The sequence below is a fragment of the Emydura macquarii genome, unplaced genomic scaffold (genome assembly GCF_026122565.2).
Source record: "Emydura macquarii macquarii isolate MOO-44397 ecotype Brisbane River unplaced genomic scaffold, CSIRO-AGI_Emac_v2 contig_1451, whole genome shotgun sequence".
NCBI lineage: Eukaryota > Metazoa > Chordata > Testudines > Chelidae > Emydura > Emydura macquarii.
In genome coordinates, this window is record NW_027131588.1 from 22,114,356 (window position 1) to 22,256,733 (window position 142,378).

The 142,378-nt window shown below is 46.9% G+C and overlaps 5 protein-coding genes across 7 annotated transcripts; 2 read left to right on the forward strand and 3 right to left on the reverse strand.

The window, feature by feature from the left end:
* Window positions 1–6,281: 6,281 nt before the first annotated feature.
* Window positions 6,282–44,387, forward strand: FBXO10 (F-box protein 10). Of its 2 annotated transcripts, XM_067553350.1 has the most exons (11): window positions 6,282–6,866; window positions 10,143–11,003; window positions 20,737–20,886; window positions 22,134–22,270; window positions 29,284–29,354; window positions 30,674–30,826; window positions 34,706–34,981; window positions 36,375–36,685; window positions 40,957–41,138; window positions 42,454–42,638; window positions 42,973–44,387. In XM_067553350.1, the coding sequence occupies exons 1-10, from the start codon at window positions 6,282–6,284 to the stop codon at window positions 42,629–42,631; spliced, it is 2,904 nt and encodes a 967-aa protein (XP_067409451.1). In that variant the 3' UTR covers window positions 42,632–42,638; window positions 42,973–44,387. The 2 variants fall into 2 exon arrangements, with proteins under 2 accessions (XP_067409451.1, XP_067409450.1); XM_067553349.1 differs by having other exon boundaries at window positions 42,454–44,387.
* A 3,516-nt stretch (window positions 44,388–47,903) lies between these two features.
* On the reverse strand, window positions 47,904–67,769 carry POLR1E (RNA polymerase I subunit E). Its single transcript, XM_067553354.1, has 12 exons — window positions 67,639–67,769; window positions 66,141–66,244; window positions 61,732–61,808; window positions 59,110–59,195; window positions 58,216–58,271; window positions 56,840–56,984; window positions 55,459–55,566; window positions 54,727–54,823; window positions 53,246–53,379; window positions 50,787–50,868; window positions 49,524–49,655; window positions 47,904–49,109 (listed from the first exon to the last, which is right to left on the reverse strand). Exons 1-12 carry the CDS (start codon window positions 67,697–67,699, stop codon window positions 48,950–48,952), a joined length of 1,242 nt encoding a protein of 413 aa, XP_067409455.1. The 5' UTR covers window positions 67,700–67,769; the 3' UTR covers window positions 47,904–48,949.
* Window positions 67,770–68,014: 245 nt separating this feature from the next.
* Window positions 68,015–84,055, forward strand: ZBTB5 (zinc finger and BTB domain containing 5). 2 transcript variants are annotated; one of them, XM_067553352.1, is made up of 2 exons: window positions 68,015–68,087; window positions 80,188–84,055. In XM_067553352.1, coding segments are annotated over exons 1-2 (2,034 nt in total). In that variant the 5' UTR covers window positions 68,015–68,085; the 3' UTR covers window positions 82,220–84,055. The 2 variants fall into 2 exon arrangements, with proteins under 2 accessions (XP_067409453.1, XP_067409454.1); XM_067553353.1 differs by lacking the exon at window positions 68,015–68,087 and adding an exon at window positions 70,607–70,742.
* Window positions 84,056–97,144: 13,089 nt separating this feature from the next.
* On the reverse strand, window positions 97,145–108,584 carry GRHPR (glyoxylate and hydroxypyruvate reductase). Its single transcript, XM_067553355.1, has 9 exons — window positions 108,433–108,584; window positions 106,481–106,611; window positions 105,382–105,454; window positions 104,614–104,730; window positions 103,781–103,869; window positions 102,297–102,401; window positions 101,145–101,280; window positions 100,150–100,280; window positions 97,145–97,642 (listed from the first exon to the last, which is right to left on the reverse strand). The coding sequence occupies exons 1-9, from the start codon at window positions 108,495–108,497 to the stop codon at window positions 97,521–97,523; spliced, it is 969 nt and encodes a 322-aa protein (XP_067409456.1). The 5' UTR covers window positions 108,498–108,584; the 3' UTR covers window positions 97,145–97,520.
* Window positions 108,585–113,795: 5,211 nt separating this feature from the next.
* Window positions 113,796–135,082, reverse strand: LOC137156483 (glyoxylate reductase/hydroxypyruvate reductase-like). Its single transcript, XM_067553356.1, has 9 exons — window positions 134,906–135,082; window positions 125,338–125,468; window positions 124,177–124,249; window positions 122,942–123,058; window positions 121,913–122,001; window positions 119,633–119,737; window positions 118,026–118,161; window positions 117,331–117,461; window positions 113,796–114,540 (listed from the first exon to the last, which is right to left on the reverse strand). Exons 1-9 carry the CDS (start codon window positions 135,070–135,072, stop codon window positions 114,419–114,421), a joined length of 1,071 nt encoding a protein of 356 aa, XP_067409457.1. The 5' UTR covers window positions 135,073–135,082; the 3' UTR covers window positions 113,796–114,418.
* Between the last annotated feature and the right edge of the window lie 7,296 nt (window positions 135,083–142,378).

The window sequence follows — 142,378 nt, forward strand, 5'->3', positions numbered from 1 at the left end:
CCTGCCTCAGTTCCCCAGTCTGTCGGAGGCGGAAGATAATTGTTAGCACACTTCACAGGTCCAGTGTGAGGATCAACTTGTGGCTATACAGTAACTAGGACCTATAAAGTGCTATACAAGTGCTGATAGGTGATCTTTGTTGTTATTGTTATGTCAATAATAATACTTATTAATTGATCCTTCCTGGGTTCCATCCATAATCCCAGTCTAAATGGACAAGGCAGACAATACAAAGAAGTAGGGCATCTGATTTTGCCACTATTACTTTATTCTCTGAGATTTGGGGAAACTACTCATAGAATCGTAGAAGATGAGGGTTGGAAGGGACCTCACGAGATTATCTTGTCCAACCCCCTGCTTAAAACAGGACCAACCCCAATTACATCATCCCAGCCAGGCCTTTGTCAAGCCAGGCCTTGAAAACCTCTAAGGATAGAAATTCCACCACCTCCCTAGGTAACACATTCCAGTGCTTCACCACCCTCCTAGGGAAAAAGTTTTTCCTAATGTCCAACCTAGACCTCCCTCACTGCAACTTGAGACACAATATTCCAGATGTGGCCTCACCAATGCCGAATAGAGGGGAACAATCACTTCCCTCGGTCTGCTGGCAATGCTCCTACTAATGTAGCCCAATATGCCATTAGCCTTCTTGGCAATAAGAGCACACTGTTGACTCGTATCCAGCTTCTTGTCCACTGTAACCCCCAGGTCCTTTTCTGCAGAACTGCTGCTTAGCCCGTCGGTCCCCAGTCTGTAGCTGTGCATGGGATTCTTCCGTCCTAAGTGCAGGACTCTGCACTTGTCCTTGTTAAATCCCATCAGATATTTTTGGCCCAATCCTCCAATTTGTCTAGGTCACTCTGTATCCTATCCCTGCCCATCAGCATATCTATCACTCCTCCCCGCTTAGTGCCATCTGCAAACTTGCTGAAGGTGCAATCCACCCCATCCTCCAGATCATTAATGAAGATGTTGAACAAAACCGGCCCCAGCACCGACCCCTGGGGCACTCTGCTTGTTACCAGCTGCCAACTAAACATTGAGTTGTTGGTCACTACCCATTGAGCCCGATGATTTAGCCAGCTCTCTATCCACCTTATAGTCCATTCATCCAACCCATACTTCTTTAACTTGCTGATAAGAATACTGTGGGAGACCGTATCAAAAGCTTTGTTAAAGTCAAGGTATATCACGTCCACCATTTTCCCCACATCCACAGAGCCAGTCATTTCACCATAGAAGGCAATCAGGTTGGTCAGGTATGACTTGCCCTTGGTGAATCCATGCTGACTGTTATTGGTCACCGTCCTCTCTTCCAAGTGCTTCAAAATGGATTCCTTGAGGACCTGCTCCATGATTTTTCCAGGGACTGAGGTAAAGCTAACTGGCCTGTAATTCCCTGGATCCTCCTCCTTCCCATTTTTCCCCTCTTCTTATTCTTCCCTCTGTAACTATATTGGATAGTAGCTGAATAACAGAGAGCTCAGGACTAATAAATCTCCCATATAAAACCTTGTGTAGAACTCTGCTCCCTTAACTAGTGACTTCGGATAGCTATTTTATTGTGACAGCCATGCTTAATACTATGGGAGACAAAAGACTGTAAGAATTCCAAGGTCACTTCAGACGTTAGTGTTGCTATGTACCATGGCCCCAAAGACTTCTTCATGAATGACCCTGGGAAATAGATTTCAGAACCTCCTGCTGCATATAAAAAAGTAATCATTAGTTTCGCTCATGTTAAAGCTGATCAGGTAACTGAGACCCAGAATTTCAATTTTGTGTAAGAAATAGAAAATAAAACACGAATCTAAGCATTTTTTGTATAAAAATTAAAACCAGTTTTAATCCAAATTTGTGTTTGTTTTTCAATATTCCCTATTAGGACTTGCAGCCTTATCCCAGCACAAGAACCAGAAAATGAAACTGGCTAGAATGAAAAGTGAAATTTATTCAGCTTGGACAAAGACAATAATCAAATTCAGGATAGTAACTAATCAGTATAAATGGGGAAAGTAAATTAGATTTCCCAACTGTTGTTTTGAATAATCTAGATTGCTAGTAATGGGGAAGTAATTAGGTTCATCTTTTTCCTGCTTGACACATCGTTGCAAGTCATAAAAATTCTGCAGCCAATGACTTTAGTCTGACTAAAGTCACTCGGCTTAATATAGGAGTATCTGGGGGAACTTGTGATCTACAGAAAGAAGAGCTAGTGGTTCTTTCTGACTTTAAACTCGATGAAACTATGAAACATAGTTTGATTTTCCAAATAGAGGGTGGAGCTCATCACTCACCTTGTAAACTGTGATAGATTCAAACCAGTAGGTCATTGGGAAAAAGTACGTGCCAAATGATATGATGTCCTGTGTAGAGCCACTGAGCAGAACCACCACACTGTATTTGAGGCTGTGTGGTCTGGTAGACAGAGCACTGATCTGAGCCTCAGGAGGTCTGGCTTGTATTCTCGCTTTGTCAATGGTCTTCTCCTGGACCTTGGGCAAATCGCTTCCCCTCTCGCCCGCCTACCCTTTGCTTGTTTTGTCTACTTATAAGTTCTCTAGGTGCACAGGTGCTGTCTTTCACTGTGTTTCTACAGCTCTTGGTACATTGGGGTGTCGATCTCAGCCGGGGTCTCTGGACACTTCTGTAATATACATCATTAACTCTGCAATGAGGAAAAGCACAAGTGGAAGATTCAGGACCCTGAATAGATTTATTATAGATTTATTTCCTGGTCACCCGTCATGACATTTCTAGCCGCAGAGCTAATGTTAACAGAGAATTTTTTATTAGCCCCTTCCATGCTTGCTGAGAATATACATTTATTGTTTTATGCTGAAAGCTGTGAATGGGACGGTGTTATGAAAAGATTAATCCCGAGGTTTGTGCTTGCCAGCCTCTAGTATGAGAGAGATGTATTGTGGCTTGCACTTTAAGGTAGAAATTCAGGGTGAGATCCTGGCCCTATTGAAATCAATGGGAATTATGCCACTGACTTCAGTGGGGTTAGGATTTGAGCCATCAGGCCAGGTCTTGTGTTCCTTTTGCACCCAAGCCTCCCGTTGGAGGAATGCAGGGATGAGCCCAGAGGAGAAGGAGAACAATATTTAACACATACAACAATGAGCTAACTAAAATCGAGTGAAATGATCTTAAATCTCCTTTAAAGACAGGTCTGACATGGTGCACAGCACCACCAATCCCTGAATGGGGATCTCACTTTGCAGCAGCTGTTTACTATCCCTGTTTCACTGTGACATTTGGGGGCAGTAAAGAGAAACTTCTGCCTGTGTTCTGGGCCTGACCCCAATCCAAATCCCAGTGAAATCACTGGAAAGGGAATATGGGCTGGTACAGGATGTACCGTGCACATCACTATGGAAGCAATGTAATCCTCTGGGTCAGCTTCACACCGCTCTTCATCATAACAGAGCAACTTTGGTCAGAGCTCTGCTGAGAATGTACCAAACTCACGTCCCGCAGGGTTCTTCATGGCTAATCCCTCGTCTATTGATCGGGATATAAATGTTCCATAACATTTAGAAGTGGTTCTTTTACAGGCTTACGTTGTTAATTAGTCTCTTTCAGCTCAGAAGCAGCACTCATAGGATTTCCCTTTCTCAGATCACGGAATCCAAGCGGTGAATTAATTACGCATTTTTCAAATATGAAACACAGTTTAAATTGTCTGAAGGACTGATGAATATCCCATTCCCCCTCCCTCCCTCCCAGAAAAAGTACTGAGCTGATGAACTCAGCCTGCAGAGAGTCTCCAAGCCCATCCTGGTTAGCCCTGTGTCCCAAATGAAGGAAAAGAAGTGGAGATAAAAATTCCAGAGCTTCATCAGTCATATCTGGCCCCGTTGTATCCAGCCGTACAGAATCAGAAAGCTGGCTATGACTGTCATGGCGTGGGTGGATTCCAAGTAAATCCAAAAGGGTCATGGTGGGTTCCCCAAATGTCAGGCCTGGCGCTGTAGTGTCACAGTGGCTAGGGGATCATCAGACTCATCAACCATAGTCCCTCACTGAATACAGTTGCCTGTTAGGAGGCCTACCTCTGGCATACGCACAGGCAAGGTCACCTCAGTGCATAGTTCTGCTGTGCAACGTGACTGTGTTTTCTGGTTTTAAAGCATCCTGAGGTTCCCTGTTTATATTCGATCCGCGATATCTGCGTGCAGAGATACTAGCCTTGCAAACATTTTATATTCGCAGGGTCGGGCTGGGTCCTTTTCTCCTTGCTCTTCATCTCTAGTAAGAAAGGCACTTGTTAAAGGCCAAATGCTACCCTTGGTCATGCCTGTACCAACTCTCTCGTCTTCAAAGCGTGCCCTTACCTGTGCCAGCGCAGCCGCCTCCAGTCTGCGCCTGATTCACCGATTGGAACCGAGGGACCAGTTTTGTGGCTGATGCACATGCTGGACTAGAATTCAGCTCGCTGCCCCATCGCTGTGTTAGGACCTTCAGGCCTCAAAAAGCAGCAGAAGCTTTCTTTTGTCCCGGGAGTCAGCAGGTCTGACTCTCGGTGCACACCAGGACACACATCTGTTCAGGTTACATCATCTCTTTTCAGAGGGCAGCTGCACTTCATGTAAACTGATCCGTGTTCTCCTGACAAATACAGTCTTGACAAGCCCTCGATTTAATTCCTTCCTTCAGTTGTCAGCTGTGACCTTCTGAAGACAGCACCTTCCTGACAGGTGTTTTCCTGCTTCCTTAAACCCGAGCTCCTTTCATTTCTGTGAGTATGAGGTTCAGTACTGCCTCTTTCTCTCTCTGATTTCTTTTACCACACAAGGGATTATTGCGCTAGCGGGATCTATAGAGCCAGGTCGCTCTTTTCATCTCTCTCTCCACCCCTACCTGAAGCTGCAGTATAGAAATGAAAAGCAGGGCTTACCTTACCACCCTGGGAGTCCTAGAGCGACCGAGGTGCAGCTGAAGAAGTTAATGAATGTTACAGGCGCCAAGGCTAAAATTCAGAGCTCTTTGTGCCCAGATTCTCAGAGCTGCCTGGATGTACCCGGAGTTGCTCATAGTACCAAAAAAAAAATCTCAAGCCGTCACGCCACAGAGTTGAATATCAAAGCCTTTAGCCAGCCTGTAAATCTGCCCGCTACAGAGGGATAACGAAAGTGGGTTCCGTGCTTTCAGAACCCCTCTGCGTCTCGGAGTAGCGGGGCATTATTTTTGAAATCTTGGGAGGGTTAGCTGTCCAGCTCTGTAAGGATCTTGCCATTCATGAAAATGCAGAGGTGTTCTGCAGGGGTAGATCGACTACCGTCCCAGGCCTGACCGCTGTGGGCCCAAACTACACCTAAGAGCAGCCGTCTTCAAAGCGCCAGAATCCTAAACACCAATCAACGTACAAAATTCACTCCAGCCCTTTGGCCACCTGAACAGCCGCCTGCATGGGTGCGGGTGTTTGCTCACGGCTGACGTTGGGTGGCAGACACGTCATAGGTTAGCTGGAAGAATTAGTTAGCTTGGCCAAGCCTCAGGGCCACCCCGATCCACCTTTAGACCCATAAGGGTGGATTCATCACAGGGGCAGGTTCAGCTTCTGGTACAGGCTGTCCTAATGTGTGTCTCCTCCTGCTCACAGCCTGTCTGGGGTTCACAGACGTGTAACCCCCACCTCCACCAGCCCTCAGTCTGTCCCCCAAAACACCCATCTGCTGGAGACACCCAACGTCAGCGCTGTTTGGGTTGTTATACCTGTCCCTTTACACGGGTGTAGATGGCAGAAGGGTGTCATATGGCAACACAAAATCTGGCCCATAGAACAGGCATACTTGATTGGCTCCTGGGTCTCCACATGCTCCAAGGGCCCATCAGGTCTAGGTATTATTATTATTATTATTTATTAATGTTTACATCTGTGCACAATGGCTGCACCGTGCTTTCCCTTGGCCCTGGTGTACTTGCCCCCACGAGGTGCAGAATGAGGCCCGTGGTGTGCGGAAGATGTGTGTTGAAGCCTTGATGCAGATCTCGAGGGGGGTAGTCGTTTGTGCTCTGCACAGCCATGCAATCAGGCAAGCTGGGTTCACTTTCCAGTCCTGGTCTCGCTCTCTCCCTGGCTCAGCAGGGGCCAGGAGAAGCACAGTCGGCCCCTGGGGTGAGGCGGAGGCAGTCGGTGTAGAACAAGCCATTGGACATCTGCGTGGCATGGAGTGAGGCAGACCCCGGGCGGGAATTGTCACAGATCTAACGAATGCCGGCTGACTGTCTAACACCTTGTCTTTGTGTCCCACCATTGCTAGGTGACTATGGAGATCAGTGGTCTCCCGGTGGAGTTGTGGCGCCTGATTTTGTCCTACTTGCGTCTTCCTGACCTCGGCCGCTGCAGTTTGGTTTGCAGAGCGTGGCGTGAGCTCATCCTCAGCCTGGATAACACCCGCTGGCGCCAGCTGTGCCTGGGCTGCATTGAATGCAGACACCCCAACTGGCCCAACCATCCCGACGTGGAGCCCCAGTCCTGGCGAGAGGCCTTCAAGCAACACTACGTCGCCTCGAAAACGTGGACCAAAAACACTCAGGACATCGAATCCTCCAACTGCTTCTCCTTGTTCCGAAGGAAGAAGGACCGCCATCTCCTCTGCGTCGGGCAGGGCTGTGAGTTCGAGACCCTCCGGGCTGCCGTGGCCGCGGCCGGCGTGTATGACCGGATCGTGCTGCTGCCGGGGGTGTACGAAGAGCAGAGTGAAATTATCCTGAAGGTGCCAGTGGAGATCATGGGGCAGGGGAAGCTCGGGGACGTGGCTCTGCTGGTCAGCATTGATCAGCACTGCCCAACCACTCGCCTGTGCAACGTGGTCGTTATGCCAGCCTGGTTCACCCCCGTTGTTTACAAGGTGGGTCTGACTCTTGTCTGAAACTCTCCCGGCAGCAAAGGACAAAATGCAAGCACCAGAGATAGGGTTGCCAACTTCGTAATAATTAAAAACCGGACACTCCAGGAACTGCCTCTGCCCCGCCTCTTCCCCCTGATGCCCCTCCCCTTTTGCTCCTCTCTCCCCCCTCCCTCCATCACTCAGTGCACCGCCCCTCTCCCCTCCCCTCCCCTGCCTGGGTCAGGATGGACCGCCTGCAGAGCTGGGGCTGGGAGCTACAGCTGCCCAATGCAGGTAGGAGATGGCCCTGGCTGAGTAGGGGCTGGTGCGGGTGATGACCCAGCACCTCTCATTTCCCCTGACCTCAGTAACCGGACTATGGGTGTTCGGTCAGTAGATCTGACTGCACACTGTCAGGTCCCCTTTTCGACCGGACTTTCCAGTCGAAAACCGGGCACAGAGATGCCTGGCTGGCGATGGGACGTTGGAGGGGGTGAGCCGATGCTCTGAGGTGGCACTGAGCCTTGGCTGGCTGGTTCTTGCTCATGTGCTCAGGGTCTAACTGGTCGCCATATGTGGGGTCGGGAAGGAATATCTCCCCAGGTCAGGTTGCCGGTGACCTTGAATGACTTTTGCCTTTGCAGCGTGGAGTGTGGCTCTTGGTATATTTCACTACATCAATTCCCTGCCATTGTGGGGGCCCCGGACCCTGGTGGGCCTGAGTCCCTCCTGTTCTCTGTCTGTGGCCACACTGTAGTCTAGTGACCAGAAGGCTGTAATATTCCGGTCTAATTCTGGTTGTTGGGTTAGTGTGCGGGGGCTGGGTGGTGTTGGTGGCCTGTGATATACAGGAGGTCAGACTGAAATGATCTGGGTGTCCCTTCTGGCATTAAACTCTGACACGCCTTCCTGGAGGACGCGCGCACATGATGTCATTCATGCTGTTTCTTAGTTACAGCTATAGCGGACTTAGAGAAAGGACCCTCCTAGTCAGGACTTCTAGGTTCTCTTTTTGGCACTGTAGCTGACTCATGGTTTGACCAGGCCCATGTCACCTTGGGCCTGATCCAGACATTCATACTCCATGAAGCCAGTCAGGCTACTTGAGGAGCAAAAACGGGAATAAAAGTTTGAAAATCTGACCTCTTACCTCTCTCTGCTTCAGTTTATTCTGCCTCAGTTTACCTGTCTGCAAAATAGAACTCAGTTATTTTTTAAAATAATTGAATTCTCTAACTCATTTAACTTAATTGCTTTTAAAAAGCTCAGAGGAAAAGCACTGGACAAATATTAAAAGGACAATCTGTCAGGGTAAAAAAAAAAAAAAAAAGCTTTCCTTATCTGTGTTTGTTTAGTTTATTGAAACAGAGATTAATTTATTCTTCACTGTTGCATGGCGTTAGAGACTTTGTACATTTCTCTCAGCCTGGACAATGAAAGTAGATGTGTTTCCCTTTCATCGATGGTCAGTTTTACTTTCTGGATCATGCTCTGCACAATACTTCAGCGTTTGGGTTGCAGACAGTGAATGGAGAATGTGTCCTTCCAGACAAGCCCTTTTCCCATTGGTGTTTTTATTTAAAAAAAAAAATTAAAAAATAGAACCATGAAATTGAGCTTAGATTTTGCAAAAGCTTTTACAAAACAACTTGTTTGGCTTGAAATTGACTTGACAGTGTCCCTTTTAAGTAACTTTTTTTTTAAAAAAGGAAAGGCGAGGGGTGAAGATGTAGGTGTTAGACGTGTGACTTAGCTGATCCCTCGCTAAAATACTGCAGTGTTCTCCATTTGTTTATCTTAGCTCTTTGATTTGAAAGTCTGCCCCTTTACTCTAGCAATGTGTGACCTGTGCCTGTTGGGATGGACAGGCATTAAAATAAACATGAAGAAAATGTCAAGGGTAAAAATTGGAGATTTGTGCAAAATGATTCCTATGGCCCAGGAGCGCCTGTCCCCAGTCACTGATTTGTCTTCTTATCGAAATCTCAAAAAACGTTGTAAACCAACAAAAAAATTTCAGCATGTGTCAATCAAAATGTTTCCTTAGATTTTTGAGATTCTTTTCCCCTTTTCTTCAACTTTTTTTTTTTTTTTTTTAGTCCGGTTAGCTTAAATTTCCAAACAAAAAGTCATTTTGAACTGGAAAACCAGAATTGTTCATGTAGAAAATGTTGAAACAAAACATTTTGATAATTGCAGAATGTTTGTTTTTGTCTTTTCATGACATTTTCCAGTTGTGAGATTTGCAAGACCGACCCTGTTTCACGAACAGGCTCGGTTTTGACAAATCAGTGGTTTTCAACTGAAAAAATGTTTCGTTGAAAAATTTCCAAGCCCCTCTAGTTGGGGAATCTACCTCTAGAAACCCAGGGATAATGTGGAAAGAGAAACTGATTAACAACTAAGGAGATTTCCTGTGAAATTAAGAATCGGACAAAATTCCAAGACAGCTTGTTTCCTTTTCTCCCTAAGCCCCTCTGGGTCATGGCTCAGTTATGCTGTCAGGGCGTGGTGGGGAAAATGTTGCTGTCTGTCTTGTACCGATTGGGGGGATAAGCAGAGCGCTTATCACCTCTTGTGGTGAGAAAAGACAGGCCTCTCCTACAAGGTATATACGAGTTATTGAGACTGCTGGAAACCTTGTAGATCTCCAAGGCGTTCTACCCCCAGGCTGTGCTGTCTTGTGTCCCAAAGCCTCCCAAGCCAGGGACGGATGACAGGACAGACTTCAGCAATCCAGCTCCACAGTCACGTGGACCAGAGGGGAGTGAAGAGTGCATGACGTTTCCAGTGCTAAGGCAAATCCCCCAGCCTAAGGCTGACCCATATGCGTGTGACAGAAACATTTGCCTTGCGTGCAGAATGCGTGGGGTCAGGTAGGCAGCAGACAGAGCATGCCTGCTAGCATGCACAGCACATGCTGCATCTGCTTCTGCTATATTCATGGGTTTCAAGGCAAGAAGAAGCCATTGGAACATCTCATCTGACCTCCTGTATAGGCCAGGCGATTACATTTCACCCCGTTGCCCTGTCCCAAGCCCAACAACTTGTGCCAGCGGGCTGACAACAACTAAAGCTGCCATGGGTAGGACTCCAGCTCCTAGTGCGTGGGTGTTGATCAAAGTTGGGGCTGTGAAATGTCTGGATCCCGAATAGAAGCCGATGGCTATCCGTTTACTGTGAGTGCCATGGTCTACCGGTTCCAGGTGCCACTAGGGGGGTGTGAGTGTGTGGGGGAGGGAGAGTGTTCCTTCCTTACTTTGGTATTTATTTTGTCTCGTGATCGTTATTCTCCAGACGACCTCCGGCCACGTCCAGTTTGACAACTGCAACTTTGAGAACGGGCAGCTCCAGATCCACGCCCCGGGGACGTGCCAGGTGAAGTTCTGCACCTTCAACCAGTCCAGCATCCATTTCCACAGCGTGGCCCTGGGCGTCCTGGAAAACTGTGAGTTCGCTGGCAGTGAAAACGCCTCCGTCACCGTCGAGGGCGCCCCGTCCTCTGAGAGGAACTGGGCCTGCAAACACCTAACCACACTGGCCAAGTCCCACTCTGTGTTGTTACAGGCATCAGACGCCGCCCTTTGCAACACGTCCAAGCACGACGGCTGGGGCGACCCACCGGCGAGGAACGTAAGGACCTGCGAGATCGTGGTGGGCGGGGACCAAAGTCATTTATTTTCTGCTTCCAAGACTCAGCTGGTGCTTGAAAAAGCGGGTGAGAAAGAGGTTGAAGTCAATGGGAACCTTTACGCAGCAAAGGAGAGGGAAGCCATGATCCTGGAGACAGACTCTAGTGACAGCGAGCTGAGCACGAGCAGCGAGAACGAGGAAGACAACCGGTCGATGTGCAAACTGTCCTACCAGGCCCACGGTCTCAGCCACATGCTGGCACAAGTGGTTCACAGCAGCAGGCTGCAAACCAACGGGCTAACCACCCTGCAGACGGGCCTGGAGCTCAAAACACTGCAGCAGGAGCTGCAGAGAGACAAGGAGGCCCAGTCCCTCGCCAGCGCTCTGCAAGGATGCCTCGTTCGGAAGTGCCTGTTCAGGGACGGGAAAGGCGGGGTCTTTGTCTGCTCGCAAGGACGAGCCAAGCTGGAGGGGAGCGTCTTCCGGGACCTGACCTATGCCGTGCGGTGCATACAAAACAGCAAGGTGCTGTACAGGCTGGTAATGAAACCCTCCCAGGCTGCAAAGCCAACCCTCCTAGGGGTTCAGTCGGCAGAGCCGACAGGCCTCGTTGTTAACCCACCTCATGCTTTGCGCCTGCACTCACCTGCGGGTGCAAACGAAAGCACTTAGATGTCTCCTTGATTGTACCCTCAGATCAAGTCGGTAGACATCCGGATGCTGTCGGTTCTGGAGGCATTTGACTCTCCCTGCAGAGTTAGAGACTCAGTGGAGAACCCTTGGAAATGCCGACAGGCAGCACCACGTTTTAAAGTACAGCTGTGGTGCTGCACCTGCTGTGAGGTCCCCAGGTTAGCAATGTAGGAACATAGGAATTGCCAGAGCGGATCAGGCTGTGCTCCGTCTAGCCCAGTGTCCTGCCGCGGACCACAGCCAGTTCCAGCTGCTTCAGAGGAAGGGGCAGGAAATTGTGCAGTAGGTAGCAAGGAGGTAACCTGTTAGGAGACAATGCCTCCCTAACCTCCGATAGTTAGAGACTGAAGCGTAAAGGTTTATATCCCTTTATCAGCGTAGATTTGTAAAGTGGCCCTCTGTTCTATGAATGCTAAAGAGTTCAGAACGTCGACATGTTCCTATTTCTTCAAAAGGGTCTAGGAAATGAAATTAACCCCACCCCCATCCCCAAAATAAAAGGGACAATTCAGACTACCAGAAAAAACTCCCTGACCGAGAGATCTAGTGGCGTGATACTGGTGTAAAGGGGTGAAGAATCAGGTCTTGGTTTAGAATGAAAGATTTCTGAAGCCTTTAACTATTCATGTCCTTGCTTTCACATGCCTGGTTCTGTCCCTGCTTTGATAGGTAACTACACGGTCCTCATTTAGCAACCGTGCCTGGTTTTTTCTCGAAGGAAATGAGTTCGCCGTGGTACCTGTGGCTAGTTTTAGGTCCTGGCTGTTCAACCCAAAGTTGAGCTGAAGCCAGCTGCTCAAGATGATTGTAGCACTATAGAAACCATGTGGAACAGATGCTACGCTTCTCCCTCCAGCAGGGCACTGGAGAGGTGAATGGCTGAGAGGTAGCCCTCACGGTTTTTGGCAGGAACAAAAGATCTGCACAGACGCTGGGGTGGTGACACACATATATGTCGTCTAGGCCATTTGTTTCTTAGCAATAAGGATGTGGAAAGGGCACCTGAACTAAATTGAACCATAGCATTAAACACTCAGAAGAGGGCTACTGCCGTCTGATTGGCTGCGCTAATGAGGGAGGCAGTAGGTGGGAGTTTATTTACCGTTCATTATATAACAATTCTTCCCAGATGAAATACTTTGCAATTGCATCCTGCAGTGCCCTCATCTTCCCATTCCAAGTCATTAATTCACCCATCTGCTTATAGGGAAGGTGATTTTAGCTGGTTTTTAAGGCAACAGCTACTTCTAACACCTACCCCTTTCACCACAAACACACCGTAATCCTGATAGACCCTAAACAAGTGATCTTACAAATTAGAAATGGGAAGGATCATTTCTGACACTTAGACCATTCTCCAGCCAGGACAGCAGTATACCCTGTGGCGTATTCTCTAGTGCTTTGCCCCGCCAAGTGTTAAATGTCTTTCACGTTACCGTTTCTGTTACTTAAAGTCTGATATGTTAGTATCAAAACATGGGAGATTTGCACGAGAACCAAGTCTCTGCAGGCAAGTGGAGAATGTGTATCGGGGCCTTATCCAAAGGCAATTACAGCCAGTGAATACTTTCTATAGACGTCAAAGGGCTTTGGTTCCGGTCCTGGTATAGTAACTAGGACTCTGGTGAAGCAAATGCTTACAGAGCACATAACTGTGCTAACGCAAGTGGCCCCACTGGAACAGGGAATTGAAACAGGACAAATGGAAATATCTCGGATGGAGGTTGAGCTGCTCTCATGAAAACTGGCCACAATTTAGCATTGGGTTAGCACCCCCTGTGACACTTCCTTCGGACACCCAGCACTGAGGAACAGGTTCACTCAATTGAAAAATGAAGGGGAGAGGAAGGTAGTAACAGAAGAAAAGAGCGGCTAGTCCTGCACGAAGCGGGGAAGAGAAAATGGAGATAGCAGAGTCTGGCACCCCAGGAGGATAGAGGATGATTCGCAGGAGATTGCGAGGGAGAACAGACAACGAGAGGACTTGCAGCCAGAAAGAACAGCAAAGGGAGGGCCGGAGAATCACACCCATGCCAGGAAGAGGCAGGTCTATGTGATCTTTGTGACCGGGAACTCCCTGCTAAGAAGAACGGACAGGCTCAGCTGATCTTCAGTGTGATTCTGCCTGTCCCTGGAGGAGGAGAATGAAGGCGAGACACGATGATGATGATCAACAGATGGCTCAGGCAGTGGTGCTGTTAGGAGGGCTTTGGGACGTATGGACATGGGGAGGGGTTCACAGACAGAGAGGACCGTTCTCATGGGATGGACTCGCCTGAGCAAGGAGGGAAACAGACTTCTGAGATGGAGGTTGGCACAGCTGATTAAAAGAGCTTTAAACTAAGAACTCGGGGAGACAGGAGCTGCTCAGGTCATCTCCTTGCCTGACTCTAATATTGAGCGGGAGGAAAATGAAGTAAAAGAGGATACAGCAATGGAGAAAGGAACAACAGAGGGCAGGAGAACGGACATCATAAGGAAAGACAGTGCCGATACCAATGACAGGAACAGTCAGGTAGGCGATAGTGACGGTAGAACGACTGTACCAAACGGAGCGAGGCATCAGGGTGAAGCTGAGCAGAAATAGCGAAGACGTCTGTGCGCCAATGCAAGGAGCCTTGGTAACAAAATGGAGGATCTAGAGCTACTGGTGCTGGAAGTGAAGCCAGATGTTATAGGGATAACAGAAACTTGGTGACTGGAGTACAGGCATTGAAGGGTATGTGCTGTTCAGGAAAGACAGAAATCAAAGTAAAGATGGTGGAGCAGCATTGTATGTTATTGGTGAGGTAATTAGAAGTGGTGGGATGGATAAAGCAGAATCTGTTTGGGTCAAAATCACTTTGTGGGGGAAGAAGGATAGCAGAGGCTCCCCTGGGATAGTGCTTGAGGTCTGCTACAGGCCACGAAGATCCGATCTCCATATGGCTAGAGACCTCTTTAATAATAGTAATGAAATAAACACTACTGGGATTTATGTGATTAATTTCCCAGATATAGGTTGGAGGACAAGTGCTACTAATAGTGGTAGGGCCCAGAGATCAGCTGACAGATTTCTTCACCAATAGTCACAAACCAACAAGAGGGGATGCCATTTCAGATTTAGTACTGGTAAGTAGCGAGGATATCCAAGAAGAACTGGTCGTAGGGGAAAACCTTGGTTCGAGCGATTGAGTTGATCCAACTTAAACTAAATGGAAGGATAAACAAAACTAGGTTTGCAATGCGGGTCCTTGATTTCAAAAAAGAAAAACTTAAAAAAATTAGGGGAATTCTTTAGGTAAGTGGACTGGGCTGAAGAACTCAGGGATCTGAATGTGGAGGGGACTGGGAATTATTTAAGTCAAAGTTGCAGAAGCTATCTGAAGTTGGCATCCCAAGCAAGGGGAACAAATTCGTAGGGAAGGGTTGCAGACCAAGGTGCATGAGCAAGCATCAAAGACAGGTGATGAAGAGAAAGCAGAAAGCCAACAAGGAGTGGAAGATGGGATGGCTCAGCAAGAAAAGCTACCTCTTGGAGGTCAAGAATGTGTAGGGAAAAAGTGAGAACTGCCAAAAGCCAGGCAGAGTTGGATCTTGGAAAGGAAACTAAAACCAATAATAAAAAGGTTTTTTAGCCATACAGATAAAAAGAAAACAAGGAAAGAAGAAGTGGGACTGCTAAGTACTGAGGATGGGGTGGACAGTAAAGATAATCTAGGCACAGACCGACACCTAAACAAATACTTTGCCTCAGCTTTTAACAAGGATAATGAGATGCTTTGGGACAGTGGATAATGGAAACAAGGATATGGAAATAGAAATTATCACATTCAAGGTAGAAGCAAACCTCAAACAGCTTAATGGGACCAAATCGGGGCCCCCGGATAATCTCCATTCAAGACTATTCAAGGAATAGGCACATGAAATTGCCATCCCAATAGCAAGGATTTTTAATAAATCTGTAAATGCAGGGAGTCAGACCCTGTGACTGGAGAATTGCTAATCTAGTACCTATATGGAAGAATTGGAGGGTGGGGAGGGGGAAGTGATCTGGAAAACTACAGACACATTAGTTTGACCTCAGTTGTATGCAAAGTCTTAGAACAAATTTTGAAAGAGAGAGTGGTTAAGGACGTAGAGGTAAACGACAATTGGGATAAAATACAACATGGTTTTACAAAAGGTCAGTCGTGTTAGACCAACTTGATTTCTTTCTTTGAGAAGATTCCAGTTTTTTTAGAACAAGGAAACGCAGTCAATCTAATCTACCTGGATTTCAGTAAAGCACTTGATACAATTCCCCCTGGGAAATTATTCAGTTGGTGAAGATGGGGATTAATACAAGAATCGGAAGGTGGGTAAGGAACTGGTTCAAGGGGAGACTACAACGGGTCACGCTGACAGGTGAACTGTCAAGCTGGAGGGGAGGTTACTAGTGGAGTTCCTCAGGAATTGATCTTGAGACCAATCTTATTTAATATTTTCATTCATGACTTTGGCACAAAAAGTGGGAGTGTGCTAAGAAAATGTGCCGGTGACACAGAGTTGGGAAGTACTGCCAGTATGGAGGAGGACTGGAATATCATACCAGAAGATCTGGACAACCTGGGGAAATAGAAGTGGGATGAAATTTAATAGGGTAGAGTGCAAGGGCATGCGCTTAGGGACCAACAACAAGAATTTTTGCTGTCACCTGTGGAAGTATCAAAATGGGAGCATGAGGCACATGAACTACAACTCCCACGCACCCGTGCAGTAGCATTTCAGAACTGAAATATTTTTGTTTTCAATTCTTTGCCAAAATTTTCCATAGGGAAAACCAATTCCAACCATCCAAACTTCGAAACCTTTTCTGACTAATCCAAACATGGTTGTTTCTGCTTAGTCATAATGATTCTAGGTAATGAACTCCAACTGCTGTCCCTGAAGATTGATTTCATATGTCCTCCAGGAATATCGGCTGTTCCTATGTTTCTTGATGCTGGAGAGCAGCGGGTTGCTTTTTAGGCAGGTATTTTAGAGGTGTAGGGCTTTCTGCAACAGACCACGACAAATTTAAAGTAAGTAAGTACTTTGAATTAGTTCAGATCAATCCCTTGTAATTTAGGTAAAAGGGAGGAGGAAATCCCAGTGAAAAAGGATGCTAGAGACCTCCATAAAGAGAAAAGGAAATAAGGTCATGAAATCGTGGTTTATATAAGAGAAGGGGAACCAAGGGCCACTGAAGTCAGTGGGATCAGCGCCGTTGACTAATGGGTGTTGGATCAGAGCTCTGTCCAGCAAAGCCCTTGAACAAGGTGTACGACTTTAAGCAGTCCAAAGAAATCCGTAGACGGGGGCCCTGCTTCGTTAGCTTGCAGCATATGTCACCCTGTTACTGTAGTTCTGCAGAGCAGAGTTTGCCATTCCATGGTCTGCTTGACCTCCACACCGGGGCAGTGGTGAGTGACTAACCTTGCCTGCCTGGCTCCCCATTTAATTAACAGATTGAATAAAGCCCCTTTTTGGAACGAGCAAACAAAAGAAGTGTAATTTAATGACCTTCCGATCCATGTTGTTCAGTAAAGTGGGAATATGCAAAAGCAATTTGTAGATTATTTCTCTCTACTAATCAGACATGGGGTTAAGGGCTTATTTGACTGGAAGGAATTAAATACCATAACGGCATGAATATTAAACTACTTGTTTGCTTAAATAAAACAGTGCAGTGATTAAAAGGTCATCCACCTTAACTTTGCTACCTGGAGTGATTCCGCATCTAGATGCCGGGTGTTTTACCTTCTGTGTCCTCTTGCTCGGAAGATGTGCAAAGAATTGCTGTCACAGCATGCAAATAGTGCATTTGCTGGGACAAATTCAAGGCTGATGTAAGCAGACACAGCTCTGTCAATGGAGTGGCGCCCATGTCTACCAGGTCTGAATTCGGCTCCCTAACTTCAGGGGAGCTCCGAATAGCAGGGACATGTGCAAGCATTATTGTGAGGTCTGCTTCGGAACCTGACTTTGGAACCGCCTCGCCCTGGGCTAGAAGCAGCTGATGAAGGCTCATTGAGCCATTCCCTGGTTTCCAGAGGCAGCGTTTGGCTGCATCTCATGAGATCAGCTATCGTAGCGTAGCTCTGCCTTCGTTATCGGCATCCAACAGGTGTGGTTAAAGGCCGTGAAATGTCATCTGGAGCATTGAGCAGACAGGAGAGTCGGTGTTTGGATGAGAAACACCAGGGAAAACATACAGGGCAGCACATTGTATTCCAGGCTGTTCCTCCCCGCTCTGGCTTGGCACAAGAGAGGGCTCGTAACCCAGTGCCTCTCCCGCTCCGTCAGCAGCTCTCGGCCTTGAAGAGACTGAGTCCCGAGGAAGCCACAGGAGAGCCACGGTTCCAACCTCATGACCTGTGCAGGTCGCCTCGCGTTGATGCATGATCTCCATGGAGACCTGGCTGAGCACCGCCAGCGCCTGGGTCAGGATCGCTTTGCGGCGCCGCAGTCCCATTCAGCGCACGGTTTCTTCGCTGTCTTCCTCCTCTGGGTATGGGGGCGGGGAGGGCTTTTCCCCTCTCCAGCCCTTTCCTGCCTGGGTGCTGCTTCTGTGTGCTCAGCGTTCTCCTCCCAGCCTGGCTCCCGGGGTCAGAGCTGTGCTGGTCTCAGGCCAGTGGCCTCCGTCAGAGATTATATATGGCTCCCTGCCACATTGCCGGATTTGCAGAGGGGATCCCGTTCCCCCAGCCTGGTACACAATGAGCCATTTACATGAGCATTGCAAGAGGCACGTTCCTCAGTTTGGTGAGAGACTCGAGAATTGTACGTCACAGGGACCTAGCCCCTTTTCTCCACTGCTCTGGATACAGTCCCCCCAGCGCTCTCGTCAGGTAGGGAGGTGCTCTCCTTCCCGTCATACAGGGGGGCAGACTGAAGGGCGGAGAGAATGGGGTGGCCTCGCCCTGGGTCCCAGAGCAAGGTCCTGCCACAAGAACAAGGGGTTATTCCTCCGGATTAAAAGGTGGAAAATTCAACACTGATAAAAGGCAATGCTTCTCCACCCAACGCTTGGACTGTGGAACTCAGCCCCAGGGGAAGAGGCTGAGGCAAGAACTTAGCAAGATTCAGCGAGGGGTTGGACTTTTATGTGGATAACAAGAATACCCAGAGTTATAATTAACGCTAAACATTTTGGAAGGGCTGTAAAACCCCCTGCTTCAGTCTCATCAACCTCTAACTATTAGCGATCGGGGTGAGAGCTAACATGGGGCAGATTATCTCACACCTGCTACGGTGAGGTTCTTAGGCAGAGACAAATACTGCACCAGATGGACCTTGGCAATTCCTATGTTCCTGGGTCTTGACGAAGGCGGTAATAGCTTCCAGAGTTCCCAAATGGGCGCTCTAACCACTCAACCACATTTCCTGCCTTTAAAATAAAATGAGGTTGTGGACAGTGTCCATAAATCTCTCCGAAGGAGACCTGAATTGACTGTTTTGTTAACAACCCAACATCTCGTTCTGGGTTGCTGCGTGTGGCAGAATTCCTTTGGCACTGGTTTTCATTCACACGCATCAGACTTGATTTTACACCCGGTTGTTGTGATGATCCTATGGTGATTGATTGGTGGGTGTTGGTTGATTAACTCTTCTCCAGAATTGTGCATTGAGCTCTCTTGAGTAGAGAGGACCAGGCTGGCTGCTAATTTGCTTCAACAGCGTAGAGCAGCCTTAAAGTGTGTGGAAAAGGTCCCCCTGAAGCTGCCCCCGTGCGGGGGTTTCCCTGGTTGGTGCAAGGCTCCATCTCTGCCCTGCTGCCAGCCCCTGGCATAGAGGATTGACTGGGGACGTGGCCATAGGGTATGTTGCTTCAGCTGCTCTGGGCCTCCCAGGGCTGGTAGGGAACCCTGGGGAGCAGTACACAAGTTAGAGAAGCCCTGAGGCTCGTCTCCTTACATGGAAAGTGCCAAGGTGGCTTAAAACCACCGGCCAAGCGCAGGAATGGAATAACTGAGGATCAGGCCCAGGATTTTCCGAAAAGAGGCCATTAAAATAGTATTTGGGGGAGGGAGATAATATTAATCATATCCAGCTCTTATCATCCATACATCCCAAAGCACTTTGCAAAGGCGGTCAGTATCATTAGCCTCCTTTTACAGATGGGGAAACGGAGGCAGAGGGCAGGAAAGTGACTTGCCCCAGGTCACCAGCAACAGAGGTGGGGCTAGAACCCAGGTTTGCGGAGTCCCACGTTACTGCGCGACCCACTAGGCTACATTGATCGTCCATGACCAACCCTGACGTGGGATGGCATGTAGTGCTGCAAAGTGAAGGGTCATGCACGTAGAGACTAACAACAAGAATTTTTGCTCTAAGGTGTGGGTGTATCAGTTGGAAGTGACAGAGGAGGAGAAAGACCTAGGCGTATTGGTGGATCAGAGGATGGCTATGAGCCGCCAATGTGATGCAGCCGTGAAAAAAGCTAAGGCAATCTTAGGATGCATCAGGCGAGGTATTTCCAGCAGAGATAGGGAAGTGTTAGTATCATTGTAATGAGATCTCCTCGGGAATGCTGTCTGCAGTTCTGGTCTCCCACGTTTAAGACAGATGAATTCAAGCTGGAACAGGTGCAGAGAAGGGCGACTAGGATGATCCATGGAAGGAGACTCCAAGAACTTGGCTTGTTTAGCCTGACCAAAGGCAGGGTGAGGAGAGATACGAGTGCCCTCTATAAATACATTAGTGGGATAAGCAGCAGTGAGGGAGAGGAGTTATTTAAGTTAAGCACCAGTGTTGACAGAAGAACAAATGGCTCTAAATTGCCATCAGAAAGTTCAGGCTTGAAATTAGATGAAGGTTTTGAATCATCAGAGGAATGAAGTTCTGGAATTGCCTTCCGCAGGGAGAAGAGAGAGGGGGACAAAAAACCAAGCTGGCTTCAAGACTGAGCTTGATAAGTTTATGGAGGGGAGGGTGTGATGAGACTGCCTGCGATGGCATGTGGCCGATCTGCGACTGCTAGCAGCAAATATCCCCAGGCGGCCAGCCATGGGACACTAGGTGGGGAGGGCTCTGAGTTACCACAGAGAATTATTTTCCTGGTGTATGGCTGGTGGGTCTTGCCCATATGCTCAGAGTTCAACTGATCACCATATTTGAGGTCAGAAAGGAATTTTCCCCCAGGTCAGATTGGCAGAGACCCTGGGAGATTTTCGCCTTCCTCTGCAGCCTGGGGCACGGGTCACTTGCAGGTATAAACTAGTGTAAGTTGAAGTCTTTAAACCATGATTTGAGGACATCAGTAACTCAGCCAGAGGGTAGGGGTCTATTACAGGAGTGGGTGGGTGAGGGTCTGTGGCCTGCATGTGCAGGAGGTCAGACTAGATGATCATAATGGTCCTTTCTGACCTTAAAGTCTAGGAGTCTAGTGAACTTCTTTGCATCATAACACAGAACATGATCCTGCTAGCAGCCGAAGGCAGTGGGAGTTTTCCATGCATCAGGGACTTCTGAAGTGGCAGGGAGGATAAAGCTATGCTTCTCCTCCCGGGTATCTTCTTCAGACACAAATTGGGACTAAAATTGCTTTTCCTCTCCCCTGTAGATCGTCATGCTGAAGAATGACATTCACCACTGCAAAGCATCAGGGATATTTCTCCGCTTGGCAGCTGGAGGCCTGATTGCAGACAATAACATCCATTCAAACTGTGAGGCGGGGGTGGATATCCGGAAGGGAGCCAACCCTCTGATACTGGTATGTGCGTTCCCTAGGCCTGGATCTGTCTGAAGATCATTCTTTTTTTTTTTGTGCCTGACAGACGGCCAAACATGCTGTCTGAGCTGCACTGGAGAGTCACCCTGGCTTTTAAAAACCAAAGGGGTTTGACTTCTTGCCCCAAGTGTAACCCTTTTGGGTTCGTGATTAGTGAATTCTGCCTCAAAATAATCTGCTTCAGAGGCTCCTGTTAGCCAAGTATATTTCATCTGACACTGAAATGGTGGCTCAAGGCGAACCGGCTCTTTAAATAATCCTCAAACGTTACCTAGCTTGCAGCTGCTGTCCCTAGGGAAAGAACAATTACATGCAAGGCATCAGGGCATGCTGCTGATTCTAAATGTCATATCAAATGAACATCTAAATATAGCCAGTGAAGTCCTGTGTGCAGTGCTGGTAAACGAGGCAATCGTCATAAATTGCACCTTGCACTTTGGAGCAGCTCCCTTTCCTCTGCCCACCATTGCCTCTGCCCTGGGGTTTAATCCAACGCTTTAAATCTCTCTGCAGCTGCCAACAGCCACCATGGGACGGGAAAGCCAATCAACCACAATAGTGGATCCTTGTGTCCCTCTGATGGGGAATTTCCCCCCTAAGATTGCCCTGTGCCAACTCCCAGGATGGGCAATATCATTATTATTAATTAAATGTGGTTATTACAGTGGCGCCCCAATGTCTAAGTCATGAGGGGGACCCCCCTTGTGCTGGGTGCTGTACAAACACAGCTTCCAGTCTAAATTACCTCTCCAAGGCTGCAGCGGCCTCGCCCCAGGATGGGTAACATTCAACCCTCTTCCAGGGTCAGGTTTAAAGTTCTATATTTGGCAACTCAGCAGTGCTGGAAACAGGAGCTGCAGACCGGTGGGAAGAGCCGAGCCCCCAACAGTTCCCGTTGTTCTCACTAGGGCAGAGGGGAATCCCCCTGGTTCCCAGCGGGAGCTGGTGGGCACTGAGCATTTTCGAAAACCTATCCCATAGCGCTTCTGTCCTTCTTGCCCTCTCCCTGGCTGCCCCATGAAGGAAATTTAAAAGCGGACCAAGACTTTGATCCGCTGAAGGGCGTTTCTGGTTTTGTGACCCCCCTTGGCAACGAGGTCCATGGTCTGCATCCCTCTCCGCACAAGCTGCCCCTCTCGCTACTTCAGTCTCCTGTTGTTGACTTGTCTGAGTGATCTCTCCCCTGTTTTGCCTTTATTCTCTCAACATGTGCATAAATACAACCGCAGTGTAATAAGATACACAGTGGCCTTCGCTCAGGCATCGTTGTCCTTGGCAACGGGAAAGGTATCATCCGTAGCAATCAGATCTATGGGAATAAAGAAGCCGGCATTTATATTCTGTATAATGGGAATCCCGTTGTGAGGTACGTAATTAAGCAATGACCTCTCTCACTCCCTCCTTTAATGTTTGTCTCCCATCCTGCATGTTTTTCATATATTAATCTCCTCCCCCAGTTAAGGAGCAGAAATGTCACTGTCATGGGGCTCTTCTCCGGCTGCATCTGTGTCCCAACAGCCCCCATGTGCGTTTCTCTAAAGCTGACCTTTGATTTCAGAGGGACATAGGTTTTGCCAGTACTGCGTTGTTCAGAGACCGTGCCAGGACAGAACAGCGTTTGCACTGCACTCAGAGGCCGGGGATTAAGCAGTCAATCTTGAGACAAAAGTCATTACCATTCTGGTTTGTCTTTCTGCTGAAAATACCTCTGGCACCTTATTTCTTTTTTGATTTTGCTGACCCGAGCGGATGAGTTTGAATATGAATGTCAGAGCCCAGCAGGTTTCCTTCAGACTAGCAGAATTTAGCTGACTTCATTCTTCGGCTTTGGTTCTTCAGGAGCTCTTCCTAGCTGCACCACATAGCTCCCGGCAAGGAGGGGGCAGCACGTGCTGTTTTCAAGGTGTCTCCCAGCTACGTAAAGCAGACAGTGGATCACGTGCTAAGCCAGGCTGGGACTGACCTAGACAGTGCAAAATCACCCCGCACACGTCACAGACTTCGAGGCCAGAAGGAACTCCTGTGATCGTCCCGTCCGACAGTGATCATGTTCGAAAGCATCTGCCTTTCAATCTCCCTCTGCCTCCCTCACGCACACCGAGTGCCACCCCAGCCGTGACATTAGGATTAGTCCTTGATGCAGGATTTGAAAAGTGAGCTCTGGCCCGCTGCCCCCAACCCTCTCCCTGCCCCGCCCCCCCAGGAGAGTAACGTAACCCTTTTAGCCTTGAGCAAATGAATGGGCCCGTCTTTTGTGGGCCCTTTGGGTCATATCCTGGCCTAGATCTGTGCACGCAACTCTGCTGGCGTGAGAAGCAGTACGTTTCCCCTGAGGGCAGGGCAGGGCAAGGAGCTTTCAGGCCACTGCCATCCGTGCCGGTGGTTTCATTGCCGTGGGAGCAAGTGGGTGACCCACGTTAACCAGGGCGGCCTCTCCCTTAAACCTGACCTTGCTGTTCTCCCGGGTCAGAAGCGTCTCAATGCCTGGCGCATTCCAAGGGGGGCGTCTAACGAATCCTACTCCACAGCTGCCAGAATCAGTGGGCAACAGGCAGCAAAGGGGCACAGCCTAACGCTACGTGCCAGCCACCCCTCCCGAGGGGAAACGGAAAGCCATGCAGCTCGCGGCATTTGGATCTTAACGGTTGAGCTCTCCTCTCCTCCGATTTTAGTACGGAAGTTTGCACTGGTTTCCTTGAATTCAGAAATGGCCCTGCCCTTTGCTCTTGGAATGGTTGGCTGCTGCATTCCCACCCCAGACACGGCTGCCTTTATTACGATTGTTTACATTACAGTAGAGCCTAGAGCCTCCGCTGAGGTCAGGGCCCCCTTGTGCTAGACACTGGGCGCACGCCTGCGCAGGCACAGAGTAGGAGACAGTCCCTGCCCTGCAGCGCTTACAGTCCATGGAAATGAAGGAAGAGTTCTCTTCCCTGTTGTAGGGGTCAGGAACGGAGGTACAGAGAAAAAAGTAACACATCCAAAGTCTCTCACACAGCCTGCAGCAGGATCAAGAACGGAATGCAGCTCACCTGCGTCTGACTCTGTTGCCCTAACCACAAGCTTTGGCTTTTGTATTTTAAATAGTAATAATAACAATACTGCGCGTTTCGATAAGGTGACTTTCATCCTGAAGGAAATTGCATCACAAACTCCATTTAAACACCACTTCAGCCACTGTTGAAGTGCAGCCCCCTCTGGGGTGGAATTTAAGGTGCAACGAAGCAAGCGTGTGATGGCTCACAGCAACATTACACAACGGTTTAGGCAAGGAGGGAAGAAAAATATTATATGGAATTGTAACAGCAAGGGACGTGTAGGAGGCAGAATGTGATAACTCATGCTAAGACTATGTATAATTAAGCCCAAATCTTGCAGTCCTTATCTGAGTAAGACTCCCACTAACTTCCCATTAGTCCATATTCTGTGCTGATTGCGGAGTTGAAAATATTCTTGTAAGCTACTTGTAAAAATGCGTAAGTATCGGTTGCAGAACCACTTGTTCCAGGATGGGAGCTGGGGTTGGCAAGTGCAAGACAGATTTACTGTGCTGTAAAACACCAGTGTCAAGAGGGAGTCTCTTTTGTAAAGGATTATGGAAGTGCTCCATCAGACAAGTAGCAATTTCTAAAATGGACCTGTCTTCGTGACGCCGTAGCTGATAAGTCTGGAGAAAGAAATGCTGGAGGGCAAGTGATTCATTGTGTCGCTTTGCTTCTCTGCCTCATCACAGTATCTCTAGCAGGGGCTGAAGCAGGTTATAATCAAGAGTAATCAAGATCAGTTGTTGATGCGTGAGAGGAGGAAAGGAACGAAGAGGCAGGGATAATTTACTCTGGGGTTCCAGTAGGGGAAGAAATTTTATTATGCACAAGTTGTTATTGCCAGCCCAATCCTTGCTGAACGGGCTGTGCGAATTTAAAAGAACTCTTGTCTTTACTCCACTAGCTAGTCGCCACGCTTGATTCCTCCAGCATTCAGAAGCATTCTTGTTCTTATTCAACGCGCCATTCTGTGCTGCTCTCACAATGCAGCGGGACGACATTCATTGGCTGCGGCTGCTGAAAGCTAACCCTCTGACCCGGCTCGATCTCTGTTGTGACTCTAAATATGCCGCTAAAGGAACCAGCATGCCAGTAATTGACTGAGTTAGATGCAGAAGCTTGTCTTTGAATCCTTTAGCCGTCAGGCTGCCTGTGAGTCAGACAGACGACTTCCAGGTGTCAGACCGCCCTGGTATGTGTCTGAACAGTGCAGGGTAGAGATGGGTAATTGGAAGAAGTGCTTTCTGCTAAAAACATCTTCTTCCCCCCCGTTATCCGGTGAACCTTCTCCCCGGTTTGGCATAAAAACATTTTGTCCTCTGAGGCCCACCAGCCCACCTCGCCCCCTTTTCTGCCCAGTGGGGCTGACTTTATTAGCAAGTCACTACAGCATCTGTGTGAAGGTCTGGAGTTCGTTTTTCAAAAGCCCCTAAGGGCCAGGTTTGTAACGGTGTTTAGGGGCTTAAAGATGCACCCAGGTGCCTGGTGGGATCATTGATTTTGATGGGACTCAGGCACTTTTAAAAATCCCACTAGGTACCGGGTGCATCTTTAGGTGCCTAAAAACTTTCACAGATCTGGCCCTTAGCGACGTCAGGGCCGATGGGCCAGTTTCAAAAACACTTAAGTCAGGACTTAGGCTCAAAGATACCCAGGAGCCGACACATTGATTTCAGTGGGAGTTAGGCACCTAAATACCTCCTAGAATCTTAGAAGATGAGGGTTGGAAGGGACCTCAGGAGGTACCTAGTCTCACCCCCTTCTCAAAGCAGGACCAACCCCGACTAAATCATCCCAGCCAGGCTTTATAAAACCAGGCCTTGAAAACCTCTAAGGATGGAGACTCCACCACCTCCCTAGGTAACCCATTCCAGCGCTTCACCACCCTCCTAGGAAAAACGTTTTTCCTAATATCCAACCTAGACCTCCCCCACTGCAACTTGAGACCATTGCTCCTTGTTCTGTCATCTGCCACCACTGAGAACAGCCTAGCTCCATCCTCCCTGGAACTCCCTCTCAGGTAGTTGAAGGCTGCTGTCAAATCTCCCCTCATTCTTCTCTTCTGCAAACTAAAGCTCTGAGGATTAGGGTCTAAAGAGTGATCTGGATCTCTTGGTGTGCTGGATGAAAGCAAACAATATGTGTTTTTAATATGGCTAAATGTAAACGCATCCATCCAGGAACAAAGAACGCAGGCCATACTTACAGGATGGGGGATTCTCTCCTGGGAAGCAGTGACTCTGAAAAAGGTTTGCGAGTAAGGGGTGGATAATCAGCTGAACACGAGCTCTCAGTGCGACGCTGTGGCCAAAAGGGCTAATGAGATCCTGGGATGCATAAACCAGAATCTCGAGAAGGAGTAGAGAGATGATTATTTTATCTCTGTATGGCATCGGTGCGACTGTTGCTGGAATGCTAGGTCCAGGTCTGATGCCCGCAATTCAAGAAGGTTAGTGATAAATTGGAGCTGGTTCAAGGAAGAGCCACGAGAATGATTAAAGGATTAGAGAATATGCCTTATAGTGATGGACTTAAAGAGCGCAATCTATTTATCTTAACAAAGAGAAGGTTAAGAGGGGACTTGATCACAGTTTATAAGTGGGGAACAAATATGTGATAAGGGACTCTGCCGTCTAACAGAAAAAGGTCTAACACAATCCAATGGCTGGAAGTTGAAGCTAGACAAATTCAGGCTGGAAATAAGGCAGCATTTTAACAGGGAGAGTAATGAATTTACCAATGGTAGTCATGGATTCTCCATCCTTGGCAAGTTTTAAATCAAGTTAAGATGTTTTCCTAACCGATCTGCTCTAGGAATGATTTGGGGGCAGGTCTCTGGCCGGTGCTATGCGGGAGGTCAGACTAGATGATCACAATGGTCCTTTTTGACCTAGGAATCTGGGGTGCTCTCTGCTGAGCCCAGCTGGCTACAGAAGGGCTAGCTACAATCTCAGGGCTTGTCTTCATTGCAGAGTTAACTCAAGTTTTAACTCGAATGTTGCCCCTAACCGGAGTCCCATCCACACACACACACCCCCTTCAGGTGACTGCGGTGGTGTTTTTTGCTTGAGTTGGCTGGCCCATTAGGGGTACAGGCTACAGCTCCAATTAGCACAACTCGTCAGCTGCTAACATGGCCACGCTGCAGTGTGGATGCAGGCTAGCACCATTTAAGAGCAATAAGTCCTCCAGTGCCTTCCCACAATTCCTTCCGTACGCCCCGGAAGGACAGACAAATTCTCCCGCTGTTGGGAAAGACTTTGTAAAGCGGCTCAGCAGAGTGCAGTGCGGAGCACCCTGGGGTGTGCGTCCAGGCATCTCGGCAGCACCGCAGAGTGCAGTGCGGAGCACCCTGGGGTGTGCGTCCAGGAATCTCAGCAGCTCAGCAGAGTGCAGTGCGGAGCACCCTGGGGTGTGCGTCCAGGAATCTCAGCAGCACCGCAGAGTGCAGTGCGGAGCACCCTGGGGTGTGCGTCCAGGAATCTCAGCAGCACATCAGAGGGAGCGCAGCACTAGTGAGCTGCAGTGTTAAGTCGCAGCGTGGCCGCCGTCAGTCGAGATAGGCTGATGTTAAACTTTGTAAAAGAAAAGACCTGCAGGATCTTATCTGGGTGTGGGGACAAGGCAATATGCCACATTTATTATGAGAAGAACACAATTATGTTAATAGCTAATATCTAGTACCTACCCCTCCCCCCAAATGTTCTGCAGATTTTGGTCCAAATCCTCCCAGATATTTAAATCAATGGAAACCAGGAGCCCGCAAACCTCTGAGGCTTTGCACTGCCCAGGTTACCTGTTGCTGGAGCTCAGTCCATGACCATGCAATGCACACAGACATATCCCAAACTTCGACAGCTCGGTTATTTACAGTGAGTATAAGGGGGCTAAAACGGCAGTGTGCTGCCTTTTATGCCCACTGCTGCAAAGATGTGAGACATAGGACCCTTTATTGTCATGGGTAATCCTCACTCATGCAAGGTGTCCTATTGCAATTGTTGGGACAGCGTGGGTAAGTGTCTGCAGGATCAGATTGTAAATGACTTTCCAACGAACGGCTTTGTGATTTTTACCTTTTGGTTGTCTTGCTCCTCGTGTGACACAGCAAACTGAAAACAATTAATGAAAGTGCAACTTATTTAAGCCAAAATCCACCCTTAATTACACCCATGCAATACCACGGGAGTGTAAATGAGAGTAAAATTTGTCCCCTTGTTCCAGAACAAACAATACAGCGTGAGACATCTCGCCTCATGGTGCTTCTGGGCCAAAACATCTGACTTTCTCATTTTTGCTTTGAAATAAATCGTGCACGTTATGCTTTGATGTATCAGGCCAGGTCCTTTGCCATCTGGGACTAACGCACATGGCTGCATTTGAATTATTCTGGATTTGCAGTGGAAAGCAGAATCTGCTCTATCCTTCTCGGTTTATTTTGCTTTCCATTGACACACTGATGTGCACACTGATCTGCATTATGCTGATGGTGGCGGCAGGGCCGTATTATCCATCAGGCACAATAGGCGCAGTGCCTGGGGCCTACGAAACTTTCAGGGCCTACAAAAAAAAATTGTTATATATAATTTTTTATTTTTATTTTAAAAACTATTTATGAATAGCTTAAAATCAAATTAGTTATTTCGGTCGGGGGGCCTACTAAGGCAAGTGTGCCTAGGGCCTACGAAGGTCTTAAAACGGCCCTGGATGGCGGTATGATCAGTCATCTCATTTTGTGTCTGGTACTCAGGTCTGAGGGGTTATATTTATGAAACTCTGTGAGTTGGGAGCCATTTTTCAAACCTGCTGTTTCCTAATTTTGTAGCTTCCTATTTATGTTTTATACCAAGTGTATTAGCAGGTCTTGCAATGTGACATACGTTTCCAACAGCAGCTGTCTCTAATGGTATGATTGCTTCTGTTGGTTTGTATTTCAGCGTGTTTTCCCCATTTCATTGACATGAAAATTCCTATTTTTAATCATGGAAAGTTATCCAAACATCTGCAGCTCCGTTGTCTTTTAAGCTTTGCATGTATCTTCTCCTCTGTCTATTTTTCCCTCTTGTTACTTTTTATCATGTTATTGTCACTACACAGCATGACGCATTCTCATTAAAGAAAGGGAAAAAAATGAACTGTGGCCTATAGCCAATCAGCCAGGCAGCACGTTGATCAGAAGAGCTCTCTGCTGGGTTAACGTGTGAAGGATATAAGGGCTACTGCATTAGTTCATTTAAACCAGAAAGTCTAGTTAGGGCAAATCTGTGCATGATTAACATATAATATAAAGAGTGACAACTATGGTAGCTAACTTCGTTTTCCTTTCTTTCTGCTCCAGTGGGAACCATATATTTCAGGGACTTGCAGCTGGTATAGCAGTGAACGAGAATGGAAGAGGCCAAATAATAGGTATGTAATTTAAAAGCAGCTTTGTTATGCATGATCGACAATGTTTTCTAATGCACGTCAGGCTTCCAAATCTTACTTAGAGGCATCTTTATTGCTAAGTTATTTTTGTTTTCGACTCCGTGGCTGGGTGTAAACTGCATTGGAATCAACTTTAGACTTAAACCGTCAGTCCATACGTCAATAAGCGAGAGTGCCGGCGTATCTTGTCTGTATTGTTTTGCTGGAATCTTTGCTCTCTCCTTGACCCTGGTTCGTTCGAAGAGCTGTGCTATGGAATTGGCATTCCAGATTAACTGTGTTTTTACAAGATTTGGTTTTCATGGAGAGCTTGAGTCGTTACCGTGATCCGACTTCGGTGGCACGTTGGAGTTGTTTCCCCTAGTAATTGTTCTGCTGCACACAGATGTGTGAAAGAAGGAGCCTAATTATGAAGAACTGGTGATGCAATTAAGCTGCTGAATACTCTGCCGCCCTCCATTTGCAGTTACAGACAGTAACCCGGAACTGCAGTTAATTATACGTAATTGAATCTTTTCTGTTCCATAGGACAAGATTCTCATTGCTGCCCTAGTTTCCATCATGAAAAGTAAATACAGACCCACCAATATTGATTTTAAATAAAGAGATAATATGCTTCTAAAAAAGCCAAATTGTTCCCAAGGGACCGTAGAAGATAGTAATAGTGAGGCTCACACTAACATGATCTTTTTTTTTGAACAGCAATAATCTGCTGCTGCTGTAATCATTTGTCCTGTCTCCAGCCATTTTGCATCTCCTTTTCCTGTGCTGCTCCTCTGCTGAGCGGGGGTCAGACCGTTCTGTGAGAGGTTAAAGAACAATCCTTATCCAAGGCCAAGCCTGTGAATCCAGTAAAATTCCCTTTACCTTCGCCGAGAACAAATTCAGGCCAGTTATACGGGATGCTTTGCAAACAAAAAAAGAGGTGAAATTTGCTAAATAAATGGTGGATGAAATCCTGGCCCCGTTATAGCCATTCTGCTGTTGACTTAACTGGGGCCAGGATTTAATTCAATTTGTTTTGAGGAATTTACTCAGTTCAGCTGTATGTGCATCGTTTGCACACTTCCCCGGCTCTCTTCTTACTTCGCTTCTGCCCCTGTTACAAACAGGCACTTTGCTTTTCAGCTTCTTCTGGAGGAATCCGTTCTTCCCAGCACTGTGGGGGACTGTCAAATGTCTGATTATTTAGCCGCTACACCCCCCCAGAGGTGCGGGGGTGGCCTGTGCACCTGGCCGCGGCCCAGCCTCAGTTCTTTCCATGGCGCTCTCTGGTGATTTTCCCCTCTGCTCTGTGTTAGAAAACGTCATTCGTGAGAATCAGTGGGGTGGGGCGGACATCCGGCGCGGGGGCGACCCCGTCCTCAGGAGCAACCTGATCTGCTGCGGCTACTCGGACGGAGTGGTGGTAGGAGAGAGAGGCAAGGGGCTGATTGAAGGAAACACCATTTATGGTAAGGAACCAAAACTGGGGGAAATCCCTTGGGCCCCTGCCCCCGGCTCTCCACAGCCGGCTGTGCCGTCCCTTTTGCTTAATCAGGGGTCCTGAGTCGCTCTAGAGTTGGAGGCCATGCTGAGCCAGGGCAAAGGAGGTGGGTAGGAAGCTAGTCATGGCCCCCTGATTCTCGGCCCCAGCGTAAGGAGAGCAGCGTGGATGCTGCTTCGACTGGTGCCAACTGGCTGTGGTCCCCAGGGTGGGGATAGCCACTCCTCCTTACCTCTCCCTGTCCCGGACACACTCCCCGTGCCAGGGGAGGGGTCCCTGGTGCTGGTGGGAGCTGGCTGGGTGTCCACTGTGGTGCAAGACACGTTCCCTGAGACTTTCAAAACCTTACTAGAGAACTCACTAGGAAATACACCGAAGGGGAAATATCCCCTCACCAGCAGGGGAAGGGCGTGAAACTTAATAGGTCTTTCCCCATTCCGGCTCCTGTGATGCACGATCGACTCCAGAGCAGCCGTTCCAGTGTGCATGGTTGGTGCCGATGTCGTTAGATGCCCCCATGGAATTAGAAGCCTCAATAATGCTGCGGGGGCAGCGGGGGGGGGGAGGTGTTAGAGGGAACAGAAGAGCAATAAGGATAAAGGGGTGTCTGTTACGCTGGTGCAGAGGGGAATTAATTCCAAATTAAAGTCCTCTGCAAGCAGAACTTGGACCAGAATCTTCAGGATTTCTCTCTGCTGCTCACTAAAGTCACCTGCCAATGCCGGAGTGATAGGCCTCTGCAAAACACTCGGGGCATGACCCCATGCAGGGCTGAGCACCCTCCACTCCCAGGGAAATCAGAGAGAGTAGAGAGCCCTCAGCACCGTGCAGGTCTGGCCGAGAACTTCACCGAATACTTTGCCTCAGTTTTTAATAAGGGTAATGGGGAGCTTGGGGCGGTGGCCAGGTGGCTGATGGGAACGAGGATGTGGAGGTAGAAATGACTACATCTGAGGTGGAAGTCAAACTCAAACAGCTCAATGGGACTAACTCAGAAGGCCCGGATAATCTCCATGCAAACATACCTCAAGGACCTGGCACTTGAAATGGCAAACCCAATAGCAAGGATTTTGAATGCATCCGTAAACTCGGGGGTTGGACCCTACGACTGGAGAATTGCTAGTATAGTACCTATTTTTAAGGGAGAAAAAAGTGACCTAGGAAACTACAGGCCCATTAGTTTGACCTCAGCTGTATGCAAGGTCTTAGAACAAATTTTGAAAGAGAGAGTGGTTAAAGACGTAGAGGTAAACGGTAATTGGGATAAAATACAACATGGTTTTACAGAAGGTAGATCGTGTCAGACCAAACAGTTCTCTTTGAGAAGATAACTGGTTTTTTTTTAGACAAAGGAAATGCAGTAGATCTTATATCCCCGGATTTCAGTAAGGAATTTGATACAGTTCCACATGGGAAACTATTAGTTAAACTGGAGAAGATGGGGATTAATATGAGAATTGCAAGATGGGAAAGGAACTGGTTAAAGGGGAGACAGTGGGTCATGCTGAAAGATGAACTGTCAGGCTGGAGGGAGGTAACTAGTGGAATTCCTCGGGGATCGATCTCAGGACCAATCTTTTTTAACATTTGTATTCAGGACCTTGGCACAAAAAGTGGGAGTGTGCTAATAGAATTTGTGGATGACACAAAGTTGGGTGGTATTGCCAATACTGAGGAGGATCAGAATATCATAGAAGAAGATCTGGAGGACCTTGAAAAATGGAGAGAGAGAAATGGGATGAAATTTAATAGTGCACAGTACGAGGTCATGCACTAGGGACCAGCAACAAGAATTTTTGTTATAAGCTGGGGCCGTATCTGTTGGAAGAGATGCAGGAGGAGAAGGATCTGGGTGTAGTGGTTGCTCACAGGATGACTATGAGTTGCCAATGTGATGCAGCTGTGAAAAAGGCTAATGCAATTCTAGGATGCATCAGGCGAGGTATTTCCAGCAGAGATAGGGAAGTGGTAGTACCATTGTACAAGGCCCCAGTGAGACCTCACCTGGGATACTCTGTGCAATCCAAGGAATGGAAAAACCTACCTTATGGGAGGAGACTTAAGAGCCTGGCTTGTTTAGCCTACCCAAAAGAAGGCTGAGGGGAGATCTGACGTATTTATAAAGAGAAATCATATGGATAAATACCAGGGAGGGAGAGGAGTTATTGCAGTTCAGCACCAATAACTATAAACTGGCCATCAACAAGTTTAGGCTTGAAATTAGACTGAGGAGGAGTGAGGTTCTGGACCAGTCTTCCAAAGGGAGGTGGGAGATTTGCATTCACTCCCGTTAGCTATTCCCCAGGAAAACCACTCAACACGTTTTGTTCCTCAAGTCCGTTCTTGTCTGGCACTTTGTTCAGTATAGCTCCTGGCACCCCGTCTCACCTCTGCCCCCTCGAGGTTTACAGACAGGCCAAGCCCAATCCATAAAACCACTCATGAACACAGAGATACTGAAATGTAATTCAATAAGGTCTCCCAAGGACATTGCAGGAAATTGCCAGCTCTGACCCAGCAGCTATTGTTCTCCGCTGAGTTTCCATGGCAGTGTGTTTTATTGCGTCTTTCCATTGACATTGGTTTGGTGTAACTCAGCTTAAGAGGGAATTATCAGTCATTAGCCTGACAGCATCTAAGACCGGAGAGGTGGAGAGCAGGAGTCTGGAAAAAACCACCTAGGTTTAGGTTCACCCCATAGGGGGGATTTATTTTCCAGCAGGATACAAAGAAAAACAAACCCTTGAACCAACGCCAAGGGGAGACATCTATGTGTGTGTTTATTTGTGTAACTGGGAACAGCGGGGACAAAGCAAGTAAGTGAGGATTACCACAGGGACAGGACCGCTCTTGACGGCTATAGACACGCTGTGTGTGACACATCACAGAACGTGCTCCCAGGGGACATGAGGACCTGAATCAGAAACCACATCCTCGCGATGGCAAAAGGGGATTTGATTGCTGCCTGTGTTTCAGCAATGCCTAGGAACCCCATTGTGCCAGGCGCTGCACATGCAGATTGGGAGGGGCAGTTTCTGAAGCTGCAGTGTAAACGGGCGCGAGAGACAAAGGTCGGGAGAAAGGAAGCATTGGTGTCCCCATTTTAGAGGTGGGAAACTGAGGCACAGGGTGATGATTTGTTCCAGGTCAGTGGTAGATCCAGGAATTAACCCAGCTGTCCCAGGTCCCAGTCCAATGGGTCTTGGTTTCCCGCCTGTAAAACAAGCACTATAATACTTCCTCTGTCTGCCTGGTCTATTTACACTGTAAGCTGTATGGGGCCAGTGCTGTCTCTCACTGTGTGTCCGTAGGAGAGCTGTGGGAATAACCGATTTTACAGTTTTCAGGCAATGCTCAAAAAAAAAAAAAAAGAAAAGAAAAGAAAAGAAAAGTTTCGGGTTGACCCAAAAATGGAGTTTTTCAAAATTTTCTGCGAGTCGAAAAGTGGAAAAGAAAATCATTTCAGGCCGAATGAGGTGTTTTGTTCCTGCCCCGTGGAAATGTTTTTGTTTCCGTTTTGACCATTTTAACTTTTTTGGGTTGTTTTCGGTAAATTGAAACACCGAGTCGTTTCAAAGTGAAAACCTGAAATGTTTTGATTTTTTCATCATTTATTTTTAGTTTTGGTCTGGTTCCCCACCCCCGACTGAAACAATTGGGTGAAAGGGGGACAAATTCCTGCAGTGTTTTGGTGTCCTCACAGTGGCATTGTTTGCTGAAGAGAGGGTTGCCTGAAAATTTCCCCCCAGCTCTGGTCTGTACCGCGGCTGGCACAATGGGGCCCGAACGTGGTTGGAGCCTGTAATGATGATTGTGTCTCTCTCTGGACTCTCCGTCTGCGTTGCAGGTAACAAGGGCTGTGGCGTGTGGATAATGTCATCCAGCCTCCCTCACATCACCAGCAACCAAATTGGCCACAACGGCATCTACGGGGTGGCGGTGTATTGCCGCAAAGACGATGCCAACGACTATCTCGCCAACCAAGGCGGTAACGAGCACTTCAACGACGAGGGAGAAGCTACCAGCTGGGAGAACGACTTGGACAGCGAGGAGGAGCGTCTCCCCTCCCGCCGGCCCATCAGCGTGGCACTGGTGGAGTCCAACAGCATCAATCACAATGGAGGTGAACGTAGCCCCAGCTGCGTGTGCCTGGCCCAGACGTAGTATCCAGGGGCCAACTCGTCCCTCCCCCCCCACTGAGTTCCAGGAGAAGGGGCGAAGCACAGAGATGTACTATAACCGAATGCAGCTTATAACTGCTACTGCACGTGTCTTTCTGCTGGGGGGCTCCCGGGGCCTACGGAGACGAGTAACAATGCAGCTCTGTGTATGATGGAGCCAGTCGAAGGGCGGAGCAGACTGGAGGGTTTGATGCCTAGCGGTGGTAGCGTCTTGCAGAAGGGACAAATTCAGTCTCTCGACCGGGAACTGGATTTTGTCCAGTGCTGCGACCATTTTATATAGGCTACAAAGGGGGGTGTAAAGAGCCGCTGCAGGATCTCCATGTTACGCCAGGCCCTGGCAACCACCGGGGTATCGGGTGGGAAGGAGGGTGTAGCGGGAGTGCATTGTATTCTGGCTGTATTTAAGGCCCACGGAGAGTTTTCAGAGGGCCATTACAAGCTGGTGAGCTCTATGTTATGCTGAAGCCAGGGAGCACACTGACCTGGGCAAGAATTCAGGAAGTTTAAAGCCACTTTCTTCACCCCTTGCAGAAAAGGCGCAGATGCTTGGGAAGTGAGAGGGCTGCAGGGCCTCTGTGTTCACCCCTTTGGAAGGGAGCTAGAGAAGAAGCTTTCAGCAGTGTTGCCAGTTCTCACGATTTTATCATGAGTGCCGTGATATTTGGTGTTGGCTCTTTTTTTTTTAAAGCCCCAGCTCTCACCTTTCATTTAAAACCAAAAAGTCAATTTCTAGTTGCCCTGGCTGAGGGGGAAAGCATGAAATGGTGACTCCTGAAGATGCAAAAGCCAGAAGGCAAATAGAAAGAAGCCAACATTTTCTTTTTTCAAATTTCATGAATTTTGAGCCAATCTCCTGCTTTTTGAAGTCTGGGGGTTGGCAACACTGCGTTCAGTGACCTTTCTGACCGTGTAGGGGCAGCCTTGAGGAGTTCCAAAAAGAGCCCCACCCAGTACTCCTTGGATGGAAAATTGATTGCCGCAGAGGAGCGTAACTGGAGTTTCTCATGAGGGCCATGCAAAATGTCTGTAGCTCGTGAACTAGCCTGGCCTTGGGGTTGTATTACAAATGTCAAACCCACTCGGCTTTGTCCAGAGACAACCTCAGACACCAGGCCCCCGCCGACCCATAGAGCAAAGCCAGGCGCTGGTGAGCCTGAGTTTTTCTTGGGGTTTATTCAAACCCAGAACTCGGGGTGTGGAATGGTGAAGTACATTCCAGGCTCTCCAAGAACAGGCGAGTGTATCAGCTGGTGGAAGACTTGTTTCTTTTGCTGCCCGCGCTGTCCCATTCACTCCAGCGAGTTTATTGACATCTTTCCCTGTCTTTTCCAGCCGCTGGCTTGTACATCAAGAGCAGCGAAGCTCTGAACATCATCGCCAATGCCATCCATGCCAACCATGACAGCGGGGTCGCGGTGCTTCAGAGCACCCAGCTCACACGCATAGCAAACAACAGCATCTCCTGCAACAGCCTGGGGGGAGTGCTGGTCGAAACCGAGGCCAGGGTGGAGTTACGCGGCAACGGCATCTATGACAACAGCAGCCATGGCATTGCCTCCAAGGGCGACGGGGTCATCGTTGAGAATGACATCATAGGCAACCGGGGGTGTGGCCTCAGGTTGTTACAGACCGCGGACATGAAGGTAGGCGTTTAAGCAAATCTTTTCTTGGCCCATATAAAGATTCATAGCGTCCAAGGCCAGACGGGACAACTGTGCTCATCCAGTCTGCCCTCCCGTTTACACAGGCCATAGGACTTCACAGAATGACCTCCTGTTTGCTGGAAACTGGAGCACATCTTAGAGGAAAACCATCCAATTTTGATTTAAAAACGAGCCAGGGTGGAGAATCCACCATGACCCTGGGTAAATTGGTCCAATGGTTAATTACTCTCACTGTTAAAAATTTCCACTCTGAATGTGTGTCTCCTGAATTCACTAGGCTGGACGAGAACAATGTATTAGGAGGAACCCAGAGCTGGTTCAGTGCTGGTATCCATCCCAGAAGAATAGTCAAAGTCCGTAGGCCTTAGCTTCTCTTCTTTGGATTTGTAGTGAAAGCTGCCAGTCGTTTGCGGCATCACTAACGTAATCAAAGGGAAACAGGAGCAATGAGAACTCCGCCTCGCTTCACAGGAGAGCAGAGCAGCACGGCGCACGTACAGCAACTCTATCACCTATCAAACATGCATGTCGGAGAGGCGAGGAGGTGGTGAGAGAATTCCCATGGCCCAGAATGCACTTGTAATAGTACTTCGCTCTTCTCAGCCGCAGATCTCAAAGCTCTTTACAAAGGTCATATCATTATTCACATTTCACAGATGGAAAACTGAGGCACAGAATGGGGAAGTCACTTGCCTAAGGTCACCCAGAATAGAGCACAGCTCTCCAAAGTCTCAGTGCTCATAAGAACCGCCATACTGGGTCAGACCAATCGTCCATCTAACCCAGCATCCTGTCTTCCAACAGTGGCCAATGCCAGGTACTTCAGAAGGGATGAACAGAACAGGGCAATTTCAAGTGATCTATCCCCTATCATCCAGTTCCAGTGTCTGGCAGTCAGATTTAGGGACACCCAGACCAGGGGGTTGTGGGGTTGAGTCCCTGTCCATCTTGGCTAATAGCCATTGATGGACCTATCCTCCATTAACTTCTCTAATTCTTTTCTGAATCCTGTTATACTTTTGGCTTTTACAACATCCCCTGGCAAGGAGTTCCACAGGTTGATTGTGTGTTGTGTGAAGAAGTACTTCCTTTTGTTTGTTTTAAACCTGCTGCCTATTAATTTCATTGGGTGACCCCTGGTTCTTGTTTATATGAGAGGATAAATAACTTTCCTATTCACTTTCTCCACACCCTTCATGATTTTATAAATCTCTATCATATCACCTCTTAGTCATCTCAGAAATGAACAGTCCTGGTCTTTCTTTAATTTCTCCTTGTATGGGAGCTCTTCCATACCCGTAATAATTTTTGTTGCCTTTCTTTGTAACTTTTCTAATTCTAATATATCTTTTTTTTTGAGCTGGGGCAACCAGAACTGCATGCAGTATTCAAGGTGTGGGTGTACCATTGATTTATATAGTGACATTATATTTTCTGTTTTATTTATCTATCCCTTTCCTAATGTTTCCTAACCTTCTATTAGTTTTTGGGGGCATTTTTTTGGACTGCCACTGTACATTGAGAGGATATTTTCAGAGAACTATCTGCGACGACTCCAAGAACTCTTTCTTAGTGGAAACAGTTTATTTAGACCCCATCATTTTGTATGGGGTCTTAGTTGGGATTATTTTTTCCAATGTGCATTACTTTGCATTTATCAACATTGGATTTCATCTGCCATTTTGTTGCCCAGTCCCTCAGTTTTGTGAGATCCCTTTGTAACTCTTCGTAGTCCACTTTGCACTTAACTCTTGAGTAATTCCGTATCATCTGCAAATTTTGCCACCTCATTGTTCACTCGCTTTTTCAGATCATTTATGACTATGTTGAACAGTACTGATCCCAGTACAGATCATTGGGGGACCCCACTATTTACCTCTCTCCATTGTGAAAACTGACTGTTTACTCCTACCTTTGTTTCCTGTCTTATAACCAGTTACTGATCCATGAAAGAACCTTCCCTCTTATCCCATGACTGCTTACTTTGCTTACGAGCCTTTGGTGATGGACCTTGTCAAAGGCTTTCTGCAAGTCCAAGTACACTATAACCACCGGATCACCCCTGTCCACAAGTTTGTTGACCCCCTCAAAAATGTAGTAGATTGGTGAGGCATGATTTCCCTTTACAAAAGCCATGCTGATTCTTCCCCAACAGATCATGTTTATCTATCCACTAGGCCATGCTTCTGATTACCAGCACAGTTGTCACTCCAATATTTATTGTTGTTTTACTTTTCATAAAACAGATCTGACTTTTTCCCCCAGCCTAGACAGCTCTGTAATTGTTCCTTGTATGTGGATAGACAATTGTTTCTTCCACGTGGAATCTATTTGCCATGAAAGAGAGCAACTGAGACAGTCAGAGACTGAGGTAGTCCCACTCACGTCAGTGGAGTGTCACTTTGCTTGTCTTTGGCACATTCTCTCTTCTCCTCACCCACCTGCTTTATTTAGTTAGCTGCTCCATTGCCCGTGTTGTATCTAACCCAACGTAGCCAAAATCCCTCCCGACAGCCACAGGCAGCCCAAGGAGTTCTGCAATATGGTCAACATTTGCCTTCATGTTTAGTGTGGTGGTGTGGCTAATGGTGACGACAGATCCCAGCATGCATCGCTCCATGTCAGCCTGAGCAACCAAGCTGCCTGGAGCAAGAGGGAGCATTGCACGTTGAGACCTCCAGAAACCGCAGCTGCACCATTGCATTAAAAGCAGGAGTTGCTGCAGTTTGCTCTGATGTTTTCAAACTAGATGCAGCCCTCCAGCTCCTGGCGATGTTACCGGTGTTACTCCATGGGTAGAAGTCACCTTTGTTGTACTCTTTGCTGGGATGAAGCCCCAGTATGGAGGAATACTAGTCTGTTGCAATAATCTTCATTGAAAAGGCCCTGGCAACAAACACGCAGGAAGCTATCAAGATGGGCGCTCTCTCCTCCCTTCTATCCACGAACCACAAATGCCTTTTGAAAAACATTCTGATCAGGAAATGTTGGCCCGGGGGCGTAGGGCTAATCATACGACTCCCCAGGCACCAGTAGCCCTGAGGGAGAATTCACATTGTCACAGGCGCCAGGGGACACTGCTTGAAGCCCGGGCTATGCTAGTTACTGTTGTTTCTCATGCAGGCTCTAGCAGGGATCTGTTACCTGTCCCGAGAGATGCATGAGAAGAAGTAAACAGTTTGCACCGTCCCTGGCGGCTCTGCCCGTGATAACACAGAGACGGGGACTGCTGCCCATGGGAGAAATTCAGCGGTGAGGGGGGGTCCTACTTCTAACTCATAGATTCCAGGGCTAGAAGGGACCGCTCTGATCATCCAGTCTGACCTCCTGCACAACACAGGCCAGAGACCTGCCCCCAAACAATTCCTAGAGCAGAGCTCTTAGAAGAACAGGCAGCCTTGATTTAAACACGGTTGGTGATGGAGAATCCACAGCCACCTTTGGTAAACTTCTAGCAGAGAAAGGTCTAATCTCAGCCAGTGGCTGGAAGTGGAACCTAGTCAAATTCAGATGGGAAATAAAGCTAAAATGTTTAACAGCGAGAGTAATTAACCACTGGAACAACCAAACCTCTGGGCCCCTGGATCTCTGGGTGTTTTAAGCCTCTGGAGCTTGAATGGAGTGTGGTCACGGCCCCATCGTAGGGTCCCTCAGCACACTCCCTTCTGAGACCGGTAACCCACAGTCCAGCTGCCCAGCCCCCCTGGGCACAGCGCTGACCCTTCGGACAAGACCCTGCTCTCCCAGAACTCCATCCCGAGGTGTGAGCCTTCTGGGCTACAAGGACACCTTCATACAACAGAACTAATGGCTTTCTGAGAACATGGTTCCTCAAACGTTCGGTGATCACGTGAGAAACCATCGTGGAGCTCTGTAACCTCCCCATCCCATCCTTCTCTCTTCCTAACCCTGGCCCCATTTGCTTCACTGTACTGGTCCTACTTGGGCATTTAGCCCCCAGTTCTTCCATGCACGTAGGCCCACTCTTAAACCTCCATCTAGTCAGCAAAGCACTTAGGGATGTGCTTAACGGGAAGCATGTGCTTGGATGAATAGAGAGAGAGTGCTGAATCGGGGCCCTAGGTTTAAAGAGCGTTGTGGTTTTGTTTGTACTGAGGTCAGGTAAATATATATACGGAAGTACCATGAACAGCTGCAGCACTTTATTTGATTAGATCATGGAAAAGGCCACGCGGCCCAATATTCTTGCCATGCTCTGGTTGTCCTATGTTGGGATGTTTTTCCCCCAGGTAACCAAGAACAGGATCCAGTCCTTTTGGGATTATGGGATTGTTATGCTTGACCAAACCAAAGGCCTGGTGCAGGAGAATCTGATTTTTCAAGGGAGGTGCAAGAAGACCATTCTGCAGCAGGTGTCAAACGCAGAAGAGTGCATTGTTCAAAACAACAAACTCCTCACCTTCAAGAAAAAGTAAGCCCCCTCGTGCTGCTCTTTCACGAGTCCCTTCACCTAAAACAGCCGTTCGCAAAAGACCCTTAGGAGAGGCCATGAGCTGGGGTCTCCAGGCCATGAGCCTGCTCCGCTTTCCTCACCCTCTCCTTCGGTTGGGGCGGATTTGCCCTGCCGCCCCAAACACAGCCCGTAAACGGTGGCACCGCTTCCTGCAATGCTGAGCTCTGGGAGGACCCGGCCTCCTGGCGACAGAGGTTGAAAGGGTCTCACTCCTGACGATGGGAAAACCAGCCTTCCCACTGGGGAGAAGTGAGATGTTTGATGCGCCCGTTCTAATACCCGGGCCCCGAATGCTCTTCCGTTGGCTCGTTCCCAGCAGGCCTTCACTTTTCCCATGTGCGTTCTCAGCCTCCTTTTCTGTAGCGCGAGAACAGGGCCCATTGATTTCAGCTGGCTTTTGAAGGGAGGTTGGAGGATAGAAGAAGGCCCATTGCCCTGGTGATGGGCAGCCCACAAAGCCCTGTAGACAGACTCGTCTTCCACTCGGAGCTGCTGCTTAGTAGCAGAGCTGGTCTGAGCGGCTTGTGCTTGTGAATTTGTTCCTGTAAAATCACTGGCAGCACACCCAGAGCCTGGGTCTGTCACTTCCCGTTGTTCTAAATGACAAGAAAATCAGCAGCAATATTTGGTGGACGGGAAGGCAGGAAATTCTCATGTGGGATCTGTGTGTGTGTACAGTTCCGGGCTGGCACCATTAGTGCATTCCTCTCTCGAGACCTTCTAAATCAGCCATGACGACTGAATTCCCAGCCGCTTCTGTTGTATCCCAACACAGACCTATTCTTCCGCGTTACCTGTTTAGCCAGGGTTTCTTTTCACAGCTTGCAGCAGTACTACTCTCTCTCCCTGACCCGCCCCATCCCCAAGACCTGCACTGCACTCACATGGAGAAGCTGGTTGAAAAACAGGGAACAAAATCAGAAAAATGGGTTTGGATTCCCCCCCCCCCCCCCGCCCCCCTTTTTTTTTCTCATCAAAATGTGAAATTCTAAAATTCAGCACACACTGTCCTGCTTGAGAGTTGGAACAATATGGGGAGGGAAAGGGAGAGGGATTTGCACAACTTTAATCAATTTATTGTCCCATGTTTTCTTTTTTCATTGAAATGCAAAATTTCAACAAAGATTTTCTTTGAAATTTTCCAATTCCAAAACCATCTGTCGGCTCTCAGGATGGAACAGTGGAGTCCTTCCATTGGCTGAGAACGAAGCTCCTCCCCCTCTCTGATTGCTCATGGCTGCTGGGCGGGGGGGTTGTTTTCCCGTTTCTCCAGGTCTGACGTCGCATGGGCCCTGGAAAACCCTCCAGCGCGACCTCACGTTGAAGGAGCCGCCCGAGGAACCACCACGGTCACGAACAGTCAGAAAGTTACCACCATGTCGACCAGGAGAGCTTCCCGGATGGACGGAGGCTGTCACAACAATGGGAGCATCTTCTGCACAATTCTTTGACTCCCGTGTGAGTTTCTTCACCTTTCCCTTAGGCTGGTGCTGCTACATAGACCCAGCTGGTAATCCCTTCCTGTGCCCATTCATGGCAAGATGCTTTCAGCGCCGGCTCTTTATTTTAATCCCCCTTCTTGTAGTGCCACTCCTGAAACATGTTACGCACTAATCGACAGGGGCAGGAGGGCATGCCATCAACTTTGCATTTCTTATTTGAGCCATTCGACCAATCATGTAGCAATTGCCAAGCGAATGAGTTGCCTTGGATAAATCAGCCATTTAACTGGTCTGGCCCACAGTCTCTTTAGTGGCCTAGAAACTTGGAATGAATTTAACTTTCCTTCCAGGAACTGGAACGGTTTCAGCCCAGAGGAAGGGCACAGGCGTGGCCTGTTGCAGTGACAAAATGAAAGGAGCATTGCAGTTACATAAAACCGTAGACGGACCCCAAGCCATGGAAATGGCAGGACAAAAAGCCAGACAACAAACACACCACTCAGAGTTCAGTCAGAAGTGGGCAGGATGTGATGATGACTTTTATCTTTTTAAAGAGGGCAAAAATACGTCTTTGGGAATGAGCAAAAGTCATTTTCCTGCATAGAGAAAAGCATGTCAAGAGTGCAGGGTTTTAGAAGCTGATAAACCAGATTACACAGGGCATATTATCTCCAGAAAAGAACTGCTCGTAGCTATTCTGGCCCTCAGTGTAAGGTTTGTGATGCTCAACTGTCCAGACCTCTAAATCCTAGAGTGTTGGAGGCAATGCACTGCAGCTAAAATAGTATTGAATAAAGAGGACCAAATAGTACAAACCGGTTTCACACTGCACCTTTTCAATGCTAGGAGTCCATCTACCCTTGGAAATTTATCCTTTCCTGACAAGTGGCAGGGCTGAAAATGTTTGCGTCTCGTCCTGCTCACAGCACTGGTTCAGGAAGACCACACGCTGATGATCGTTGTCAGGAAAGTGCTTGAGATTTCTCAAGTAATGGGTCCGCACCCTGGCGTAGAGAGAGTCCAAAGTGCTTTTGCAGGGATGAACGGCAAGGATGGTAGTTCAGCTGTGTAGGCATGTGTGAAAGCCACACTGGGCTGTATCGTGTCGTGGCTATAGAATAAGAAATCGGGATCACTCCAAAACATTTTCTGCTGCTGAATCTTGGAGGTAAGTGAGAAATACGCTAAGGGCTCTTCTTTGCCCCTGATCCTGTGTTCAAATGGGGTCTGTCTGCGTGCTACACAGCTCTCCCTTCTGTGCTCTTAAGGCCTAGCATTGTGACTCCAGACACCTCTCTAGTGCTGGCACAGTTAGGCAGTAATGGAAGCTGAAGCTTTTTCTGCCTTCTGCAGGATGAGGGAATTATAGGGCAGTGGGGTGTGTGGCTCTTCGCATTTCAACCCTCCTCACGTTGGGCCACCGCCCCAGCGCATCTGACTGAGTTCAGTGGCTTTATACCAGCTGGAGAGCCAGAGCTTTCTGGTCCTTTTAGGCAAGTTCGACGCCGGATCGTCTCGATCCACCTCACGTTGTTGTTGATGCACATCCTGGCCCAGATCCCTGGCTGGGATAAATTGACATGGCTCCACTGCAGGCCCGTTGACTCCACCACAGTGAACGGCGCAATGCTGATTTACCCCAGCTGAGCATCTGGCCGCAGGTTGGTTGGTTGGTTTGTTTTTTATTAAAGAAAAACAGTTGTTTTACGTGTAAACTTTTGTAATTAAAGGCTGTCTATTACACAAATAAAGTGCTATATTTTAAGTGCTTTTTAAACTGAATTATTTTCCATGCAGGAGGCAGACGCTAGAGTTTACAGGTTGTCACTGGCATTTTCCATACAGTAGAGGATAAGGGCCCAACTTTTCAAAAAACGCCTTGTGGCTGCTCTAACTTACACAGTGCTGCGCTGGGAAACCGTTCTCATTCTGCTGCTCTCGGCTTCTCTCCTTCATGTCCGCCCTCTCCCGCCCTGCTGTTTCCCACGTTCCTTCCCTCCCCCCACAACGGCTCACCTCCCATTACTCCAGTGCTCAAGTCCTAAAAAGATAAGTGCTGGCACGTGTGTGGGGACGCGTCGCTCATCAGTGAAAGTAACAATGTGGGGCAGCTACTCCTGGGAGCAGGGAGCCCTGTGCACCAGCAGCGGCCGGTTCCGCACTGTGCCACTGCACCCCACCGCCCGTGTGAGCCCTGGTTCCCTCTGCCGGGGGCTCACCGCTTTCCGACACCCCTGCAGGCTCCCAGCCGGCGCCGGCTGACCCAGCAACCGCCCTGATCTCGGGCTAAGTCCCCAGCACATCCAGGGAGCAGGCACAGCATCCTCCTTCCCCCGGCCTGGGCAGGGTGAACAGAACCGCTCCAGCAGGCTGCCAAAGTCAGCTCCGGTCGCAGCCAGGGGCCCGGCGAGCACTGGACTTGCGGGGGGGGAGGGGAACAAGGGCTCCGGCACCCCCTGGGCAGGGGGACGAGTATAAACCATCCAGCCTCCCTGTCCCTGGTGTGAGTTTTAGTCCTGGCACTACCCCAGTGCTGCTGGGTCACCGTGGGTCCCCCTCTCTTTGCCCCACCCCCCCCCCCCCCCCCCGCCAGGAAACCAGGGCTCAGACCCCTGCCTTCGTCTCTGAGCGCCCTGGGGCAGGGACTTGCTGTGTGTATTGCAGAGTCCAGCTCAGCAGGGCCTGGCCCTCCAGCTGTTACCGCCCCATAAATCAGTGACCGCGCCCCTCTGCCGCCATGCGGCCGCTGGGGCACTGACCCGACACCACCACCCCTAACCACCTCCCCCCCCCCCCCGTCTTTGTGGCTAAGGGGAGTTGAGCTCTCAGGAACACGTACGCAGGGCCCAGGTTCCTCATTCCACCGGGCATCCCCCCGGGCCAGCTGACCCCGGCCATTCTGCGGGCCAGCGGGTCCCCGGCCAGCCCGGCGCGCAACGCGTCCAGCAGGTCGCGGGTGATAAACGGAGGTGCCTCAGTAGTCGTAGGTTGTCGGCCCGGAATGCAGCGTTAATGGCAACGATCCCACGCTGGGGTCCGGCTCCATGGTGCGTCTGTGACCGGCCAGGTCCGGTGTAAGGCTAGGGGCAGTCAGCACCGCCTGGGCCAGGCAGCAAGCGCACGCTGGGCCCGGGACAGGGTGGCCAGTTAACAGCAGAGCCTCGCACACACAGCTCAGCCGCTGGGCTCGTCCCTGCTGGCAAATAGGGGCTAGAAAAACTGCGGGAGGAAGGCTGGTGTGAAGAGGGGCTCACCCCACAGCGCCCCTGAAAGGGTTAAGGGGGTTAAATGAGCCAGGTAACCACGGGGGCTGCAGCTGGAGGAGCCAGGTGCAGTGAGGCTGAATTAAGGGATGAAGCTCACCTGGCCACAAACAGGCAGGGCTGGTATAAGGCCAGGAAGCCGAGGGTAGAAAAGGGGCTGCAGGGAGGCGAGTAGCAGCGACTCTGTCCCTGAGGCAGGGGAGGAGGGAGCTGGCCTGGAGGGAAGGCCAAACCCTGAGGAAGGTGGAGAAGGCACCTGACAGCGGCAAGGTAGGAACCAGTCTGGGGAAACCGCAGCCCTCGTTTGGCGGGTCTAGGTTCCCCTGCCAGCCACTCCTGAGGGGCTCTGAGTTGGAAGGTGGCTTGAGCCAGCTGGGAGGGTGAGACTTTGGTACACAACCCCTCTTAGCTGCAGAACTTTTACCACGCTGAATTTCCCTCCCCGTGGGTTGCTTTAAGAGTCACCCACGTAAAACTTCCCTTAACTTGGCTAAGCTGCTGCAGCCCAGGAGGAAACGCTTCAGTTATTCTGTGCTTGGTTCTGCAGAACTCCAGCTACTTTGTTCTCAGGTTCACGTCCTTGTTATCCCAGCAATCCCTGTGCAGCGTGAAGGGCGGCTAATTAACCACAGCCCCATCGTTCGATGAAAAACCAGCCCCATTTTCCCACTTAGATTTTCCACAGTAGCATTTACAGCCCTTCAGTCCAAAACTTTGCACTCGTCAGCCCCTGGCCCGAATCTCTGTGGCATTAATGAGCCGCCTCCGCCCACAAAGCTGGGTACGTTTTCTATCACTTTTAATGAGCGAGTGACTGTTCCCAGCACTGGCCAGTGTGTGCAATAAAGGCTACGTGGTATCCTGACAGCGTTTGTGTGGGAGCCCCAGAGACCCAAGTCACTCCCTCATGCCAACGCACAGCATCACATGGCAATCTTCTCTAGCTGTTAAACACGCTTCCTGCAGTTTACAGGGCTGCGGAGTGTCAGCCTTTTCCAAAATCCCCACCCCCTTGGGGAATAGAATGGACCCAGATTTTCCAAAATAGGTGCCTAATGTAAATGTGCCGGCTCCTAAGTCCATGTTACAGTGCCTCAGACTGGGGCTAAAATCCACTGAAACCCATGGGCTGGGAGTCAGGTGCTAAGTGAGTTCCCAAACGAACTCCAGAGGAGCTGCTGGAGGCTCAGAGCGTTTGAAAAACCGGGCCATTCATTTAGCCTGCCTGCGGACACCTTCATAAACAAGCAAAGGGGGCAGAAATCCATGCAGCAGGATTTGTTTTCTGGGCTCCTCCATCTGCTGTGCTGAGGACTGAGTTGTGGTTCTAGCTTTCCCCCTCACCTCCCGGCAGGGAAATCTGTTCCTCCAAGTAGGGTTCGCTCCTGCAAATGCGCTATTCGCTCAGATACACGCTGCTGTACACATGCAATACCCTTGCCAAGGACAGAGCAATACAAGCACCGACTAAGCATCCAGAAAAAGGCTAATCCGAGTCTTCTACTCACTTTATAATATGGTGGGCCAGCAATTTAACAGGCCCCAGGCTACCGGGAGAAATGCTGCCTCGTCCTGCGGCTGGCCAGGAGTCAACGAGCCAGATTCTCCCGCTCTGGCTTGCGTGGGTATTTCCCGTCACTCACTGGCCCAGTATTTTTCATTCCATTTAGTTACAGATTTGTGGGGTTTCAGCCACCATCCCCTTGGTAGCTTCTAAGGCCAAAGGGGATTGCTACGATCACCTGGGCTCCTGTGTAAAACAGGCCGGAGGACCTCAGCCAGAGAGTGCTACAGTGCTGAGAATTATTCAGAGCCAACAGTTACAGTAGATAGTTACAGCAACCCTTCATTTACATGGTGATTTTAACTTATGGGATGTGATCAGAGCAAGGATGGGCATGAGACGGGATGGCAGGGAAACATGAAGAAGTTATGATATATAATACTATTGTTTTTTTTAGCTCCCTGCTCAGCTTCCTCCACACACACACCCCCCCCCCCCCCCACACACACACACTTCAACAGCATAGCTGGAGCCTGCACTTCCAGGGAAGACTGAGGGACTGGCTGGGTTCTACTCTTACGCTTAAAGGATTTCAGCAGAGCAGACAGCAATGCCCCTTTCTGGTTGACGGGGTTAGGTATGATAACAATAAACGGGCAGGCAGGACATCTTGCCCCGTATGTGTTCCATTCTCGCAATTGTCATCTGCTGTCCTCTGTGACAATGGTCTTATTTTCTGCAAATCTGACGCTGGGAGAATGGGACACACAAAAGTTCTAACACGCTTGTTTGGGGCTTTGGTGTAGGAGAAGGAAGTCAGCGATATACAGAAGTAGCAAAGTGCTGAACTTCCAAGAATTCCCTAACATCACGTTTAGCAATGATGGGAAAGTGCAAAAGTTCAGAGAGTCTCATGCATCTCCAGATCAGTAACAATAGGCTCCAGGCAAAACCAGCTGAAATAAACACCAGCTAATGGTCTTGCCCCAGGTCACACAGCAAGTAAGGGTAGGAATGAAGATGAGAAGGTCTGACTCCTCCTCGTTAGAAGCCAGGGGGAGAACTTCCTTTTACTATGGATTACAATACTCTCCGAGAGGCACAGACCTCAAGAGAGGAAGAGGAGCTGATGGGGTGAGAGTCTGGAATCCTCTCGTGTAGGGTGCACAGTCACAAACCGCCAGGGCTGACCCTAGGGCATTCATTTTCCTGCCTGCCTTCTTTCCCAGATTTAATGGGACTATAATTGATCAAGGGCTAAAGAATGTTTGTGGTCAAAACACCCTGCTGCGTGGCCCACCCTCTTCTCTCTCTCCCATCCCCATATCCTCGAAGTATGGGTGTATGTGTGGAGGAAGGAGGAGAGAGTTTGGGGTTGGTTTTATTTTTGAGAAGGACTGATTACAGAGATCTGTCCAAACCCGTATTTAGTGGCAGCCTCCAACGGATGAAATGCCAATGCCTGCAGGAAACTGCAGCGGCTTTGTTCTCACAGAGGGTCCTGTCTTGTCCTGTCCTTTCAGCCGGTCTTCTCCTCCGCAAGATGTGCACAGTATTCCTTTAACTCATCTTCTTCCGCTTCTGCTGGCGCCCTGAGGGTCTGTATGAAGGTAAGGGCAGAGAGAGGGTGGCCAGCTTGTGTTCTTCATCAGCCAGGAGTCCTGACGGCCCCTTCCTTTTGGAGATCTTCAGCCTCATGGCTTTAGCGATCTCAACCATTCTGACAAAAATAAAACCCACTCAGATCAGTGAATACAGGCGTGTCTGCTCCAGTGTCAAATCACAGACACCCCAGAGAACAGGGCAGCCAAAGCCAGCAGTAACTCGGCTCTGTGGCTGAGATCTACTGATGACAAGTGCTGGACAAGATTATTGGTTATTACACCCCACAGCTGCTCAGTTAAGGAACTGCAGCCTGGTTCCCCAGCGCTGTTCCCACACCCCTCCCCCAAGAAACCAAAACCTTTTTAAAATGACTGAACGCGTGGTGTTTCTCCAGGGCTAGCCGTGCCGGGCTGTTTTCAGCAGAATAGTGGGAGTTCTGTGGCACCTTAAGGACTACCAAATGTATCTGGGCATCCGCTTTGGTGGGCAGAACCCCACTTCATCAGCTATTAACAGGAACATCACGAACCTGTTCTCCCGCAGTCTCATGTCCCGCTGCAGCATAGTCAGGTCTGTCTGGAAGTTGTTAATGTGCAAGGCTAACGCTATGACATAGGCTGTAATTTTAGCCTTCATCGAAGCAGAGATTAAATTCTGGATACTGGGGAATAAGAGGGTAGGGGGAAGAGACAAAAAGGTGACACTTCAACAGAGCCAAAGTATAACCTGGCGGGATTGCCGCTGCCTACATCTAAAGACAAGCCCTGGGATGATATTACTCGTAGAACACCACTTTTACCGCAGACCGAAAACTGGCAAAGCAGTGGTTTGGGTTTTTTTTGCTCTGATGGCAGTTCCGAAAACCATTACAAATCATTCAATTTGAATCAAACCAAAGCAGAAATTTTTTGGAATTTGCAGTGAATTGAAAAAATCCATTTCAGGCCATTCCGGGGGTGGAGAAATCACCTCTGGGTCCCCCGCATCCCAGACGAGCGCCCTGCCCACTGTGCTAATGGTTATAGGACCACCATCACCTCCTCCTCCTTCTCCTTTTGGGAATGACCGAAACTGCGTGCGTCAAATCTGTGAATGGTTTTGGGTCGACCAAAACTGCGTTTTTCATCAAAGGACCGAGTGGGCTGTAAAATTTCACCCAGCGCTAGTTACAAGTCAACATAAACCTGATTTAAGAGCTGCTGAGTGCAAAGTTGCACTGATTTACTACCTAAGTTTCCAATCACCCCTTCAGTTTAACTGGTGCAACTGGGTGTGTAGACAGGGGCAGCGTTTTCAGTAATGCCTCCGTGCGTTTCAATAGCACTTGAGCTCTGAAGTACCATGGTCTCTTAAAAATGGGACGTAGGTTCCTACGTCACTCAGATACTTGTGAACGTTTTACCGCAGGCCTTTGTGCTGACAGTGTTAAATAAAACACCAGCCATCAGGCCAGAGTCTCCTCTCACACCAGTGGAGTCCCTCCTGATTTACACTGGCATAAGGCAGCGGAGAATCAGAGCCAGAGTCCCCCCACGAAGTACAGAGGATTGCTCAGCATGGCGACAGAGGTGCGGCTCTGAAAGCTACACCCCTTCCATCTTCTACCCAGAAAAATCTCCGCACCCACATTTACAAGCAATGAGCAGAGAAGATGCCAATAATTCAGGTTTCTTTATGTGGCCGTTGAGATGATTTCTGGAGAACATGGGCGCCGTTATGATCCCTTGACCTGAACTTTCCTGTATCCACTGCTCAGGAACATCAATTTCAAACAAAACAAACCATTCGCTACCTGCCATTGTTGTAGGTCAGGGCTGTGAAGTTTTTCATCAGTTTGCGGTTTATGATGGGTGGACAGTCGGGGCCCATTGGGTCTAGAAGAGAAAGCTTTTTGCAATGAAATGTTAAACACACACACTCTGAACATAACGGGGCTTCATTAACATTAACACTTAAGAACTATTATTATACTGTGCTGGTTTTGTGCTGCTTCTATTACATCTTTAAGGGGACACTTGAAAACACATAAATCAGTATCTTGACAACCTAGGCACAGCACGTAGGGTAACCTTTTCAAACCATGGCGAAGTGATTTGCAATCCAAAAGCCCATTTTCAAAAGTGACTTAGGTGCTTACAAGCCTGAATCCCAATGACTTTCAATCCGATTTAGGCACCTAATGGCTGGTCACTTTTGAAAATGTTACCCCTAGAATGTAGGACAAGCTTCTGTGCCATCGACAGACCATCTTTCTGTTCTTTCTTTGTACAGCACCTAGCACAGTGCAGTCCTGGTCCGTAACTTGGACTCCTAGATTAAATGACATTAAGTATTAATATAATACCTTCCCTATTTGTGTTTCCAGAACCAAGGCAGGTTATTAAAACAGATAGTTTTTCAAAAAATTGAATTTCCTTTTCATCACTTGGGCATTGTCTGCACTGGAAATGCTCCTGCCACTGTGCTGCTATAGCGCCTTCGCGTAGACAGTACCTGCACTAACAGGCTGAGTTCTTCCACTGGCAGAGTTAATCCACCTCTTCAAGAGGCAATAGCTACGTTGACAGAAGAATTCTTCCATCATCACTTGTGCTGGGGGTTAGGTCAGCTTAACTATAACATTAGAGCAACGGTCTCAAGTTGCAGCAGGGCAGGCCTAGGTTGGATATTAGGAAAAACTTTTTCCCTAGGAGGGTGGTGAAGCACTGGAATGGGTTACCTGGGGGGGGTGGAATCTCCATCCTAATCTTCTTGATTGTGGAGAAAACCTTGAAAACATGGAAGTGTAACCCTGAAAACTCAGAAACTGGAAAGAAAAACTGCCAAAAATTATTTTAAAAAGATAAAATCTCTTTTTTTTTTTTTTTTTTTAAAGCCAGTCATTACTTTGAGGGGCCTGGTTCATGATTTTTGAATGGCTGGAGTTGGCAACGCTGTGCTAAATTGATGATTTTGTTGATGCTATTCTGATCCCAATAATAACATAATAATCCCTAGCACTTATACAGCACTTTTCATGAGCAGATAAAGGAGGTCAGTATCATTATCCTCATTTTACAGATGGTGAAACTGAGGCACAGGGAGAGGAACTTAATCCCCCAGCAGGCCAGTGGCAGAGCCAGGATTAGAACCCAAGTCTCCTGAGTCCCAGTCCAGTGCTCCATCCACTGGGCCCCACTGTGTCCCTTCAATTAAAGCATTGCAGAAGTAATTTAGGTTGAATTAGAAAGCATAGACTAGTGGACTGGATCTGAGCAGACATAACAGCTTCCATGATTTCAGTTTGTGGATACAGACACAAACCAAAAATGCAGGACATGTTAAAGGTGGCAATATTCTGATTTTTTTTTTTTTAAACAATCTTTACATTTCCATATTATTATTTATTTGCCTTATGGTATCAGCCTGAAGGCCCGGTCAAGGACCAGGAGGCCTCCATTGTGCTAGGGGCTGTACAAACAGAACCAAAAGTCTGGAGATTTTCTGGAGATTCACCTAGGATTGTCCAGGTCCTTGCTCACAGGAAGAGCAATGCATCTGGTCCCCAAAAGAGTACTGTGAACCCCACTGAGAGAGGCAGGATTAGGGTTAGTGCAAGACCCGGGTAAGAGAGAAAATGCAGCACATTTCTCAGAGTTATTGCCCCAAGGAAGGCAGGAGTTAGTCTCTGGTCTTCACGGTATCCTGCTCTAAGACGGCAAAGTCACTGATGAATTAAAACCACAAGTTTACAATCCTGAATTATTGGGGCTTTTTCAATTTCAAGAAAACTTACTTTTACTGACAAGACTATGCAATTTCTACTTCTAAATGGAAGAGTGTTTGTGACACTCGCTAACGTGTGTTGTTCTGCGTTACGCTCACTGCTGAGGTGTTGACTGCACAACACTACTTGCTTGCAAGCTTTTGTGTTCCCCCGTGTAGACTCATCATCAGGCTTTGTAGGAAACAAAAGAGTTCATTTTTCATCAGTGTTCTTAGACTCAGATTTTCAAAGCATGCCAAGGGGCTTTAGACACCTACCTTCCATTGGATGTGTGCCTAAATGCCCTAGACCGCTTTCAAAATCTCAGCCTTGCCCCAAAAGAGAACACGGGGCTCAAACTGCTACAGATGTCTGTTAGCTCTCATCTGTCACCTTGGTGGAATTTTATTTTTTTCTGGATTTCAGACTCCATTAGTTACAAAACAAACTCCAATCCGAGGCTGGAAGGTAAATAGGGCAGAAAGATGCTCCTGCTATTAACTTACATTTCTTCTTAATCACTTTCTGGAAACTGAACTTGATGAGGGCATTCAGAAACCACAGACACCGCGCCTTATGGTCCCGGCTCTCCTCACTTAGAGGCATGGACTTCAGTTCTTCTAGAACAAAGGAGCAATGGCTAAAAGAAAGAGAAGGAAGAGCCCTTAGAGCAAAGAGCAAATAAGCATAAACTTAGGAAGGGGGTTATGGTACAGCACGCTAGGCCAGTGGATGCCCAAGTATAAGGAATACACCTCTAAGACCAGAACGGGGCCTTCTCCCACCATGCTCAGAATTATTGTTTGCTTCCTGTTCACTTTAATCATAGAATCCTAGAAGATGAGGGTTGGAAGGGACCTCCAGGAGGTCATCGACTCCAACCCCCTGCTCAAAGCAGGACCAACCCCAACTAAATCATAATAACCCTGCTTGTCTTCAAAACCCTTGGATTTTCCACCCCAGCCCTCTTCTCTGGCCCCCAGCATTTTCCATGTTTACCTATCCAACCTCATCTCTTCCTATTTTCTAGCCTGTTCCTTACACGTCTCGTATTACCCATCCCCCCCAACAGTAGCCCTGCTGGCTGCACCTACACAAGCAGGCGGAGACTCTGCCTTTGGCTTCTGGCTGTTTCCTAGGACCCCCAGCTCTTGCTGTTAGAAAGCTGCATGCACACAGATGCACTCCCCAAATTACAGGCATCCCTCAGCCTGCTGACTGGATTTTGGCTCGTCTCACTGAGAGCAGAGTTCACCGCTCAGTTCAGGTTACATACCGCCTTGGGATAAAGGGAACAAAACAAAGAAAGGCCCTTGTCTTCTCCAGTGTATGAATCACAACTTTGAAGTCAGTATTAAGAGATTTATTACGTCCTAGAACATGTTACTTTAAGAAAGAAATGAACCTTTTTGGAACACAAATAAAGCTACCCACCACAGAGGAAAATTGTCCTAAGAACTTAAGACCGGCCATACAGGGTCAGACAAATGGTCCATCTAGCCCAGTGTCCTGTTGTCCTTCAGTAGCCAGTGCCAGATGCTTCAGAAGGAGTGAACAGAGCAGGGCAATTTATCGAGTGATCCATCCTCTGTCTTTCAGACCTGCTTCTGGCAGTCAGAGGTTTAGGGACACCCAGAGCATGGCGTTGTGTCCCTGACTATCTTGGCTAACAGACACTGATGGACCTAGCCTCCATGAACCGATCTAATTCTTCCATCTGGTCATCTGGTTCCAGGTTTTCAAAACAGCACCGAACTTATGCATCTGCTGGTTCCTGGGGCTAGTGATTCCATCGAACGAAACAACTGGAACAAACCGAAATCTGTCTGGACTCACCACTAGTGATATACAGCTTCCTACACGTGTCACCTGGATTCCACAGATGTTTTCCTTCATGCTGGAAGCTACTCATTGTTTCAACTCCTATTTTATGACAAAGGAACTGACCGCTACATTTGCCCCATCAACAAGCCTAGAGTGTCCTTACCTTTTCTCGTCTGCCTTCTTAAGGATCTCCTCCGGAGTCATGTTAACAAGAGCTGCCGCTGGAGTCTGCAGTGCTTCGTATTCGGCAGGGGAGAGGACTGGAGGGGTTTTAAGAAATAATAAAGAACACGTTGCTCTTTCAGCTGAGGATCTAGAGGCCCTGAATGACCATTAAGTTTCAAAACACCCCGGCTTAGTAGGCAAGTCAGGTAGATTTACATCACCCGAAGGAACCTCTTCCTCCATTGCACTGCTGCTCACAGCAACAATAAACAACATTCTAGGGCCGCGCAGAACAGTATATCTAACGCACACTGCGCGGGGAGATGTACCGTAAACAGGCACAACCAATCGCAGGCACTGGAAGCCGGCCAGGATTAACGTCCCTTTAGGCTTTGATTTCATGATGAAGGATCTCTCTCGATCCTTGGCTCAACAGTCCAAATTCAAGCCTTTGCTCCCTCCATAACACCCACGTTTGATATCTACTTAATCTTCACACAGGGGAAGGCACAAAATCATCTCCTCTGGGAGAAGCCGCCCAAAAGGCAAGACGAGTAACTTGTCAGTCCAAAGCCCTGACGTACTATCTCAAATCCTCTGTCCTTCCCTTTTTGTTCCCGGACAGAAATTACTCCTCTTAGCTGACGAACAACTCCTCCGAGTCTGAACCTTTCCTTTAACTTCAGTGTTTTCAGCTGGGTAAAGCAGGGCCCTGCCCCGTAAAGGATACGGTCATCAAACCTGTAGACATTCTCTGGTTTGTCAGCATCTTCATGGCAGGGAGGTAGGAAGATGGAGACATCCGGCAAGTCATCCTGAGCTGCATCATTGACTAAAGCTTTCAAAGCAAGCGGGAGATGAGAGAGCACTTGAGCCAATACTAACGTGAATGGAACCACAAACTGATCGCTCCGGTTTAGTGTCAGTCTATTCCAAGGGAATTCTTGGTTTTAAAAAAAAAAAAAAAAAAGAGAACTCTCCAAGTAAGAACTTAAAGCTCTAAATGTCATATCGTGTATGGAGGGAATAACAGAAGCTTTCTGAAATGAACAACATCAAACTCACAACAATGATTCTGCAAATTTCTACCATTTTCCTCCCTCCTGGTAGAGTTATCTACACTACACAGAGTGTTCTTGTGTGGGCAGAACATATCAATGCATTCTCCGATTGGGAGCTCTTTGGGAGCTCAGAAGTGGAGGGCTGGAAGGGACCTCCAGGGGTCAACCTACTCCATCCCCCCGTCACTGAGGCAGGATTAAGTATACCAGACCATCCATGACAGGTGTCTGTGTAACCTGGTCTTAAACCTTCAGTGTAAGAGGGATGGGGACTGTCTTTTTCTTGTCCGTTTGGGACTCCACTGTGCTACGGGCTGTGCAGTCTCTGATTAAGGCCTCTCCATGCAATAGTGAAATAATTGTAATATAAATAAAGGGCTAAAGGCACCATTGTGGTTCCCCACAGTTTTACACCACTGGCATCACGTCATCGCTGATAACTGTGGAGATTTGCAAATCCTCATTTGGAGTCTGACTGGACATGGTGACACAATCCTGTGGAATGGGAGCAAGAACAGCCTTCATTTCTGCTGCTTGTCTGATCTGAAGCCCACACCCACAGGACTGACAGGAGAACTTAGCTTGTAGGGCTGAAAGCTTTGGAGTCAGCCGGTCCTTTGTAGTACTTTAAACGATAAAGGGTGACAAGTTGTAGGGGCTAACGTTCTGTGAGAACAGCTCACACCCTGGATGGGGAGGATAACTTTCCAGGACCCTCTGCTACCAGATGGCTGAGACGGGCAAGGAAAAGAATTGATGATTCGCCAATTTATAATAAGCATGATCAGAAGGAGAAGATTTGGTTTCGGTGTACGTGTAGCAGAGAGATCTGCATGGCCCAACGATCATTTGTTAATTCGTGCCTGCTCAAATTTCTCCAGTGCCACTGCCATACAGTTCAACACACGGCTTCATTTAAAACGTCAGGCAAATTTCTCCCGGTTCTTGAGTTCAGTGAATCCTCTGAATATATTAGAAGAGGGAACAGACCCAATGAATGAGCAAGTCTCCAAAAACCTGCTCTTCTTCCACATCCCTCTGGTTACTTACCAGCTACACCTTTTGCCTCTATGATGTTTTCTGCCGCCTTCATCACAGCCACATTTAAAGTCTCACTGCCAACTTGGTTCATCCTTCGAGAGTTCAGGGCTCGCTTCTGCTTGTTGGTACCGAAGGCTTCGATACAGGAATCCACCTGCACAAGAAATCAGTCTATGTTGCTGCATCTAGATACAGAGGGATGCTCTTTGGACGGCATTGGAGCTCCCAGCCCTGGCCCCCAACTCCCATAGGGGTGACCCTGCCTGCTGTTCTCATCCCACCCTCCCCCCAGCCCCATTTTGTCATAATTATTTTTAGTAAAAGTCAGAGAGGTCACGACTTCCGTGAAGGTTTGTTCATTGCCCATGACCCCTCCCTGTTCCTAAAAATAACTGTGACAAAATCTTTAATCTTAACCATGACCTAATGCCCATATGTAAGTGGGCAATCAGCTAATGAAACACTAGCCAAGATACTGTAAATCTAATAGAACCCCTGTTTATGTAACTAAATACAGAGCGTTGGGTGAGCAAGAGCTCCTTTTAAAAAAACTCTAAAATTCACTTTGGCTTAGAGTGCACAGAAGGGCTTTCAGGTAATAGCTACAAAGTGTAGGGTCTAAAAATAAGTAGAGTTTGTAACATTTGGAAAAAAAAGTATTTTCCCATCTCCTATATAGTGATTAAGGCACTGATTCTGCAATGACTTATGCGCATGCTTAACTTTACACATTGTAAGAAGTCATTGTCTTCCATGAGACAATGGACCCACCCTGCATAAAATTAAGCACCTGTATGAGTCATTGCTGAACTGCAGTCTGTCTACGTTTAAGGGTTAAAATCATGGAATCATAGATATGTAGGGCTGGAAGGGACCTCAATAAATCATCAAGTCCAGCCCGCAAACACTGAGACAGGACCAAGTAAACCTAGACCACCATTGACACGTGTCATAGAATCATAGAAGATAACAGACCCCTAACCTATGACTGAGTTATTGAAGTCCTCAAATCATGGTTTAAAGACTTCAAGGTACAGAGAATCCATCAGCAAGTGACCCATGCCTCACACTACAGAGGACGGCGAAAAACCCCCAGGGCCTCTGCCAGTCTGCCCCGAGGGAAAATTCCTTCCCCACTCCAAATATGGCGATGCACTGATCTTTACTGAATTTCATATTTTGAATTCTGACCAATTCTCCAATTGTTTAATGTTTAGCAAGTTCAGAGAAGCAGCACCAATGCTACAATGATAAAAATACTGCAGTTACGTCACTGAAAACCTATTGCTCAGCTTCAATACATGCTAAAAATGTTAAACTACGCCCATTAACGACAAATCATTTCTAGGCTAGTAGGTGATTCTGTTAAAAAACGAAGCTTTTACCTTCTCTCTGTAGGATTTATTCTGATAATCTGATGGGTCATCATCTATTAAATCACCTACCAAAAGAACAAAAATGAGCACACTTAGGTACGACTGTCAGCGCCGTCCGTAATACGTATGTCTTCATTCACACTGTGCCAGAACCTGGTATCCAAGTTCTCACACCTGATATTTGAGAATTTTTAAAAGGATAACACTGAAATACTAGGCAGAATTTAAGAGAGAGACTGAATATTCATGTTCCTACACAGAGCATTAATACATCGGTTTGACAAGTCGCAAAGGTGTGTCCTGGATTATACTAATATTAGGATCACCTAGTGCACCAAGGAAACAAATCATTGAGGATACCAAATATTTTCCTCTTGTCTCGTGATGATAAATGCAGCCCTGCTGAAGAACTCTGCTGTCCAGGGATTATTTTATTTCCCAGAAAGTGTCAATTCAATCTCCAGGCCTGTTTAATTCTAGTCTTCTCCTAAGCAGAAGACAGCAAAGATGGGCTTTTTGGACAAAGATGATCACTCCAAAACATGACCTGAAACCACTGGTTGGTGTTAAAGTCAATGTTTTCCACCTTCCATCTTGATTTACTCTAACTACTCTCCACCCCCTTCCTAAATATCATCTCTTAGCTACAACTCTCCCTTTTACTGGCTTCCACATTGCACGCTATCTCCTTAAAGCACAGGAAAAAAGCATATCATGAGGACATTGTACAAACGGCTTGTGCTCTTTCCTTTCCGTAACGCCCCTCGGGACCAACGAAAATATCCATGACACTGGATTGATAGAAACAGGAATACTCTCATGGCCTGAAGCCAAACTATAGGCAGCAGACTGAGTGAAACGCACACGGAGTACAGATGTACTGTAATATTGGTGGCATGGTACCTGACAACAGTGGCTGCATGTTGAATAATTCAGCATTGTAGACTTCCATTTGTCCAGAGTCCTTGTCTAAAACACCGACAAAGTACCTACGGAGAGCGCAGCGAGGGGTGGTTAACCAGAGATGATCATAAGTGACACACGTTAGGGAGATGATATGGCTTGGTGCTCTTCATGTCCCTCCTCCTCCTCCTTCCCTGCCCAGCAGTGACCGATTTTTTTCCAATCACAACAGTTAGAATTTCACAATAAAGCGAGTTCCATAGAAGTCACATAGGAGACCTGATTTTTAATCCTGGAGCCTCAAATGAAGGCATCTAAATTAGCCCCAAAGCACATAAAACGAGTGTTCAGGCACCTAAGTGCTATTCTTGATTGTCTTTCTTGTTTCTAGTTGCAGGAATCCTAACAGCTCCTCTAAACTTGATCTCATTAGGTGCAGAGTCTGGCTTCAGAAGGTCACGACTGAAGTTTTTCCAGAGCCGCCTGGGGCTCAGGATAAGTTCTATCTGGAATGCCTCGGATATGGATATTTCAGACCCTGATGTGGTTCTCAAGCAAATAAGTGTTTGCTGGAAGCAACTGGCCAAGATTGGACCGCTCTTTTGCAGTGTCTGTTGATTCTTTTTAAAACTCAGATTCTATGTGTCCATTCTCTGCTTAGTAATGGCCCCTAGAACATAAGGTTGGGGCTACACTTGAAACGTATACCAGCGTAGCTATGTTGGTCAGGGGTGTGAAAAATCACACACCCGGCCAACACAGCTATGACGACCAAACCCCTTGTGTAGATGCAGCTATGCCGACAGAAGATGCCGAAAGCTATGCCTTTCCATCCCGCCACCTTCAAGAATTGGCCTCTCATTAGCCAGGCACGTGGCTAGGGCTCTACAGCAGCTGTTGCAAGAACTGATTACATCATTAAAACAGTCTCTTAATCATCCCAGTGATAAGAGTGTTCAGAGATGGTATAAAATTGCACATCATTGAGATTTGTCGCCTAGATGTTGATTAGACTAATTGGTTCTCAATTTAATTCTCCAGACACAAGCATAAAACCACCCCAGAGTCTTGTTGCAATGACAGTGTTGTCAATTAAGTTCTGTCAAAATTAAAGTCACAGCTCTCCTCATTTCATTTGAGAGAGAGGAGAACATGACCAGCATGTAATCAATCTCTTTCACAATTTTAGTCCAGCATTTCCAGCTGCAGTCACCCTTGGACTTCTTAACAAAATGGTTAGTAGCAGAAAGGTACTTTCTTTTAATCAAATCCTTTAGTCCCTGAGCAGATGAGGAGATTAAAGTTTAGAAGCACCGTCCCCTCGCCACATTCTTCATGATCCAAAACAAACAGTGAACTAATTTGTTCCTCTCCCCCCCCCCCCCCCAGCCCCGCACATCCCCCATTTATATTTTAATTGTTACGAGGCACAGACTCAGCAAAAGTATGTCACTGCAATTCTGTTACCAGGACAGATGTGAATAGGACTCCGACTAGACAGACATTTCTGAAAATCTCCTTTTTCATCCCCTGCTCGTATGTATTAAATATAAGAGAAACATCAAGTCAAATTTGACCCCACAATGTAATATTAAAACAAACTGGTCTCTAAACCTAAGAGTGAAACTAGCTGCAAAGTTTGAGTTGTGAACACCACAGGCAAAGTTTTAGCTGCATTTGCCTTAGAATCAGTTTAGTTAGAGGAACAGAAATCCAATTCTAGGTCTTCTCCACATTCCACTTCTAAGGTAGGATTTTCATAGCTGCCTTAGGTATCTGGACATCCGATTACTAAGTGATTTCAAAAGGATTCCTCATAGAGAAGTATATGAGTAGGTTTTTGCAGGATCGGGGCCTTATATGATTTGATTACTCAGTTCCAACAGAAAAACCATGTTGTACTGTCATGTTGTACTATTTCCTTAAATCATGTAAAAGCTTGTTTTCTTCTTTTTCTCTTGCTATTTATATACACAACAAAACCTAAATTTAGGCTCAAGTTTGACCTGAGCATCTCTCTTAGGGACACTCCTCTGTTCTGGCTTACTAGGTCAAGAGAGGCTTGATAAATAACATTATTAATACTAACTAACATTTGCCTGGACTCTCCAAGGGTCTGTTATCTTTTTCCTATCCTTCCCAATGAAAATACTGCACCATCACTTCACATCTATTTCCTTCGATGGTGTATGAAACAGTTCAATAGATTATCAAGACAGATACACCAGGCTGCAGTCCTGCAACTGCACAGGGATAATGCAAGACCAAGGAATCCTCTGCACGGCTCATGTGTAGATTCTGCCAGATCTGAGGGGTGGATTATTACATTGGATTTTGCTACATCAGGGTGTCTCCTCAATGATTTTACTCATCTTTTTTTTACCCAAATCTGATGTACGCCTACACTGCCCGGCCAGAATCTTCAGAAGCACTCAGCACCTGTCACTGAGAGCAATGGCAGCTGCTGAACTCTTGAAAATTTGCTCTCTTTATTTCAGAGCCTCAGCAGAAGCAGACTTCTCCTGAAAACCTGCCCCCGTATTAATAAACAGCACATCTGAAAAGGCTAAGAGAAGAATCCAGTAAACAAAACTGCTTTCCTTCCCCGTATGTACCTCATACCTGCAGAGGGAGTTACATTTCAGGACTCCTGAGCCGAAGTTCCTTCCCACGTAAGAAAGCCTGTCTGTCTCTGAAGTCTAAGATACAAAGAAAAATAACTTTAGTGGTGGGCTACTTTTGACAAAAATTCTCCACGTGCACTGAACTTTCTAACCTAGCTAGTAAGTCCTTTTTTCCTGGGTATCAGAGACCAGTTCTCTGAATAAAAGACATTTTTAACTTGTCTACTTTTAGAGACACTTTCTCATCAATTTTATTAAAAAAAACCCAAGATTTCTCAAAGAAAGTCTTAAAATAAACATTTCTTATGGCTGAAAGAGCCCAACGTGGTAAATAATGCTACCTCCACATTCACCTAAAAGGCAGGTAAGAATATGTTACATGGAAATTATTGTCTTCATAGTTCTAACGGTATTTTTGGTTAACTTCAGAACATTCTTAGCACCGTCATGAACTTCGGAGTCTCATTAATTTAAAAACACAGCTAAGATGTCTTGTCCACAAGAGAAACCTAAAAGTGATGGTTTGTAATAGAAATGCTGTAAATAGTTCAGGCTAAATATGTAAAAGAAATTAACCATTTTTGCTATTAAATTAAATTTAAATTTATAAAATTATTTTAGATGCTTTAGTTAAAGTTACATACAGCCTGTCATTATAACGGTTGCTCAAAACTTCCTGAAAACTACTTCTCCCTCAGGACTGAGAATTGCTGTGTTTTGTCTCAGCCCCAATGTTATTCCTGTGGGAGTGGTAAATGAGTAAAATTAATTCAGCAATTTTTGTTTTAAATTTAATTTTATACACAAGCACACACGAACAGTATATGCACACACCCATAAAGACTTTGTCATGTTTATGTGCCCATGAACTCAAAAATGGCTGAACTTGAAAACCTCATTGTGTCATCAGTTTAGGTCCCCAATCCTGAAAGCTGAATGCGATTCAGCCACTCTAAACAGCTTGCAGGATTAGGGACTACATTTAAAAATGATTTAAATAAAGAACGTTTGAACTTCTGTGGTACAACATTTCTACCTAGCTTTTGGTTGTACATAGTACTACTGAATAGTATACACAACTGTGTAACTCCAAAATAACTCAGATAAGGTTTTTCTTTTTCTGGGCTTTAGCTTGTTTCTCTTTCCACTATAGCAGATGCAAGCAAGATTTTCACACAAGAGAATTCAATCATAACAAAAATGACGGCAATGCAATGTTAAGGTTAGAAATGTAAACATGAAAGAAATCAGAAAATGCAACATGGTTTTTTGTAGTCATCTTAGCCTGCCTACTCTGCAAATAATAGCTTTACTTTTTTATTAGTTATGCTGTTAAACATATAGCCTAATACATACAGTATGTGCAATGTGGGAAAGTCAATATTACTTTTAGAATCAATGACTTTGTGCGCTTAATTTGGCAATTTTAACTATATTACCGCAATGGTATTTTGCATTTAACATATGGGTCAGAGTAATTCAAACTTGAAGCGTACTGCATTATTGAACCCCATAACCCAAACTGTTGTTATCCATTTATATAATTGGTATTAACACACTTGAAATACATTGTTTGGTAAGTTATATGGTGTTAGGCTCTGTTTTTAAAAGTGAAGCTAAACTCCACAGCAAGTACATGATGTAAATAAGGAAGTGTGTTGTGCTTATAAAATAAACAGCAGGATTTTATTCAGGAGGACAAGTCAATACGCCATGTTTATTGTGAATACAGAGATTTTAAAAAGCAATTTCCTGCACACTTTTACACACATACACGGTTCTACAAAGATGAAGTATAGTTACTAGCCTTAGTTGCTCATGTTAGTCCACTAGCCAGGTGGCTAAGACATGAGGGAGGGAGCAGGGGTCTGCCGGTGTGCACTGATGCTCCTGGAAGATGATAGTAGAACCAAACCCAAAGTCCTTATTTTTTTTGTTTTTTTAATAGGGGTAAGCTTTTATGCCATTTTATAGGTTTTGCTTTGTCATACTGCACTTGCATCCTGGTGTGATTATTAATCATCCATGTTTTGCAAGCATGAACATTGTTATTTTTTATAGTTTATTTTGTTTTTTGAGGTGGATTTTGGGGTCATTAGGGTGGGCAGCTTTTGACGGTCTGCGTTGTAAAAGTTGTTATTTTTACTTTTTTGAACGTTTGAGGCTGGTGCCTTTTTTGTTACTTTTTGGTTTCATATATATAAATATATATATATATGAGAGAAAGAGAACTTATTTTAATATTTTATTTAAAACTTGTAACTGGAAGACAAGTGTTTTTTTAGAAACAATAACTTTTTTGTATTTAAAACATTTACTATTATAAAATATTTTTATTTAATATCGAATTTTTTTGTTTTAGAACATTTGCTGATGTTACATTAAGCAGTGATATTAAAACATGCGTACTTCAATAACAGCAGCAGTTTCACAGAATGATCTTTGGTAACTTTACAAACAGGATAATTAATGTTCAGATATTAGTTTTGGACAAACAGATGGTGGTTTTAAACAAACTTATTAAGAGTGAACAGATCACCCTACATACCCAAAATGCAAAGCCTCACAGAAACTGCTGTGGTGGTTTGTCACGTACCAAAAGAATAAGGATATTTCACATAGAATCAATATAACAGAATCAAGCTTTTGGCCTACAAGTGTTATTTACTCCTTCTCATAACACAAGAATTAGGGATCAACAGATTAATTTAAATAGGCAGCAGGTTTAAAACGAACAAAAGGAAGTATTTCTTCACACAACGCACAGTCAACCTGTGGAACTCCTTGCCAGAGGATGTTGTGAAGGCCAAGACAATAATGTGGTTAAAAAAATAAACTAGATAAGTTCATGGAGCATAGGTCCATCAATGGCTATTAGCCAGGATAGGCAGGAATTGCTGTTTGCTAGAAGCTGGGACTGGCCAACGGGATGGATCACTTGATGATTGCCTGTTCTGTTCATTCCCTCCGAAGCACCTGGCATTGGCCACTGTCGGAAGACAGGATACTGGGCTAAATGGACCATTGGTCTGACCCAGTATGGCCGTTCTTATGTTCTTATGATGTGAAGACTGGCAAAAGCATGGAATTCTATCCCATTTGTGTGTCTGATGAACTGTTTTAACAAAACAAAATTGTGCTTTTCACACCTGTCAACACTCTAATACTCCGTACTGCTTCTTAAGGTTACACTGACATCTTGTGGTTTTGTAGACTAAAGCCTCCAGAATACACTCTTTTTAGAGAATTGAGATGCCTCAGGTATCAGTGTACATACTATTTCTCATATTAACATAACACACAACACCCATGGCTAACTCAAAGCTACAGGCAAAAGCTTCCCCCCACACCCTTTCCCCACATTGTTCCAAGCAGCTGTTTGTTCTATTTAAACTTCTGCTGCTATTTTCCCTCAATCCAATCCGACTTCTGCTGCTAAGAACAGCTTGTCAGCCATGCAAGATGAAATATGGGTCAGGACACATCCAGAATCTCATAAAATACTACAAAGTTTGTTTCTAATTCACATGGAGGGTTTATTGAAATCCAGCCATTTTTTTAAAAAAAGTTAGTTAAAAACAATGTCAGTTACTATACCTGCTTAAATCCTCCTCCTAATTTATGGTGTTTTACAATCTAAAGCTAAATTTTACAAGCTACATTTTCTTAAAGTTTTTCTCTCCATTGCGGGTGTGTGTGTGTGGGCAGGAGGAACCCCACAAAACAACAGCCCAACTAAAGCCCTGCTCCTACCATCAGTTCCATGATAGCAAACCCACAGACACCCCTACTGGAGACAGACAATGGGGCTTCATGCAGATCCCATTTCAGGACTAGGGCCTATCTCATCATACAAGAGAAAATGTGAATACAGTGAAAATGGCAGTACACAAAGGGGTTGTCAAATGCTCAAAGAAAATCAAAACCTGATACAAACAGAGATTTTCCCCCACCCCAGGATCATAGTAATTCACAGATTGGATCAGACCCAAAGTTCATCTAGTCCAATATCTGTCTCCAAATGTGGGCACTGCCAAATACTTCAGAGGAAGGTGCAGGAATCCCAAAATAGCAGATGTGGGATAATCTGCCCCCACATTAGATCTCATCTTGATCTCGAATAGCTTAAAAGATGTAACAACCTCCCAAAATGTGTTATTCAGTATAACTCTAGATATTTTATATCCATACAATCTCTTTCATTTCTTATGGTCTTACATATTATACTTGTAACAGTAGCAGGTTACAAAAATAACAAAAGTGAGATTTTTGATTTCACAGTGTCCCTTTAAATATTTTCAGTACTTCTTAGCAAACATATCCTGGTTTACAAACACAAAAATCTGGTAATAAACAGGGATCTGATATTTCAATGCAGAACTCTTGTACAACGATAAACAAACTTACCAAGATTCTTTGGTGCTTTTTTCTGGGATTAGTAGCATCTTGGTTTTTGTACAAAGTAAAATCCATGTTTTCAGAATTCTGCAGTTTCCCATTTGAGAATTGTACTGTAATAAATTTGTCAGAAGAAAAACCTTTATCTGTACTGCTTCAAATGCAACAGTATGTTTAAAACAAAAATGTTTATAACAATGCCAAGAAAAGGGTTATCCTCATTCATCATAATTTTGTGCAGCCTGAGTTATGTCAAATTAAATGTCAGAATAAACATGATTTTATTCCAGAATAATTACTCCACTTTGGAAGCCCACTAATTATTCTGGAATAAACATGATTTTATTCCAGAATAATTACTCCACTTTGGAAGCCCACTAATTATTCTGGAATAAAGTGAATTTTCTAATGGAACAGTACCTAGATAAGAAGTTATATTGGAATATCTATTGTAGAACAGTTTTTTCTGCAGTGGTTATTGTAGTCAATTTTCCCACATAGACAGGCCCTCATTATTTAAGGGTGTAGACCAAGCAGATGGTCCCTTACATCCTAAACCCTAGATGTCAGTAATTTGCCCTATGAACAAGATGCCATAGAATCTCACTGGCAAAGTTAGATCAAGGCTTGACACTAAAGAAGGATGTCATCAGACATGATTTGAAAGATTCTACTATTTGCCCCAACTGAAATAAGGGGCCCACCGTGCTAGGTGCTGTACAAACACCTAGTCAGAAACAGACCCTGACTGGAAGCGTGTACAATTTCTCCATCACTGACAATTTTGAAATCAAGATGGGATGCTTGTCAAAGAGATCTGCTCAAGGAATTATTTGGGGGCAGGTCTCTGTCCTGTGTTATACAGGTCAGACTAGCTGATCATCATGGTGCCTTCCTGGCCCTGGAATCTATGAATTTAAACCGTGTTTTGGATGCAGACAGAGCCCAGAATTGAACCTCAGCACTCAGAGACCACTGGTGACTATCCCAGCCATCTCTGTTTATGGAGCTATGTTCAGGGCAGAGTTAAAAGGGGCCAGACACGCTCACGTGCATTCCGGGGGCAGGGCTGGAACGCAGCCCAGGGACGGAGCCGGAAAAACACGCGCTGTGATCACAAGGCTGATGGCCAAATCCCAGCACCCGAGCAGCTCCGAGACACGCAGAAAACCTGCCTTCCGGTTCCACTTCGCTTTCCCGGACTACCATCTGGGCTGGGCTATTCGGAGCCGGTTTTCAATAGCCACAATCCCGGCTCTTGGTGCCGACAGGCCCGCGGCTGAGTCTCCTGCCGGGGTGCAGGAACCGGGCCCTGGGGCGCACCGGGCCAGGGCCGGCCGGTCCCTCCCGCATGGCAGACATCAGCGGCCCCAGCCACTCCAGGGCCGCCCCTGCAGAGCGGCGGGCGGGCGGACACGTGCACACGCCGCTGGGACCCCCAGCCCGGCCCCCGCGCGGTGCCCGTCCCGCGGGGCGAAGGAGGGGGCGGCCCGCGCCCCAGCCTCACCGAGCAGGGCGCTCTGCTCCTCCTGCGGCTCCCCCCGGTAGCACCAGCTGGCGGCGGCCATGGCGCGGCGGTCCCCGCGTGTCCGCGATCACCCGGGGGAGCCTCCCTGCCGCCGCCGGCCTTCTGCTGCGGCGAGTCGGCCCCGGCCCCGGCCCAGCCCCCCCTCTCGGATTTCCGGCCACTTCCCGGGCGGGCACGCCCGCTGCTGCTGCACGGGGCCGATTCGGTTTCACTCCCCTTTTCGCGCGGCTCCGCTTCTTGCGGGGCGTGGTTCCCGCGGCGCTCGCTGCGTCTCCCGCTGCACCGGGCGGGCGGAGCTGGTTCCTGCCGGGCCCAGGCGGCAGGCACAGGCTGAAACGCACCCGGCGCAGAGCCGCCCAGCGCGGCAGGGTGGGAGCGAGCCAAGGCAGAGCTTCCCGAAAGCCAGGCGGCGTCACACCACCGCACATGTGGGGCGGATCTTACCGTGGTAGGAGATGGGGGTGGGCAGGGACCTGGGCGGTCAGCGAATCCCACCCCCTGCTCAAAGCAGGACCAGCCCCAGCTAAACCATCCCAGCCAGGCTGTGTCAAGCCGGGCCTTAAACACCTCTGAGGATGGAGACTCCACCACCTCCCTAGGTAACCCCTTACAGGGCTTCACCACCTGCAGAGGGAAAGTTTTTCCTAATATCCAACCTAGACCTCCCCCACTGCAACTTGAGACCATTGCTTCTAGTTCTGTCATCTGCCACCACCGAGAACAGCCTAGCTCCATCCTCCCTGGAACCTCCCTTTCAGGTAGTTGAAGGCTGCTATCAAATCCCCCCTCGTTCGCCTCTTCTGCAGACTAAACAAACCCGGTTCCCTCAATCTCTCCTCATAAATCATGTGCTCCAGCCCCCTCATCATTTTTGTTGCCATCCGCTGGACTCCCTCCAATTTGTCCACATCCTTCCTGTAGCGGGGGACCCAAAACTGGACATAATACTCCAGATGTTGCCGCACCAGTGCCAAATACAGGCAAACAACCCACTGACTAGATTTCTTAAAAATAGACCTACCATTTGCTTCCTTTGGCCAATAACACTTTTGCAGTGAGACCCAATCTGGTGTTTGATTTCAGCGGGAGTTTTGCCTGGTTTACTAAGAACTTCGGGAGCTGCCCCATTGTATTTATTATAGGAATGGCTGAACTTTATGAGCATGACCCACAACTTGAAACTGTCCATCCTAAGCAAGAGCTGAGGTGATGCCCAAGAAAAAAGACAGAGTGTACGTGTGAGTCTGAGAGACAAGAGACCCCATTTCACCATAGCTCATTGGAACTCTGTGTTGTTTCAAAAGCCTCTTTTATCATTTGGGGCTGCATCAGACTTTCATTCAGTCCAGAATAGTTATTTCCTTTATTGACATCCGTGCTTGGTTCACACCAGAGGATAGAGTCTGCTGCTCTCAGGCAATGGAAATTACTTTTTCAGTTCAAATGATAAAAGCTCATTGCTTTTAGTGCTGGATTCTGAGATTCAAACCCAGCTGAAGACCCAAATGGAGGAAGAAGAGAAGAGTGTTGTTACAAATTGGTATTCAAAATGGCATGTGATTTTGTAAGAATCCACTATGGTAGTCTAGACCTGTTTACAGTAGCAAATTGGTTCATTGCCAACAGTGGGTCTGCATCTTAATGGCCAGAATTAAGGCAATATTTTGTGTTAGTTCTGTGCAGGGATTTCTAGAAGTCTTGCTTATTATTATTATTTTTTGTATCTGTTTTTCTCAATGGTTGATTTAAACTTTGGTCTAATATATTTGTAAGTTGCTTTGGTTAAGATGCTCTAGACAGTGTATTATTTTCTGTATATTAATGAGGGAGGAGAAACTCATCCTTGTTATGCTCTGTAGCCACGATTGGTGCTGGAGAAATGCCTGTTTCTTGTATTATTTGTTTTCTCTTGTGGTTCGTCCTAATCACTATAGTTGGTGGTTCTAGTCAGGCCCCATCATTTTCTCCCGCTGGTAGAATGGATTGAATTATGCTCCTGGAAGACTTTACCAATAATTTATGGATAGGTTTTACTTCTCCCTAACTTAACGCATGCACGCCTGGACCTGGAAAGCGATGCTCCAGGAAGTCTCCAGCAGGCTATAAAAGCATGACTGTCGCCAATCCCAGATGTCCAAAGAATCAGGAGTCAGGCTCCGAAAATCACGAAAACAGTGTTAGAAATCATGAGATTTTTTTAATTTTGTTTTTCAATTTAACGTTTCTTTTACATTTCTTTGCAGTCCGGCTTTTTTGAGCTTTCCGGGTGCACGTCAGTCACGTTCCTCTGCACGGGTGAAGGCTGCACCTTTACTTGTTAATACACACGAAAGCTGAGATTTCTTTTTTCTCCCACATACTCCTCGGTCTCTGGGAGCTTTCAGTGAAACATCAAATATTGTGGGCGACCCTATTAAAAACACCCCCTGCCCCCACGAGCTGACAACCCTCACTTATAGTCCAGCGCAGGGACCAGGCTGTGGTGGGGGGCTCTGACTGGTCCTGCGGGAGGTGGGGGGCAGGCGGGGGGCCCAGCCAGTGACCATGGAGGAGGGGACGCATAGGAGGCCCTGACAGGGACGGGGCTGAGAGGACGAAGAGTTCGCGTCCGGCAGGGTGCAGTGTTGATAGGGAGGGGAAAAGGCGCTCGTGGGCCTCTCGGCCTCGATTGAAATCTTATTTCTGATTGGTTGGTGGCGCGCCTGTCCAATCAGCGAGCAGCTCATTCATAAACCTCGGGGCCACAAGGGGGGGGAGAGAGGGTGTTATCAGCAAACTGGCGGCTGATTGGCTGAGCCTAGCCTCAGGGATCCCCAGGGCGGCGAATGGAGGCTTGTGATTGGCTAGCCGTCTCGCCTCCCGGGGGGCTCCAGACCCTTTTATTCCTTCTGGGCCCCGCCCACGCCGCCGATTGGCCCGTGGAGCAGGATGGCATCACTTCCTCCTGCTGCCGGCGAGGCCGTTGCAGGGAGGAGGAGGAGACCGGAGCGAGCTGGAGAGGCGCCCACCAGGCCCGAGACGGACGGCTCCCCCCCCGCCCGGAGACACAGAGCCGCGGGAGGGGAGGGGACTGCACGGCGCAGGTGAGGCAGGCCCGGGGCGGCGGGCGGGGCAGGCTGCGTAGGTGCGTGCGTACGCGCGGGGCCGTTTGGTTGTCCGGTTGGCTGGCGCGCGCGCGCGAGACAGGGGAGCGGTGGGGCCGGCCCGGCGCGCGCTGGCCGGGGTGGTTTGTTCTTGTCAGCGCTTGTCTCGCCGATGGGGGTGGACTCGGGGGGAGGGGGGCCAGCACGCGCGCGCCTCACTGCGCATGCGCCGGGGTCTGGGAGACGGCGAGATTTTAGTGTCGCCGTCACCAGACAGTCTGAGCGGGAGGGGCGTGGCCTCGGCGGGCTGGTGAGTGACAGGGCGGGGGCCCCCCTCCCCCATCCTCAGGTGGCTCCCCCCTCAGGTTGTCCCCCCCTCAGGCTGCCCCCCTCTCCTCGGCCCCCCCATCCCTTGTCCACCTGCCCCCCTGCAGTGGCAGACCTGTCCCCTCCCCCCCGCAGCCTCCCCTCACCTGCCTGCCCTGAGCCTTCCCTTCAGGCGCCCATGATCTCCCAGACCTCCCCCCCCCCCCGCGCTGGGCCGGTTCCCCTTCCTTTCTTATTTTCTTTGTAGTGGGTAAAACAACTTCTTGAGGAAAATTACCCCCCCCCATTCCCCAAGGCTGGGGGGAGCTGTAGTGAAATCCCCCCTGGGGGGGCACCCCTGAGCGAGGGGGAGGATGTCTAGTGAAAACCACCTGCGCTGAGGGTCTGTTTCGTGCAGGTGCGGGTGCGGTGTCTTATATGAGGAGTGGGCTGGCGCGCTCACTCGCAGTCTCCAACCATTTGTGCTGGGAGCCCTGCTGAGTCCTCACGTATGTGCCGCTTGGTAACTGGTGCAGTGTGCACCTGAAGCTTGTCGTAGATGCATGGGAAAGTAATTACTGAGCCCGGTCCGGTCACCCTGAAGTGAGCAAAGTCTTGGTGAATTCACTGTGCTGGCTACTTGGGTGACTGAGGGACTGTAACACTGAGCCACAAGTCATTGGTTACTGCTACCGAACCAATCCGTGGTGGTTCCATAAGAACATTTATGTAGATGATAGAAAATGTGGTGTGTGTTATAATCAGAAAAAGAAACACAGCTAATGGATAATGTGTAATTTGCAGAAAACCAATGGGAGCTTTTTTTAATACTCATGTCAACCTTTATACTCATGTCATCATATAGATATTCGCTTGGCAGCTTCAGATTTTTGTCCGCTCACACAAAATTGTCACTTTCAAGATGTGGTTCATGCCATTGAGACCTCTAAGCCAGGAGGGAATGAGGTATTCCAAAACAGCATTTGACATATTTCAGAATCTAGTGAAATGAAGTTGGCATTTGATTTCTGCTGCAAGATTATGAAACACTTTTTTAAAACATGTGATTCTAAATAAATCGTGATGAAGTATGAGAGGCAGAGTTTTGCAGATTTTTTATTTGCTTCTAGAATAGTGACTGATAAAAGGTGTGAAATGTAATGTTGTATATCTGCAGTTATTTCTCATGTCAGGGTAGTGTAGAGATAATTCTAAATCTGTACAGCTATGAGTGACTAGCTGTTCAAGTAGGTGTGAAGCAAATGTTGATGTAGCTTAGTTCTTCAGTTTGACTCCAGGTTGCCTTTCTAGCGTACTCAAACATTTGTAACAACTATCCCTCCCCTTCCGCTCTCCCTCCGCCCCATCTTCCCCACTTCTGGTTTGGTTGTTTGCAGATTTCAGAGAATAAAAATAATTTTAGGTGATTTGTTTTATGCTACTGCTGGCTTGTATTTATAATGTTGAACTAGTTATAGCAGGTATATGGAAAGTACAACAAATGATACATTATGTTGTAAAACAAACTGCCAAAGTAAAAAGGGATAGCTGTCTGTAGACTGTATGGAGGTCATTCAGGAACTGCATTTTTGTGGTGATTTCAAATGTGAGCATTATTTTTGTTTCGTTGATATGATTGAGGATCTGTATTTTCTTATACAAATGTACTATCAAAGATAAACTCTGCAAAGATCAAACTAATAACCATGCTTCTACTGTTAACACTTTGATATACTATTGAAATATGTAACAAAGCACAGGGAGCCTGTATATAGTGCTGTCTGTGTTCTAAAGTTAGGTAGCCTGTTGCTACTTTTTTCTATTAGCTTTGTTGTGTCACTGTTTAAATTATTCAGTGATTGAAACTGTTCATTTCTAGTTCATTATGTCCCATAATTAAAAGTAATTAGTTTAGACATAGCTAAATTTATTTGAACATATGATAAACTGTTTTTTTTTTTTTTTTAAAGGGAAAACGCCAGGTTGAGGTTTTAGAAGAGTTAAGAAATACAAAATTATAGTTGTTACTTCAACCAAAAATATTTTTATTAATTAGTACATGCTAAAATGTCTGGAACCATTTCTTTCTGCTTTTGGTTGTGTCAAACCTCCAAAAGTGCATGAGAGGCTATGGTATGTTTCAGGAAGCAAGTGATGATGCTGACTCCTTCACAGAGCTTCCCTTCGGCTGAAAGGTTATGCCATTGCTGTTAATCTTGGAATCCGTACTTTCAGTAACTTTTAAATGGTGATAAAATGTTACAGACAAAAGCTCTACTGAGCCATGTCTCAGCCTCTCCTGGAGGGTCGAGGTGACAGGAGCAGCTTTGGCAGTGCAGTTTATCCCTCTGATTGCCAACCAAGTGCAGCTCACCCTCCCCTGAAACTGGGGAGTTAACCATTGAGCTACACCGACAGCCAACCCTGTATTAAAAAAACCAAACTGACACAACACCAACACCCTATGAAACTGACACAAACATTTAGTAATAAGGTTGCTAATTTGATTACGTTTGGGTACATGTTATCTGTTGGAGATGGAAGTGAAAACCTGATGGAATGTTTCACAGACAATGTTGTTGGCAGTGTGAAAGTGACAGAGAATACAGGAGATGATTCCTTTAACTTATTTCCATGCTTTTAAGGTGTTTGGGTGGACAGGGTATGGCCAAAGGCAACCTTAGCTGTCACAAAATTAAGATTTTTATTTGTGTTTAAACAGGATATAACTTTAGAACTAGTGACCTGTTTAGCTGTTTGTTCAAAGAGTTAATTCACTGAAAGTGTCAACATCTTTGACATTTTTCTCCGTGGCATATTTAAAAAAACGTGTATTCTTGATTTTAACATATTGACACTTTCATTATTTAAATATCTGGACTTAAGTGTCCATTACAGTCTCCAAAGGAGTTTTCTATGAGTTTTGGGTCTTTTGGCACATTAGGGTTCTTTAATATAACTTGGGCATCTTTTCCTGTATCGTCTGCTAGGGATTCCTATAGTTTGGGTCTGGCACATCAAATACATTTTAAATATTGAAGGTTTTAGAGAGATACGGAGGGAGTGAGTCCAAATAGTAAACTGCCAGCTGTTGGATGGCAATCAGGAAGCAAACAAATTGTAATACTGATAATGACTTTATCTGTTTGCCAAGCTCCCTTTGTTAAACTGAATATCAATGGCATATCCGAGACAGTTGACACTAGGTTTCCCCTCTTATGATACAAAACCATCACACTATAAATGCCTTCTTTAACCCATGTCATTTGGGGGGGAGGAGGTAAAGCTTCTGTTTGTAATCTTTCTTTGGACCAGTTCTTTCAGTTATGATCAGATATGTCCAAAAGGATAGTTGGTGTAAAAACTCTGAATGTCTTTTTAATTCTCACATTGGCTTTTGACACAGCAATAACATAATTAGACTGTGATGAAAACCTAAGGAATATTTTTTTAAGCTTTTGGAAAAAGCTACCCTTTTAAGTTGACATGTCATTCTTATAAAAAAAAAAAAAACAAGCATAGATTTATTAAAATGGAAAAAGTAGTGAGTGGGAAAGGGTTTAATTTGACCCCAAAACAAGTATTCATTCGTTGAAAATCTTTCAGACTAACTTTGTAACTTTTTTTGAAACTTAAGGGTTGCCTAATGAAGTCAAATTCCTTTTACCACATCTTCTTTGGTTTAGAAGTGAAGTGTATAAAGCTCAATACCTGGTATTTATTGCCTATATTAAAATAGAATGCTTTGCCTCATTTATATCTGAATGCATGTAACTGTAACTCTGTACTCTCATGATGTGCTTATGCATGTGTAGAGTTATGCACTATGAAACTATTCAGTACATGGTTTGAGTCTTACATAACATTTTGAAGTAAATGCACGGAATTGTAAACCAATGTAAACATAAAACTCCTTAAATTAGGAGACTGTTTCTTAATTTTGACTCCTTTCCTAAGATAAATATGTTTTTGTGATTTGGCAGTCCTCTCTTAGCTGTTCCTGTAGGGTCTGGTAATCTCTGTCATATAATATGCTGCAATATTACAATCGGTCTGTTTAAAAAAACAAAACAAAACCAAAAAACCACCTATTATCATTATAATCCGAAAGAAACAGGGAAAAATTGCTTTTTTGGGGGGGGGGGGGGGGGACAAGGGTCAGTCTATAACACATCGAGATCTAGTTTAAATTTACAAGTGTATTAATGGAAACTTAAAACTCCCCCCACTGAAGGAAGCAGAGTGTGTACTGTCCCCTTCTGGCTCTGGTAGGTCACTAGGTCTGGTTCAGCATAGGTGAAAAAAATTTTGGACACTTGCTAGCTAGAAGCTCCTATTCGGGTTCCAGGCTCACCCACGGCTAAAAGCCTCTCCCCTTTTAGGAGAGGAACTACTGGGACTCAACTGATTATGGGGGACAACAAATGAGAAAACAGGAACAGGCGTGAAGGTCAAAAGGTTAAACGGAGGGAACCTGAGGGGGACACGGAGCAAAGAACTGTTCCTCAAAAGTAGCTAAGGAGTCAGTGGATGCGGCCCAGATCTCCTGAGACACAATCCAGTGCTTTGACCATGAGACCATCCTTTCTCTTCCTCTGTTTTTTACCTTGGGCATTGTGCATGAACTTCCTTTTCCAGTTTGATTTGAATGTATATTTGTAAAAGGTTAAGGTTGCAAAGACAAGCACTCAAAAGTTAGAAAATGCCAGTATATGTTTGTCCGTCTGAATTTGGCCCCCTTATGTGTATGCATTGATAATCTTTGATTATATAATTGCATACTGTCCCATCCTTGCTCCCCTCCCATAGAGCCCCTCCCTCAATCACTAGATGGGTAGTTATTCAGTATTTCTTTCATCGTCCTCATTCAGTGTAATATGAGTGTGACATAATTAACGCCAATAAACATGGCATTAATGATGTTGCAGACAAAATAGATCTTGTCATAGTAATTTGATATCTCTTTTTTTGAAGAGACTACAGATTTGGTTGATAAGGTAAATTTTGTTGGTTTTGTACTATCATAGTGCTTAGGAACCCTAGTCATTGTGATTGGCATGGTACAAACACATGTAACAGACTTCTGTAAGGTATTGGACTTGGTATCATATGATCTTTTGATTAAGAAACTAGAATTATACAAAATGAATATGGTACATGTTAAATAGCTTAAAAACTGGCAAATAGGTTGGGATTGGTTATCAGCTCTATGGTAATTCATATTTTTATGAATGATCTGGAAAAAAACTTAAAATCATGACCATTAAAGTTTGCAGATGACCCAAAGAATGGGGGAGTGGTAAATAATGAAGTGGAGAGCTGATTGAAACAGAGCAATATGGATCCCTTGGTAAGCTCAATGTAAACAAATGACATGTTTCAGTATGGCCAAATGTTAAGATCAGACATCTTGGCACAAAGAATGCAGGAGGGGGGACTCTTATCGTGGGAAGCAGACTCTGAAAAAGGCTTGAGGGTTATGATGGATAATCAACTAAACATGAGCCCACAGACTGACTCTGTGGCCAAAAGGGTTAATGTGATTGTTGGATATATTGTATAAACCGGAGAGTATCGAGTACGAGTGGGGAGGGTTTTATTATCTCTGTATTTGGCTCTGGTGCAACTGCTACTGGAAGTCTGTGTTCAGTTCTGATGTGTTTTTAATGGTGAGGGTAATTAACCACTGGAATAGCTTACCAAGGGTTGCGGTGGATTCTCCATCATTGGTAATTTTTAAATCAAGATTAGGTGTTTTTTCTAAAAGAGATGCTCAAATTCAAACAGGAATTAATTTAGGGAAATCTTATGGCCTGAGTTAAGAAGGAGATTATAATCTACCAGTGTGTAGTCCCAGTCCTCATTTGACAAACCCTGCACTTAATAGAAAATTATCAGTATCCTCATGGGCATTTCTGTGGTGCTCTCCATAGAATGTCTACTTCACAAACATTAATATGTCTTCAAAACACCCCTATGAGATAAAGGTCAAAATTGTCAAGGTTCTTCTAATTTTGGGTGCCTGCTTGAAACCTTAGGGTTTTCAGAGTATTTAGTGTTTTCATAATACTTTATATATTCAGAGCACAGCTCCAGTTGACTATAATTGTAGTCACGAACTCTCAGCAAATCTGGCTGCAGGTGTTTTGTTTTGGGCACTCAGAAAATGAGGAACCCACAATAAACAGTCAGCTGTGAATATTTTGACTTGTATGACTTGTCCAGCATCACACAGCAACTCTGTGGCAGAGGCAGGGATAGAATTCAATTCTCTAGAGTGGCTTTTAGCATCCTTAGCCATTAGAATATCCTTTCTCTTCCTACAGTCCCCTGCTATATTCACTTTGCACCTTCCAACTTCTGCAATAAATGAACTCTATAGACAACAGCCTAATTCGCTATGGAATCCTGATTCATTTCCAGAGAACCGTCCAATCTGTGCACTGAATGAGGTGGGGGTCCTGTGAAAAGTGTAGTAGGTGATAATTTAATTAAAAATGATCATAGTGCAGACACACACAGGGACTGAATTGTGCGACCTTAATTTGAGCATTTCCTAACTTCTGAGTACTTGACTGCAACTTTAAGGTTCTTCTAATGTGAATCTTATGTGACTTCCAATTTTTTTTAATTTAGTTCCACATGATACAAATTTAAAAAAAAAAAACAAAAAACCCCCAAAAAACCCCTTCAAATTGAATCATTAATAGAATTTGGACCTTTAGGTCCACAGCACAGTCCTCTATCACTTGAGCTAATGGAGTAACCAGTAGTAGTAGTACGTTATCATCTTTGCTGATAGCAGAGAAATGCAGAGATGGAAAATTCCAGGTTTTGTAGAGGAGTATTACCTAGTGATTATAGATCCTTCTGTCTTTCCCCCGTTCTCCTGTCTGCTTCTCCCTCTCTCCTATCCAATCCATCCGCCTCTTGCCCCCACCACATCCCTCTACCTCCTTCCTGCCCTCTGATTTGTGCAACACCCTGCCTTGTTCCTCACCCCTCTGCATTCTTGGCAGGCAGTTTCCTCCTCCATGCTGCCTGGGTGCCAACATAGGAGCCATTGAGAACACAAGCAAGACAGGCTCCCTGCTCTCAGTTCTCATGGCTGCTTGGGAGGAGCAATTTCAAGGAAAGACCTGGGCTGGAGCATGCTCAGTGTAGATGGAATCTGCAGAGACCATAACTGCTACACTCTTTATTGACCATGCACTGACTGATATTTTGCAGAGGTTTATAACATGGCTACATTTGGGTGAGTTTTTACTGGGGCTGCAAAAAGCACATCTTTAACCCGGTTGTGACCCCTTCTCCTCCTCCTCCCCCCAGTCAAACTTCAGACCCCTTTCTTCAAGGTACGAAGGTGCTAGAGCTTCAGTGAAATGGTTACAATAATTTTTTAGCATGAGGAAACAACATATATTCTCCTAATCCTGTTCTTAGAAACTGCTGAACTGTTTTAGGCTAAATTTTGCTGGAAAGTATTAGCTAAGGCAGAGAACTGGCATGGAAATTTCTGCCTGAAGGGTTAAAGTTTAGTGAAGTTACAAGCAACTGAAAGTGGGGTCTTTATAAAGGAAAATGTTAGGCACCTTATATAGGCTGTTACCAGTTCTGCCTATAATAGGATTGATATTCACCAAGGGAAAGTCATGCCTGACCAACCTGATTGCTTTCTATGAAGCGGTGACTGGCTCTGTGGATGTGGGGAAAGCGGTGGATGTGATATACCTTGACTTTAGCAAAGCTTTTGATACGGTCTCTCACAGTATTCTTATCAGCAAGTTAAAGAAGTATGGGTTGGATGAATGGACTATAAAATGGATAGAGAACTGGCTAGAGCATAGGGCTCAATGAGTAGTGATCAGTGGCTCCATGTCTAGCTGGCAGCCGGTCACAAGCGGAGTGCCCCAGGGGTAGGTGCTGGGGCTGGTTTTGTTCAACATCTTCATTAATGATGTAGAGGATGGGGTAGATTGCACCCTCAGCAAGTTTGCAGATGACACTAAGCTAGGGGGAGTGGTAGATACCCTGGAAGGTAGGGATAGGATACAGAAGGACCTAAACAAACTGGAGGATTGGGCCAAAAGAAATCTGATGAGGTTCAACAAGGACAAGTGCAGACTCCTGCACTTTGGACGGAAGAATCCCATACACAGCTACAGACTGGGGACTGATGAGCTAGGCAGCAGTTCTGCAGAAAAGGACCTGGGGGTAACAGTGGATAAGAAGCTGGATATGAGTCAGCAGTGTGCCCCGGTTGCCAAGAAGGCTAATAGCATATTGGGCTACATTAGCAGGAGCATTGCCAGTAGATAGGATTATTGACCGATTAACCCTGCAGGTTAATCAGATCTGATTATTCCCTTCTATTTGGCATTGGTGAGGCTGCATTTGGAATATTGTGTTCAGTTTTGGGCCTCCCACTACAAAAAGGATGTGGAGAAGTTGGAGAGAGTCCAGCGGAGGGGAACAAAAATGATTAGGGGGCTGGAGCACAAGGCTTATGAGGAGAGGCTGAGGGAACTAGGCATATTGAGTCTGCAGAAGAGAAGAATGAGGGGAGATTTGATAGCAGCCTTTAACTACCTGAAAGGGGGTTCCGGGGAGGATGGAGCTAGGCTGTTCTCAGTGGTGGCAGATGACAGAACAAGGAGCAATGGTCTCAAATTGCAGTGGGGGAGATCTAGGTTGGACATTAGGAAAAAGTTTTTCACTAGGAGGGTGGTGAAGCACTGGAATGGGTTACCTAGAGAGGTGGTGGAATCTCCATCTTTAGAGGTTTTTAAGCTGCGGCTTGACAAAACCCTCACTGGGATTATTTAGCTGATCTTTGAGCAGGGGGTTGGACTAGATGACCTCCTGAGATCCCTTCCAACTCTATGATTCTATGATAAGTAGTTGGAAACTACATTAGAGCAAATCCTGGGAGAAAAAAGTGAGCCTAGCAGAAGCTGCAGTTTTTCTATTCTCCTTCACAAGGAGCATAAGTATTATATTAATCTGGTGGTGGTCAGTACAAGATCAGTTATTGATAGTTTGCCTCTGAGCCACTTGCCTTCAAATTTTTAACCTTGGTTCACTGTGTTATAAATAGGTCAGCCATTTTTGTCTTACATTTTCCTCTTTTATTTTGTAGGATCATGGATTTTCCAGGACATTTTGAGCAAATCTTTCAGCAGCTAAACTACCAGCGTCTTCATGGTCAACTTTGTGACTGTGTCATTGTGGTGGGGAACAGGCATTTCAAAGCCCATCGCTCTGTTTTGGCAGCATGCAGCACACATTTTCGAGCTCTTTTTACTGTAGCAGAGGGAGACCAGACCATGAACATGATCCAGCTGGACAGTGAGGTAGTGACAGCCGAGGCCTTTGCTGCTCTGATCGACATGATGTATACCTCCACGCTCATGCTTGGAGAGAGCAATGTTATGGATGTCTTGCTGGCAGCTTCTCACTTACATTTGAACTCTGTTGTTAAAGCATGCAAACACTACCTTACTACAAGGACATTGCCAATGTCGCCACCAAGCGATAGAGTTCAAGAACAAAATGCACGCATGCAAAGATCTTTCATGCTTCAACAACTTGGACTGAGTATAGTGAGCTCTGCATTAAATTCCACCCAGAATGCAGAGGAACAACAAAATACTATGAGCTCATCAATGAGAAGTAACATAGAACAGCGCACTACTTTTCCTATTCGGCGTCTCCACAAACGTAAACAGTCTTCTGAAGACAGGGCCAGACAGAGAATCAGGCCGACCATAGATGAATCCATCATTTCAGATGTTACCCCAGAGAGTGGGCAGTCAGTAGTTCATTCACGGGAAGAATTTTTTTCACCAGATTCACTGAAGATTGTGGACAATTCTAAAGCTGATATTGTTACCGATAACCAAGAGGATAATACCATTATGTTTGATCAGTCTTTTGGCGCCCAAGAAGATGCTCAAGTGCCCAGTCAGTCTGACAACGGTGGAGGAAACATTTCACAAATGTCCATGGCATCTCAGGCAACACAAGTGGAAACTAGCTTTGACCAGGAAGCTACTTCTGAGAAAAACAACTTTCAGTGTGAAAATCCAGAGATCAGTCTAAATGAAAAGGAACACATGAGGGTGGTGGTTAAATCTGAGCCCTTGAGCTCCCCAGAGCCTCAAGATGAAGTGAGTGATGTGACTTCCCAAGCAGAAGGCAGTGAGTCTGTTGAAGTGGAGGGAGGAGTAGTGAGTGCAGAAAAGATAGAACTGAGTCCTGAAAGTAGCGATCGTAGCTTTTCTGACCCACAGTCTAGTACTGATAGGGTTGGGGACATCCATATTTTGGAGGTGTCAAATAATCTGGAACACAAGTCTACTTTCAGTATATCAAACTTTCTGAATAAGAGCCGAGGCAGCAATTTTGGTGCTAATCAAAATGATGACAACATTCCAAATACAACCAGTGACTGCAGAATGGATGGGGACGCCTCTTATTTAATGAGTCCAGAGTCTGGGCCTCCTAATGGTCATTCCTCTGCTACTGTGTCTCATGTGGAGAATCCATTCAATGAACCTGCAGACTCTCATTTTGTTAGACCTATGCAGGATGTAATGGGTCTTCCCTGTGTACAGACTTCTGGATACCGGGCAGTAGAACAGTTTGGCATGGACTTTCCAAGGTCTGGCTTGGGACTACACTCTTTATCAAGGGCAATGATGGGCTCTCCAAGAGGTGGAGCTAGTAGCTTTCCTGGCTACCGTCGCATAGCCCCCAAAATGCCTATTGTGACCTCTGTTAGAAGCTCCCAAATGCAAGATAATACATCAAATTCCCAAATGATCATGAATGGGACCACTTCCTCTTTCGAAAACGGGCATCCTTCCCAGCCTGGTCCACCGCAGTTGACCAGGGCATCTGCTGATGTTCTTTCAAAATGTAAGAAGGCCTTATCTGAGCACAATGTCTTGGTTGTAGAAGGTGCTCGCAAATATGCCTGTAAAATCTGCTGCAAGACTTTCTTGACCTTAACAGACTGTAAGAAGCACATCCGTGTGCACACGGGAGAAAAGCCTTATGCTTGTTTAAAGTGTGGCAAACGGTTCAGCCAGTCCAGCCATTTGTATAAACATTCCAAAACTACCTGCCTGCGGTGGCAGAGCAGCAATCTACCCAGCACTTTGCTTTAATCCTTCCCCCCCACACCCATCAAAATAATGCCAATACAGATTGTAAGAACATGAACTATGTCTGGAATATTAACACTATTTTGTTCAAGACTGCAGATTAAGAAGCTGCCCTTGTAGTAAACACTTGTGTAATTGTGCGCCTCCCCTCCCCCCCCAACACACACACACACACACACACACACAAAAAGTAAAATGCGGATAATACCATACCTACCTCACAGGGGTGTTGTGAGGCTTAAACAACTGTTTGGAAGCGCTTTGAGATGCTCTGAAGGAGGCACTATAGAAGTATTAAGTATTATTATTATTATGTAAATGCAGGTCTTGGGCTCATGGGGATACAATCCCTAAAACCAAGTAGTTCATTTGCTGGGGAGGAAGAGGTAGGAGGGAATGGGTGAAAATGTAGCCAGCTCCTAATTATGTTAAAGTAGCACGTTTCAAGGATGAGGAACTGAAGTGCAAATTTTTTTTAGGAATTTTGTAAAATTGTGAAAGTGTTTAAATAACTTGTAAAATAAGTTGATACATTATGTGTATGAACAAAAATGCAAAGAGCTCTTTACTGTTACTAATGCAGATTGCATATCCTTAAAGAAAACCAATCTTGGATGCACCTGTCTACCATAAAATGCTTTAAAATGTTAATTATGAAAATAGTTTTAGGGGTTCTGAATGTATTTTTGGGTGTTTTGCAGTAATGGACACTGTAATGAAGGTGCTTACCTTGAGTCCAAGACAAGTAACATTTGGACTGTTAGATGTATATATACTTTGAGTACAGCAAGATCTCCTAGATGTTTCACCAATTTTTTTCTGTAAAAACTTGTAATGAGTGATAAGTGATGTACTGTTTCTGTATGTGCTATTCTTAGCAGTATTTTAACCAACTTGTATTTCATATGTTAAAATTCCATATACATAGATGTCTGAAAAGAGCTTGTTATTGTCTACTTTATTTTAAATGGGAGATATGATTTGTGGTGGCTTCTTTTACTGTGTAAGATAGTCTGTTACCTTTTCCAGATGCTGACAGTCAATCTGATCCATGTTATTGTGTAAGCAGACTATCCTTTTCTGATGCTCTTATCTTCAGGCTTTTTAATTTCCTTCTCCATGTACTTATTGTTCTCCCAATCATGGATTGTTCCTCAGATCAAAGTAGTCAGGAATGAGAGCCTGTCTTGCCGTATTCATATGCATCTCTATATAAAATGTAGCAGATGATTTTAATTCTTCAATTTAGAGGAGTATCATAAATGTACTTTCCCACAAGTAAAAATCCAACACAGATTTGATTTAGAAATATCACTGTACACCTTGTAAAACAAGTTCAGTAATCTTTATGCTTCCAGTTAATCACACAGATCTTACTTTAATTTAATTTCCTCCTCTTTGATACTACTGTAACTAATACTTCTTGCAGTTTGTGTGTGTGGTTTGGTTTTTTTAAGATGCACATGAACCAACTCCTGGAGTTCAACATACTAGGGGTCTATAAACATTTTGGAGCAATTCTACTGATAAATGTTACTCTGTTTATGTGGAATCTGAGTCAGTGCTTCAGCATATCTGTCATAACCAGAAGTGACTGATCATGAGCATCTACTATAGCTAGTCCACAGCAGCAGTTGCTTTTTTTTTTTTTTTTTTGAATACAGAAAAAGCATTTGCAAACTTTCCAACCTCCTCCTCTTCAATCTGTTCTGTGTAGCAAACTCATTCTGTATGTTTCTGTCTGACCTCGATTAAACCTATGCTATTTTTTCAGTAGGGATGATGGCACCCTGCAAAATCTTCGACTTATTTGAATAAAAGCTGAAAATTAAATCCTTATTCCTCAGTTCTGTAGCTAGTTTAGTTTTGAGTGACTGAGACAGCTGAAGCATGGGAACTTAAACAATCATGGTCAGTACCAAAGGAAATATGGAACACTCTCAATATAATCATGGGACTGTGTATGAAATGATATCTGGCTGATAAAGAAATAAAATGAACTCTTTCTTCTCCAGTTTGTGGTGAGAACTGCCTAAGGCCTGTTAACATTTGAGTTGCAGCTTAAGCATCTAAGGTAAGCAGGAACTTGGAACTGTTATGAATAACATGATTCAATTCCTTTAAAACCTCCCAGTCCAATGACTGTTTTGTTTTTTAATGGTTACACTTCTGGCTTTTGGGGTTGGTTTTTTGTTTTTTTTTTTTTTTTTTTGGGGGGGGGGGGGGGGGTTTTTTTTTGGGTTTGTTTTTTTGTTTTTTTAAAGGCACCAGGGAAATGTGCCAAGTTCATGAATTAGCAATTGGAAATGCTGCATTTTATGTGGTAATCATGTTGATGTCAAGAGACTAACAGCATTAAACTAGGTCAGTCTCACTGCATCTCCATTAAAACGGGATCATCAATAAAATGCAGTATTTTCTAATTTAACCTTACGTTGATGTGTTGCCTTATTACTAACATCTTGCCTAACTTTTTCATCTGTTTTGCCTTTCCAGTTTTGTTCCAAAACCTTTTTTTCTATTTTCCAGCTGCTTTCTTTATCTAGCATCTGTGTCTAAACCCCCTTTCCCCCCACTCACAGGAATAAAGCCGAGGTGGGGGTGATTAATGCACTTAATTTGTAGAATGAATATGGACATTGTAAATGAAACCTTATTTAATTGTACTTTTGGGTCAGTTTTTACAATAAAACTTTTGTGGCTGTGTAAAAGGCCAGAGGTGGTAAGGGAGGGCTGCTCTCTATAGAAACAACAATAAAGTGGGGGGGGGGAGAAGGCATTAAAATATACATTGAGAATCTTTTAGGTGTAACAAATTTAATTTTCAGTATATGAAATTATAGTATTTATAGAAGAACATATTACAGTTTCCGTAACCCATGTCTGACTGCTTTTGCTTTCTTGGTCTTCCCGTATGAAGCAATATCTCAGAATAACACCCACTATTGAACTGACCCACCTTATACAATGAGCAATATCGAATCTCTAAACCTGATAATTATCGCAAAAATAGCCTCACCCCACTTCTGTTCAGATGTAATTGCCGAGCACTGTAGTGCAAGCGCATGTGAAGCTTCAGTATGTTTATAGTGTGATGAGAGACATCTGAAAATAAACACTACATTTTTGTGCTGAGGTGTCTGATTTGATTGAATTATTCACTTAATCCTGACTGGACCGCTGGTAGCCTGCAGTGGGTCTACCAGCCAGTGTGTTGGGATCTTCTCTGTCTGCCTGGTGGTCTCAGGGTGGAGTTGAAGGTGTTTCATTAAATGTATGATCTACAAAGTCCTAAATGACATGGGACTGGCCTACCTGAGGATTGTGTCCCCCCCGTGTCATAATGCCACAGCTGCTGTTTGCAGGGGTGCCTGAGCTGGAACGCTCTTGTAATAAAGCAGAGGGGGTGGCTGGTAGTGCATTCTCTGTGTGGGCTTCAGGACTCCGAACTTTCTCCAGAACTGTCCAGCTTTGGTGACCTTCTAGGTATACTGCAAAACACATCTCTGAGGTACTTTTGGAGAAGGCTGCAGGTATGATTCCTTGAAAATGAAGGGTCTGAAAGGAGATTTTTATAGGTGTCTGGCTGTCTGAGTTCCTATTAAAATATTTTAATTGCATTGTTAATGGTACGTTAGAGTACCGAGATCCTTGCATAGATGTCTCTTTAGCTATTTAAATAAAAAGCAAAGCAAATCCTGTAATATTGCTGACAAATTCATAATTTAAATCTTATGTCTTGAAAAACTATGCCCTTATTGCCAACTCTCTTTTTTTAGGCAGAATACTGTATCAAAGTAAATAGGTGGAAATATCTGGTGAGGAGTCTATAATAGAAGAGAGATTCTGAAGCAATTGTGACATTTCCCAGTGTGCAACCTGGACTGCTGTGTTTCCTTGGCTGTCCAGCCTGGGTTGCCTTTTATACTGCTTTACTGTCAGAACAGCCACCCCTCCAGGCTCTGTTCATTCTCCGCCACCAGCATGTAATGTCACTCCCAGCTGAATACCTGCATGCTATGTCCAGTCACCCATGAATAGATACAGGGCGACACCCATATCTACCACAGTTCTAGCCTTGCCCCCCTAGAACTGTGTGTCTTGTATGGTCCAGTGGGCTACTGAAGCGTACAAGCTCATAGTGTGTCATTCCAACAATGGGTAATGAATGTGCACCAGCCTTGTTTGCTCACGTGGGGGTTTCCCAGGCGTTTCAATCAAACACACTGGTTTAGATAAAGCAGTAAGCCAAGTTTATTAAGTAGAGACCGAAAGATTTTAAGTTATTGACAGGTGATAAGGCATAAAAGTCAGAATTGGTTACAAAAGACATAAAAAGATAAAGCCACAATCTAATTTCTAAACATTCCCAAGGCTAATAGTTCTAAAAACAAAATAGGTTGTCTCACCATTAGCTGCAATATTGCACAGGCTGCTGCTTTTTCCAGCCTGGGGCCACTCCACTTAGTTTAATGTTCTTCAGGTATTCGTTGGTGTAACAGGAAGCGGAGAGGAGAGGCCAGAAGCCTTTCTCGCCCCCTCCCCTCCTTTCTTATAGTCTGACCTTTTGTATTGGAGAAGTCTTTGTTGGGTCATGGGGTCAGCAGTTCCACTGCATACGTGCTCTTCAAGCCGACCTTCAGGTGAACTGTAAATTCTTTGTTTATAACCCCCATGCTCGTGAATCTCCAGTTTAAGCAGATAATGGCCTTTTGGGACCTAGCTGGAATGCCATTGTGTTTTTTGTCTTTGGAAAAAATGGTCTGAGGGTGTTACCCAATACTACATTATATTTCAGTAACACTCGTACAGTAAAATCTCATAGCTCCATATACAATGTTGATACATTTTAACAGGACAATGATGTTGAGTAGATTATGATTTTTTCAGATGGTACCTTAAAAGGCATACATCATACAAAATATATCACAACCATATAAAAATGGTGAACATGGGGTACGGGGTGTCATAGTGATTTAAACAGTCACTTGGTGAAAGCTGCGTGTGAACTTTACACCTATGTAAAACAAATGTTGCAAGCAAATTTTCTTTTCTAAGGATCTGAGCTTGCTTGTGTTACAACAGTTTTTAAAACTCACTGTTTCCTCTCATGGAAAAAGATCTTGGGAAGATTGATGCTAGGTTGGATGCTGGCAAAGTTTGACAAGTTAGAACACATTTGTTGAGTTCTGTCCAATAGGATTAAACATACATAACGCCACTTCATGCAGCTTCTCTGCAGTGCTACCACGAGCATTTACATTTAGATCCATCTGCCCGTCAATTGCTCATATGCAAACTTGGCTTAAGAGCAATGAAAACAAGCCCGTGGTGCCTCTATGAACTCCAAAACACGGTTGTGGTACAGGTGATGGCTGTTTAAACACCAAGAAATAATTTGCCGTCTAATGGAGATGTCTTGTGTTACTCCCTCTTTATATTTGATCAGCTGCGCCAGGATGATCAGACACCTATGATCTAATTAAACCAGTGATATTTGCCAGTTTTTTCAACCAGGAGCTGAGGCTAGCAGAGCATAAAGATATATTCACTTAGAGTTAATAGTCGCCTCCATGGTTCTGCTTGTCCCCCAACACTGGTTTCTTGATATACGGTAATTTTACGTGTGCTTATAGATTGCTGTTTGAGGTTCCAAACCCTGTATAAAATAGCATCTCAGTAGTGGTCACCATGTGGCTTCAATAATATTTGCTACGGCCCTAATGTATATTTGCTCTTTTCCAAAAAGGAATTAAAAATGGTACTATCTTACTCAACTGCAGCCCTGCCTCTGCTCATTTTGTAGTGGTGTTCCAAGTGTGTGATATTTTTGTTTGAGTGTAGCTTGTTGAAATTAGCTACATCTGAGATAGACAAAAGCATAACAAACTTTACTGGTGATAGATATATCATTATCTAAAGATAAATTGCAGTGTATCTGCGCACACGTTTACCCAAGTTCTAACTCCTATACCTTCAGATAAAGATAACTAGCAAATAACGTTACAGTCCTGTTAGCCTTACACACCTGAAGAAGTCAATTCTCTTCTATCTCGTGCATTAACGAGTTGTTTGTTAGATTAGTTACACTTACGTGAATGGGTCACAGCAGTGACATTGAAGAGGGGTCACAGAGGGCCTTATTTGAAGAGCGTGGGATAGTAGAGGTGTGTGTCAGGCTGTAACTTGGCCTCTCGGTGCTCTTCGGCTGTGTGTGTCAGTGAGCATGAGAGACAGAGAGAGAGACCCCAGCTTTGAGGTAAACAGAAGCTGTATTTGTAGGGCTGCTGGGGGTGGGATTTGTATTTGTGAACTGTGTGCATTTGATAGAGAGAGAAGGTGGGTGAGGTAATAGCTTTCATGGGTGAGAGAGACAGGCTTTTGAGTTTACACAATGTTTGATATAGAAACTGCTGAAATGCAATAAACAGGGAGACCCATAATTCCATGTTATGGTTATGTAGAGTAAATTGCACTTTTAAATCCCTGCGTAGTTGCAGATACAGAGAGAAAGAGGAAGAGCTGCTGTCCCCTGCCAGCTGCTGCCTCCCATGAGCCAGCCAATGGTTGCCATGAAGGGAGACCCGGTGTTTTCCAAAAGCTGCCCCGACCTGCTTGTGAAGCAAGGCCTTCACATGTGCATGTGCAGTCGTGCCTAGCACACCACGTAATGTGTTCAAGATTTTCATAAATGTCTACAATAATTTGGGGATGGTCAGAGGATGGATGCTCAGCCGCTGCTGAAAATGAAGACCCTTTAAGGTGTCTCAAGTTAGACAACCCAGATTCGTAGGCATTTCTGACAAAGTAGGCCATGCCTCTGCCTGCGTGCAGAGGTAGGCTGTTGGTGCACCCCTGAGATCTGCTGTAAAGCATGAAGCAAAAAGTCTCCTGCTTCTAACTATCCAGGCTGTGTAGTAGTAGCTCTGTAATTCACAGCAGCCTGTAGTTTTTATTGTTCTTAAAGGATGGCCCATTTAAATCAAGTCTATGGAGATTTCTTCAGTGTATCCTTCCACTATGAAATGTAGTTCCTATTGGAACAATAAGAAACAGTAGCAAGTGAAAGGTGGTAATTGGGAAAAAACCACACACAAACCCCTTTTCTAATCCTTTTTTAAGGGTAGGCAGAGACCCTTCCCTCACCCTTCCTGCCACCATTTAGAAGCACCTTTCAGCTCATTTTCTTATATTGCAAAATGTTCCAGGTTATTGAACAACGACCCGATTAGCTTTTATACGAGAAGATAGATTAATACTAATGTCACCGTTCCGGTTGGCACTTAGGCCTGGTCTATGCTTACCTTCAAATTCAGCGGCAGTTATGCCAGCAAGGCAGAGTATTTGGCGTACCTCCTGTCAACTTTGTACCTCCTCTTCTACGTGGCATCTTCACTGCACTGCACCGCTTGAGGGGCTGGTTTTAACGTGTCGACTTCCGGATCGAGTGAGCGGGTCTTCACTGACGGCTCAATGGGTCCAGATAGATCGATCTCAGGGCGGCAAGGTCAGTGAAGATGTACCCTTAGAAGTAGGGAGCAGTTTAAAACAGTCATGACTTCTTCACCCTGCTAAGGTGTCTGTGTTCACAAATTACAAAGGGTAGGTTAAACAACTAGGCAGGCTATAGTTCCCTACAGATCCGGTGTTCCTTCTCAATCTGTGTTGGAAATTACTTACATTAAAAATACAACAGTGCGACTGAGATTAGAAATTTATTTGCACTCTGGGCTGGAATCCCACAGCAGGTTTTTTTTTTTGGGTGCCGCTGATTGCCATGCTGTCTGAGCCATAGTTGGAGCGTAGTAGCTTTGCCCATGTAGCTTTCTGATTGCCAAGGAAGGGGCCATGAGCTGTTGAATCAGGCCCACAGAAGTCAGCAACCAAACACGAAGTAACCGTTGTGAAGCACACAGAGGCTGCGCAACCAAGCTCCGTGATTTTGGACTGAAATATATTTGATTGTATTGAGAGAAGCTATTTAAAAAAAACCTTTTAACAAATTCCAAAGCCAGAAGGGACCATTATGACTATCTAAGCTGACCTGTTATATAACACAGGCCAGAAAACTTCCTCACTATAATTTTTAGAGCCAATATTTTAGAAAACATCCACTCTTGATTTCAAAATAGTGACACTTATAGACGTGAAACCAAACCTTTGAGGTGGCAAATGGATCAGTGGGTGGGGTTGAGCTCTCCCTTGCCCTGCTGGATGTTGAGACACCCTGCCTGTTTAATCACCAGGATCTGAAGTGCTATCAAAGCTTTTAGGAGTTACAGTGAGTATTTTTAGAACTGCATCTCCTCTGATAAAAGGCGTGTATATAGAAGCACTGCAGGTACTTGTGTAGCACTTCAGTTTCTCAGGCAGCTACACAGCAGGTGTGTGTGGGTGGGAGAAGAGCAGCTTTGGGAAAGGCAGAGAGGAAGGTGAGCAGGGGCAGGGCATTGGTTACAGCTTTAACTCCTTAAAATAAGTTTACAAAATCACTAGGAGACAGCTGGGGAAAAGAGACGCTCCCATCCATAAAACAGTCGGCCATGGGCTATTTTGTGCACGAAGAGGAATGTAATATGAATTTGTGCTTCACTGTAGCATGCTCAGCAAAGCCCAGACCGTGACTAGGAGCGCAGCGTTAGCCAATCATTGCATATCTGTACGTGGGGCGAGCCCCCTACGGCTGCCCCCCACCACAGCATGTCAATACAGTGCGTGCCGGCAGCGCGGCGAGCCTGTGTAAAAATGTTACACAGGCTGGCGCCAGCCACTCGGTTGTATTTACAATTGGACAGCTTTGTCTCACTTAATTCTAGGACTGCGTATCAGAAATCAGTGGGAAAGAGGGAAGGGTGTGGGGCAACTTCACAAAATCAGTCTCCTGCTTGGCCCTGTCTTTCACATGAAATAAAATTGCACTCTGTTTCACGTAACGCTAGGGAGTAGGCTCTCGGGGTGCCAGTTTTGGTTGGACGGAGCTCTGGAGGTTTCATCATCTCACACTCTTTAATTAAAGATTCATTTTTAATTCCTGAGATGCCAGGACAATCCTGGAGAGCAGGCAACCCGAGCCAGGCTTGTCTGTAATTCTCAACCTACAGGTCGTGTGATAACTCTACCCACACTGTTTACTACACTGTCTCTGTAATTAAGTGTAGGTATTTCGTTAAGTTGTGGCATCTAAATTGACAATTCAGAGCAAAGGCTGCAGCACTATTGTAATTAAAGAGAAAACCTTAAATACCAGTTAAACAAGGCCTTCGTTAACCCAAATACATTTATTTTATAGCACCTGGATACCGGTTACATTAAAATGGACCTGGGCCCCACTTAAGTTTAACAAACTTTTTCTTCCACTTGCACCTGTGTGCCTTTCTGAGCCTCACACCCATTTGCTTTTATTTCCATGGCTGTGTATTGAAGGTGCAGAAACGTTCCCTGGACAGTCTCGATTAGGGTGGACAAAGGGTGTTTTTCCAAGTCACAAAGTGTTGCGATGGAAACCACACCCTGCCTACGAAGCCATGGGCCACACCCAGTGACGGGGGAAGCCCCCTGAGCCAAGTTAGCAGTGGAGGAATCTCATCGAGCTCAGAGCAGCCAGGCGGGGTTAGCTATTTCCCAAGTCCCCATTTCACCTAGCACCAGAACATCCTCAGGGAACCACACATGCCCCTCCCTGCTCCCCCTTTTTTAGAGGGACGGTGGTGATGGTGGAAGAATACAGATATTTACACAAGGGTAGCAGTGTCCTAACTAGCTGGTTCTTATCTCTGAGCGGCTGAAAGAAAGCATGATGATTTAAACCAGTCAACCAGAAATTGGGGACTTTAAATGGAAAGGAACCACATGCAGAAAGGGACGTTCATACAGTACAACTGAAAACCACTCCTGGAGAGCAGTTGGTTTTCCTTTTCCTTACTACACGTAGTTTGCAGTAACTCCTGTGGAAGTTACAAAAAACTGTCAATGTTACATGTTGAAGGTGGGGGTGAGGGGCGCAGGCCCTGAAATGGCTCTTTTTTCCACAGCTGTCTTGAAAGTCTCTGTGGCCATATTGAAATACTCTGCTCCAACTCGACGGGGCGATGCATTTACATCGCAAATCAAATGCCTTTAAAGAGGCTGGTGGAATCTTGCTCAACTTTCAGTTCAGGGGAAACCGCACACCCGGGCCCTGCAGCCAGAGCTCCTACGCGTAGCCTCCTGGAGCCCTAGCCTGTGCGTCACTTGGGTGCAGAGACGTCTCTCTCTCTCCCCCGCCTCACCGGGGTAGTTGCGGGGTGCACAGCTCCCTGACGTCCCCAGCAAAGTCAGGTTGCCTAAGTTAGTCTGCTTTACCGTTCTCAGAGACAGTAAATGGCGCCATGGCCAGAGTTACGTGCTTTCCCTGTTCCCCGCATTGCACAGGCCAGGCTCCAGCGGAATGAGAATATTGCCAGTTTTATTCCTGTAGCACCATCCCACAGCTGTTGACCTAGGTGCTGAGACTGGGTTTTTGGGGGGGGGGGGGGGGAGGGGGGAACGACGGGACTGTTGGGTTTTTATTGCTATGTAGACTGACCCTGAGTATGCGGCTCTAGCCCACTCAGGGAGAATACTAGAAGCTTTTCAAGATTCTCCCGGGTTTGGTAAAATTGATCATCCCCATTTTACAGCTAGGGCAACTGAGGCACAGAGGTGTGAAGGGGCATATGCAAGGTCACACAGGCCTCCTTAATCCCACTCCTCTATGGGAGTGTCCAGCTCTTTGAAGGCCTCCCCAGTTCTTTTCTGCCTGGAGCAGCTGCAGGCAGGTAGCTTAGATCTCCGGTGCAGAGCAATTTTAAGCAAAACCAAAAATCATAGCTGGCTTTTAGGGGGTTATTTGGTGCCGGGTGTTAGTCAAGGGCGTGTCTGCAGGAGCAGTTTCTGGTGTCCTCAGTGATTGGTGAGCTGGAGGCACTAGTGGTGGCTCCTGGCTCTGAAACAGCCACATGCAGAAATGCAAACACTGTGCATGGGGTAATGCTGCTCCCCTCAGCGTGCATGGCCAGGGATTGGCAGCAGGGGTTCAGAGACAGCGCTGGGCCAGGCTGTTACCAGCCCTGCTCCCTAGACTCCTAGCAGATGGGGGGGACAGGCTCTGGGGAGCAGGGGCAGCCGGCTGCAAAAACAAGCAGCAGACAATAAAACCTGCCTACAGAAGGTGCTGGAGGTAACAGCTCCGGCTGGTGCTAGAGGGGGTATGCCCCTGCCAGCTGCTCAATGCGAGCTCCCGCGTGGCCAGCCAAAAAACCACACCAGGCGAGGCCAGCTCCAATGACGCTATTAAACTGGATTGGAGCCACACAGCCCACATCATTTTTCTTCCAAGGCTTCCCCAGCCAGGGAGGAGGGGGCGGCATGTTTACTCCCTGGCTCCCTGTGGTTCTCCATCCAGCTACCTGCCTTTGGGGCTCCCCACGAGTTCCCAGGGCGGAGACTGATTCCCTCCGCAAGGAGCCAAGGCCAGCCCTTTCCTGCCTGCACCTTCCCCCCAGGGAGAGAGAGACTCTGGTGACTCATACCCCTGCACCTGGGGAAGAAGGCTACAATTAGCAGGACCTCTTCAGCAAGCTCATCCGCAAAATCCAAGTCTGAGAAGGATCCAAGTCTGAAAAGGGGGTGAAAAAAGCAAAGAGGGAGGCTAAAGGCTGCCTCTCCTCTCCCCCGCTAAGTCAAGGCAGGTCTGTGCATTTTAGCACCAGCCACCCACTTTTCAGACTCACTTGAGGCTGTTCCTCCACGGACTCAATTTCTCAGATTTTGCTGCCTTGCAAACACAGGAGCAAGAGCTGGAGAAACGGCTCCACTTCCTCCTCCATTTCCAGAGGGAAAGAAACCCCCAGACCCCAAAAGCAAAAGTAAAACGTGCCGGAAGAAGAAGAGCCCAAGAAAGACACTTTCGCTTCTCATTACTGGGAAGGAGGACAAGTTTCTGAATCTGAGCTCCAGCCTCCAGCGGAGGAACCTCAAAGCAAGCTGTTTCAAGAGGAGTATTTCGTTTCCGGCCTGACAAGTAGTGACTGGCACTGAACTACCACTGAAAGAATCTCAAAAGGAGGAGGCATCTCAAGATAAGAACTTACACAGACTAGATCTAGACAGAAAAGGGAGTGAAACCACGCCAATACTTCCTCTCAGCTTCAAAAATCCCAGTCAAGGAGGATTTCTTCCCCCAAGACCAGACAGAGAGGAAGATAGATAGATTGTTTAAGGAGGAGTTCTGAAGCCCTCTAGGTAGCCACAGCCTCTCTCTCTTTTACCTGAGCCATCCTGGCCTGGACTGATTCCCTTCTGAGATCAGAAAAGATTTGTATTTGGGAGCCATTTGGAGAGAGATCGCACAAGCAGCAGCCCTTGAAGCGGGCACCTCCTGTGACAGTCTCGGAGTTACTGTGCGGGCAATGGGCTGCAGCCTGGCCTCGTGGTGTCACCACTGGCGAAGGGCATGGACGGCTGATGCTCACGGCAGACCGGTGCCGGTAAATGCTCAGCACAAGGGAGGCAGGATCTTCGGTGAACCTGTTGAGAAATCCACAGCAGGATTCTCTAGATTAGTCAAAGACGACTTTCCTGACATCCAAGTCTTCGAAAAGAGACCTCGGGCCTTTACTCCTTGCGTTCCTACTCTGCTAAGTATTTGTGTAGGGGCACCCAGCCAGCCATGGGCAGATGGAATAGGTCCAGGGGCACAAGGGGCAGATGTGAGCAATCTCAAAAGCCCCAATCTTTTAATCAAGCATAACTGGGGGCTGACTCCCATCTGACATGGTCACCCAGATAGGAGCAAGCTACAAAAACCTGCAGCTGGCTGCATCAGCACCATGTCAGACCAATGAGTCCTGGATGTAGTCTGCCTGGATTATGCATAAGAGTCAAAGGCAAGTCCCAAACCTAGGCTCTTGATCTCCCGAACTTCTCCCAACCAGATGGAACACAGCTGTGGGTGAAGATAGCTATAGACCATCCTCTCCAGAATGAAGCAATACAGCGTTCCCAGGGGGCAGGAGAGTTTAGGCCTTTACTCTATCCTATTCTTAGTCCTAAAATGCTACGGAGGCAGCATAATCCTTGACCTCATGATTGAACAAGTTTCTCAGAAAACCACGGTTCAGGATGGAGACCCTGAAATCCACCATGGCAACCATCTCCAAAGGGGGATTTTCTCTCATCAATAGATCTAAAGGACGCTTCCCGGCACATTGCACAAGACCCACCTTTGGCTCTGCTACAACAGACAGCACTACAAGTCTACTTCTTTACCCTGTATCCTTGCAACAGCCCCAAGGGCATTTACCCAGTGCTAGTTATCCCAGCCTCGCTCAGACAGGAGGGGTGCACATATCGCTTCCCGGATGGTCTTCTGAGCAGGTCCTACTCCCTAGGATGAGAACAAGAGACAACTCTGCACAGCCTAAGTTCTGGAGCAGCATGGTTTCATTATCAACCATTCAGACAGCTAAATGATTGCAGTACAACCCATGTTACAGTTGGAAGTCATCACGTACCAAGATACACAACGTTTTTCTATCAACAAACAGGAGATCAGGATACTCTCCACCAAGTCAGCACTCAACTTCATCTATAAGGGTTCTGATATCATTGTATCGTTCCTCGATATGATGGTATCCTCCTCAGACATTCTACACCGGCCAAGTTTCCACGTGTCTCCTCTCCAGTAGTTTCTGATTTCTCTGAATCGAGGAGCCATCAACCCTATCTACCTTTGTCTCGTTGAAATCTCTATCCTGGTGGCTGCAGCTCAGCTGCCCAGCAGAGACCACACGTTTGCAGAGCAAGGGAGAACTGTGGTGACAACCAATGTCTGTCTCAAAGATGGAGAGCTCACTCAGGGAACAAATCCATCTGGGAATCATGAATGGACAAGGTGCTTCAACACAGTATCAAATGGCTTAGGAATGCCTTTAATAGGGCTAACCACAGAATCGAACAACTGAGATGTTCTAGTGATGTTTGACAATGCAGCGCAGTGGCTTACGTCGGGAAGCAAGGAGGCACCAGATCCACAGCCATCCTACGAGAATCCAACCTCCTATGTTCATGAGCAGGAAACAGCCTTCTGTCCCCTTAAGCTCCCGACATTAGAGGGGAGTTAAACACCCAGGCAGATTGCCTGAGCAGAGAGAATATAGATCCAGGGAGTGGAATCTTCACCCAGTCCTTTGATAGGTCACCCATCTCCGAGCCAGGGCCACGGTTGCACTCACTCTCCCCGGCGAGAAGGACTGCTTTATGCCTTTCCGTTTTTTGCAATACTCCCCAAGGCAATTCAGAGGGTCAGAGTCTTCTTACTGGATTGTATAAAGTTAATGCTATTATACCCGCCCTGACTGCACGCTTCTATTTGACAGCCTACTCTACGGGACCTGCAGAGCTTCTCTGTGCAAGAGAGTAAGAAAAACCTTCCCTTACCAAAAACTTCCTTTCTTCCAGAGCCCATCCCAGGCGCACCCAGGAATTCATTTCTGGGAGACTAATTTTTCCTCTCTGCATCTATTCTGCCCATGTGTGTTAAGGCAGAATTAATAGTTGCTGCATAGCAGGAAATAGTCATACTGGAAATTCTGACTTTCACTATGGTCAGCCACCTGCTTGTTAATCCAGAGAACTGAATGTATGAGCACATCCCCTTTTAGAAGTATTTCAAACTGACATAAGCTTAGGTGACACCTGCTGTCTTCACTGACAAGCTGGAGATTGAACCGGGGACCCTCACAGCAAAAGTCATGAGTTGCTACATCTTGAGCTAAGGAGGCATGCTCTCAAGGTGCCGGCGATAATAACCTCTGTAGATCAGGCATGGAGGGGCACACACAACATGCTGGCCATTGGATTACATCTCAAGATAAGTACACGTTTAAGGGTTTTGCTTCATCAGAGCCACAAAGAATAAAACAACCCATCTGATTACGAGCACTGCCCTCTTGGGAAAACAGGAGCACCTGTTCCAGTGAAGGGAGTGATTTTCTTTGAGCTCTGCCTTTCCATCTACGTACAGTTACGTGCTCTCCAAAGTCTCCCAAGCATTCAGTTTTTCTATTAGAAATAGCACAATGTACATACTGCTTCCATATAATAACCACACGGCTATGTGTTACTCCAGCCTACTTTAATAAGTTCTACTTGCAGAATGACAGAGGCACATACAACAGCGTCACAGCTCAACAAGCCAGGATCTGTTCTGCTTCTCTGGGCTGAGAGACAGTGGTCATTTTTACGTCATGACCTTGCCTAGCCCGCCGTATTCTTGGGCTTCTCTTCACAGCTGGAGTTCACTTGGCATCTTTTCCTCTTTCAAGCCAGCCAGAAGGTTGTTAGCGGCCAGCACAGACATGGTGCTTCTGGTACCATAGGTGGCACTTCCAATGTGAGGCAAAATCACTACACAGGGGAGAGAAGACATATTTTGGAGAGCGGTCTGTACCAATGTGTTTGTTATCCTATCACGTACACTTTGTGCCAAGTCTCTGTAACTAGTCTCCATGTGGGACGGGGTAGAAAGTTCAGCTGGGTTAATGCACCAGCCATTTAGCTCAAGAACTGGCTTCTAATAGCAGCTGGGGTAACATGGGAGGTGAGTATGGTGGCCTTATCCTAGTCACCATGGGTGAAATCCTGGCCCCACTGGTCTCAATGGCTGTTTTTCCCCTGACGTCAATGGGGCCAGGATTTCACCCCAGGTTTCCGGAATTGCACCATCTCCACAAGCCATGGTCTATTAGCCGTGCTAACGCTAGCTCCGCCCAGGAACAGACGAGCAAGGTGGTTTTAGATCAAGAGAAAGAGTGAAAGCCAACTCCCATGTGCCCTGGCTTTCCTTGGTGTCATAGCTGTTGGCCAGTGGGTTTGGTATTTGAACAGCTCGGTCAATGAAGTTAATAAACCATTTTAAAGCTTACTGCTTTTCAAGAGGAGTTGAAAAGCGTTTGTGCCCTTGTGTAGTATAAAAGCCACCTCTTTGAAAATAAATATTAGAAACAGTGCGAAGTCAAGACCTCTTGCTCCTAACATCTCACTGTTTAAAAAGAGCACAGGACTGGAAGAGTCCTCCTGGGTCATTGACTCCAGGCCCGTGCTATCGCAGACATCATCATCTTACCCCATTCCTGAATTTATGGAGGGTTGTTTTTATATGACAAAAGAACAAACTGTAACCATAATTTGTTTTAGTAAAACGAATATTGAGGATCCAAGCAGCCTCATAGAGGGCCTCCGTAACTGGCCAATAATCACAACATCTCTTCCTGAAGCGAGGGTGCAGTTTTCAAAAATGCCTAAATCCCAAATGCATTTTTGAAAATTGCAACCATCATTGTCCTCCAAGTCCACAAAAAAGAAAAAAGAAAGCAGTCATGCTGTGATATAAAACAGAGAAAAACGTTTTAAGAAACCATCCTGATACTGTGTTTTTATATCCCACAGAAGCACTAAGGGGGTAGACATAGAATTTTTACTTTACAGTTCAAAGTGGTTCTCCATGGAAAAAATGTTCCTACCAATAAAATGTAACTTTTCTTTGCCCTTAAAGAGGGCAGAAAGCAGACTTTTGGGACCAGTCGTATTGACTATTTGGAGGGAAAAGATTCTGGCAAAAACACAGGGGTACTATTTGCAAGCAGGTCGAATTGCATGTAAAACCCCGTGCTAAAACAGGTAACTTGACTAGCAAAAATGGAAGGTACCACAGCTGTCAGCTCATATAATTTCTACTGCTAGGAAGAACATCCAGCTGAATCAGAAGAGGTATTCTGGTGGGAAAATACAGTTCGGCATTTTAATGATTAACCACTATTAAAGTAATGAATAATCACAGCAAATCACCGTTTGACCAGGAACCAGTGTTCCAGCACATCCTTTTACATAGTATGTGCTTTCAGCTGTCTCCATTTCTGTGTCTAGATAGCTACCTACTCACATAGCCCTCACTACGGTAGTATCTGAGCACAGCACAAGCGTTAGTGGATTTTATCCTCATGACTCTACATTCATTCTTCCCCGCCGCATCACACCCGTTGTGCATTATATCAAATCTAGCCAATCAACTGGGCAAACATGCAGAATAGTTTCGCATGCAACAAATGCGGCTTCATGTTGTCCAGTCCAAAGGTGCACATTAGAAATCAGACATCTCTTGTTGTGTCAACAGGGCACATAGCCTTGCTTCCTAGAAAATAAAAGATGAAGCGTTCCCCAGTCCCGTGGCTCTACTAACATGTCATTATAATGGGTGTTGGGGAGAACCGCTGAGCTTTGCGTCTACACAGACAATATCCCACTAGGGAAAAAGGATGGACGTTAGCACACAGGAAAACTCACAAAGATTCCATTTAAGCAATCAGCCAAGGCACAAGAATAAAAGCAATCTAGAGATGGACTTCTATTGCGCCAATTACCATCGGCTTTCGTTTGAATGACTATCTAGATGCTTCTAAGATGCTCATCGCCTCGGTAGGATGGGGTCTCAAGTTCTCAGCTGATCAAATAACTGAAATCAATCCGTGAGATTGTTGAAAATGAGCCAATCAATCTGCACTAATCAACATTTGCCCTGAACGGAGCGAAGAACATCGACGAGGTTTTCCCTCCTCAGTGCCCCTTATATCACACTGCCCTGCTGTGGCTCCGTGCTGTGAGCAGCTTACTTATGCACAGATGGTTTGACTTGCCCTTGCCTGTGACTAATTACCCCGCATATTAAACCCGCTCACCAGGACTGAAATTCCTTGTCAGCCCAGTGTGGCAAACGCAATAGCGAGAGGTACGTGTGAGCCCTCTGCTCTAGCCACTAGAAGCCTTCCCATCAGAAGTGCAGGACGTGGGGGGTGGGGTAGGGGGGGTGGAGGAGAAAGAGAGCGGGCCAGCTCCTGCTTTCAAAGACAGCGGCTTACCACAGTTCTTCAGGGAAAGGAGAGGGTGGTCCGTAGGCAGTGGCTCTGGCGTTGTGACATCCAGACCAGCAGCTGCAATCTGGCCATTGACCAATGCCTGGTACAAGTCTTCCTGGTTCACCACCGCACCCCTGAGAAACACGGTGTAAGCGATAGAGGAAGTGGGTATTAAGCATGGGATGCAAACACTTCCGACGCGCTTAACTTTACACGCTTGAGTAGTCCCGCTGGCTTCAGTGGAACTACTCACCTGCCTCAGCGTTGGCCCGATCAGGGCCCTGAGTAGGAGGTATCAGATCTGCATGTCACTTTGTGCTCATCGTTCAACACCTCTAACAACCAGGTTCTGACAACTGCCCTCTCCATGCTCTGCAAAACGTCACTGTAACATCCACCGTACCCAGGTACACGCCGGGCTGGAGTTGTCCTGGTGCATTCAAATCCCATTTGGACACAAATCGGTGGAACGGAGTCTAAGCACAGTTTTGACACTCAGCTGTAACATCCATGTAGACAGGATCGTAGCACCTGGTCAATCCCCATCCTGGTACCGATCTTAGATGGTGACAATACTCATCCCCACCCCTGGGAGAAAGACCATTCGAGTATGACATGGGCTTTCTCCACCAACACAAAGTTTTCACACCCTTGAAAACAGCCACAGCGACTTCCTCTCAATGAGGAGAGGCTCCAAGATGGCGCCCACTTTGCAGCTGAAAGTGGCAATAATGCCATTATTTTAGCCATACTCCACCCTAGTGGGGAGAAAAGTTACTTCCTTGTGTCATCTAGAGTATCCATCACACACGGCTGGCGAGCACCAGCTCAGAGTTCGTGTCACAAGCCAACACAATACAAGCAAATTGCCTCTGGCGATTTCAACATAACCCTTACCATCCGTAACACCTGCATGTCACAGTCACCTGAATATCACCCGTTAAACCCTTTTCACCCACAATCTAGTCTTGGTTAAGACGCCAGTGACTGGCTTTCACCTGCTTGTGTTGATGAACACAGATGTTTTCTTCATTCGGCAAAAGAAATCCTTGTTGCACATTCCTTTCGTGTCAGGAGTTAAGGAACAGGTGACAACAATGAAGTCCGACTCCTCTGCTAGTTTATCGAGGGGGACTGGGGGAAACGAAACAAAACAAAACATGCCATGAGTTTCCTTGGGGGGGGGGGTCTCGTTGATTTTCATTAGTTTGATGACTAACCAATGTCCATTAAATAGTCATCAGTGAGTGACTGCTGCTTCAGGAAGGGCTGGCTAACCTCACCCCCGTGACTGGGAAGAGATCAGGGTTGCTAAACCCAAACAAAAATAACGTATGGACAAGGTGCCGGACTTTAAAGGACTTTTTTTTTTTAAATAACAGCCAAGGTTTCATCAACCAGAACAGGACATTTACACACGCTTCGCAATTCAGTCTTCCACCCCAGAGGTGGCTGCATTGTGTATTTCAGGCGTGGTACGTATTAGTTAGCAAAATAATGCCATAATGTTTTAAACAAACATTTAGAAGTTCTGTAAGGATTGAAGACAGATTTGACAACTCTTTCGGTTTTCAGCCAAGAATGGAAGGCCAGGAATATGCAGAGTTCACTGGATTGGCAAACAAAATCAATAGAAATTGATTTCTTTTGGGGGGGGGGGGGGAACCATTTATTTTTCAACCAAACAAGTCACAACTGGGCAACACCTTAAGACTTTGCAGGACGAAGTCTAGCCATGAGTTTGAACGTGCAGAAAGGCACAGTACAGAGAACGTGCATTGTTACAGGAAGATCTAAAATGTGAATATAGCTGAAGAGAGTGTCAGTTGGAGCTGGCAGTTATTGGGATGAAATCTTGGCCCCGCTGAAGTCAATGGAGTCCAGATTTCACTCACGACACTGTCACCACTTTCAATCATTAATATACTAAATGTGTTTGTGCTCTGCATTCAAACACCAGCCACTAATTGGGGCCCTAATAACTCAGCACGGTTATGTTAGCTTGAGGAACCCTTCATGTTCCCCACCACCACACCGAAGGACAAGACCTTCCCTGCATCAACTCATTTGTATGGTTTGTTATTCTGCAGTTAGGAAGAAAATTAATCTGGTTCCAGAACGGTCTTTCCAGCTTCACTTGTGTGTCTTACCAAACTCGGCTTGAAACTCGGCGGTGCTCTCTGGTTTGGGGCGACTTCCCGTATACAAAAATTTCTTGACCCCAAATGGCTTTAGACGGCGTGCCACTGCCTGTCCTAGAAACAAGAAGAGGCCACATCTCTGAACGCTGTACTTGGTTTGCTGCACAAAGTATACCATGAACCCTGCACATGGGGATCCATTGTTTCTGCAGCAGCATCTCTCTAGGGCCACTCTGACAGCCCAAAACAGAGCTCATTGCTCCAGCATCTTTCAACCAGGCTCCAGAATGCATCCTTACTGCTCAATCAACTGCAATGCAGCTTGTCACTTTCACTAAGCAATTACTCCGAATGCCCAGCTAGGTTTGTCAGGGATTTCCCATTCATACAAAAGACAACACGCTCCCACGCTCTGCAAGGGACGTGAATGAATTTTTGATTGGTGAAGTAGCTGCAGCAAAGGGAGTGATGGGACATTCAATCTGAAGCTACATTTTGGAGAGAAAATTTAAGGGAGGAAGAAAAAAAATCCACTGACCAATTCCACAAGCTAATGGAGCAGACAGCACTCCTGTGTACCATGGACTTTGTTTGGGGTATTTGTTTAACTGAAATGCAGCGAGAGAAAGTCCAGTTTGCTTTAGGAGTCTGATAAGGTGAAAATACGTGAATGTTTTACAGCTTAACATCTGAGCCGGATCATGCTCACACACTGATTGGTAGGGTGGAGAGACATTTGACAGTTCTCTGCCTAGTCAGCCTCTGGATCCTGGGGTGTAGGTGAATGGGGGAGACCATCAGCTGCTGGTTTGATTTTTTTGTCCTTTACAGTTCTCTCTTTATTTCACAACTTCTGTGAACGCGCTCGGCACCGCTAACATGGGACCCAGACACAAAGTTAAACACGAAATTGTTAGCATAACGGAGCGTGAAGGAACTCTTGAACGCCGCACCGAATGGGCGAGATCTAACAGTCTGCTCGGCGAAAGCTGGCGTGACCATATGGCCTAAAAGCTGTACCCACGATTCAACAGACGAATGAGCAAGAGAGCTCGTGAGTCACGGGTTGTTCCCAGCAGGAAAGGGGGATTGGACACACAGTCACATGCACGTGAAAAACACAGGCAAGATGAAGAAAGTTTCTGGCCACGGTAAAACTGATTAAAATATCAAAGCTACAGGCAGCAGACACCGGAGACAGAGACATCTTCTTCCCCGGCAGTGGGTTAGTTACTGTAATCGAACACTCTATTCTATACAGGTCATTGTACCACGCTCATCACATCCGAGCACCTTCCACTAGTGCATTCAGCAACAGCTGTCCCGGGTCTGTTCTCTCACCCTCTCCCCAGAGGGAGAAGTGCGTGCAGTGGAGTGGTTTCTTTTGGATTTAAACAAAACTGTATCTTACGCACGCATGTACATTGCTCAATCAGTCAGCAATGCTCCCGTTCCTGGGAGATAAACATTATTATATACATGCAAACACTTACCTATTCTTCCCAGCCCGATGACCCCAACGGTGCTATTGGACAAGCCGTACCCACACATCCACAGAGGCTTCCACGTTGTCCAACCACCACTATAAAAGGGAGGAAAATACAAACAGATGTTAGACAGATTCCACTTTGCAGCTGGCTTGGAGTCTGGATATGGACACAACAAATCGCAGATGGCACAAATGTTGCGCTCTTCGCAATCCGCATGGGGCAAACATACAGGCAGATATGATTTGGAAATAGAAATGAACAGGCATGAATGACGCTAATATGCAGCGACGGGCTCGACGATGTCCCTCCTTTAAGCCACCTTTAGCGTTAATTAGAGCAGCCTCAAGAGTGATCTAACTTTTGTTCCACGGCCCCTGGGAACAGCCACTGGGAGTATGGCCAGAGTTCACTGCACAATGCGCTTCCCACACTGGGAGCTGGGCTGGTGCAGGTGCTCTCTTCTGGCCAGAGAGGCCCCATGCAGGTGGATCTTCAGGAGACCATTTCCACCTACTTTAAGGCCCCTTTATACAGCCAGATATGCCCAATCTGTGTCACTGCCCTGACACCCAGAGTTATGCCTTAGATTTAGGACTCAAAACAGCCTCTGTGTAAAGGTGCAAGACAATTTCACTTAACTCACGCCGCATAGGGACAATGCTGAATTCAGCTAGCCCAGTGTAAATCCAGAGTCCCTGCAGCTGTATCTATTTAAACGTCTCAAGGCAGGGATCGTCTTTATTTTAGTGTAGTCGGGTTCAGGATCGATCGATAATACATTCGATGGCGTTACTCCAGATCAGCTCAGGATCCAGCCCTCAACTGTAAATACTCACTTCTTCACTTCTTCCACTGCCTCCGGCAGCCTGCGACACGTAGCTAAGAGCAAAGCTACAGCCAGTTCGGCGGTGGCGTTGGTCAGGATGTCTGGGGTGTATCCTACACGGATTCCGCTGCAATCCAAACACAGCATTTCGTTCTTCAAGTGTCAATGCATAAAACGCTAGTTTATTTACATTCGCATGAAACCCTGTTTGTACTGCACTTAATTCCGCTGGGCATTTTTTCTATACAGGTTCTTATATGGCCCCCCATCACCATATTATCGGAGCACCAAACAAACAATAATTCAGCATCTATCCTCACAACACCGCTGGGGGGCAGGGCAGGGCTATTATCCCCAATTTACCGATGGGAAACTGAGGCACAAAGAGACTAAGGGTCATGTTTTAAAAGCTATGTAGGTGCCTAAAGATGTAGACAGGCACCAAATGGGATCCTCTAAAAGTGCGGCTCTTATGCTCAGATCCTCAAATGTATTTAGGTTCCATTGAAATCAACAGGAGTTATGAACCTTTGAGGATCCGGCCCTAAGTGGTTTCCCAAGGTCACATACGGCCTGTGGTAGGAGCTGGGAACAGAACCTACATTTCCTGCATCCCAATCCAATGCCTTAACTCCAAGACATCCTCTGTTCCAATTGGTTTCTCTCAATTAATAGCTCTCCAATTCTTTCACCCAACAGAATGGCAGGGGACACAGAAAATACTGGAAGAAAATGTATTCCGTGGTTAAGAGTTAGCATACAAAGAAGCAAACAGTACCGCTTTTTAATTTCTTCTAGTGCCAGATGGTCAACGCCTACAGACAGCGTACTGATTACTTTAAGGTTGGACCCTGCAAAATATGAAGACAGAACCCTCAAAACCTATAGCGCTTAAAAGCAAACAAACTACTACAGAACAATGGAAAAATGAAAGGATAAAAATGTCTTACAATTACCAGCTTGCGATTGTCTGAACCCACCAGGTGACTTGTAACACCTAACAGGGCCGAAACTGAAAGAAGTTAGCAAAAGAGAAATACTTCTTTTTCAGGCAGCTGACTTTGGACATTTGACAGAGCTTTGTGTACAGCCAGTTTCACTGTTTCCCCTTTACAGTGCGTCAGATTTCCTCCTTTGCTGAGATACACAGAGTTAAGTCAGAGTGACCATTATGGCCATCTAGTCTGATCTCCTGTTAACACAGGCCGGAGAACCTCACCCAGTAATTTCTTCATCGAGCCCATAACTTCTGTTGGACTAGAGTAGATTCCCTTATAACTTTTTAAGGTATTGAAAGAAAAAAAAGGATGTACTATTTGGAGGATTTGCGAGAAATAGAAATTTTTTAAATTGCCAAAACATTAATGAAAGTTGACAGTGTCCCTTTAGCTAAGGAACAGTCTCTTTCAAGATGCTGCACCAATATTCCTAGCTCCTTCTCTTTGACTGGAATGGGAACAAGTCATTCTTTAGCTTTCATTTTCTGGGGAACTTTAGGTTGGGCAGAGAGTTTCTTCTTGCAGGGAAAAAACACACACACAAAAGGAGGACAAGACAGTGAATTTTGGCTAGAGAGTTCATGGGACCCTGAATTACTGGCCAGCGGACAGCAGGAAGCTGGATGTATCTCTTCATGTCTTACAGCACCATGCCTCCATGACGGAGGGACACGGTGTGAGAAGGTATTGAGGTTGAGAATTCACATTAATGCATAGGAGCAAAGGAAGGCTCAGCCAACCCGCTTCTCAGAGGCTGTGAGGGCGAGATACTGGGACCAAGATCTGGGCAGCACAGATACAATTCTGTAGGTCCTCTCATTCTTTGATGACAAAGGATCAGCTAGAGCCGTTTATGAGACAGCCGCGGCCCATGCCCACCTGCTGCATCCAGGACCTCTTTGTCTATCTGATCAGACAAAAGACAGAGCAGTCCATGCTTCCCAGCCACCTGCGCCAGCAATTCTGACCGCGGGATGGGTTCATCTGATTCCCACTGTTGGATACTGCAGCTGTAAGGATATAGGAAAGTCAATCGCATTAAAGCATGAGAAAGAGATCCCTTTCCTGTCAGCGTTGCGTACTGCACCGGATATTTGTATTGTGTTTGCCAAGGGAAACTGGCAACATGGAGTGAGAAACGCACTCTTATTTTAGGCAGGACGATGATGATTGTCGATTTCCCTTTCACAGCCCAATTTTTTGCCTGGAAAGTACTTGAAGGTGGGCAATAGTTTAAAAAATGCTGCTTTGAGGATAACGTACAATGTTAAACTAAGGTTAAAAAATTCAAGTAACCCATAGCCAAGGGGGAAAGCAATAAAATCACATAGCAGGCCTCCTTCAATGGCAAAACTCTGATTGATTTCACAGGTGCAAAACATAGGCCCTGATCCTATGAACACGTAGGCATGGCCTTAATTTTATCCACATCAGTAATTCCATTGATGTCAAATGCATTAGTCAAGTGCATAAAATTAAGGATAGATGCAAGTGTTTATATAACTGGGACCTGAGCTGGCTATGCAAAGCCTCGTTGCTTTCATTATAACCTTTGCTTCAGGGAATCAAAGGCACCGACCAGCATCGGAGGTCAACGGCCTACAAAATATTCCTGCATTAAAAAAAGAGAGCAAACGCAAAGTCTTTTCAAGTCACAGGAAGGAAAAAAAAGGTTCTGGGCAAATTTTTCAAAAGCGCCGCAATTCCTGAAATCAAGGGGAGTTAGGTGTCTAACTACCTCTGAGGATCTGGGGGGTCTAAGTGATTTAGGAGCCCCAAATCTCACTGAGAGTCAGTGGGACTCACACACTTCAAAGGGCAACATTTTCAAAAGTGCCTAACCATAGAACAGTGCAGCAGTTTGTTTCTTTCCTAGTAAAAACGGCATTTTGTCCCCCAGGCGGGTCATTTACAGAAAAAAGAAATTTGCAGCCACCTCTGATAATCGGCGGTTATCATGGAAAGGGGCAGAAAGAGAGCTGCAGTAAAACAGCCGGCATCACAACAACAGTCCTCATTCTGAAAGCTTGCCCCTTGTCCTCTGGGACACAGAGCACACCATCAAGCACCTTGGAACCCGTGCTGATAATCACTCTAGGTATCTCACTAGTTTGAATCAGGCTATAAACTTCCGGGCTGGGTCTTGGTCTTTTTACTCTGGCTGCAGGAACACTTACAGAGCCACAACAGCCGTGAAATCAGCTACTAGATTTGTACCCAAACCATTGACGGCCGGGCTGGATCCGTCCGTCTAGAGCAGCACCTGAAGGTTCTTAGGATGAGACTTTATCTCCAGTAGCACTTTGTCAGTAAAACCTTGGTCGGTCGGAGTGTGAAAAAACACACACGCGCGTGCACCGACCGACACAGCTTTCACGGACAAAAACGCTGGTGTGGCCAGCACTAAGTCCGGGGGAGAGGGAGACCTGGCAGCTGGGCAGCAGCACAGCTGTGAGGTCTGCAGGGTAGACAGAGCTGAGGGGCCGGCTCCGGGGGGGGGGGGGGGCCAACACGACACACGCTGTCTTTTTGTTCTGTGTTTGTACAGCACCGAGCACACCGCTCCCCCCCCCCCCCCCGGCAATACAAACAACAACAGGAACATTAAAACACGGCTGGGTGGCACCAGAACCCTTGGCAAAGGCGCTTTCCGCCGGCACCTGGCCCAGCCACACTGCCAGGGCCCGGCTCCCTCGGGGTGCCCAGCCTGCCCCCTCCGGGGCTGCTCCGCGCCGCCCAGGATCGGGCCCTTTCCCAGCCCCACTCCCCGGACCGGAGCCCTCGGGCCGGGCCGGGCCCGGCCACAGCCGCCGCCGCCCACGGAGCCTTACACGCCGGCCCGGTCCAGGGCCGCCAGCCCCTCGCGGGGGATCCGCCGGGTGACGAGCGCCTGCATCAGCCCGGCCTGCGCTGCGCCCTCGCCGGCCTCCGCGACTGGCCTGGGCCTGGCGCCGCCGCTCTCTGCCAGCGCCGCCCCCGGCCGGGCCCGCCTCTCTCCGCCCGGGCAGCAGCGCCGCCTCCCTGCTGGCTCCGCCCGGGCCTGCCCGGCAAAGCCCGACCGGCCCGGGCCCAGCGCAGGGCTGGGGCAGGCGGGAGGGAGCCGCGGGGCCTTTGACCCTGGACAATGCGCTGGGCGCTGGGGCAGGACCAGGCCTGGAGCCGGGCCGGGTAGTTGGAGTGAGGGTGAAACACTGGCACAGGAGGGGGGATAGGTGCCAGTCTAAGATCAGCAAAAACCCCCGAATATCGGCACCGTCCCTATAAAACCGGGACACCGGGTCACCTCATACAGGGGTTCCCAACCTGTTACTCAGCCAGAGCCCCCCATTTACACAGGGAAAGTTTTTGGCCACCCCAGCAGACCCGTCCCGGCGTTGCAACGCTGACGCTATTTACCGTGTTCATTTAAAACATTCAACGTCATTTTCACATTTTTTTTAAAATAAAAAATACATTGGCTACAACGCCGAACAGAGCGATTACATCCGTGTAGCTGACAGTTATTGCTTCAGCTGTCGATTACATTTACTGGGCCGTGGTCAGACCATTAAACAACCCTAGCGTTCACAGTTGCTAAATTGACACTTAAAACTGTGGGAAGGGGGCACACAGCACGGATTCCAGACACTGCGGCTATGTCTAGGGATCCAGCGACAGACTGCTGTAACGCAGAGTGTTCCCTGGTGCTGTCTCAGCTGTGCCATGGGTGCCTCTGACTGGCTCCCAGACCAGCCCAGACCCAGGAGGATACAAAATGACTTAAAGTCACTGTATCCCTTTTCCCCTGGCCTGCAAGTTTTGGTGTGCTGCACCTCTGTAGTGCCTTGCAGTAATTGTCCTTGTTCATCTCACTTAGGCCCCATGCACAACTTTGTGATCCCCCCCCCCCCCACTGCTGGCATAGTGTGGGGTAAGGGGCACAAGGCAAAGCAGAATTTGCTTCCACGTAACTAGCTAATGGATGAATTCTGGTCTTAGCAGCATCAGTGTAACTCCAGAGTTAGCTCCAGTGGCTTCTGGGGAATTATTCTGGAGTCACACTGTTGTCAACAAGATCACACGCTGTCCCTGAGGAACCTATCTAACTAACCAACCAACCAACCAACACGTAACAGCGTATTTTGTAGGCAGCCGTGAACCCATGATCTAGGTCTGATTGGATCTCTGAGCTGTCAGTTCACATCCTGCAAAACATGGCCCGGTGCAGCGCTGGCTACGTCATGGAACACGTTGATGCCATCCAGTTGATCAGACAGCGTCTCCAGCATCGCAGTCTGGAGCAGCACTTCAATTGCCGTTAGTGAAAGCAGAGCTCTGCACACCATCAATAAAGGGCAAAACTCCAGAAAGAAATTACGTCTGGTTTGGAGTGGGAGGGGGAGCAAATCAGCCCAGCCTGCTTTCCTCCCAGAGCTGTTTGAAGCCACCTGTGACACGCTGTACCCCACGTACATCCTTATGGTGTGATTTGTGTATCGTTCCTGTTCACCCTTACAGTGTGTGTGTATTGTCTAATGCAAAGTACGTCATGTAAGATGTTTTTGGAATGCCCATGACACACTGAACTTTATTGTTAGGGTAGCATGGTTCCTGCATTGTCACAAAGGTACAGATATGAAACTCTGCTATGCACTATCCCCAAAGGTGTGTCTCACGTGGCTTGAATAGATCCAGGCAAACCCCAAGCAGAGTGAGGGCTGATGCCATGCAGAGGCATGCATACAGGAACAGTGGGCTGGCCTGAGCACCTGATAAGACCATGCTCATTTGACTCAAGCGGAGGAAATCATGCCTATTGCCGGACCTGGCCAATCACCTGACCCCCGGGGGTGATGAATAAACTTGTTAAAGGCCGAGGCGTCTTTGTCTCATGAGCTCTCCCTTGGAATCCATCTGCAATGTAACATCAAGAACACTGACTGATTTCCCACGGGGGGGCTGGCTGGCTGCAGGAGTCATCTCAGCCAGCCCGTGGGTAAGCTAACCTCAAGGACTGAACGGCTACTGGAGTGTTAAGTTTAGTTTAGGATGCGGTTTATTCTTTTAGTTAATTGTGATCAAATCCTTGATTCATATTAATCTGACTCATGATCCCTTATAATCTTGCTCTTCTTTGGACTCTCTCCAATTATCCACATAGTTCCTAAAGTGTGACACCCAGAATCGGACACCATGAATTTGTTATTTTTGCAAATTATTTTAGCTCTCTGGATTGATTGCAAGAAGTTCTTGGTAAGTACGCACTATCCATTATCTGAGCGTGTGTTGGTTAGTTGTGATAGGTCAGATTAGTCACATGGCATTCTTTCTGTTCCTGGATTGGCTGTGTGTGCAAATACATCCGCTGCAAATAGGCATGCAACCCTAGATTTGTTTTCTGCAAATTCCATTTCCTGTGCCAGTGAAATTTAACGGGATGAACGGTTGCAAAAAGTGTATGCAAACGGGGCAAGATTGTGGTTTGTGTCTTAATACAAAGGAAAATTTGAGGGGTCGCTCAAGTGAATATTCAGTCAATTTCTGCAGTATTCACCCAGCTCTACTGACAAAACTCGTGCTGGACAAACGTACTAAGACCAGGAAAGCCAGGGGTGGACATTTAAATTACATAACCTGGAAGCTCAGGCTGGAAGGAGCTATACTGGAAGCAGTGCCTTCTGGAGCCCCAGAGTAGAACAGTTAAATGCACTGATTTAACCACTAGATGTCTCCATTGCACCCATCCCAGCCACTCTTCGGGATGTGTCTCCTGGAGCTGCCTGGAACGTTTTTCACAAAATGTAGCTGTTTCCATACAGTTTTTCTCGGAGGACACAGGTGAGATGGATGCTTTATAGCAGTGGTTTTCAACCTTTTTAAATTTGTGGACTCCTAAAAATTTTGGAATAGAGGTGCAGACGCCTTTGGAAATCTTAGACATAGTCTGCAGACCCTTAGGGGGTCTTGAATACCACTGTTCTATGGTAACGACAACCTTTTGCGGACCCTTAGACACGGTCTGTGGACCCCTCAGAGTCCATGGACCACAGGTTGAAAACCACTGCTTTATAGCCTGGTGGTTAGAGCACCAACCTCAGCTCTGGGAGAGCTAGGTTCACTCATCTGCTACACCAGAGTCAGAATAAGGTAGGATGAAAAATTGCTTTGAATCGGGCAGGAATTTGACCCTCGGTCTCTCCCATCTCTCCAGACTAGTGATCAGACCTGCACCACCCTTCCCAAATGAAAAAACTCAGGTTTCAGTCAGGAAATGGACATTTTGACCCCATTCCAATTAGCAAAAATGTTCAAAAGGTTTCGGTTTCGTTCCAGTGTGGAAACGAACTTTCAAACCTCAGAAGTCACTGCAAAACCGAATGGTCATCCTCTGGCCAGCTCTAGTGTCCAACCTTTAGTGCATGCACATTTAATGTACTGAAGGCGTGCAGACTATGATGGAAACAAACCCGGGCAGGTGAATAATACATTACATTGTCAGCAGGCAGAAAAACACAGGCTAATGAACATCAACCTGCCTTTACCCAGGAAGAACCACCTACGCGGGGACACACCAGTGATGAATGAGCTCAATTCGGTGCTGGTTTATACCCCGCTGAAGTTAACAGGAAGGCAGCAGCTGTAAATCAGCACAGAATTTGCATTAGGTCACCTCAGACGTGGCTGGACATTTTAAATAATGAGCCATGAACTGAGACGCTAAGGTACAAAATCCATCTTTAGAAACTTCTTGCTGGGTCAGGATGGTCTGCAGTTAGGTTGCTGGCCTAGAAGCTGGAAGACCTAGGTTCAAGTCTCTGTCGTGGAGAGACCTTGGACGTGGCATTCAGCATCTCCATGCCTCAATTCTCTATTTGTACCATGGAGATAAGAGCACTGCCCTGCCCCCAAGGGGTGCTGAGGAGTTCAATGCATTACAGATTATGAGGTGCTCAGAGCTGACAATGATGGGAACCAGATAAGTTCCTCCACAGATAATATTTTTCGCTCCAAATATTCCAGGAGGTCCTTTGAGTTCAGGCTTTTCAATGACCTCTTTCCTTGAGTGACCAGTTCTACTGAAGTTCTTTGAACAGCTCAAGCCAGACCTCTTACGGTAGGTGACCATCTACAGTGGTGTGTAGAGTACAGACGCCGCACACTCAGTGAGCAGGGGTATAAATAGCGCTGTAGAGGGTGATTTGCGGACTGGTCAAAAGGGAAACACGTCTTGTTCCCTTACTCAGCTGAGTAGCCCCAGTGAAGACAGAGTAATGACTTGCACAAACAAGGGTAAGAAGGAGTTGGCCACATGCTCTGCTTGCATGCACGTTTTAGGAATAGAGCTTGGCTGAAAAACTGGTTTTCCTTGATTTAGCTTGTTGATATGGGCTTTAGGTTCCCCTCTCAGGTAAAACTGCAACCTGCCCAGTTCACCCTCGGATTTCACAGTGCATTTGTGATCTCACTGGAGAAACTCACCTTAAAACGCTAGTGGAGGCATAGCTTTGGTGTGCACGTAACATTCATTTTGCATGCACACTGAATGCCAGCCTGGTCCACTCCTTTTCACTTTCGCTTTACTCCTTACACTTGTTTCCCAGTACAGTCAAATCATGCGTGTAAGTCACACCACTGCTTTAAGTCATTGATTAATTTGCTTCCTCCCCCACATCGTATGTGTTTCACTTCCTTAGGCAACACCGTCATTTCAGTCCTTTCCCACTATGTGAGGGGGAAAAAACCCACTAAGTAATAATTTCTAATCAGAGTATAATGAATCACATCTACTGTCAGTAAAAGAAATATGCAGCAACCGAGAAAATACACGTAATGACTAGGGATAAGTGAAGCATGTTGCATGACACTAAAATGAAGCACTGAATTTCAGAAGAAAAATAAAGCCCTTGAGAATCTTACTCAAAGCAGCAGATGTAACATACTGCACTGAAATAAGACACTAAGATACGAGGAAGAGAATACAAGAGATGGATATAAAGATTTCATTTTGGTTCATTAAGAACATCAAAACTTTCGAAGTTTGACAGCCATCTTTTTTGATGCCGTAGGAATGGAAAGGTCTTTTCATGTCATTAATGGGCAGTAGCTTTCAGAGGCGCCAGCATAACAAGGAGAACGTAATCTGAATTCACAAAGAAAATTAAACTAAAAGGGAAAAAAAAAAAGTGCCAAGGCTGATAAAAATGTTATACGTTTTATTTCTGGGAATGTGCCCATTCTAAAAATGCAAATTTGCTAGAGATCTTCCCTGCTGATTGTATAGCGCACAATAAGGCTACAGACAGTTTTAATGAACCCTCTCCCCCTTAGCAAATGCCAAGTTGGCGTTAAGAAAAAAGGTCACATTTGAAAACGATTGCTTATCTCTTGGTGACATTCACGACCAGCAATGAGCAGAACACTAGCGGTAAAACCGCTGCTACTGTCAGGGTGAGTGTCTGTAGACTCCCCAGCAGCACCGAGCGCTGGGGGGGGGACAGGGCGCACCGTGTAATACATACGCTGAGCAGTAGCACGTTGGTGGAGCGGGGAGGCGGGCTCCTGACTCCCAGGAGTTGGACACGGTCTATCTGAGACACCAGGAGAACTGGCCTATTCTTTCTCTCGGTTAAGAAAACCAGGGTGCGCTCATCTTGCAGCTGGTTCGACAGCTCGCCACTGAAACAAAAGGGAAATGAACATAAAGCTAGAGGGGCTAGGCCCCCCCCCACTCACAGAGCATGTCATGGGACCTCCGGCGCGCAAACAGCTCCCACTGACGGCAGGCTGCCTTCATGCAGGCGAGCGGCTTGTTTGCTCGGTCTGTGCTTTGCGTCCCGCTCAGAGTGGCACCTCCTGGCCCATCGCTTTCCCCTGAAGGCCTGCCAGTAAATTGCTGGCAGCTAAGGCGGCCATGCTATTTCGGGTCGCGACCGTCGCGCTGGCGATGTGGGGGAGAATAACTGCAAACAGAAAGGAGACAAAGTCGAGAGAGATCATTTCTTGTGCCGAGGCCTGCCCTAGCAAGCAAATTGCCCCGCCCCTCTCTGAACGTCACCCTCTCAGCAGCGTTCATCACGCGCTGTGCCCACATCCTCCGAAAGCATTTGCACTAGCCGTGGGAGACTATTGGCTCCCGGGATAGACAGCGCTGAGTTCCTGAGACAAAGCCCATTGAAGACACCAGGCTTCCACTGATTCTGGATCGTCCTGCACCTTGCAGGGGAATTCAACAGGCCAGGATCCTGTTACATCAATGTAAGGCGGGGGAAGAACAGACTGTTTGCCATAGGTGAGGAATTGGGCCCTTTTCGCCCCTTGTAACTTAGCCGGATTTACTACGGGGGCCGCAAGCCCTGCGGACTGAAAGGGCATTGTCAGATATGGCTGGCCTAAGCCGAGACCTACCAGCTATGTGGTGTCTGCATGCAAGTCACACCCACCCTCCGCTCTGCTTGCCTGCTCCGTTCTGGCAGGGGATGGAAATTTACAAGAATCCGGCAGGGTTTTAAGAGGATTTTTAAAGTTAAGATGATGTTTTAGTCAAATCCTGCCGGATTCTTATAAATGTCAATCGCCTGCTGGCTGACAAGCACAGAGCAGGCACAGTGAGCAGACAGCTGGCGTAAGATGCACAGGGATGTCCCTGTGTCGCAGGCAGGCACACGCGCAGGTGGGGCTGCACGTGAGCCTGGTTCCTGGGGGGGCCGTGCAGAGGAAGGAGATGACGTGTGTGTTTCTTTTTAATGCCCGTGGAAAGTGGCGGCCTAGGAGAATGTATTCCTCCATTTAGCTCCTGCCATGCCAGGAAAGGGCCCCTCCTCAGATGGGGAGAGGATGGAGTGAGTTCCAGGGCCCAGCCCACTTTCGCGCTCACGTCTGGAACTACCAGCGAAGGTGCAAACTACTGCTAATTGTTATTAGTCGCATTACTGTAGTGCCCAGAAGCCCAGCGGTAGACCAGGGCCCCACTGTGCTAGGTGCTGTACAAACACAGGACAAAAGACAGTCCCTGACCCAATAAGCTGACAATCTGAGTTAGTTACGGTGGGGGCTTGGTACGATGTGAACCTCTGTCCCCTGGACATGGCAAAGCCATCACACTCATCCTGCACATGCTACCTATCTGTCACCATGGGGTAATGACTGCCAGTCTGGGTCGGTTTTAAATTGGCAGCCACGGCCCGGCCTCAACTAAGGAAACAGGTCATGTTTGACACCATGCTGGCCAGTGCTTTTAGACGTGACTGTGCACCTAGTGTAAACACAGTTCAACACCTCGAAAGATGGGTCGACGAGGCCAATAAATGCTAATGGTCAAATGTGACCTATCGCCCTGTCCTGTGCAGGTCCCGTGGTTCTGCGTCCCACTGCAAGGCCAGACCCTCGCCTCCTGAATTTTAGCAGGAGCGGTGGCAGCTATCACTGTAGGTGTGTCACCCTCCTGCCACTTGGAGTTGGCAGCAGCAAGGGCCGGGTTCAATATTTAGGGGTTCCTTTCAACAATGCAACACAAAACCGGCTTGAGCCCCTACCCAGAAACCTGGGACAATCACCCACCACCCTTCAGGTGCCTCTAGAGACAACACTTCCTCTTTTGCAACCAGAGAGATGGAGTGTAGAAAAGAGACTTTTAATAAAACGGGGAAAAGTAACCCGACATTCACTTGGGAAAACGTCACAAGCAGGATGCACACGCATAAAGGCAGGAACAAAGCACCCACCCCACAGCACGTGGGGCAGTTTCCTTTTGCTTCAGGTTCTTAAGTCCAGCCACAAGAAGTTCCTTTAATGTGCCTCGCCCTTCACAGCCCTCCACTCACAGGTTTTGTCCTTATCAGGGCCCACCCAGAATCTAAAGGCGCAGCTGCAGTGTTCACCTCCCACCCTGGTTGGGGGGAGGAGGAGGAGGAAAGAAAGCACCTTGCTCTCACTGCTATCCGGCCGCTATATTCCAGCCCCCCTGCCAGCCCCCCCACCAATCCCCTGCTCCACAGGCTGCCCTGCCAGCTGCTCTACTGATTTACACCAGCTGAGGGTCTGACCTATTATTTTTTATTTCTCAGAAAGGATTAGCTGAGACGAAGACTCCACAGGATTGTAAAGAACACTGGGACAACAAACACACAGAGAAGAACCCCAGAACTGGCTGGAAAAATGGAATTTCCCTTTTGTGAGAAATTCTGACATTCTGAAATTTGGTTGCATTCTGAATTGGAATGAAAAATCAAAATTTAGAAATTCTGTCACAGAACAGAAATTCCCAAACGCATTAATTTGGAAACCTCCAAACATTTTGTTTTGATTTTGTCAAAACGCTATAATAGAACACAACATATTAATTAGCACATATAGTATTGATTATGATCTACAAATGTAATATAATGATGTTACATTATATTAATATAATATAAAAGTCTCAAGGAAATGGATCGAAACGATAAAGTCAAAATGAAACATTTTTACCTTGTTGAAATGAAACATTTTGACAATATTGAAATGAAATGAAGAAGTCTAAATGATTAGTTTCAACTTCCTCCTGTCAAAAATGTGTCAAAATTCACACGCTACATCCAAACGTTTCGATATCTATGCAGCTGCCTTCCCCGAAGGAATACTGTTCCATCAAAACAACAGCAAACCAAGGCAAGCGGAGGCTGCTTAGTTTATAAATCAGGTGATAACTCTTCCCAAATCACCATTTTCAGCCGCTGTGCTTCAGGAGACAGTAGCAGCTTCCAACACAGACTCACCACAGTTTTTAAGTTTAAAAAGAGGATGGTCTGTAGGCAACGGCTCCGGGGTTGTGACATCCAGACCAGCAGCTGCAATCTGACCATTGACCAATGCCTGGTACAGGTCTTCCTGGTTCACGACACCTCCTCTGTTGGGGAAAGAAAAACAAAGTATCTATCAACTTTTGGGCATCTTCTCTGTGTCGCTGTTCTAGCAGCTAAGAGCCTTAGTTATCTGGTGAAAGCTTTAACAACGGGGATAAGGTTATCTGGTGAAAGCTTTAACAACAGGGATGGATAAGGTTGGAGTGCACAGCAGTCTGATCTTAAAGGCTGCTTTATAATAAACTCTGAGGCCAGGGGCTTACAGTTCTGTCCTCCAGCGTGATTCATACTGTATTATGTGTGGGATCAGCTTATCTAATGAGACTGAATCCTCTGGCTGGGATTTTCCTGTGTCATGATACACCTCCCACCATCTGCGTGTTGTCAGCTTACACCAACGTAAGCCTTTTATTTTTAATAATTGCTTTAAAGTTGGTTTTGTTTTATTGCGCTGGGATGCCATTAGAGTCGGGAATCTAAATCTTGTCTCCCTCTGTGATCCTGGAAGGATTTGTCTCAGAAGGGTACGTTCTCCAGTGTGACATCTGGGCGTTTATCTTGCTGGGCCCCGGCTCTCAGCCATTCCTTTCCCTCCCACCCTCCCTCACCTGCTGGTGTTGATAAAGATGGCCGTTTCCTTCATGAGGGAGAAGAGACGGTTGCCACAGATGCCCTGCGTTTCAGGAGTGAGGGCACAGCACACCACGATGAAGTCGGAGTGCCGAGCCAACTCATCCAGTGGCACTATTAAGAATAAAACAGAAAGGCCGGGAGAGCTTAAAAAACACAACCCCCCACATGCCACTGGGAAAAGCCTTGGATTTCTCTTTGCGCTGAGTTGACCAAAGTCCACAGATAACAGACTGACCTGGAAAGAGATTTCTGGAACAGCCCGCCAATAGGAGGAGGAGAGGAAGACAACCGAACTCGTTTTAAGATGGCGCTTGATATGTTTGTAAATGGGATGATCTGACGGGGTTGCCTGGGATAGCAGGGACTGGACTTGATGTCCCAGAAGGTCCCTTCCGGTCCTATGTCCCTAGTCTGGAATATTCTCAGGGGCTCAAAATATTTTACGTTTACTGTAAATTCATGTAAACAATTTCCTCCACATGGAGCATGTTAGTCCAGTTAAACAGAGCTATTGACATCTCCTGAGTTCTACAGCCTACAGGTCTCTGGACGTCAGCGCTCACCACCTGCATTCGGTGCACGCCCGGTTCCAATTCAGATTTCACGTCAACTCTTTGTCTAGTGGTGGGCTCTCAACATAAAAAAAAAGAAATCAAGACAAACCCAAGCAGATGAGGCTGCTCACAGGACACAGCTGGAAATGCCCGGCTGACAATGGGCAGGATGGCTAGTGTGGGCGTCAGGAGATACACCTCAAGGCACAGAGCAAGTTACAGCAACGAAACATGTTAAAAGTATAATTGCAAAAAGAGCCATTTTAGCGCTTTAGATTCTTCAGTCACAGCAGTTGGGGGCAAATTCTTTGTGTGTGTATTGTCTGGAGAAAATATGCCATGGGGTGACTGGTTGCACTTAATTAATCTATGCTCAGTGACTTCCCTGGGCTTGGAATCAAGCATGTAATTTGCAATCTGCTGATGTGACATGCTACCCCTTGGAAATGACACAAAAAGGCATGTGGATAGGTAAACAGGAAGGAAAAGCTTTTTAACTAAACTGCTTCTCTGGACTTAAGGGATGTCACCAGCTCCCATGATTTGATTGCAAGTCTCACAAAATTGAGCGTCTTTCTTAAAGCCCCAGCTCCTGGAGTCCTGGGTTTCCATGAGAATCTCAGCTTTCATTAAAATCTTTTACAAAAAGCAGCTCATGACTGTGGAAAAACTTGAAAAGGTGACCCTGACATGCTCAGAAGCCATAAAGCCAATACAAAGAATCTGTCACTTACGATTCTTAAAATCTCACAATTTCTATGACAATCTCATATTTTTTGAGGGTGAGGCCTGCCTCGTGGCTTTTTAAATGGGGGTATTGTGGAAGGGTGGCCGGGGGAACCTCAGGCTGTCTCTATTTTTAATCTAAACTGAAGCCTCCACTTCACATCACATACATGTGCAAGGCAGGAAGCTCTCTCCCAGAGTAGTTGGGAAAACAGGCTTTCTGGCAGTTCAGGCTTTGCACTGGTGAAGTGGGATTCTAGTCGGATTCTCCACGGTCTGAAAAACGCTCGGTTCCATCTTACCAAACTCGGCCAGGATCTTGGTGGCCATTTCAGGTCTTGGATCAGTGTCGGCATAGAGGAATCGCTTGACTCCAAACGGCTTTAACCGCGCTGCGACAGCTGCTCCTGTAAAGTGGGAATTACAGCCCTGAGTTCCACCTTGCCGCTGCTCGTCTGCTGTGCGAATTCTCCCCCTCTGTCGGAGAACAGGTGTGTAGGGGGCAGGAATCTCTAAGGGGAGTTTCCTTTATATCTTCACTTTGTGGAGAGCAGGCGTCCACCTCCCTAAACCTGTGGGGGTCCCCAAAATCCGCGTGGATCTCAGGCCATCCACGGAGCCCCCGGCAGTGGCCCCCGGCAGACACCACCCTTCAGTCCACTCCCAAGGGAAGAGGTCTTTGCTGAGCAGAGAGGTCATTGAATAATAGCAGGGCCAGAATTACTGAGCACTAGGGAATCAGTTCAGTGTTGAGATGGGACGTTGTCACGAGGAACAGGCATCCACGTCCCAGTCTGGGACTTTTTCTCGCCGCACAGCGAATTGGCCGAGAGGTTTATGTGGGACTGGCGGGAGACAACTGAACCCCTACTATAACTTCCTGCCCAAGTACACCTGGTCTAGGTCTGTTCCGTTTGCAAAGACCACCTCCTATGATTTGTGTAGTAACCAGCTGGGTTTGGTTAGTGCAGTTATGAAACAGTACGGCAGGCAGCTATGCCCCATAAACCCTACTTTAATGTGGTGATGGTAAAGAAACCTAACAACAATCGCCTATCTTCTTCCAAGCCCTTTACAAACCCTAACTCATTCTTATGACAACCCGATGGGGCAGGTTAACAAACAGAATTAGGTCTGCTGCCCAGATGGGGAAACTGAGGCAAAGAGGCTACATTTTTAAACCTAGGGACATAACTCCATATTTAGGTACCTAAAAAGTGGCCCAATTTCAGAGGTTCTGATCACCTGCTAATTCAATTCATGCCAATGTGCAAATAGAGCAAATACTTTTATTGTAATTCTAACCTGCTATCCACTGTGCAATGAGGACAAAATTCAGCCCTGTGGATTTAATAGGGCTTAAGTGGAATTTAATGGGTTTTAGAAGGATTTTAGCAGATCAACGGTTGAAATAGCCACAGAAGGCTAAAAGATTTTCCACTGCCCAACCCTTTATGTTGACACTTAGAAGCAGAGCAGAGTGAATAATTGATTTTTTTGATCTGGGGATGGAGGCTGAAAAAAAATTGGTTCGTTTCAAACCACATCTGAGTTTTTTCAGTTTTTTCATTGTGGGAACAAAACAAAACAAACCCTGAAAAAAATTAGTTTTGGGTTGACCAAAACATTTTATTTGACCTGAAACAAATTTTTACCAGTTTTTCATTTCATTTTGGGTTATTATGTTTTGAATCCTCCTCCTCCTTTTTTTAAAAATTAGATAAATTTTTACATGAAATGTTGCTTCAAACAAAAAGCCTAAAAGTTTCATTTCAAAATAGCCAGAATGAACCATTTACATTTTTTCAGGAAAAAAACAACTTTTTTTTTAGTTAAAACTATTTGCTGAATTTGACCAGAACTCCTAAGTGGTTTCAGTGCCTCCCAAAAAATGCATTTTCTGGGGCAAATTTATTATTTGCCAAACAAATTTTGCCAAGCTCTAATTACAAATATGCGAAGTGTAGAATGCCACATAAGGATTCTTCACTCATTTGCACCAGTGACATTGCACAGGTATAAATGAGGTCTTAAGGTGCAGACTATCAGACCCATACAATGTCAATACTTGACATCTAGATCTGCCCGTCATTACATAAGCTACAAAATAGAAACAATTCACGGTGTTTTTATTAGAACTGAAAGGAAAAATAGTCATGAAAAGTTTTTTCAGCGTGCTTTCGTCTTTCCCAAACTTTGACAAATTATACCCAGCCCAATAGACAGCCAAAACATTGGAGGAGGAGAATTTTGCAAAGTTTGCTAATTTTTTAAAATTTGGCAAATTGTACAACATTGGCCAGATCTACTTTTTTATATTAATTGATATTAAAACAGAAATATAAAATAAAAGCAATGTTATGTTTTGGGGGGTTTTTAACCTTTTTTTTTTTTTTTTTTTTTTTTAATTGTTGGCACTTCTGAAAAACACTCAAATTTTGACCAGCTCTATCTCTGGTTGATTTTTGTTGTCTCTTTTCATCAATTCATTTTTTTTCGCAAAAGAAATCAAAATACAGAAAACTTTGGCCAGCTCTGTACGAAATGCTGTAAGAAAACTTTCCAAGGATTTTGCAACTTACCTATTCTTCCGAGTCCTAGAATCCCCACGGTGCTGTCCGTCAGACCGTAGCCACACATCCACAGAGGTTTCCAGGTTCCCCAGCCACCGCTTTAAAATAACATTTGAAGCTATTTCAGGCGTACACCGTACAACATCAGCGCTTCCCTTCACTTTGGAACGTTTCTCTGTAGCTCCGGTTGATCATTTAATAGGAGTTACCAGACTGGATCAGTCCGAGGCTTAAATAAACCCCGTAGTCCTCTCTCCTACACTGGCCAGCACGAGCTGATTTGGAAGAATTTGCAAGAAGGCCAATAGCCGGCAGCTATGAGATAACCTACCCCCAGGGAAAGTTTCATCCTCACCCTCATTAATTAGTGGCTGGTTTTTGCTTTGAAGCACTAATGGTTTATATCCCCTACAAATCTTAGAATAGTCATTATTAACCCTGACTGAGCCAAGGTGGGTGAGGTAATATCTTTTATTGGACCAACTTCTGTTGGTGAGAGAGAGGCAAGCTTACACAGACCTGAAGAAGAGCTGTGTGTCTGTCTGGAAAGCTTCTCTCTCTCACCACCAGCAGTTGGTCCAATAAAAGTTATTACCTCACCCACTTTAGCTCGCTAACATCCTGGGGCTGTCACGGCTACAGCAACCCTGCACCACATTATAAACGCTGGACAGTCTTGTTCCTGTGCTCCATTTACACGTTCAACCCTCTTGTGAATCCCAGCGTGCTGCAGCTTTCACTGCCGTTGTTACTCGAACTCGCTGGCTCAACGCTAACTAGGGCGTCTACATGCCCACCTCTGGCGGCAGGGTAGACATACCTATAGAATATATTTTTTCTGCTCAGGACATATGAAGTATCATCTATAAAAATCCTAACCACTGAGATGAGACTATGCTCCTAAAATACTTGTTCAGGTCCCCATTGTTTGGTTATTTACTCACCAACACTTTGGTCTCTCACTTCCTGCCGACAGACGGACATGAACAGTTTTCACTAGGTAGTTTGAATAAAGAAAGACCAAAAAAAAAAAATTACTTCTTAGCTTCATCCACAGCTTCTAACAGTCGACGGGATGTCGCCAGAAGAAGAGCAACTGTGAGTTCAGCAACTGCTTCAGTCAGTACGTCTGGTGTGTACCCCAATCGGATTCCTCTGCATCAAAAAGCACAGATATCACCTGACTGGATACACCGTTACATTGCTGGAGTCTACTCACGGTATTAGCGATCCACTGGCACTGTTCTGAGGCCATTAGGGTGGGAAGGTTATGCCACATGTCCTCAGAAATATATTTTTCTCTAGACGCACAGGAAGGTCTTGGATCGAAACCATGTTTAGAGCCGGGCAAACGTTCATTAGGAAAACCCAGCACATCGGGCTAGGGTTTCATTATGGCCTGGAAACTCACTGAAAGTAATTGAGCCTCTACAAAACTACTTTGGTGAACTTTGAGCATTACAGCTGGACTGCCATTGAGCCAAATTTTGCTATCATTTTTTTTTAATTGTCAGCCCAGTTTTGGGACATCTCAAAGGGGCCAGATTATCAGCGGGCGGGTGCTCAACACTTCCTGAGAACTGGTCCCCTCTAAGGTGTCAAGCTAGATACTCAAAACCATTAGCTGCTTCTGAAAATTGAGGCCTACCTATCCATTCCAACAGAGTGGGAGATTTCAGGGTTTAAATATCACCCAGCGCTGGGGGGAGGCATCTATTGACTCTGTTTCAGGAATTGTGTGTTTCCGGGGAACTTTGCAGCTGCCTTAAAAGAAGCCTACGAGAGCCGCTTGAGGCGCTTGGCGGTTGGCATCACGGCAGGGGAAAAGGTGAGTCTAGGGTTTGCAAGCAGGGTAGGCAGGAGGCAGGACGAGCGTGGGGCACAGCAGGTTCTGTGCAGCTCCGACTCACAGTTCATTTGTGCGCGCGCATCCCTGCACCGCCTGCAGGGCGGGGCACTATTCACGCAGACGCTGAGTATTGCTTTCGCGTCTAAAACAAACGTATGGCTCCTTGTGGAAGGTGGAGGTGTGAGGGTACCACAGCCTCCAAGCCCAGGCCCTCCTTGGCTGTCTTGCCGACACGGCCAGGAAGAGTGGGGATGGTGACAGGGGCTAGTTCTAAGGGAGGTGGTTTCTGTGATGTCTGCTTTGGCCCGGTGTATAAGCGTGGTGGAGTGCCCCGGGCGCCTAACGCTGTAATTGTGGAGACAGGGTCGGAGTGACCCTCGCATTTGTACGGCTTGTGACTGAAGAGCAGCAGCACGTTTTTTACCTCTTCTTCAGCTCCTCCAGAGACACATGGTCATAGCCCACGGACATCGTGCTGACCACCTGCAGGTTGGGCCCTGTCGTTGGAGGGGAGAACAAACGGACTGAAATTCACATCCAACCCTTGCTTGATTGGGTAACCCCCTTGGCAGCCCCAGCTCCGTGCCCGGGGATTGCTACGCCAGATCTGCACAGTTCTGAGTCCTGAGAACAGGGTTCAGGGCTGTTATAGAGGGGACGGTGATCAGTTGTTCTCCCTGTCCATCGAAGGTAGGACAAGAAGAAACAGGCTTCATCTGCAGCAAGGGAGATGTAGGTTAAATATCAGAAAACACTTTCTGCTAGAAGTGAGAAACTCTGAAGGGTGCGGAAATCCCACATCATGGGAGGTTTTTAAGAACAGGTCAGACAAACACCTGCCAGGGGTTGTCTAGGTTTACATGGTCCTGCCTCAGTGTAAGGGCTGGACTTGATGACTTCCCGAGGACCCTGCCAGCCTTATAGTTCTATTATGCTCTGATTCTGTCACTTCTGTTACTCCTCCTGGAAATAGCTACCATAGCAGCTACCGCTGGCCAGGGCATGGGTGCTTACCTTAGCCCCATCACACCCTCTCCGCCCCCACTCCACACCATGGTCTCACCATGCTTTCTCACGTTCCCCCTACACAGCTCTCCTCAGAGTGTGAGCTGCATCAGAGAGTCTTGCAACGGAGGATAAAAGCCTACTACCACTACTTGCTAATGAGTGGATGCCTTTAGCTCGCAGCATTGGATTGCAGCAGGATCCTTCCTTCTTGAAATGATTTTAAAAATCATTGCTTTCTAACCCAGAGCCCCGGCTACCCAGCCAAATAGCAGGGTGCAGCAGAACCATAATTTAAAATCAGGGAAACGGCCACCCAGAAAGACAGTCACATGGAAACCTTCCTCATGGACTGATTCCAGTGTAGACGCTGCTTTAGCTGTACGTACGGGGAAGCAGAAGGGCCCCTTCAAAGACCATTTCAGTTGCTGAGGCCTCCATGCCCACCCATAAATGATGTCAAATGGGGACACACCAGCATGATGGACTCAAACACCTGCTAGTTTAGGGGCATCTCATTCGTCCCGGCTCCTGCCATACTGGCAATTTGCAAGGACTTCTGCAGCATTCAGTGCCCTACCTGCCGCGTCCAGCACTTCAGCATCTATCTTGTCTGTGAGGAGGCAATACAAGCCTCGAATCCCAGCCACCTTCTTCAGGAGTTCCCAGCGTGGCACGGGCTCATCTGAATCCCACTGCTCAATGTTACAGCTGCAAGAGGAAACGCAGCAGAGTCAGGCTTGCAAAGCACGTAGGGCTAGTTTGCTACAGCCCTTACCAGGCAGCAAAGCTCCTGTGCCCGCCCCGCAGCCCACACGCAGATTGCAATGCCAGACCATGTCTGGGGACAGCAGAGGCGAATCTCCCAAAACTATCCCCGTGAGCAAGCGGATGGAGGGAGCAGGGACTGAGAGGAGATCCGGCTATTCACCTCGTTTGCCAGTCAGCGAAGCTGAGCTGGCTGGGCCCGTGGGTGGGAGAGGGTAAGGCGAGGTGACGTTACTCTAGAACATCCCAGACCAAGGGGATGGCAGGGGAGAAGCAATGGCTCTGAGACACAGCCCGTTCTCGCGCCTGCTGTTGGAACACTGAGCTCTGTGCCACGTTACGATGGAGCCCTGTAGAAAGGAGAACGTGTCCCAGAAGTGCTAAGTAGCTGTTCAGGGTGAGCTATTTTGTGACTAATTTTTTCAGGGAAAGCAATATCTTGTCCCCCAAAGAGGATCAGAAAACGAAGAGAACTATTAAAATTAGAAGTCTAGATTTATCATACGCCTAATCTGCAAATGAGGCCATTTCAGAAGAGCTACCGTTACCACGGCAGTGTCTGGTGTCAAATCTTGCATGACAATGACAAAGAAGCCACCAGTGGGGCATCCCCAGCCCCCTTCCCTTGCAGCAATTTACCTCTGTGCCGGCTGCTCCAGGAGCCTGAAATGACACGTCCACTCTTGCAGCTTCCCTTTGCACCCAGAACACCCCCACTGAGTCCCACACATTCAAACCCCCACCCTCCCTGCAGCTGGACAACCCTCATGAGCCCTCCGTGCCGGCTCCACACCCCACTGAGCCCCAACCAGCTGCACCCTAATCTCCACCCCACTAAACCCCACTTCCCCAGCATCCAGACCCCCCCCCACACTCCCCCCCACTGAGCCCAGCCCCCTTCACCTGGCCCCCCTGCAGATCCCTATTGCCCCTGCTCCCGGAACCCCCCAATGAGCCCCTGTGCACCCAGGTCCACCCTGAGCCACCTGATGGTCCCACAGAGAACCTCTCACCCCACACCTGGATCCTCCCACACTAAGCCCCTCCACAGTAGGATCCTGCTGGGCTGAGCCTGCCTGCCCACAGCTGGTGCACCTGGTGCAGAGCCCCGGGGTGTTTCTGGCCTACATCTTGCGCTGTGTCAGGGTCGGGTGCAACCTCACCACTGAGTCCCTGTCCTAGGGAGGGGGAGAGGGGCTGCTGGGTGCTCCCCCACCTCCATGCAGCCGGTGGCCTGAGCTCTCCACTGCCCCACTGCAGCCTCCACACTTATTTACTGATAAATAAAATATGCAGAATTTTAATATCGTGCACAGATTTTTTTTTTATTGCCAACACTTTCCTACCCAGCTACTCATCCACCCATCCCTCCATTCTCGGGGTGCTGTTGAACACACCGGGATGGCGTGTGCATACACCTGATATAACCTAATCTGTGCTAGGCAGTGTCTTTGAATGGAGCAGCTCAGAACGCCGTGCAAAGGTGCGTTGGTATTAGCCTCGTTTTATAGATCACTGTTCCTCAACGGCCGGTCCATGGACCAGCACCGGTCCCTGAGATCTCCCTGACACAGTAGAGGAAGCCTGAGATCTCCTTGACACAGCATAGGAAGCCAGATCCTGCTATCAAAAAGGTTGAGAAGCACTGTTATAGATGATGAAACTAAGGCACAGAGAGAGTGGAGGTCAAATGCTGCGGTCATTAAACCAGCAAAGGATCCCAATGTGCTCAAGAGGGAGCCAGTGCTTTTTGCTCCACACCCCCTGCACTGGGCCAGCTGCTCTGAAGTCAGTGAAAGCTCTCCTCCGCTAAGAAGCAAAGAATTTGGTTTGGTGGGCTCTTCCACAGGTTACCCAGTGAGCCACGCTGGAGCTGGGACTAGCATTCACATCACAGGATGCCCAGTCTGCTGCTCGCTGCCTTGGGAATTCCTGTGTTGTGTTTAATTGGTACATGAATCGAGATCTACTCTCCATCTCAGAGGCCACATTCATTCTTAGTGTGACTCACCGCAGGGATGAATTAGGCTCTTAATCCTTGCAATGCTCTAAGACCCCTCCAGCTGTAAAAGCAAGACTGCAAAACCTAGGCAGAAGAATATCCCCCTCCTGGCTAGGTCGCTGGCCCAACCGGAGGCCAGTTTTGAATTTCGTTTTGTGGTGAGGGTTTAGTTCCTGTCAGCTGTCTGGGTTTTGCATTGCTCAGGCACCTGCAGCATCAAACACGACTCGCAGCAGCGATTCTTCTCCTTCTGCAGTTAGCACTGCCAGAGATTTCACACACGGATTGAAAATCTGCCACCCTTGTTTCGGGTTTCGTGACATTCCGGAGCCTATTAACCAGGCTGTGCTCACTGGAGCGCAAACCCGTGTATTTAGGCAGTTGTACAAAAATAATCTTGCAGTAAGAGTCTAAGAATTCTAAGGTTTCCTGCAGGGGAGAAAACAACGCATTTTCTCCATTAGGGATTTTAACTAGCCCAGTTTATTTAATCCTTCTTAAGGCGTACACTGGGATTTTGTAATTAGTTAGTTGCAACCAAAATCTTTGGGCAGTTGGAGCAGTATTTTAATTTTCCTTTTTCAAAGAGCTAATGACCGTGTGTTTGTTTGTTTATTTTTTAGACCCTTAAAACTCTACTGGGAGAAATTTCATAATCAGACCAAAGGGATGGGCATAACCAAAGAAATCACTTAACAAACGTATATCGCAGGGGTGCCAGGAGCTCTCGCCCGGGCCCAGGACTCCGCTGTGCTAGGTGCAGCACAAACATAGAACCACAAGCTGCCATCCTTGTTAGATTTGAGCGGCGTGATCTCATGGTGGATACTCACGGTTTGAGTCTGGCCTTACTTTTGTTTCCAGCCAGCAAATTAAACAGGCCCAGTGAAGTGACTGATTAACTCCTTGTTTGACAAAGGCAGCGATTTGTACTAAACAGAGAAGGAAGCGCCCTGTTCTGTGCACAGGAGGCTGCAGGAATGTGCGTCTCTGAGGGGCAGTGCATGTTCAAAACACTATTGAAGATCTACAGCCCAATGCGTCACTCCGCTCCGTCATCCTTAGGGCTGGTGTCATTCCAAGGCTGCGCCCGCTTAAAACCAGGATCCCGCAGAGGTGAGGTGGGCAAAGGCTTTAGTTCGCCCCGGCTGGCCATCTGCCGCCTCGCTAGTGATGGCACTACGGGACCTTTAGCAACCAAGGCCGTGCAAGCTGCAGGAGGCCCTGCAGACTGCCCCATTCACGTATTAGCACGGCACGCAAGGAGTCTGCCGAGCCTGGTGGCCCTAGCAAACCACCCCAGCGCTGCAGTGCTGTGGGGAAGGCCTGCAGGGAGGAATCTCTGCCAGTGAATTGTGCCAAACTTTCCTTTCCCCCAGGCCCCGCACGAGGGGAATCACACGTCACAGCAGGGCATGCCGGCCTTGTAGCAGTTCCTGCCGGCACGCCCTGCCTCAGTTTCCCTTCAGCCAGGTGCCCGTCTCTCCCAAAGCCGTGTGGCTCAGCCTTCTGCTGGGGTCCCTCTCAAATGTCCAAACAAAGAGTTCTTTCGCTGGGGCTCCCCCTTAGCCCACCCTCGGGGCCCCATTGAAGTCTGTCTCACACTGGGATAGTGTCTGGTCCCCAGGCTGCTTTCCTGGAGTCCCCGCACAGCCTCAGTCCCTCCAGGCTGCCCATCCATCTTCCCCACTTTGGGGCAGAGCGCTGATTCTAAGGCGCGTTCCCTGGAGTCCTTCCAGGCCCTCCACAACCCCTCTCCCCCCACAATTCCTCTACCCAGCTGTCTTTTCTCAGCCCTTTTCAGAGGCCCAGGTGTCTCAGGCTGTCACCTGGCCCCAATTAGTCCAGCCCTCCTAGGCTGCGAATCCATTGAACTGGTCCTCGCTGTTTCCATATATAGGCTAGCACGCATTGAAGTAACTGGGAGCCTCTCTACTGGTTTCTATAGGATTTGCAGTGGATTTGCAGAGGAAAAAATCCTTATCCATTTTTTTTTTTAACTAAAAGAATTCTAATTTCCTGTGGGAACCTTTACAAATGAAGAAAACGTATTCGGCTTCAAAAAACTTCTGTTTATTAAACCCTCCAATATTCCGTTTTTTAAAAGCTTTTTGGGTCCCCCCCAGCAGTTTTTCTCCTTTTGACCCCCCCCTGTTCCAATGGGAAAAAAAGGGGGCTAGGAAATCCTTTTCACACTCACTAATTTTTAATTATAACAGTAAAATGGCATGAAAAAGCAGGGTTTCTTTCCAACTTTTGTTAGGCGGAAAAGAGGTAGTGCCTGTGTGTGCCTGTGAAAAATTGTGGTTCTTTCCCCATAATATTTCATTATGAAAAATATAATCTAACAACTCTTTTTTCTGCAAAAAAATACATTTTGAGAAAACTTTGTTTTCCTAGGAGAAAATGTGTTCACTGGAAAATCTTTGCTCAGCTCTCCCAGCAGTGAATATATTCCTTTTCAGACGTCCCTTCATCTGCTTGGCGTGGGGTTGAAATGGCTCTCTCCTCCATAGGAGGAATCAAAGCCGGCTGGCACCTGGTCGGAAGGGGGCAGCTTTACAGCCAGGTCAGGTCTGCAGAGTGCTGGCAGAGGCTGTGTGTTTGCGATGGCACAGTGCCTGCCCTTATTATGCTTGTCCTGTCAGCGCAGCGAGGATCTTGCTTTCAGGAATGATACAGAATTGCTTCATTTACCCAAACGTTATCAAATAATGATAGTAACAATAAACCACAGAGATCCTCTGTGGCAGGATGAGAAGCGTTGTACTGGGGGCTAGTGGCTATTGAAGTTTCATCACACATATTGCTCGTTCCAATGGGACGGCCTTCAATATCGATTACAATCCGGAGCTGCTGCAGAGATAGCTGCCTAGTGCCAACTGGGGCGGGACAATTCTCTAGGTTGCCCCTTGTGTGGGTCGCACAAACTCAACCCTGTCAAATCAGTTCAAAGGGGGGACAACGGGCCAAATGTGCATGGTTACTTGGAGGTTCAAGTTTTCACACGTTCTTTCCCCAGGACGCCTTCCCATTTACCTTCGCTCTCATCTGGTGTGTGCGGAGGGAAGGGAGTCACATGATTTCAACCTGACTCTCCCTCTGAGATCTTCTGAGGCACCTCAGCTGCTTTCTTCAGAGTGCTGGGTAGGGCCACCGCTATGCAGTCATTGTCTTAGGATGGGTCAGGAAACGGTCTGAACTCCTCACTAGTCAGCAAGACACAGAAATACTCTCCCTCCCGCCCTAGACCCACTGATGCTCTAAATAGCAAGCGCAGTAGCAGCCTATAAGGTCTAATGTGCAGTTGCTCGTGACTCCACCGAACACTCATGGGTCTGGTGGGACATTCAAGGGTCCAGCTAGCACTAAAATTCATTCAGATTTGGGGTGGATTTGGAATTCTAATGATGTTTTTTTCATCAGCACCGTTAATGAGGTTTCTAGTGACCTATTTACTACTTCCACTTTTTCAACCTTTTCCCATACCTGGCTGAAAAACTTCCATAAAAATATTGGGGGGATGGAAAATTGGGGTTTTGACAAATTTAAACTTTCCCAGAAAGTTTCTGCTTTCCTCAAAAACTTCAGGCTTTTTTGTAGGTAACCTAAAATTTTTCAGTTTTCTTTTTTGACGAAAGGCCGAAATATTCCAAAGGGGGGGGGGGGAGAATGTTTTTCAACCTGTTTTCTACTCTACCTCCCTCAGCCTTGTCTTCACAAGGGGAAAAAAGATGTGTTCTTATCTCGAGTTAGCTAACTCGAGGAAAATCCTAGTGAAGGCAAGGCAGGTTGTAGTTTTCACATGTTAGCAGGTCAAGTTAAAAGCGATGGGGGAATCTAGTCTTTGAGTAAACCTGCTCACTCATGTGAAAAGTGCAAACGCTGTCTTCATTTGAATTTTACCACGAGTTAGCTAATACAAGAGAAGCATGCACCTTTTTTCTAGTGAAGACACAGCCTCAGAGTGCATCCCTTTTCTTTCCATTTGACTCTCTTCAATTCTCTTCCTGTGGACCAGAGCCCCATCACTGGCCCTGCCTCTCCTATCTAGGTTTATTTGGCTCTCCCCTCCTTCTCCATTGCTAGGGTAGCTTCTTTTCTACTTGCACACCTTTAAAACAGTCATCCATGAAGCCACATCGGCCACTTCTTGTCCCTTATTTTCCGGATAAGTGAAGAATCTCTTTGTATGGCAGGTAGTTAAAGTCCCTCCTGGGTAGAGTATTAACAGAGAAAACCCACGGGCAGATCTTGTCATATAGCTCCACTGACGTCAATGGCATTATGCCATTTAAAGCCCCAAAAGGTGAGGTTTGAGGTCTGTAGCAAATGCTCACTGCAGCCTCTCCTATGATATTTTCTGTTCCTATCCAAAATATTTAGGATGGGATTTCCACGAACACCTGAGTGAGTTAGGAACACAAATGCCAGGGACTTTCAATGGGACTTGTGTACCTAACTCACTTAGGCACTCCTGAAAATACCCCCTTTACTGCTAACCTGTTCATTGTTGAATTGTGCAGTGAGTTCTCTCTTTCTCTTTCCCATTCTAGCTCCATGTAGACTGTACCCATAGCCGGAACCACTTCAGTTGTCAGAATCATCTCACCAAGTTTCAGTTATAAATGCACTTGTTCAGATTCATTAAATAGCTCACCGGGTCTATTTCCAACAGAGTTGGTCAACAAATGGTGATTTTTTTCCAATTTAAAAAAAAATGTAATTAAAAAAAGTTTAAAACTTCAAATTTTCAAAACACTTTGAGCAGCTCAGGAAAAAAAAAAAAAAAAGATTTCTGTCCCCTTCCCACCGCTGATTTTTGTAACTCAAAAATTCCAGCCCGCTTGGATTTCCACATTCCACTCACGTTTTGCATAGACAATGCTTTCTGCCACCATGCAAGGCTGCAACGTCTACCCTCCGAGCTGGTTTTTTATTTCTTTGTGCCCCATGCTGATCTGGCCCCAGGACAGGTCGATCCATTACCCAGTCACCACTCATGGCCTTCTGGGTTTTGACACCACTGAAGGTTGAGTAACTGGACAGAGTTCTGAACTTGACTGTTGTATTATTTAACTTTCATCTATTAGGCACTCAACCCATTCATCCATTCAGTATCTAATTCCCACTTGGATCACACTCTCTTTAATTAAGACTCGCTATTTTCTCTGCCCTCATTTCAATTGGCTTCTCAAAGCTCAATATTTTGTTTTAGAAAATCCAACAATATCTAATTTTTTCCCAGAGATTTATTGTGTAAAGTCAGGTTACTGTTGGTTCTGGGCATGAAATGTATATTTGGTTAGAATATTAAAATTATATTTGCAATAATTTGGAACACTGTCAGATTTTTATATTGTAAAGTGTCATTGTTGCTGAAAAGAGCTTTATAAATGCCTTAGCCTTTCATTGGCTTAAATGTAAGGAATTTTATTGAAATCTTATATTTTTGTACTGTTTACCTCGGCAAATCTAATAAAAACACAGCAATCGCATGTTTTGGGATGTCTGTCAATTCCAGAAGCCACCCTGATTAAAGGCTACTGTTCATAGAATCATAGAAGATGAGGGTTGGAAGGGACCTCAGGCGGTATCTAGTCCAACCCCCTGCTCAAAGCAGGACCAACCCCAACTAAACCATCCCAGCCAGGGCTTTGGCAAGCTGGGCCTTGAAAACCTCTAAGGATGGAGATTCCACCACCTCCCTAGGTAACCCATTCCAGTGCTTTACCACCCTCCTAGTGAAAAAGCTTTTCCTAATGTCCAACCTAGACCTCCCCCACTGTAACTTGAGACCGTTGCTCCTTGTTCTGTCATCCACCGCCACTGAGAACAGCCTAGCTCCATCCTCCCTGTAACTCTCCTTCAGGTAGTTGAAGGCTGCTATCGAATCCCCCCTCACTCTTCTCTTCTGCAGACTAAACAAGCCTAGTTCCCTCAGCCTCTCCTCATAAGTCCTGTGCTCCAGACCCCTAATCATTTTTCTTGCCCTCCCCTGGACTCTCTCTCCAATTTGTCCACATCCTTCCTAAAAGGGGCGGACCCAAAACTGGACACGGTACTCCAGATGTGGTCTCACTAGTGCTGAATAGAGGGGAATAATCACTCCCTTCCATCTGCTGTCAATGCTCCTACTAATGCAGCCCAATATGCTATTAGCCTTATTGGCAATAAGGGCACACTGCTGACTCATATCTAGCTTCTTATCCACTCTAACCCTCAGGTCCTTTTCTGCAGAACTGCTGCCTAGCCCGTCGGTCCCCAGTCTGTAGCTGTGCATGGAATTCTTCCGTCCTAAATGCAGGACTCTGCACTTGTCCTTGTTGAACCTCATCAGATTTCTTTTGGCCCAATCCTCCAATTTGTCTAGGTCTCTCTGTATCCTATCCCTACCCTCCAGCCTATCTACCCCTCCCCCCAGCTTAGTGTCATCCACAAACTTGCTGAGGGTGCAATCCACTGCATCCTCCAGATCATTACTGAAGATGTTAAACAAAACTGGCCCCAGCACCGACCCCTGGGGCACTCCGCTTGTGACCGGCTGCCAGCTAGACATGGAGCCCTTGATCACTACCCAATGAGCCTGATGATCTAGCCAGCTTTCTATCCATATTATAGTCCATTCATCCAACCCATACTTCTGTAACTTGCTGATAAGAATACTGTGGGAGACCCTCCAAAGCTTTGCTAAAGTCAAGGTATATCACGTCCACCGCTTTCCCCACATCCACAGAGTTACAGACTATGGTAAAGTTTCCCTGGCTTTCCGGGGCAGGATGGCACTTAGAATAGTGGCTTTACAATACAGGTGAATCATTGGCAAGGCAAAAGGAGTTCACAATCGCCTCATTGCTGCAGTCCCTTGCACTATGAATTTTGTAATTCCAGTTGTATCAAACCCAAACAGCAGCTTTCTGGTGAGAGAGCCCAGCACACGTGTATAGGCTTTGAAATGACTCCATGGATGTCAAACAACTTTTCACTTCCCCTGGGGTGAAAGACTTTCACTGACTTCACTGGGCCAGGATTTCAGCCTCAGAGTCTACCTCTGAGTTAGTGGAGTCAGACGAAGGGGTGACATAACCTCAGGCATTCGAGAAATGCACCAGGGAACTGTTGGAAAGCTAGTGCCTTCTGCTTTCCTGGAAGTTAATGATTCACTCAGTGCTACAGTCCACATTAAACATAGCTGGACTGACTTAAGAGACATTAACATTCGCGGGCAGGGGCTCCCCTCCATTACTGCAGCTTTACACTATTCTTACTTCCCAGACTGCAGTGAAGCTGCTTCTGTTTTACAACGGTGTGAGGGGGTGGGCTTTGCTCTGCCTTTTTTCTTCTCACGGGAGGCGGTTGAACTAAAAGGAATACTCACAGCCCTGACTGGCTCAGGATCTTCATCCCATCCAGTGGAATCTTCCTGGTCACATAGATCCTAGGTAACGGCTTCCCAGCTGCAGCTGTTGCCTGTAATTTACACCAGAGGTGGAACTCTGACACCAGCGTCGTCTTCAGCTGTCTGAAATGCCAGAGAGTCCCCATTGCGGACAAAGGCACTGGCAGAGTCCAACAGCAGGACTTTGGATGGGATGTTTTTGTACCCGCCAGTTCAGTGAGCTTGAGCGACCAGGGGGAGGGAGGTTGTGTGATAAGATCCCTTTGACCAATGAGACGTGATGCCAGGTTCTCTTTACTGGGATGACCTGTCACCAGCTTATGTTTGCACACGCTTCTTAATCTAGCAGTTTAAATAAGACAAGGACTGTGAGGAGGGCAAACCTAGTTAATAAGAAACATGCTCACATTAGCCTTTGTGAGTTGGGGGGAAAATTGAACTTCTGCAGAACAGCCGTTGTTTTATGTTTCCTGCTGCATGAAAAAAGTGCTTTGGAAGTTCTCCTCAGTTCTATCTGAGGGTGAGAGCCCGTAATTGTTTACAAAACAATTAGCTTTTGAATTGTGAAGTAACAAAGATTGGGACTGGTGGGTCATAAATATTTCCATGGGACTATGTCAAAAAATATACCGGGTGAGGGATTATCTCAGCAGTTCCCAAACTCTAGGTCGCAACCCTAGATGGGGTCGCACCATCAGCAGATGGGGTGGCAGATCCAATGGGCCAGGTTCAGCCCATGTGACGATGCCGCTGGCCCCCAAACGTGTCCCGACCTGCTCCAGAAATGCCACGCTAAGAGGCTGCCATTTTGATCTACAAAATGGCAGCCTCCTCACACGTGACCTCACAGGTGTGTGAGGAGGCGAAGTCATGTTGTGCAGCGACTGCCATTTTGTAAAATGGCGGCCTCCAGGCGCAGCCTTTGTGGAGCAGGTTCAGACCCGTTGGCTGGGTGGAGGTGGCTGTGCAGACGCCATTTTGCCATTTGCACCATCTGGCTGTGCAAGATGACCTGAATCCAAAAGATCCTTATCTGTGGGGAGCAGCCAGGCCAACAGAGCCCCCGCTCTGCATCAGCCGGTAGGAGCCTGTGGGGCCTTTTCTGAGATGGGAACCTGCAGTGGTTTGGAAGCTCATTAAGCCAGGGCCCATATCTACTTTTATGCCATCCTGAGTGCTCTGTTGGCACTTGAGGACAAAGAATCATTGCAGATCAATGTCTCTGTGCTGCCCTGGTATCACCACCCAGGGCCTTCCTCCGTCCTGGCCTCACTTGTTTAACAGTGAATTCCTCCTCCTGATTTGTGCCAAAAGGCAACCTGGACTCATTTTTTCACAGAGTGGTTGCTTCAGCCTCCAGCAGTGAGTCTAGTCATGCAGTTAGGAATAAGAACAAGAATGTAAGACACGCGCTAACAAACATGACAAGGCTTTCTTTGAGTACGGCTGCACCAGTGTTTTTGTCAAGAATGAAGAAAGGCCCAAATGCCTGCCATGTCCTACTGTTATCTAGTGAAAGCATGAAGCCTAATAATCTTAAACACCACTTGGAAACCCTTCATAAGGCAAACCAAGGTCGTTTTTCCAGCACTGCAAAGAACTTTCATGTCAAGAGATCCATGTCCATCTCTGCCCACTCTTAAAAGGCATCATGTGAGGTGATGCCTCATCGCACAGGCCAAAAAGTTTCACACAACTGGAGAGACTTCAATTTTTTCAGCTGCAATCGATACGGTGAAGACAATGTGTGAGGAAACTGAGGCAAACAAACTCAAAGCCTGACCACCTTCCAACAGCACAGTGAAGTGAAGGATTGGATGACAGCAGCAGATCAGGAAAAGGCACTGGTAGAGCATCTGAAAAACATGGGTGCTTTTGCTCTTCCAGTTGATGTGAGCACAGAGGATTGTGATGCACATGTCTTAGCTTTTGTGAAATACACATCGGAGGATGCTGTTCTCAAAGACATTCTGTTCTGTCTCCCTCTTCCCGAACATGTAGGGTGACCAGATGTCCTGATTTTATAGGGACAGTCCTGATATTTGAGGCTGTGTTTTATATAGGTGCCTATTACTCCCCCATCCCAATTTCACACTTGATATCTGGTCACCCTACAAACTTGAGATGGCAAAAGGAACGTTTGATGTGTTACATGGCCACATGCAAGACAAAAATATACCGTGTGATCGCACGGTGGGCTTCTGCACAGAGGGAGCTCTGTCTATGGCAGGTCACAAAGCAGGTCTTTGTGCCTTGGTAAAGGAAGTTGCTCTTTCTGCTGTGTGTGGACTCACTGCACGATTCACAGAGAACAACTGGCAGCTAACGCTGGGAGTCCAATTTTGCGGTGGGTTTCATCTATTGTGAACTACATGAAGACTCAGCCTCTTCATGTGCATCAGTTTGCAAAAGTGTGTGAAGACCTGGGTCCGATCATGACTTCTTGTTGTTCCGCACTGAAGCTCATTGGCCCTTGAGAGAAAAACATACTAGGATGATTTTTTTGAACTGAGAGATGAGCTGGGTGCCTAAGCCATGGACTGCAAAAAGAGCAGATTTGTTGATGTTCTGTGTGACCAAAGGAAGATGCTCTACCTTGCCTATGTCACAGACATATTTGGGAAACTGAATGAACTGAATAGAGGTCTTCAAGGAAAGAACACCACATCCTTCAGCTGAGCGATCGAATCACAAGATTCATGAAGAAAATTGATTTCTGGAAGAATAATCTATTGAAGCCAAAAATGAATCCTTCCTGTGGCTTTACAAGCTCCTGGCTGACAATGAAATTATTCAGCCTCCCACGCAAGTGATGGCTGAGAATCTCAGCTGGATGGAGGAACAGTTTGCATCCTTTTTCCCCAACTCGGACATGACAAAGTATGATTGGGTGTGAAACCCCTTTCAGTGCAAGCCTGATGCCATGGATTTGCCAGCAGCTGAAATTGAACAGCTCATCAAAATTTCCTGCAATCCATTCTTGCGAGGAACACATGCCCAACTTTTTCTCCCGGAGTTCTGGTTCACTGCCAAGAATGAATGTCCTTGCACCCTCAACACGCGCCTTGAAATTGATGGCGCCATTTGTGAGCATGTGTTTGTGTGAAGCTGGCGTCCATCAAGCCTCAGTATCAATCTACCGCTGATGTCACATCAGAGATTAGATGTGTAATTTCTATGCTGCCGCCAGGCTTTGAGAGGTGGTGTCGCAACATGCATTCGAGCTACACATAGAAGCTTGTCTCTTTCACCAACAGAATTCGGTACAGTAAAAGATGTTACCTCACCCGCCTTGTCTCTCTCAGATCCTGGGACCATTGTGGCTACAACCACACTGCAGACAAAAAATACATCAGTAGTTCAGAAAAATCCAAGGCCTGATTCACTAGTGTTGTTGCTCTAATTTTAGGTAAGATTGAAGTAAACCTGGATAAATGCAGTGGTGAATGAGACCCACTAATTGTAAAAAAAACAAAAACAAAACAAGTTAAAAACTACAGTATTAAATTGTATTGCCAAGACACAGTGGTTGCTCTGGTGTCACCTCCTGGTAAAGTATAAAGGTCTCATAGTTCTTGTTCAGGGAAAGTTTTTATTGACTCAACAGGGGTTTTGCTTGGGTGATGCATTGTGGAATATGGACTTCAATACTGGGGTTTGTTCCTTGTTTTGCTCTTTGGTGTGTTTTTTAGTAAAGTTGGCGAAACAGTTCTCATCAATTTCTTTTAATGTAAAAATAGTTTTTCAATTAAATGGAATATTTTGGGGGAAAAACCTATTTTCATCAAAAATATGTCTGCGTCCAACAAGTGAAAAATTTCAACAGAATCCAAAAAAAGTTGTGGGGATAAAGAAATCATTTCCTAAGCAGCTCTAGTTTCCAGACTCAAAACTTCCATGTTCTCTGCCTGTTGATGCAAGCTAACATTGTCTCTCTCTGGCAGACAAGGGAGCAAATCCTAATTTTGACTGACATCAGTGGCGCTATGTTGATTTACACACGTACGTCTCTGACCCAGAACGCCAAATTCAGCCCCAGCACAAGTGAATGCAACTCCCATCGACTTGCACAGACTGTCAGCTTTTAGGGATTGTCTTTTTGGTCTGTGTTTATAAAGCACCTAGCAAAATGGGTCCTGGTTAAGGCTAAGATTTTGTCAGGGTTATTTTTAGTAAAAGTCACAGACAGGTCACAGGCAATACACAAAAATCCATGGTCCCTGCCACCCACAACAATTGGGAGCTGTGGGGGCCGGCTGCCCACAGCGGCTCGAGGTTCTGGGGGTCCCTCACTGCCTGCAACTGGGACTCTGGGGTCCCCTCACCGCCCGCGGCAGCTGACAACTGTGAGGTGCCCCCCTGCTTGCCATGGCTTGGGTCTCTGGGGTCTCAGAGCTGGGGGTCCCCGTCACGCACCCTGGTGGACAGCAGTGGGGTGCCAGCCACCCGTGGCAGCTCAGAAGTGCAGGGTCCGCGCTGCCCGTGGTGACTCGGAGCCTGGAGGTCCCCCACCACCCATGGTGGCTGGGAGCAGCCGGGGTCAGACACGTCTTCTGGTGCCTGCTTCTACGGCCCATGGAATCACCTGAGGAGACAAAGGTTGAATGCTGAGGAAGCTGAAGGCTTGTAATAGCAATTTCCCTCTAGAGAAACTTGACTGCAGTATTCCCTGTTCCTGTGGCAATGTTGCTACAATGGTAAATACGGTGCAGTACAGCTGATCAATCATTTATCCATATCTACCGCCTCCAGGGCATAACACTGGAACAGGAGCAGCGAGCCAGACAATGCAGTTTTACTCCTGAGCATTCATTGACTTCGGGGGGTGATCGTCAATAGGCACTTTCCATCCTAACTCCCCAAAGGATGTGATCTGCACCCAGCCCTGTGAGGCAGATCAGGTACAATACCTCTTCTGTCAGTAAATCATTCATGTAATCAGTATGCTTATGTCCTCGTGCAGAATTGAGATGCAGAAACTTGCAGGCACCCAGCAGGGGCACAGAAACAGTTTTAGGCTTGGATCATCTGAAGGGAGAAGCTGGCAGGAGAATGCCTCTGCCAAGCCGTCTCCAGAAGGTGACCCTTTCTGCAACATGAATTTGGCACCTCACTTAATATGTAGACACGGTAGAACGTCAGATACATGAAGGGCACAATCTATTACTAGGGCCGTGACAGCAACTTATTCTGTCCTAAGGGTGGCATCAAATACCAGAAAAAAATCTACACAGTATTTCTTTCCTCCGTTCAGGACCTGATTCTATGAACTGTGCGTTTGCAAATCCCTGTTCAAAGCAGCGCACAACTGGGAGTTTAACTTGCATGGATCAGTATTTGTACTGCAGTGGCACCTGGGGGATGTCTACACGGCAATAAAAAAGCCCCAGGAATTGAGTCTCAGAGCCCGAGTCACAGCCTGGGGGGCTAGAAATTGCAGTGCAGACATACAGGCTCTGCAACTGTGCACACATCCCTTCAGGTTCTGCGCACGGTCCATTGCACTGTGTTTTAGTGACGGTGGCAAACGCCGAGCCTTCAGCTGCTGCGAATTAGCCAGCTTTAAACATTCAGATCTGGTTTCCCCTCACTTATTATCCCCGGCCCTTTTTCTGGTAGGTAACGCTGTCCCCCCCGTCCTGTATCCTCACAGCCTGCAGCTGGATTCTGCTTTGTCAAGAAAATGCTTGGGGATGGGGTGGGAGGAAGAGGAGGGGAGAGAGAGAGGGAGAAGGGGGGAGGGGTGTCCTTTCCTCAGGGGCGAAGCCTGATGTCCTGGTAGGAAACAGAACGGCAGCTCTGTGCCTGTGAGACGCGCTGAACTGGCCAGCATTGAACAGCGGCGTGCGCTGGAGGCAGTCAAGGAGCTGCGCTAGGGGCAGCTGCTGGTCTGCTCCGATTAACTGCACTGCTGGGCAGCCCGTGAGCCCAGCTCTACTGCCTTGGACCGGACAGAGTAGCCCCTGCCCCTGAGTAGCTGCGGGTTTAGCAGTCCTGCTGATAAGCCTGGCCTCCCAGGAGATCAGCAGCGGCCTGCAGCCGCCCTTGCCCTTGGTCCAGCCCTGATCCCAGTGCCTTCCCCGGCTCCCCTGGGGCTTGGCTTCAGATTTCGATCCCTGTCCCTGCCTCTGGCTTACCACTCTTGAGGACTCTCTGATTCTGGCTTTCGGTTTCTGTCTCTCTGGCACTGATCTCTGGCTCTGCCCCCGGTTTATGACTCAGCTTTACTCGCCCCCTCTCCCCAGCTCTATCCTTTGGCTTCTGTCCCTCCGCTCCTGACCCTCGGCTCATTGCCTGGACTGTGCCTACCTGAGACCCAGCGCTAACCAGTAGGCCGAACTCTCGCCTCGACAACTAGGTGATGCCTACTTCTGACGAGAGCCTCTTTGGCTTTAGATGTTCCATCCTAGGAATGCTAGTTATGTGGTCTTTGATTGAAATCTTCCCGTATTGGCTTTTCTCATGTCCCGTGTTACTCACCGCTCAGAACGGGGGCTAGTCCACCTCCCCTCTCTCCTACGCAGGATAATTTGGTCTTGTAAAGCCAGCTTAACGTGACACTTTCCCTCATCTGTATTCAACATTTGAGAAACGACCAAATGTCTCTTCCATCCCATTTGTGGCTGCTCTCTCTCTCTCTCTCTCCCCTCGCCTTCGCCTTGATTCCTGACCATTGTTGGCTTGCCTGGCCTTTCCTTTGCTCTCTAATGTGAGTCCTGTGATCATATTGTAGGGCCAACTCTTTATAACGTAGGAAGCTTTGAAGCCAGATCTCGGAGCTCCACGTCCTTGCCCGGCAGCTGCCTGTCCAGCCCAGTTCTGTGTTTCTCAAGGACTTTTTAACCTTGTGGACTTACTTCATGAATGTGGGTGATTCAGCTGCTCATTGATCTTTCCCAGGCCAGGTGCCTGACTGCTTTAGTCTAAGGAGAGGCTGTATCTTGCTGTCACGGGGGTTTCACTCACTGCAGCTGGCGCCTCTTCCTGGCCATCCCAGGGATCAGCTCTCCCAGCTGTTGCACCCTTCTCTGGCGCAGTCTTCACCCTCCCATCTCAACCTGCAGCCTCCTTTTTGTGACGCAGCCCCTCCAGCGAGGTCGTTATGTGGTTCCCCCTCCGGGCTGCGTGTGTGTAAGTCTCTCCCAGAACAAACCGTCCCAGGCAGTCCACTGCCCTCTGCCTGCCTGTGCCGCGTCCTCACCCTCTACTCTGCGTTTCAGCTCAGGACCCCCTGGTCAGCAGCCAAGGCCTGCAGTGTCCTACCTTGCTGCTATTCCCCTGAGCCGTCACCTGCCTTCCCCCCTCTCTGGGTGCACCCGCCTCCCAACTCCCTCCTCAGGGAATAACTGCAGCCTACTTCCCTGCAGCTCCTTCTGCTGCCAGCGACCTGGCTTTATGCAGCCCCCACCTCTTCCCGTCCAGCTGAGCCTGCTTCCAGCTAGTTCCCAGCTC

Coding starts and splice junctions, on each gene's coding strand:
- GRHPR (XM_067553355.1), bottom strand. CDS start 108,497: ATGCAGGCGCTCGTCACCCGGCGGATCCCCCGCGAGGGGCTGGCGGCC. Junction 104,731..105,381: donor CTAGAAGAAATTAAAAAGCG/GTACTGTTTGCT, acceptor TTTGGATTGCAG/CGGAATCCGTGTAGGATACA. Junction 101,281..102,296: donor CGAGTTTCAAGCCGAGTTTG/GTAAGACACACA, acceptor CGTTTCCCCCAG/TCCCCCTCGATAAACTAGCA.
- LOC137156483 (XM_067553356.1), bottom strand. CDS start 135,072: ATGGGGACTCTCTGGCATTTCAGACAGCTGAAGACGACGCTGGTGTCA. Junction 124,250..125,337: donor TGAAGTGCTGGACGCGGCAG/GTAGGGCACTGA, acceptor CTCCAACGACAG/GGCCCAACCTGCAGGTGGTC. Junction 122,002..122,941: donor GCTGTGGATGAAGCTAAGAA/GTAATTTTTTTT, acceptor GTTATTTTAAAG/CGGTGGCTGGGGAACCTGGA.
- POLR1E (XM_067553354.1), bottom strand. CDS start 67,699: ATGGCCGCCGCCAGCTGGTGCTACCGGGGGGAGCCGCAGGAGGAGCAG. Junction 59,196..61,731: donor AAATGTAACTCCCTCTGCAG/GTATGAGGTACA, acceptor CGCTCTCCGTAG/GTACTTTGTCGGTGTTTTAG. Junction 49,656..50,786: donor CTGACCTACAACAATGGCAG/GTAGCGAATGGT, acceptor CTTATTCCCCAG/TATCCAGAATTTAATCTCTG.
- FBXO10 (XM_067553349.1), top strand. CDS start 6,282: ATGGAGATCAGTGGTCTCCCGGTGGAGTTGTGGCGCCTGATTTTGTCC. Junction 6,867..10,142: donor TCACCCCCGTTGTTTACAAG/GTGGGTCTGACT, acceptor GTTATTCTCCAG/ACGACCTCCGGCCACGTCCA. Junction 22,271..29,283: donor AATGGGAATCCCGTTGTGAG/GTACGTAATTAA, acceptor TTTCTGCTCCAG/TGGGAACCATATATTTCAGG.